Raw genomic sequence first — 144,179 nt, forward strand, 5'->3', positions numbered from 1 at the left:
TATAGTTACAACCACTTCTTTACCAACTACTACCGCTACAGTTATGTACATCGCTGTATTTCGCAGCAACAACGAGACAATCCATATAATATCTCTCTCTCTCACACACTCACACACACACACACACATACACACGCAAACGAGCTAACGCCCGCACCAAATATACGACGGGGAAGATGTTATATTATATGCGCGTACATCGAATGAGTTATTGTTTTATCAGTCGGTTATGAACTACCCTCTCGTATGTAACACATATAAACATCGAGCACGTGCGTACATAATATCGTTATACGTACCCCAATGTACATACGAACTCACGTTTATTAGGTCGTCTCGAATATCGTCGCGTTGTGATTTTTATTGAGCGCCATCCCGTTTATTGTAGATTCGTGTGTATTTATATATAATAATGTAATATATTATTATGTTATTGTTATGGAGCGCGCGAGAATTCGTCTTTTATTTTTATTCGTTTCCATCCGCCCTCCTGCCCACCCCTCTCCGAGCCGTAATCGATTTTTCTGCGTTTCGTCGTTTGCGTTTGATTTTCGTTGACGCACGTCTAATAATATCATAGGCGACCGGGGAACAGTACAACATATTGTACAGGGTGATTCGCCTGCAATAGCACGTTCGCCCCTTTTTTCTTTTATAACACTAATACGCTCAAATTCTGATTTTCGAAATTTTCAGAATTTTAGTTCAGGACCATAATATATTGAAACGTTTGAATTTTTTTATTCCATTTAAGGAGCGTGGTGAAACAACTCCTTTTTTCCTGTCCACTGTTAAACGGAAGATTTTTTTGAAAATATATACAATTTAGTACAAATATTACTAGTCGAATCATTACTGAAAGTAATATCTGAAAATAATATAGCTGAAAATATTTTCAACAAAAAATCTGTATACAGTCGCTAATTAGTTATTAAATGCCGTGACTTCTTATTTTTGAAATTTACCTATACTGCGTATATTATAATATAATATTATTATAGTACCTACTGGCATATGCACACACAATATTATATTCATCTTCCACTTACTAAATATACACTCGAAAAATGTTAATTTATTTTGGAGCCGTTATCTCGGAATTTTTAATTTCGTTCTTTTACGTATTTAAGGACTGAGATCGCTACATTACTGTCTATAGGTACATCGTATTCACTCAAATACTCAACAATACAGAAATAATAACATTATGCTCCTAGTAATGAGTGTTACCACACACTAAACGTACTGTGTACACAAACGCAGCTAAAGATGAAATAATTCAACCGTATGTATAATAATATAAACATACGCTTCAGATAACGTTATAGATAACGTCTATCAGTGCGATAGTGTTTGCAACAGCCAACAACTATAATATTTTAATAACTGATGTAACGTCGTCTGCGCCGTATTCACATAAATATTAAAATATCTTAAAACACTGCAGTTCACGCTCAAACGCGGTTATTAAGTTATTAGAGTTCTAAAATTCTAAAACTACTATCGAAAAATCATATATTATTATGATATAATACAATATGATATTAGGTGTACCTATATTGGTACGTAAATAGTTTATAAGTAGAGTAACGCTAATTCGTTGAATCACTGTCTGCACATTCCATAATTAAATATTGCAATAAAGTTGTATTGTTGGTATTTCATTTCTTACACACCAATTGCTGAACATTTGAATTCACCACTTAATCTGCCCGAGAACGACGCATTTTTTCGTTATTGTGTTTCCCACGATGTATAATATTCTCTCCCCGAAATTATAATAAAATAATATGGAACGCTTTAAATTAATATTGTCAGTGTCAACGTGAACCACTGTCATCATTATTAAAGTCGATCTCGATTAGACTTCATGTCGATTTCCATTCGGTTTTCAGAGTCCTAATCGCATAATTAGATCGACCGTTAAAAATAGAAAACGACTAAATTCCAACGTTGCGTGCACGATGCACTGAAATGGAAAATCACCGCTTCCAATCTCTTTAATGGTAATATTCGCCATTGTTTTTAAAACTAGGATACTAACAAAATGTATTGATTGTCCCGTATAGGTACTATAATAATAATGATGAGAAAAAAAAACATTGTTCGACAAAAATACATACACGCGCACAATGAACTACAAAACGAATTCGTCTGTGGGGAAAGAGTATAGAAATTAGAAACTGCAATTTTTCAGTTGCTAAACAATGCGCAGCCCATTTCCATCGTTCAACGTAAGTAATGGTATCGCTCTGAATGATTATAAACCAGCGGAGTGGAATGGAATGTAATAAATGAATCGCGGTTATCCGAAGTTCGTGCTAGATGATCGAGCCTATATTATCCCCGAAATGGACACAACTTACAGAAAACACAAGTATCGACGGATCCTCACTCGCCCTTATAGTCCGTATATTATGGGCATTCCGTCAATAATGTACGCATAGACTATGCACAATGTCCTGCCGACTTGTAATCGTATCTACAGCCTGCACACATTATAGATATTTTATTATTATATTATACCGTATAGGTACTGTGTTGTTTTAATAACCATGGACACGCGTTTGTCATGACTCGACCCAACAGAAACGATATTATATTGCTATAAACACTTTAACACTTACCATCTAAATAAATATTTACCAATGTTAAATATGCCGAGTATTCGCCCCCTAATATCATACACAATTATCGTGGCATACTGTATGCAATATTCAGTGGTGGATACTATAATAATTCTGTTTAATTGGGTTACATAAAATAAAAATATATCTATATTTTTTTTAACTGTTTATCTAAGTCGCAGCGTTATTAAAATTATTATTTTTTTTTTCGGCGTAAATATTTTACTAACTATAGATAACTATTATACTTTAATAAACGATGTTATGATATATTATATATATTGTTTTTAATTTCAACTAACACAATATTTGCCCACTTCTGTTTTAATTTTTTTTTGTCTCATTTTATAAGACTCCACGTCACACCCCGTCTACGTTCACTTTGTAAAACTTCCCACTCATTGGCGAAAACCAGGGGCAAAACTAATTATTACTGATAAGGAACACCCGGGGTCCGCAGATATTAATTAACCGACCGACAGTTCGCAATTTAATTAATTTTAAAAACACGAGATAACGATATATTATTATGGAACAATGAAAGCCAAAAATGAGCAATATTCCAAAACCGGGTTAATGGGTTGTTTTTGTGGTGGAATGGAAATGGTATGCTATTAAGGCTTTCTATAATGGCGTTTAACGATGAAAAAAATATATTATACGTAATAATCATAATAATAACGGATAGGAGTTTATTTCAGGGATATTTCACAAAAACCTTTTTAGAATCCGGTGTTACACGTGCATTGTTATTTTCTATTTTTGACTAATCGGCATCGCGCATTAATTCTCGGTAATTATTTATTTTTTCCACACGATACTAATTTCTATAAGCGTTATTGCACGTTCCACGAGTAATAATATCGTTCGATGATTTTATATTATATTTTTTTATAATGCTCGCCGTAAAGGTTGTTAGTAAGTCCCGTGTTTTTTTTTTCACTATGGGTATACGATCTTAGACAAAACCCACGGCCTACACCTGAACAAAGTTTATTCCAAACGGATCGCAGGTATAGATACCTTTATTATAGGTATTCGGAACTGTGGTAAGGTCCGTATGGGTCGGAAGCTGGTGGCGCGTGTGACCTTTGAAACGAGCCCGGCCCGGCCAGTATTCATAAAATTACAACATTCACTTCGACTGCCCACCAGAGGTTTGGCAAAAACAACAAATTATTTCGAGTTTCGGTTCTATCCCACGCACGTGTATCTGTGTCCGTGCGTGTGCGCACGCGTGCAAGAGCTTAATAGATCCTGAAATATTTATTTTGCGGTTTCTACACGGTCAACACGGTCACCGCACTATATAATAGTGGACCATATTATTATACCCATTTGTAGTTTGTAATGATAAAAACGAACCCTCGATCTCGTGTGTGTGTGTATGTGTGTGTGTGTGTGTGTGTGTGTGTGTGTGTGGGTGTGTGGGTGTGCGTACTCGTGGAGCTAAAAGAAACTGTAGAAGGGATTACTGCGTACTAGACCCGGGTGTGTAAAGATACACAAGGGAAGATTGGTAAATATTCCGACCGTTTTGTGCGTAGTCCGGCAGCGTTCACAATATCGTTTTGTTCGACATTATATCCGGACCGTCGTACCGAACATTTTCAATACTCTACGAGTATATTCCCTCCTATAGGTACGTCTGAACTAAACTATTAATGTTAATGATATATTATTACTAAACACTTTTGCATAATAATAATATTATACCCATGTTGTGCGTGACAGTTTAATATTGCTATAACAATAATTTAAACATAAAAACAGTTTTTTTTTTTTCATTTTAAATACTATATTATAATAATGTTCAGTAGGTACATAAACACTGTATTACTACACACAATACAATATTATATAATATACATTACAATATTTGCCTACACGTATTCATTTGAAATCATTACATAATAATTATAAACTTCAAGTTTAACGGTTTTAAAAGGGTTTTTGATTTACGTTGTTAATTAATATTCTGGCTTTTATGGAATCTTTATTGGACTTACTATTCAACGAAAAGCATTTAAATTGTATTATTTTGGCTTCGTATTGTTGTTTAAATTACAATACTGTTACCAAGACGGTAACAGTTGAATTTGTTAACACGTTTTAGCTATTATTAATATTATTATATTATACACAATATTACACTTTCCTCGATCGTTATATACACAACCTACGTAGGTAATTCAAAGGTCAAAACCACTATATTATTATAATATATTACCGTGATATAACGTCCAGTAACTTATATTGTATAGTATAATATATATTTTTGTTGTTTAAATATAACTATGGATCTACTCTGAAAGTGTTTAAAAATAAAAATGTATAATTGTATAGTAAACATTCGTTCAAAAAATATATAGTTGGTACCACGATTAAAGATAATTGATAATAGATTTCGCTTAATGTGGACACGTTGGGACCAAACTCGTTTGCCCAGATTAAGTGGTTGGCCATATAATCCGAAAATCGTTAGTTAGTATCCATTGGAATTGGGACCAGACCATTTAGTCCATTAACAGGTGCTCACATTAGGAGGAATCCACTGTATCAAATCTGACATTACTAGTAGGCACGGTTTAAGATGGACGATAGTATGGTTGGCCAACGATCACGATTAAACACATACTGGATACACAACTAGTGGTAAAAAAAATGGACCTACCTGATTAGTCATGAAAAAGCATGTAGAACTTACTAAACTTAGCGCTCCTGGTAGAAAAAAAACTTCAATGTTAGTGAAAGTAGTTAAAATACCTAAAATCTATATTATAATATTATAATATTATAGCTTTATCTATAATCATGATAATATTGAATATGAAATAACCACGGTTGTAAGTAAACAGCTTGATAGTTATCGTAATCTTCTGCTAGAAGCTCTAAACATCAACTGAACTCTACATGCATTTGGGAGCTTAAACGGAGCATAACGGAAGGAGCCACAAATTCATAGTAATCTACATATCAGTTGTGTAACCAGTATAATATCTTTAATTGTGGTCGGTACCTACCTAGTTGCTGTATAATGTTAGATGATTAGCTCATCCATGGTTATTGTGGTCTGAATATATAAATATTTACATGGCTATTGAAACGTATGCATATGACAAAAATAAAAATATTTCATAAATGAGAAAGAATAACGTTCTTGATATTAAAAAATAAAACGTATTGTTCTGCAATTTGGATCGTTTTCTAGTATGGAGTACGCTTTGAAAAACCTAATACGGTACAATAATTCAATCTATTCTTTTCTTGTACCTATGATATTGTTATAAGATTTTAACGAATTCGAGACTGGATAGTAATAACAAAATATAAGAGATTCAATTATAACGTTTTTTTTAAAAAAAATAATAGGAACTGATCGAAAGGCTTTATGGACATAAAAGTCACGTGAATGTTGAATAAGAACCGAAATTCTTTACAATATCGAGTTTTAGCTATTTGATGATTATGGCTGATGTGTTAATCTTAGGAATTCGGGTAGACACTAAATAATATGAGGCGCGTGTTCGCTTTATTACCGAAATCGGTATAGTAGGTTGAAGTTTATTTTCTACGCCCTACGACTATCATACAATCACAGTTTACCACGTCAAAAGTGATACTGTGTATCGCAGTGATTTTATAATACCGAGTGTTGAATTTATTTGAAATACAAATGTATAATCTACTCACGAGCCACCGCCAACGAACTTATGACTTCCCTTTACTTTTACCCATCGTATTCTGCAAGGATTGCTGCAGAACCCCTCTAACCAAGGGCACGCTTTAAATCGTCTACTTAATATAAATAATAGTTCATAGTTATTACCTAATTCGTCATCGAGTGTCGTCACTTTTCTCATATTTTGTTGGCACGTACACACAAGCGCACGCATACAACCATCATTGATTTACCGTCAGCGGTGGCGTTTACTGGGTGAGAATGTGAGATTATAATAATATTGTACCATCAAGTCTGTGGAAACTTTTGAGGTGTTGCGAAATTCTAATTTCAGAGCGTGACAGCGGAAATACGAATAACAGGTACGCACAACGTTACACTATATCTAATTAGATTAAATACCGTCCGTATTGTATAATACTGTTAGGAAGTACTACACCGAAGTAAAGTGTGCTAGTTGGCGTGTCTGTTTAGAGTCGTCGGAGGCAAGAAATGTGTGTGTGTGTGTGTGTGTGTGTGTGTTTACCCTGCCCACGTAAAAACATTACCTCACCACACACTCAAAATAAAATTCTGGATAAGAGTGATCATGATAATAATAATATAGTGTTTGCACTTTTCAGGTGACCAAACGCAGATACTATGTGAATAACAAACATGATCGTCGACGCATAATAGTTGTTTACGCCAAATTGTACTCACCTTATCTATATTATTATTATTACTATTATTATTTTTAATTGATACTATTATTATTATTATTTTAATTATTACGATTGTTATTAATATTGTTAATATCGTATCTTATCGTATATCCATATTTTACCATTATTATTATTCGCAACTTTCGGCGATTACACTATTCCGGTTCAATTCTGTCACAGAACACGGCACCTACCTGTTCAAGTCTGTCACAGAACACGGGACCGGAGCAGTGTTATCGCCGACAACGCACATATAAAAGGCTGTGCGAACGACGAACGAACAACCATTCCCTTACCAGCATTGTAGTGAGACCCACCCGGGCAGACTTACGCTTTGCTGGTAAACGGACTCCCCCAGCTTTGACGGAACCTCGTCGGACGGTTGTGGTGCGGCCAGTGATCGAATAGTTGGAGAAATTCCGGCATTGGATCGGCCGCCCACAGTCATTGGGGCAATAGTTGGAGCTATTCCGGCATTGTTCCGACTGTTTACCAGTCCGACTTGACCCCCCGTGATTCCCCGTCAGTGCGTTCGTCGTCGCGGCCTTTTACTCAGGCGTAGTGCGTTAGTCCGTATTTTATTTTTTATTGTAATTTAAAAATCATGTTTATTATTAAACCTAATATGTTATATCAATGTAATTGTCATTAAGACATATAAAAATAAATTATCAACTTTGTCATTAAGACATATTAATAAATTTTATACTTGTCATTGTGACATCCTAACCTATTCGTGGTACTGAACCACAACCCTGTATATAAAACATTGGTCCTTCGAACCGGATTAAACAAAACAAACCTAGACCTTATCATAAGTCTACCATAAACTCACATCAAGATGGTCATGCCAGAGTCTATAAAATACCTCGACGCCAAAGCTCGAGTGGTTCGAGCACTCGGCCGCATTACGAGGTTCACACAGGCAACCAATGAATATCTCGCAGACCAAACCAGTACAAGCAAACGGGCAAAGGTCGAAACCATGCTCTTAGAAGTAAATGATCTACGTGCCAATGTTGATCAAGATATCCAAGTTATGGAGACAGCAGTAGGATCAAAGACATCGCCTATCGACGTCACTGACAATACATGCAGCACTTCCCTGAGCGATTCATTTGACCAACTATATTACGATCTTATTGCTATGGCTCACTTACATACGATTCCATTAACTAAAGAACATGAAATTTCACAAAACCAGACAACTCAATTTGGAAACTCGTCGATCTATCAACTACCGAAACGGAAATTCCCCACCTTCTCCGGAAGTCTAAAAGAGTACCAAGGCTTTGAAGATCTGTTTAATTCAATTTTGTCGCATACTCCAGAACTCCAGGACGTTGAAAAATTTGAATATTTAAAGACATCTTTAGAAGGAGAAGCACTCTCTCTGGTATCGCATCTATCGTTGACCTCAGCCAATTACCAAAGTGCGTGGAAAATCCTACGAAGTCGGTACGGGAACAAACGTGATTTGGCACGTATCCATTTGGATGCACTTTTAGCACCTCAAAAGGTTACATTTGCCAACGCCGCATCAATTAAACACGTGATTAACATCATTCAAGAACATACAGCTGCGTTGGACAACCTGAATTTTATCACTCGTCAGTGGGGGCCAATTCTGGTGCACATATTCGAACAACACCTCGATTATGAGTTACGTTCTCGCTGGGAGTTACGGGTAGGAGAAAACTATTCGCCCCAGGTCAGCGAATTTGTGGATTTTTTACACACTCACATCCGATCGGCAGAAGTCCACCCGTCTAGCTCGACGTCAACGAATGAGGCACCACCAACTTCATTTAAAAACTCTAATACTAAAGCTCGCCATCGTCCCGTTGCCAAAGTTCTAACTACAACAGCTCCACAGACGCCCATTACTAAATGTGCGCTATGCAAAACGGTCCATTCAATACGTCAATGTTCAGTTTTCCTCAAGGAACCTCCCACTGAACGATTCAAAATAACAAAGACGTTAGATCTTTGCATAAATTGTTTGGGCTCCGGTCATTCATCTGCAGCATGTCCTTCGAAAAGCTCGTGTAAATCCTGCCGTAAACGTCATCATTCATTGCTTCATTTTCCAGAACAAAAGACATCAACAAATGATGTTGTTTCACCAATTTCAATGGTAGCGGTTCATCCACGACCACAATCCATTCTATTATCAACCTTACTCGTCAATATCTCGTCAATCCATAAGGAAACCTACACTTTTCGAGCACTGTTGGATACAGGATCCCAAGTAAGCTTCATTACCAAAAAATGTGCCGATCGACTGTCATTAGTTCAACGCCGCTGTTCTGCCAGAGTGAACACTTTCTCAGGGGCATCAATTAATGCAGTGTCTGGCATATCATCGATCAAGCTGGCACCAGTAGGGAAAACTGAGCCTTGCATCCCACTCGACGTCTTCATTGTCAGTAAAATTACTGATGCAACACCGCAGTCTAGTTATTCATCTACTTCATGGTCACACGTAAACAACTTGGATTTAGCTGACCCAACATTTCACACTCCCGGCCCAGTTGACATCTTACTCGGGGCAGATGTCGCACCAACCATACTGACTGGTACTCGCATTGCAGGACAACCATTACAACCGACCGCTTTCGGAACGATATTTGGATGGATCTTGATGGGTCCAATATCACCAACATCCAGCAACCAAATGACCTCATTGTTAGTAACCACGAATACGACATTAGAAAAAACGCTAACAAAGTTTTGGGAGATGGAGGAACTCCCAAAGGTAAAACATCTAAGTCCTGATGAAATTCAGGCGGAGACCATCTTTACATCTTCAATCAAACGTCTACCCTCGGGACGGTTTAGTGTTGCCTTGCCATTTAAACATTTACGTCCAATACTAGGTGACTCCAAAGGTGGAGCGCTCAGAAGATTTCATGCTCTCGAAAGGCGTATGGCTCAAGATCCAACCTTGGGCAAAAAATACTCAGATTTCATGCAAGACTACTTGGAAAGTAAACACATGGAAGTAGTTCCCGAGAGCAATAAAATCACTCCTTATTGCTATTATATACCACATCATTGTATCCTGCGTCCGGAAAGTCAAACTACAAAGCTTCGGGTAGTTTTTGACGCCTCATCTCGAACTACTTCTGGACAGTCATTAAATTCCAGCGTGTACACTGGACAGAAGTTACAGCAAGAAATTACCAACATTCTGATTCGAGCTCGAGTACACAAGTTTTTATTCACTGCGGATATCAAACAAATGTACCGACAAATCCAAATTCATGCAACCGATCGAGACTATTTACGCATACTTTGGCGTTTTGAACCAGACTCACCAATTCAAGAATATCGCCTATGTACGGTTACATATGGCACCTCTTGTGCTCCACACCAAGCACTACGCACGATGCAATATCTGGCGACAATAGAAGAGTCAAGGTTTCCAATTGCTGCTAAAGTGCTGAAGAATGACATGTTTGTTGACGACATTCTTACAGGAGCTCAGTCAGAAGAGGATACCCTGTTCTGCCAACAACAGGTGATAGCTCTGTGTGCTCAGGGGAAGTTCCAACTAAGGAAGTGGGCTAGTAATCTACCCAGCATCTTACAAGCAGTACCCGCTACTGAATGCTCTATGGATCCCGCTGTACTATTTGATGACGAAGGGCAAGCAATACTCAAGATCCTCGGCATGCATTGGAACCCTACACAGGACTACTTTTCGTACCACTATCATAGTCCAAGCCTCACAACAACAAAACGTTCGGTCTTATCAGATATGGCACGTATCTTCGACCCATTGGGTTTCTTAGCACCCGTCACCTTCCTGGCCAAATATGTAATGCAATTACTATGGACGTCTGGAATTGGTTGGGACGATCTCGTCCCGGAACAAATACTAACGATTTGGAAGCGATATCAACAGGAGCTTAAAAGCATACAAACATTAACTATTCCTCGTCGAATCACGATAGATGGGCATCCAACATATGAGTTACATACATTTTCCGATAGCTCAGAAAAGGGTTATGCTGCAGTCGTGTATCTGCGTTGTATTAGTGGTTCCACGATTCAGTGTCACCTCATCACAGCAAAATCAAAGGTAGCTCCACTTAAACACGTCACCATTCCACGGTTGGAACTTTGCGGAACGCTACTTGCTGCAAAATTGTTGCATTCAGTCCATCACATTTTCGCTTCAATTATATCCATCACTACAATGCACGCGTGGACTGACTCAACCACCGCTCTGTCTTGGATAAAATCATCGCCTCATCGTTGGGCAACATTCGTCGCCAATCGTACAAGTCAACTACAGGAACTTACACCACCATCTATATGGCGTTATGTTCCCACAAATGACAACCCTGCTGACTGTGCCTCAAGGGGGCTCTATCCATCTGAGGTTCTTCATCATCCACTCTGGTGGTCTGGTCCCAGATTTCTCTATCAAGACCATAATACATGGCCACCAACAGTTATCAACAACGATCCTGATACGACAAATTCGGAAGAACGTAAAACTACTCTAGTAGTCACACTACATCAGACTGTCATCGAAGATCTATTAAATAAATATTCATCACTCGCTACAATCATACATGTTGTCGCATACTGTTCAAGAATCTTTACCAAATCTAAACCAATAACCATAAAGTTGTCTCCTCATGAACAAGTAGATGCCTTGCAACGGATCATTCGAACAGTACAAGGGCAATCATTTTCGGATGAGTTTGACAAAACAGGTAATTACTCCTATGCAAACACTAGCAAATTACGAAAACTCAGTCCGTTTCGAGATGATCACGGAATAATACGTGTTGGTGGTCGTCTAAATCATGCACCGATTCCATATGCACAGAAGCATCCAATACTTCTGCCACGTTCCCACCGACTAACGAACCTACTCATTGATGATTTTCATAAAGAACACAAACATCCCGGTGCCACTACTCTGCAAACAATAATTGCACAACAGTATTGGATAATATCTGGTCGCCAAGTCATTAGATCCCGATTAAGACTCTGTATTGCTTGCTACAAGACGCGCCCACGCAATCCACAGCCTTTTATGGGTGACATGCCCAAATATCGTCTGCAACAGATAAAACCATTTATGACAACAGGCGTAGACTATGCCGGCCCAATCATTTTAAAGTCCTCTACAACACGTCGAACGGTGCCCAGTCAAGCATACATCTGTTTATTTGTGTGTATGACAACCAAGGCATTACATTTGGAAGTGGCCTCAGATTTGTCATCCGAAACCTTTCTGATGGCGTTTTGTCGTTTCATCTCCAGACGCGGACCGATTGAACAAATACACAGTGACTGCGGAACAAATTTCAAGGGGGCGGCTAACCTATTACAGCCCGTCGATCAATTCACCCATTCCAAGGAGTATCAGAATCAGTGTCAGGCATATCTAACGGCTCGGAATATCAGTTGGCATTTTAACCCCCCTTCCGCACCACATTTTGGAGGATTATGGGAGGCTGGGGTCAAATCAGTCAAAACACTGTTATACAGAACCCTTGGGTTGCAACGACTAACATACGAAGAATTGAGCACATTGCTGAGTCGCATTGAAGCTACTTTAAACTCACGTCCACTGGGTGCCCTAAGTTCTGATCCATCCGAATTTGAGGCCCTTACTCCAAGTCACTTTCTCACTCTTATGTCCAGTACAGCCACTGTCGAACCTAATTTAGAGAAAATCCCTCTATCTCATTTTCAACGTTGGAGACTAATTAAGGACCTCCAAGTCCACTTCTGGAAACGATGGCAAAACGAGTATTTACAAACTCTCCAAAGACGCAGCAAATGGACAAACCATAGTGACAACTTGAAAACCAATACCTTGGTCCTAATACGAGAACCAACACCTCCACTTCTATGGAAACTTGGTCGGATTCTCCAGGTGCACCCCGGCCAAGATGGGATTGTTCGAGTTGCTACCGTCCAAACCAGCACCGGAATCATCAAGAGACCAATCGTGAAACTCTGTCCACTTCCAACCTGTTAAACGCTGAACGCATTTAAGGTGGGCAGGATGTTTACGCCAAATTGTACTCACCTTATCTATATTATTATTATTACTATTATTATTTTTAATTGATACTATTATTATTATTATTTTAATTATTACGATTGTTATTAATATTGTTAATATCGTATCTTATCGTATATCCATATTTTACCATTATTATTATTCGCAACTTTCGGCGATTACACTATTCCGGTTCAATTCTGTCACAGAACACGGCACCTACCTGTTCAAGTCTGTCACAGAACACGGGACCGGAGCAGTGTTATCGCCGACAACGCACATATAAAAGGCTGTGCGAACGACGAACGAACAACCATTCCCTTACCAGCATTGTAGTGAGACCCACCCGGGCAGACTTACGCTTTGCTGGTAAACGGACTCCCCCAGCTTTGACGGAACCTCGTCGGACGGTTGTGGTGCGGCCAGTGATCGAATAGTTGGAGAAATTCCGGCATTGGATCGGCCGCCCACAGTCATTGGGGCAATAGTTGGAGCTATTCCGGCATTGTTCCGACTGTTTACCAGTCCGACTTGACCCCCCGTGATTCCCCGTCAGTGCGTTCGTCGTCGCGGCCTTTTACTCAGGCATAGTGCGTTAGTCCGTATTTTATTTTTTATTGTAATTTAAAAATCATGTTTATTATTAAACCTAATATGTTATATCAATGTAATTGTCATTAAGACATATAAAAATAAATTATCAACTTTGTCATTAAGACATATTAATAAATTTTATACTTGTCATTGTGACATCCTAACCTATTCGTGGTACTGAACCACAACCCTGTATATAAAACAATAGTATTAGTATAAACTGCGTTTTCCAAGCCCTAAGGTGTTAGTCGACGACCAAGTTATTATTGCGATGAATATAACTTATAAGTATCGAAAAGAATGATCAGCTGACTCACTCAACTTAAATCACTTGGATTTAAAGAAAATACAGTATTATAGTGAACATTATTATAATTGTACATTTCAAAGGATTTGAAACACCAGTGAAAACCTGTGTGTATTAAAGTGATAATAATTATTATTACAGATCGTTTATTATTTTTATGTTTCAACAATTTGATGCTCGTAAATTTGTTTTTATTTATTTATTTTGTATAGTAAGAAAAATGTATAGCTTATTGATCACTTGAAAATTACCTATGTTTTAATAACCACATTTATTTGTTTTCATACACAAATCGATATTTTAGAAATACCTACTGTTGAATATCACAAACTTACGTCTTCACTATTTTACTACGGTATTTATAATTATTGAATTAAGAACGTAGGCTTAAAAACGTACTTAGTATAATACTATAGTCTATATAACATGATCGTGACTTACAAAATACATAAAATAACTTATACCTATAGTTGTATACTATATACAAACTTTTAATAATGTATGATAACATAATAATATTTTATATTATGTTTCAATAAACAAAAAATTAAACATTAATATTTAAAAGGCACTTATTAAGAATTAGGTGATATAAATATACATTATACACAATATGACTCACCATTAGACGACAGTCCACCAATTCATCGTCTCCAAGTGGTAAAATATGTATTCTATAATACGAAGCAAGCGACACCACACAGAAGAGTACCAGAACTAGACAGTATTAAAAAAAAAATTTTAAAAAAACCAATTCCATAAAAATAATAATGGTAATTGTAATTTAACATGTATTTGATAAGAAAGTGGTTATATGATATCCCAGACAACATTTTGTAATGATAATATTATAATAGTATTATAATAACGTTATACTAATATTATTCGTTATGTTATAATAATATTATTAAACAAAAAATTGCTGTCTGGGATATTAAAATATAATGTTAGTCGAAAAATGTGAAAATATTTTTAAAAATTAAAGCTGTGTGCTGGCTATATTATAACATAAGTTTCTGTTATTATAACGAAAACAACAATAATATATTTACTTCATACACTTTGATCATTTGTTTATTTTAACTGTTAAGTTATTTGTCTTTAATAATATTATTATTAATTGTTTTAATTTTTGTATTTCTCAACTGATTTTTTTATGTACTTAGTATTTTTTCATAAAAATTAATTAAGTACATTTGTTTTATATAGTTTATAAAATGTAATACTGTTATGTAAAATTCTGGTTTTATGTATCATAGTTAGCTGTATCAACTATTATGTGGATTAGGCCTGCAGAACATTGGGGACACCACAACGACAAAAAACGCGCCATGTGCAATACCTCATGTGGCATTAAATATGACATAATATAATGGGTACGCAAATATTATATTGTCATTTAATGTGCTAAGGTGGTGAGGAAACTTGCACAAGGTCATATAAATATTTTACTTAAAAAATTAAAACATTTCTGTCATTTTGACCACCAAGTGAGAATACATTATAATTATTTCCTACTTAACTATTTGTTATAAAAAAAGAAAATAATATTATACTTTATATTTTTTGTAATTAAAATATTTTGTAAGCAATTATTTAATATTTTAAATACCTACTGATATTAGTACCTAATAATAATAATTATATTATACATTTTAGTACACTATAAACTGTAGAAGAGCAGCACATAAAATAATATTAATTATTTTACACTAATAAATTTCTATAGATTGTTTCTCACGTTGTTAAGTTTAAAAATTATTATTGATTACTGTTTTATCTACATATAACACGCATTCAAAGTATAAACTATTAGACACAAGGCATTTTTAAAATTTTAAAATTTGTATAATTATTATTATATAGGTATTCAAATAAACTTCAGAGCAGTGAGTACAAATAAATTCATTATGAAATATATTATATATTTATATGATATAATAATATAATGCTTACTGATAGGTAATCATTGCACGGAAGCAAATTTTAAGCATATTATAGAAAACTTAGTTGTATAGCAGGTAAAATTAAAAAGGCTTACACAAAATACTTATTAGTTATTACGTGTACACGTGAAATAATATTACACTATATAACTATGAATACATCAAACAATATTAAACTTCTGATAGCACATTCAAAATATTATAATGATAATATATAGTCATAACTCATTGGCTCTCAACTTAAAAATATCAAAGTGTTGAAACAACACATATTTACTCTCTCTTTGTTCGAACTCGGAACTTTAAATGGATTATTTCACCTTCATTAAGTAATAAGTTTTTATTATATTTTCTTGTCAAGCTCAAAAAATTATCAAAAGCTTATTTTGTATTCTCATATACTTTGTGTTATTTCTTCTGTGACAAGTGACGTTATTGTTTTTTTTATCAAAATATTTTCTTTTGTTTTACTTTTCAATGACATCTTCTTGGTGAAAACTCAAATATATTAATTTTTTTAATTTCTAAGCTCAATAAAACCCAAGAAATCATACTGGTTATGTTTGAAATTCCGAAATATGTATTTGTTAAACCTCTAATCCTTCTACTAGACCTACAATATTTGGAGGCCGGATATTATATGATTATTGGATTAATGTTCTACAGTGCGTAGGTACATAACATAATAATAATACAAACTGCTAAATACAATTATTACCTATAAAACAAACAAGGAATTGGCTTAAATAATTTTGGAGTGAGGTACTGCCAAATGCCTCCTATAAAAATAATACACTAAGGTGATAACACGGTAATACATAATATACAAAGTCCGTTAGAAATAAAAGTACCAACTAGATTCGATTTCCATTCATTTGAACTTTTAGAGTAAGGTAAGAATTCTTAACAAAATGGTGTTCACAGACAAATATAAAATAAAACATCGCCGTAAAACTAATATATAAATATATTCCACGATTTACCCAAAATCTAAATAATGTTTTGTAAAACCATTTTTTTTTTTTTATTATTCATCCGTAGTCTTTTTTTTACCAACCTCGACAATTTGAATACGGTTTCGATGCTTCGTAAGCCCCCTAAGCGTTTGGGTCCGGATGCCAACCACCCTCTGATCACTCGGTAGTTACGCCACTGGTTATACAATCTTTTTTATCAATAAAGAAACATTATACTAGCTGTTATTTGAATCTACGTTTGGGTTCTCCGTGTATATCATTCTTGTTTGCATTGTTGAAATAGCAATGTTTATTACACAATTTCCGGTAAGTTTCGGGGTTTGGAATTCATTAAATTTCCCCGAACCAGAAAATGGAACGAATTTATTATAAATCCTTTTCTATTGTTATCGTAAGTTTTGATAGTGATTCGAATATAATATATATTATACGTTTATTATAATACCATGCATAGGGGAAATAAGTATTAAACTATTATTAGTATCAAATATTGTTATGTAACGAACCTATAGTAATAACACCTGTATAATTTTGATTGTTTCATTCAATATATAAATTTAGTTTTATTAAATAAATATTTTCAGAATAACAAAATCAATAGTTCGTTCTCTTTTATATACATACTAGCTGATCCCGTGCACTTCGTTGCCCATTAAAAATGCCAACTCTATATGAATAATAATTTTATTATAATAGCTTTAAAACCCATGGCAACCATTTATAAACAATAATTTCCATCGGAAATCTTAAAATCCCTGTTTGAGCACCTCCCAGGGTTGGTTCTCTCCCTTTTTAAATTATTCTATCTTCTGCCCAGAGGTCTAATCTATCTCCGTACCAAATTTCATCAGCATCGGTCCAGCGGTTTAGGAATGCATAAAGGATACACGCACAGACAGACAAACATTCATTTTTATATATATTATATAGAAGATTGTCTAAGCGTGATACAATATTATGTATTTGAAATCATTTAAATGTTTTATACTCATCTGATGTTATATAAAATCAAAACATATTGTTTACCTTCTGAAAACTTAAGCCAGATTGCATAGATGATAATATTTGGTAATGAGCTGATAGTCTATTACCATGCTATTTCTTCACATGTCTCAATAATCCATTAATAATAACTTTCGTGAATCATTCAATCAATCAATTTTTTATGCAATTTATGGAATTATATTATACATAATACAATATCGCTTAAAAGAGCGGGAAAAGTGCCGTTCTGCTGTAGGTTACAAGTAGGTCACTGTAATTGATGGTGTTAAATTTGAATTCAATAATATAATATCATTGTAACCTAACCTAACCTACGAAAAACGATTCTGAGCAAAGACGGTGACAGATGACGTCAGCTTATGATATTAATAAGTTTATTTGATGATATTATTGTGAATAAAGTAATTTATTTGTCTATTTACGTGGAACCTCGTTTTGAATTTTCTATACTTAGCTATAAAAGTTAAACATTTTATACATTTTTAACTATAAATTAATTTTTAAATTTGATAAATTTGTCAAAAATCAAACTTTAAATACTTATAAAAAAATATTGTGCCATTGTATTTTTAATATTTTTCAACTGCTGTTGTATCAATATATCAATATAATATATCTGGGCCTTGGGTCAAAAAGGGCCAATGTCACTTTTTTGTGAAAATGAGTTATATGGCCAATCATATAAAATTGTATAAGCTTTTTCTAGTGGTAAAAGGGCTTATCTCAATAATCATTACTATGAGATTTGAGAAGACCAATGTTGTTATAAAAATTACTTATGGCTTATGCAATATCAAAAAGGTCCAATCAGACTTCAGCCGTTATTGATATAACAAAACTTCAAAATCTATAGGGCTAATGTAAACATTGGCCCTTTTATAATTTAAAAAAAAAAATGTTATTTTGTAATTGGCCCTACTGTATTAAACGTGATAAAAATTATAATCATTAATAGGTTATGTTACAATATTATAACACCTAGTTTGCCGCTAAATATTGTTTATTAATTATTATCAATTATCATAAAATAACATTAAACAATTAAACCAATTAAATGTTTTATAGTAGGTAGTCTAGGTAGGTATTGTTAATTTATAGTATAAAATGTAATTATTAAATACAGTACAATGAATAGCAGATCAAAACGGCTTGTAACAATGTGCAAAACTGTTAAAGGTATATTATTATTTTAAAAACTATGAATTTACTTAGTGTATAATATTATAGAAAATTATATTATTTTAGTTACCTACCTATTTATAATGTTTAATGTAGTTTCAAGTCCAGAACCATTAAATGATTCGGCTAGTGATAGTATTTCTATTGAATACGATGATTCAAGTGATGAATATAGGCCTATTAGCACAAAATTTGATAGTGAAAATTCTTCCAATGAAGGAAGTCATGATGATAACCGAATTAATAGCAATGGTAACAAAATGTAGCTGGGTTGAGTAACTTTGTAAACAATTAATTTTGTATTGAAATATTCTTTAGATTTAGCAGAAATAAATCCTCAAGATGTATTGATGAATATATTTGACACCTCAATACAGTATGAAGATAACAATAATAGAATTGAGGAAGTTGAAGTAACTTATGGGTATAATTCTGTTGTACAATCTAATGTTCCAAATTTAAAAGGTGGAGGTAGAAAAAAAGTTGACAAAATATTGGACACGATTCTAGTTCTAGCAGTGAAGGAGACACTGAGTGACATAAAATAAGTTTAGTTAAATTCTTATTAAGAACAGGTTATAAATTACCAATTTATTAAATATTTTATATTTTTTTGTTTTATGAATTGTTAAAAGTATCATTTTAATTTTGTTGTTATAATTTGTTATAATCATCATATTTTATAAATTGTACTGTAGTTGTACAATATTAACATTACTATTTGATCGATGTACCTACCTAGTTAAAAAGTAATTTACTTATTTATTAAGAGCAAGTCAGTGCTCATCAGTCATGAAATTAATTTAGATTATATTGTTTTTTATGAATTTTTAAAAGTATAATTTTAATTTTGTTGTTATAATTTGTTGTAATCATCATATTTTATAAAATACAAGATTTCAATTCTAACAAATAAATTATGTTGTCATATATAAATATATAAAATGCTTATAAATTATAAAAATGATAATTTATTGCACCTCAAGTTAATTATAATGTTTTTCTATAAGGGCCAAAGTCATTTTTTTTTTTTTAATATTATCATTTTAAAGGGCCAATGTACATAGAAATCCTTCAATACTTAACTAAAAAATTCGTATAATATACTAAAATTTAGGGTTAACAATACATACATCCATCACAAAAACAATTACTTGTACAACGAAAAAAAAAAATAATAAAAATTTTTAAAAAAAAAAATATGTTTTATTCTTGATTTCCCAAAAATTATTAAAAGTGACATTGGCCCTTTTTGACCCAAGCCCCAGATATATTTAATAATATTCAATTTTCAAGCTTTTTGACCCAACGAGGCAACGAATACAATTCTATTATATTTATAGAAAAAAAATCAAAATAATTGAAAATAGAAAATGTCCGTAAACAACTCGAAACGAGTCAAAATATTTTGAAAGTTGTATCAAATATAGACATTGATAAAATAAACATTTTGTACATGTTTAAAGTGTCTACGTTTTTGAATAACAATAAAATAAGAAAATCACTACATGAGAAAGCAAGTGAATATCCAATGTTGTATACATTTTAACTTCAAACGCTGCTTAGAAAAATTTAATTTAACTTTCCAGGAGTAATTTATTTTGATAAAGGAAGACATACAAATGAGAGATCTTGTATTACATTGTCAATCTAAGTTTTGAAAAGGAAAATGTTTATGAATTTCTAACTCAAAATAATTTGCACAATTTCATGGTTTTTACGTATTTTGTCAAAATTTGAACTTTAAATGCTTTAAAAAAAAATTGAAACTATGTATTTTTAATATTTTTCCACTGCCATTGTAACAATATAGTATTAGGAGCCTTGTATTAAATTTTCAAGTTTTTTCACCCAACGAATACAATTGTATTGACATTTCTATAAAAAATACCCTAAAAAATTGGAAACTGAAAATATCCGTAAACAGCTCAAAACAAGTCAATATATTATATTAATCATTTTACGATGTATAGAAAATGCTAATATAAAACATTGAGTGAAAATTGCATGCATCTGTTTTAGAATTAGGTACACCAAAAACCAAAATCGAATTTGTCGAAAACCGATCTTGCGTAAAAATTACGGTTTTTTCTTAATTTTTTTTGTTAGTCCCATTGCTTTTTAAAAATACAAAAATTTTGAATTTTGACCTCCTTAATGCACCAACTAGATTCATTTTCCCATCGAACCAGGTACTGATATTGAAAATCGAAGCATTATTTTGACTACTTATCGTGTAAACAGACACAAAAAAATAAAATAAAACAAACATCATTGTAACATCAATATCGCTCCTCTCTGAATCTAAAACTCTTTTTTTACATTAAATTATGGATGCATATAATAGTGAAATTACAGTTAACTTGATGTTTAAATATATTACGAATATTATTATTATTATTTTAAGTAATATTGTGTTTTAATATTTTAGTTAATTATTATTATGAAGTTCGTAATTATTTTAATTTTAACTTCATTTTAATTATTACTTCTTTAGTAATCATAACTAAATAAAATTATCAAATCACATTTAATATGAGTTATTAGATGAATATAAAGATTTTAAATTGTAATTTTATCTCATAATGTTGTCTGAATAAGCACATACAATAATATGTTTCTAATATAAATCCAAATCTATTTGATTCCAGAACGTCTGTTGGCACCATATTTTTTATTAATCGGACCAGCGACCTATACAGAAAATTCTTGCTGGTTCGATAGGTAGCATTTGGACTGGTAGGATTTCAGATGGAGGCTAATACAATTATATAGGTAACACAAATTTACAAATTATTGCTCACATAACACATTATGTATTTCACTATTTCGCCACCAAAACCAACTATAAAATAGGATTATACCTGGAAAAAATGGATAAAAAAAAAGGTTTGCATGATGTTTTTTATGGGCTTGATATTTGTTTTACTGGGTGTTAAAAATTTATAACCACGGTGATCTGAAATAACTCAGTACACCACTGTTTGTTACAACAAAATGAATGTGCATATTTTTATATTATTATAAGAATAAACATTTGTCCATTTTCTATACTTTTCAAGTAAGTACCTGTACATTATTATTTTTATTACTATTATTATTAACATAGGCGGTATATGTACGAGACATTTTACCATAGTAATATTCTTCTCTCTGAACAATTTAATGTTCAGTTTCTACGAGATTTATATTTTTTATACTTATATACCGATGTTCATATTTAATAATGTTTCATCTTGTTAAAATTGATAACATAGTATATTATAGTGGACTCAAAAAATCACTTTAAATAAATTGTATATACAGTTACCCAATTATTTATTAATATTATTTTGCATTCCGGTTTGAATACAATAACAATATAAAATAATGGAAATCGGGGTCGCTAAAAATCATTTCCTCTCAAAGAAAATGTCTTATGCACGAAAAGTAAAATAAAATTCATATTCGTTGCACGATAAGATTTGCTTAGTCGTTGTTTATATTTCCCTTTACGCGCCATTAACATAATGCATGATTAACCAAAAGTCGAACTCAAAGAAAAAAATCTAGACTTTATAGCCTGAACCGTAACGAGAGAAATTATTATTACAAAATCTTTTACCCTGTAATTTTTTTTTTGATTCCACTCTTTTTACATCGCAATATTATCTTAAAACATTGTTCATTATTAGTAATGCTTTTAGATCACAACAATTAGTTACATTTTTTAACCACCCAACATTTTGTCATGCACTGTTAGAGTACATTAACATGATAATTTACTCGATACGTGGAAAAACATATTTCCATAATATTATACTACTTATGTAAATATTTAATTATTAATTATTTATATCGTTTCGTTATGTCATCATAATTCCATTACGGTGGTCGTTAGTTTGGTTTCGTCTAAATTGCCCCAGTTTTTAAGTTTAATCAGTAAAAAATCAATAATTGTACATTTATTTTATATGAATACGTTTCATAGTTCTCCCTAATACCATTTGAAATAAAAGCTGGAGCCTTTGTTTCTGACAGCTTATACTTTACTAACTGTATAACGAATAAAAAGTACTGCACCATACCACTTTTTCATACATTTTATGCATATTTTTGGCGATATATTTAATAGTAGGTGGATAACCTATTCGTGTAATTTGATTTTTATCTGAATTCCAAAAGTTACAAGTGCGTGTGAGTCTAGTGAAATATCGAAATATTACTCAGCACTATCCCAATGAAATAAATATAATAATCAGGACTGAGCTTCACCAATAGGCACCTATATGTAATATGCAAGCATTTTGTCTTCTTCTCAAACTAAACTCCTGGTGATACTAAGTATCGTAATAATATTATTTTATTTATCGTGTCAGCATTACTCAACATTGGTACCTTTTGATTCTAAAATCTGTTTTTAACCAGTATTAATTTCCACGTAAATAATTAAAATATTAATTAACTACTAAAAAAGCTAGATAATATAAAAATAAATAAATATTTGTTTCGATAGAATTGAGCTGAATTAATATTTCACTTATTTTTTCAAAGTATATACGGTAATACATTTGTTGATATTTTATCATCGCTTAAATAATAATGTATTATTTTTTGATTATTGAATTCATACAAAAACTCAAAAGGCAAAATTACATATATAGTGTACTTTTGGCACAAAAAGATCTGCTTGGACCATTTTTATTTTCAGTAAAAATGTTTACATTTTGTAAAATACCAGATGAGCTAGCACGAAAAATAAAATTATCTAATTATTACTGGGTGTACTTTTAATATCCCACTTGGAAATATTTTGAATTTACTACACACATTTTAAGAATCAAAAATTAATGATGTCTCTCTAATAATTTTAAATCCAATTACGAAGGATCGTGCAATTATTATTTACATTAGCACAATATTTTTTATTGCAAAAGTCAATCGCTATAATAATATTATTACAACTTTTACCTACCTATGTATATTAAAAATAAAATAAAACATTTTTAGTAAAACGATATATTAATGTTGGTCATCTCGAGGGTAAGAAGGACAAAAAAGTAATTAACAAAAATTGTAAAACTTCCGAAGTTCGCGGTAGGTCATGCATATTTAACAGGGTACGCATTATTATAATAGCTTGGTGTCTACCCACTGAAATGTCCATACCATTATATTTACACATTATTTCAAAGTCCTGACTTTAATAGTACCTTCTACTCAAACAATATTTAACATTTTCATATGCGTGTTAGATAATTAATATACATTATGTGTTATTACAGTTTGACAATGTATAAAGTATAATATTGTTAATGGTGCAATTTAATGAAATTACATTAATTCATTTATTTATTTTTGAGAAATAATATTTTATTAGATACTTTCATCGATATTGATAATATATTGTTTTGTATCCAAATTAAAATAACATACGTTTTCTGTAAATTTAATATTCTTATAAGTGAACATTTGAATTTAATTAATTTGGTATCTGTGTCACAAGTCATGATATTATACATATTTAAATAAAAAAAAACGATGAAATACAACATTTTTGAAAACAATATTAGTATAAACATTAATTTCTACGTACATTTTATGAATAAAATACATCATAACAAATCTGAAACATACCATATAACTATACCATTGTAATTATGAACTATTAACAAAGATCAATATAGTTATAACGTTATAAGATTTATGGCAATATTTTAAAACTGTAGGTACCTCATAATGTATATATTTTGGACATTATAATGTAATGACTGCATTTTAAAATAAGTCTGACAATTTATAAAATTATAAACATTAAATACACAAAGTGATTCACATTAATAATGCATTTATTAAAACTATTTTTTAGAATTTTTAAGTCCCTATACAAGACATTATTTCAGATACTTAGATTTATTATTTAATGAGTGTCATTGTGTGCTTAATTTAATCTTATTTTTTTTTAAAGGAGAGCCACCCTTTTAAATTTTAATTATTAAGTACGTGATTTTTTAAAAATTTTAATTTATCTGAATCAAAATGCATTTTTTGAATTACTAAACTTTATGTATTAAAGCTGTTGGAGCACACCGTATTTTTTGTAGTTTTAGACCAATAAGCGGAAGATTAGTTTATGTACTTCCCGATTTCCCATTTTTATTTAAAAAATATGTATGAACTCATCATCTCTTCTTCTAGGCATGTAGAAAACAGATTTTTGATTTTTGTATTCAATAAGGCTTAAAAATATGTTAACATTTAAAAAAAACTATGAAAATATTTTTATTTTATACACTTACATTCAGTTTTAAATCATCAATTATTTTTCCTACATAACCTAGTAAAGGGGATGATGAGTTCATACATATTTTTTAAATAATAATCAGACATCGGGAAGTACATAAACTAATCTTCCGCTTATAGGTAGCTATTTTGTACGGATTTACGGGTTTTTTACGATAACACGATAATGGCCCAGATAATGGATTACACACACTAAGGTTCATTTACTACTCACACAATGACAAATATTCGTCAATAATATTTTTGCACAATTTCCTAAATTTTACTACTTAAAATATTCTATGCTCCAACAGCCTTAAGGGCAATAATCCTTAATAATGTGTTTATATTATAAAATATAAAATATAGATGTAATGATCAGTCCTGTACTTGTACTCAGACAATTTTTTCCAATGTTAATATTATGTTAACATTATATTTACTATAGATTTAAAATTATTATAGCCCCCCCCCCCCCCAGATCATCAAACCTATTTGTATGAACAATTATTGTTAGTTTTACCATAAAGTTCAATAATATAGTAAATTAACTTTAAAATGTATATTTATATTTTATATACATACAAATAGTTATAAAAATAAATAACAAACTTTTACAGAAAAAGGTGGTTTTCATTTTAAAAAAAATGTGGTGATTGTGTCACGTAAAAGTCACACGCTATTCGATATTTTCCACTTTGAAGAAAATTTGATGATGTTAATATTGTATGTTTTTACTCTTTCAATAAATAATGGATATTAAACACGTTTAATTTCATTTTTTTTTCAATAAGCAAAATTACAATGATTAATATTTAAACAAAACATTAAATGAAAATACATGATATTATTTTTGAACATGCATTATCTAGTTCCAAGGATTGAAAACCCCTGGACACTTGTGGCAGTAGATAGTTTCAAATTATTAAAACAATAAAATGTGATATGAAAATATTTCCTGTCACCTATTTTAAGTATTTTATTAATTTTATTTAACCCACATCCAGTCTGCTCTTGATCCGATATTTTAGATTTTTCAACAAAACACATTAATACCTGCAGAGTTCACATTTATTAATTATTAGAGTTGAATTGGATTTGATTGAATATTATATTACGGATACGGAAGTTTAAATTTCCGATTCAAACCTTATAATATTAGTCAAATGCTTATAGTTTCTCTCTTGAAAATAAATTTAAAAATACTGGTATACGTCTTTTAAACTCAATTGTTAATTGCATTTTGGTTGTAGAATATAGATTGCAATTTATAGTGACTCAGAGTCAAATCTATACGCATGAATTAACGACTGGAATAATATTCTTGTTTCTATGTTGTAAGTAGTGGGTACCTACTAAAGCGTTGAATAAGGTTAAAAATATAACATAGTCGAACAATAATATTCCACACTGACTTTCAAATTTGTAACAGCTAAACTAAATCTAAGCTTGTCGCATACTGGGACTATACACACGTTAAAACGCAGCATAATTTATTTTTCCATCAAATCAATATAAAACATGATTTTCGTTTTGCTTTGTAAGCCAGTTGCATAAAAAAATTTAAAAAAAAAACATGACGATTTAACATCCAGTTTTTATTCAGTTAAAATGACACCACTCAACTGTACCCGGTGTATTAGTTTTGGCTTGCCATTCAATTATTGGTCGATGGCGTCAGGGACGTGTGTGCGGTTGATTTTGGAGTGGGTTTTCACAGTGGTGAAAACACATTAACTACCAGACCGTTTACACGACTGTAGGATCCGCGTTATTGCTGTTATTATTATTATTACCGTGGTCGTGGTCCTCAAGTGTTGTTATTGCTATCGGCCGGTTCGGTAATAGAGTCTCGGGACTCGGGACCCCGTGCACTGGGATTGAGTGTCGGGAGGAATAGGTCGTATTGCCTGTGTGAGAGAGTAGGATGAAGGTATGCAGGGAGAATACAACTGTGGAACCATTACACATTTTGCCCCTACCAGCCCCTGATCACCCGACCACCCTCCCTGTTGAGCTCCAACAATCTCCCGACCCTTACGTACAGCAGCATGTTCGTTACACAGCAGTAGATATATAAACGAGCCATATTGTTACCAGAATTTATGCTTTCGACCTCGTTTCGCACCAGTCAAGTTATGCATTATTGCTATCACTGAGCCATTTTGTGTATTATCATTTTTCTATTATTATTTTGATGCCATCCAACACTATTCCTTTTATTACTATAATCGTTTTATTTTTGAACTGTTTTACAGTGCCATTTGATATACGCGTTTCGCACTGAACGCCAGAAATATTCATTCGATTAAAATTATTATGGCCGTTTGTCTAGACCGCAGACCTACTAATAATGGATCTAATTTTATACGAGTCAGCATTATGTTGATATATTATATTTGTGAGCCCGCATGCATGTAAATAATAATATAATATCCAGAACGAGTGTGTGTGTTTACAGAGAGAGTAAAATAATAAATACATACATACACCGTGGCACCACACAACTGTGAAAGTATTGTTAGAGCTAATCCCTGTTAAATAATGCGTATAGGATTACCACGCGTGAAATATAATATAACATATATTACATTATTATTATTATCCGAAAATTAGGATAACCGAATAATGGATAAGCGAAATGTGTACAATATTATGTTAAACGATAACCAACAGGCATCAGACAACGAATTTCTAGCACAGGTTTATTTAAATTGAAAAATTATCAGTTATAAAAAGTTATATTATGGGTTGTAACTAGATGTGTAATATCCGAATAATGCAAATTACGTCTAGGTATGCCGATTTTGTACTATAAATCTTAGTAAGTAACGTACAATTGAAAATAAAAACTAATTTGTAGAATCCATTAAATGCAGGTCAAATGGGAACTTTTATTGAAGTTTCTATATTTCTATTCGTGGCTTTGTTCGACGGTATCAAGCAACAGTTTGGTAAATACCAGTTTTGTAACAAAAAAAAAATATAAAATACAGACACTTAAATTGAACTAGAAATCGAGAAAAATACGTTTTTTTTTATACAAGCATAGAAAATATATTTTATTATCAAATTCTAAGTGTCATTTATGTTTTTATGGCAGCAAACGTAGAAACAAAAATTGTGTTATTAAAATGTTTCATAATGTGATTATATGAACAAAAATATTTCTAAGATCATTTTATGACGTAAAAATGTTTCTATTTGAGCTTTTATTATATAAGAAAAATGACGGTCTATGTTTATAAAAAAACAGTAGAAAATTCTATTATTTATATATTTTCATTGTTTGTTTAATTTATTGTAATAGAGGTAGAGGTACATAATTTTATACGTTGAGATAGTTATATAGTTTATTAAAGAGCAATTTAAAACCAAAATAGTTGAATAATTTTGAAATACATTAGTACCTACTGCTTACATTAATGATAAGAACTAATTTATTTTTTATCATGATATGATTTCCATAAGGCATTATTACATTAATCATATTTTCATTATACATACGAAATAATATAATATAATAACGCAAATGGGCACGAAAACTAAACCGTAAATAATAATATTGTAATATAATAATTTTCTTGAAATTAAAAATACATATTAATGATCTAATGTTATTTCCAAAGAAGAAAATATTTAGTTTTTCTATTTACAATCACTGACAAGTCATAAACCAAATCTAATTAAATAAAATACAATTTTTATTTTACTTTAAACATTATAAGCTGGTGCCAAGTATATCTTGGAAATCGTAATATTCACAAGGTTGGTTTATATAATAACATGGAAGTATTAAATATGTGTTTATAAGCATTTTTACTTTGTTGGCATATTAAGGTAATAATAATATGTTAGGAATTTTCGTCATTTTCGTTGACGGATTAATTTAGTTCCATCCATTATTTCAGATCCTGAGCAGTGCCACGTCTATCGTCACATTTTGGGACAGTAAAAATGTTTCGATTTTTACCTTCAGTATTTTGTTTGATGGAAAGGGGAATCTGGTTGTTGCATTGGGAGGTCAAAATTTAAAATTCCCAGTGGTTTTCAAAAGCACCGGGAAAAACAAAAAAAAAAAATCAAAGAAAAACGGGAATTCTCGACAATATCCATTTTGGTTTTTGGTTTAACTCTAAATCAAATGACCATTAGACACATACGTGTGTTCTGACATGTATATATAATTCACTTTCCCATCAAACAAGATACTGTTGAAGAAAATCGAAGCGTTTTACTGCCCAAACGGTGGTGACAGACATAAAAATAAAAAAACACACATCGTTGTAAAATCAATACATTCATCGCTCCGCTCGGAATCTAAAATATTATGAAATATAATCACTGAAAACGATTTGGGATTTTGTGTATGAGTTCGACTAGATAGTAGAAAAACATATTTTAACAGTCAATAAATAATAATTTCGATTGAAATACAGTGCACGTGCACGGCACAAATATAGTGCAATATCTATGTATAGGTACCTAAGAAGAAAACAATTAATAGCAAAATACCATATTTTGTTCGAGTACCTATCATATTATTTTACAATTAAATGTTAGATATTAGCTTCCAATAAAACCTTATATCAGTTAATGTTGATTTATAACGTGAAATATGTGATTAATACATAGTGTACTTAGCTTAATGTATATTATAATTGTATATAATATTATATAATTACATATTAAGCTTATATTATAAAGAATATATTAGTATGTCTCTAGTCTCTTATTAAAAATAGATTTACAAATATACCTATGTCATTAATCATAATGATACGTGTACATTTATTTAAAATGTTTTGTTAAATTAATAAGCGAATATTTTGTAAGTAAAAAAAAGACTTTGAGTCTTGAGACATAATTTTAATGTAATTTAATGGAGATTTTAAATAATTAGGTTCTAAGCACTACAATATAATAATTATGCTTTGGATTCTCCAACTCCAGCAATAAGTATGTACATATTTTAAATCCTTTTCTTTATATATTATAAAATTTAAAAATAAAGCGAAAATATAAATTTAAATGTACGAAATGTATGAATATTTTGAAAATCTATATAGTACTAGGAACGGAGTTGTTTCGCAAGTAATTTTGTATCGCTATATATCACGATTTAGCGTACCAACAGTTTGGTATGGTAATTAACATTCAGGATGGGTTAATAACATGAGTTAGAAAGCTCTTGGTAACCGTAAATCTAAGGAATTCGGATAAGCCCCAGCTACCCGGGCCAGGGCATGATTTATTGCCGGGAAGAGCAATGCATTACTAAATCCGTGTGCGTGAAATTTATATGTATATTTTATATAGGTACTATATATTATGCGTGTAAATATAATATATTATAAATAACAGGGTAGATACGTACCCTCCTACGCAAAATATAAAATTAGGTAATAAAATGTATTTATACAAATTAATACAATTAACCATGATAATTTGTCTGAGGTATTCATATCGGACATTCGAAAAGATTAAAATTGGCCTGGAAACTGTTGAATAAAAACAAATCAACATCATAGAAATATTAAAAAGTTTAATTTTAATTTAAATGGTCCCTTTTCCATTAAATATCTAAAATACCAAACATATTAATACTATTCCAAATTATAATAGATTTATTAGTGTTACATCGCTAGTTTTAAATGTAAAACACGATTTATTTTTAAATCGTTTCATGTAGGTAAGTATAATATATTGATATTTCATATTGAAAATAATTCAACGTTAAACCATTGAATAATAATAGATTTAGGGGGACGGGGTGACCGAGTGGACCACGGCGTCGGTTCGAACCTTTACCACGGGCGGCTCTTCTCTCCGGGCAGGCAACTGTCTAGAGATTAACCGGACCGGGTATGGCAGAAACGTATTGTTGCCCAACTTGAAATTCTGAGAAACCTACAAACACACGTGTTTAAACCAACCGTTCCAACCCCGCTCCCCCCACTACAAAAAAACAAACAGCTAATGTCCATAGTTGCCGGGTCTAAGCTCAATAAAAAAAAAATAATAGATTTAGATAAGTAAATCAATATATCTAGAGAAAAATACCTTAGAGAATTAAATATAAGGTGGTTTAATGGGGTTTTTAAAAATAAGATAAGTACAGGAAAAGAGATAATTAGGTATACTGCAGGTATACTATAATATTCTGATTTTTTTTCTCAACTAAACGAATATATGGTGTTCATATTTTATCAAAAAATTACTTTATAAAAATTACTGTCTGCAATTCATTTACACTCTATATTATAGAGTCTAAGTTTAAAAATGAAAACTTTTTTTAGTTTATGTGTATTTTAACAAAATCTAGTGAACAATATAAGTAGAATTTTTTTTTTTAGAACATGAATAATTTATATTACCATATAACATTTTAAAAATGTATTTTGATTGCTAAAAACAAAATACTACCTATTATTATTACTTTTATTTTTAATGATTTTTATAAGTTGAATGCTTTATAAATAAATCAACTTGGAGTAAAATTACTTACGGTAACATACACTATGCACTTAATACTGTTGTGTATACATTTCGATTTTCGAATTACTTATTTGTTCAGTTATTTTTTTCAGGATACACCAATATCCTTAAAACGATTTAATATCCTGGAATAAATGTGTTTATATGTACAACTGAAAAAGTGCTTGAAAGAAAGTAGGTAGGTTGGTACACCATTGCGTTTTTGTTTGTTATTTTTTACCATCAAAGTATATATTTTCTCATTGAATTCAAAATAAAATGCATCGATTTACTTCATATAAAAAGAAAACACATTAACTGAAACTCTGTTGTACCCAAGGAGATTGTAAATTGTATGAATAATTTGACTTTACATAACTTCATACAAATCGATTTCCCTATCACAAATTACGTTACCAAAGCAATTTATCAAATGAATACCTACGTTGTTTTCAACATCTTGCTTCAAAGGAGTAAGCTCTGTTATCAGCTTTCGCCTACAAACAAAATGTTTCTTTCGTTGGGAAAAGAAAACAAATGTAGATTGATTCTAATGCTATGGCAGTTTGTGTTTAATGTTTATATTAAAACCACAAAACATGCGTTTAACTATAACTGTCAATTTTGAGTCTTCCAAAACTGCTTTTTTCAGGTAATTAATATTATAGACATTACAGTATTATTTAAAACTTGTAAGTCGGTATTATTTTGCAACAAATAAGTTATATTTACAATGAAAAACCTGCACCAAATAGCAGACGTTTGAGACGCTTGAAGATTTATAATAATTTTCTAGGTAGATAAATTGAGATAATATTATAGTTCAACAGCCCCATATTTTATATTAATTATTTTTAACCATTGTATCGTCGAATAACATATTAATATAAGTGAAAATATATTATGTGTAATGTCAGTTAAATAAATTGCAGTATTATATAAATAAGTACTATCTATGTCTTATCATAGTAACACATCAGGTAATCTGATAATATAATATCAGATCCTAATTTGTTTATTGAATATATAAAATCAAATAATTTTGTTCATTTAAATATTTTTATTGCTAAAAATAATGATGATAATTGATAAATAAAGTAAGTAAATAATTTATAGTAAATGATAAGATAAGGTACTAATATTAATACATAAAAAAAACTACTATTTACCTATTGTGTATGGACAATTACATTTTTAGTAATTCATTATCCCATACAAATTAAAAGCAATCAACAGCGGTTGATTATTTTAAATGTATATCTATACTATCTTTTACAAAATTACAGACAGTCTAATTGTTATTAACTTTATATAATGTTATTATTACCATTGTTTGTACATCCAGCACTAATTTTAAAATAAATATAAAATCATTGTTGAAACTAATTATTTTATAATATATTTTGTATTTAGGTTGTTTAAAGTTCATATTTTAAACGATATCTCTTATCAGATTATGTTGAATTTAAATGAACCAATTGTGTTCTAGAATATAACAGCTTTTTCAAGCTTATGCTAATTATTATTATTATACTGTATTGTGTTTTGGTAATTATAATACAATGTTTATATTTTTTCTAATATTTTTTTAAATGTTTAAACAAATAATTACATATTGTTCACCATAAAAAAAACCATAATATACATCATAAAATGAGGTTATATATTTAAAATGAATAACTCTTCATATCACTTGACAGTACTATAGTATATTATTATATTATACCTATGGTTGATTTTCTTTCCACAAATCCACTGCTGTTTGTTGTTGTCCTGTGTTATGATGGTATGGTTTATTTTTACTGTTTTTTTTTTTGTGTACACCAAAAGACATAGTAACATAACCGCGTTGAAGACGAATTATACGGTCATTTGTTGTACCGGAAAATCTAATTTGGTACCCACGGAGAAAAAAAAAGAAAACTACTGTTTGCGCACAGGCAATATTTCCTCTTCGTTTTGGACAGACGAAATGGCGGCAAGTGCTCTTACTCGGTAAACTTTCTTCTCTCCTCGGCTTTTTTTCTTTTTTAAATTCCCATCGGTCTAATTCTCGCCTCAGACAGTAATTACTTGAGGAACGTTTAGTTTACGGGTTTTCTCTCTGCAGACAGTTTTTCTCAATTCTCTTTTGTCCACCACCCAGCCCGTCAAACCGGGAGCGCGGCGTGGAAAGAAAATGTCTCTCACCCCCAACCCACGATACTTCTACGGGCGAATTTAAAAATAATTAATTGCTTGCGTTGCTTACGTGCCTTGCCTGAATTACGTTTAGTTTGGTCTCGTAGTAATGAAAAATTTAAAAAATATATATTAAAAAGACGCTCATTGTTACTGTCGGTCTCATAATATTGATGGTTCTGTGTATATATTGGCTAGCTATATAAATTAAATAAATAGAGAAATTGTATCTATTGAACTATTTACAAAATGTTTTTGACCTAGTTAAATTCTGATCCATGCGATGAAATTATCCTTGTTGTAACATAATTATATAGGTTATAAATAGTTATATTTTAATTATTTACGGTTATAACTTTTTATAAAATTACCACTTAAAGTCACGTAAGATCAAAACGATTGGAGTATAATGTAGGTTCCAAATTAAAAAAAAATAACTTAACGATATGCTAATTAGGATATTGGTATAAATTATTATTAAGTGCTCAGTGCTCTATAATAATTAATAGTAATTATGAGTTGCTTTGCTCACAAATTTATATATTAATCAACTACTTGTAAAAAAATAACGATAGGTAATAATTATATATCTTATCCAGTAATGTATAGTTATGGATATAAATCGAGAAGGATTGTCTTAAAAATATCTTTAAACGGAATTCGCGTTGGATAGAATATCCAAAGTTTATTTAAAATATGATGATAGTTACTTAACTCTTGTTTACTATACCGTTTAGTAGCTATATAAACACGTCCTGTAATTATATGTCCAATGATTAGAAGATAATACTGATGTATTATGTTAATTAAATTTAATAAAACACATTTAAAAGCTTAATTTATACAACAAACAGCATTAATTTAAACAATATCAAAATAAAAAAAAAACAAAATAAAAATAATATATGCATAATACTATATAATAGAACAGTAAAGTTATAAAAAAAAGTAATATGAGCTGATGAAACATAAACGTTAAATACTGAATTTTAGATTAAATCGGAGTGTCATTTTTAATGAACTGTCTGTTTTAATCAAACATGTAAACGTATGAAAAACTATATTTTTGTATACAAAACATTGGGCATAATTTATTTAAGTAATTTACATATTTTATTTGAAAAAACAATACAAAATTCATTAAAATCTATATTATTTGTGTTATTATTATTTTAATTATGCAAATATAAATAGGTGATGTCAAAAACATTAAAATAAGTGACATGTCTGTTGATCGCAATAAAATAACATTTTTTTATTATAAATATTTAAAATTCAACACTGACTAAAAAATAAAAATTCACTGAAATAGCTTAAATATAGATAAAAAAATATTCAGTTTGTGCCTATAAATAATTGTTCGATCATTGTTTTCTTTACTTATTATTTTAATTACCTAAAAGTTTTTGTGGGTTCATTCTTAATAAATATACGATTATTAATAATAATCAATGGTTTAATATTATTTACGTTATTATTTATTTTCAACATTATACACTTATTAAATAACAAATTATTTTAACATTAGTAATACTAAAATAATTACCTAGGTAGTGTAAATTATTTATATAAATTAATAATTTTGATTATTATTATTTTTCGCATAAAATGTATACAATTTCCTTTGAAGAAAATACATTTTTTATGGTGATTGATTTTTTATAACCCATCGTTCAATATCAATATTTTAATAATGTCCAACACCTCATCATTTCATGTCGCTTTGATTAATATGCCACGTAACCGTTAAATCTACACAGTTTTATATTTTTCACAAAGTTAACGATCAACATTTTTTTCTTTCATCAAATATTCCAATTTTTTATAAAAAAACAAAATAAAATAAAATACATGTATAATAATATATTATATACAATATACATAAGCACTATTTTTTCTCATCCAATTCAAGGGTTTTTCTTTATATTGCTACTGTCCCTAGAAAATGATGGTATACTAGCAGATTGGGTTACGGATGAATTGATCACTGAAAAGAGTTTTCTTTTTATATATCATCTTGGATATATATATATATATATATATATATTTAAAAAAAAAAAACGATAATAGCAACATGTCATGGTCGGCGTAACCGACAAAATAAACAGACCTGTAGAAATGAACCTTTAGAACGGACAAGTGCGCTTTTCTACCCTTTGTTTGTTTACATTTTCACACTTTCTTACTAGTTTGAAAAAAAGATACAAATATCTAATGTGGTATAAGAAAGTCCAAGAGGAGAGAAACACACTCAGTAAGAGAGTAAAAAATACAAACAATTGTCACTATTTTAAATTGACCAAAAAATATATGTTCTACAAGCAATATTATGTGAATAGTAAATGTAAATACAATTTTGTAGAAATATTAGGTACATACGTGTTGTTAAAACAACACGTATTCGTAATACTAAGTTACAGGTACCTATATAATTTCAAATTTATGACTATTGATTCCTATTATGACGCTATTTGACAAAACTATTGAATTATCTTTATAAAATAATTATTATAAGAACAATTCAACTGAAACATTAATTGGATTACATTTTGGATAAAAGAAAAAAACGAAATTGCAATCACTTTAAGTATCAATTAATAGGTACTTAAAAATATTTTATCTTTAATTGGAAACATTTTATATTTCATTAAATACGAACAATTAAAAAAAAAAAATGATCAAATGAAATGTGTACTAAGTGCATTTGGTGTTATGCATAGTAATTTTTAACGTTGTTCCATTTTTTAAGGTCATTGATAAAATAAGTAATAATTATAATACTAATGATTGTTATTATTCAGTATAAGTACCTATGTACCCAGTAGGTAGTCCTATATATTTTTTGTTTTGAATTTTATTATTTGAATGGACATTTATTAAATATGAAATAAGAGTATCCAGTGATAAAATAACTTCACAATTGTAGATACATGTTTGTTTTAGTTTATATTTTCTGAACACATAATATTTCCTTTCAAAGTCACAGTTCATAAATCAATGCATATGATTTTTAATACAATGGTAATTATGATTTCAATTTATGATTAATATGCATTCGAAAATTTTGAAATGTCACTGGAGTTTTCGTGTGTGTGTTATTATGAAATTGTTTCCATAAGATGGTCTGTTGAATAAAGTTTGCAATCAAGGGTTACACTTGGAAAGTTTTGAAGCGGCAAAAACCTTTATGGAAATATTGATAAAACAATAAAGATATTTACAAAAGGTTTAACAAAGAAGGTTTAACATTTCTAAACAAAATAAATTAAACTTCAACAATATAATAAATTCTTAAGATAACAATAAATTAATAGAGTTAACCGGCATAATGCTATTAAATTTGACGCTGTAGAAATTATTTACCTCCATCATAATAACTTCAATACAATATTTTGTTAGGCTTGTTTTGGTTAGCTAAATTATTATTAATTAAAATGTCAAAAAACACATTAACAATACAATAATTTTCCAACATTGAATTGGACGATACCTAATATATACCAACGATTATATTTACTATTATTATTGAACACGACTTGAAATACAATTGAAGTCATAAATTGTCAGTCTAGATTATACTCAACTTTGAATCAACGTAGCGAAATATTTCTTATGATATTAACTTGTACCAGGTATATGATTCAAGGCGATTGCCAATTAAAATCTTATTCGTTTGGGGCCCACCGTACTGCGTGGCCTTAAACGCTTGACGACATCTTTATAGAAATACACAATTAATCAATAGAATCTCGTTTAAGTACCAGTACGGCAAAAATGGGACAGGTCGTGTAAATAGTAAATACACAGTAAATAAATTACACGTTTGTGAGTAAATATTGAAAAGCAATTCTGTAGCATATGGTATACACTAATAATGTTATGAGCGACTCGACTCAGGGGTACGTTTGACTATAGGTATACCTATACAAACAATTTATTGCAATCTACCGTGCTGATAGGTGTGTATAAAATGTAAATACGAAGATATACAAAGTTCAATAAAAAGTCAAAATATTATCGCGTGCCAAGAACCTCCGATATTGATTCTCCAAGACGTGCCATGATTTAAATCAACGTACCTACCAAAAAAAACCAGGTTAAAAGGGGGTCTGTTAATAATATTATAACGATCGAATCATATTTCAAACACCTTATAAGCAACGACCTTCGGCTGTTCGGGTGTACGCTGTGTCCGTCGCAGTGGGCTATTGGTCGGTGGCAGAATATAAACTGCAGATTCTCGCTACCCAATACCACATTCGTCAAAGTCATCGTCGATGATCCTTTAAGTCTTAGACGTAAAAATTAAATTAAACTGTGACGCCAATGACGATGCTACGGTCGTGATGGGAATAATATAATATAAATAGTAGGTATCAGTGTGGTTCCACCAGACTTCAAGTTTTTATAACTCGACATTCTCACAATTTCATGCAAACAATATATTACCATAACAATATACATAGGTACCTAGTTTAACTTTGAAAACTAAGGCTATGATTTTTGTATTACATAGTACATTGTATTACGATATTGTCTTTTAAAATACAATAACGACCAGTTAGGTTTGAACAACTGATGGTTGGTCTATACTATAATGATATGCATTAGTTGAATGATAATTAAAATAATTGTTATCAGATAATATAAAATCTTGAAAAGAAACATCAAAAATAATTGTCCACCAAAACTAACAACACGTGTGTATGCCAAATCGCAAATAAATATTATGATTAATATATTATATTATATAATATGTTATTAACCATATTGCTAGTTTCTGATTAGAAAAAATATACGAATTTCTAACGCGTCGAGATATCGCAGCAGCAGGAATGAAAATATCATTGTACTTTGATGTCTTAACAACAACACAGTAATACAGTAGTACCTATTATGGACCTAACCAATCTATTTCCCACACTGACGTACCATCTTAAATATTATACATTATTATTGTGTGCAAAGCCGGGGGAGCTATTTCCCCGAGAAACCACGAATACATCCAACACGTATATATATAGGTACGTCGTGATGTAGTCATATAATTCTCTCCGTTTAACGGTAGTGCGCACACACGCCGTAGGTGGGTACGCTCCTATTTTTATTTCTCTGTTTTTTTTTTTTTGTTTTCAATTGCCCCGGTAATGTCAGCATCCGCTGCGGAGGAGCTATAGACTTCCAATTGAATGTCGCACCCATGTCTGCAGTGAATTTACTGTCGTCGTCTTTATTATTATTATTATTATTATTTAATACGGTTATAGAACACCGCCGCCGCCGACGCACCCAAAAATACCGATTACCTCACGGTGTCGGCCGTGAAACGCTAATACGGAACGACAATAACGATGATGATGATGATGATAATAATAATAATAAAATCCCTACTTTACGGCGGCTGAAAATCGGGTCTTATATAAGGACGAACGTTCGGGCCGCTGTAGTCCACCGCAATCCGTTTCGGCGCGTCGTCAACCGCATAATATTACCTGGCCTAAAGGATATACCTAAAAATTTTGTCGTTGATTATATTACTTGTCGACAACCACGACGATGATGAGCTCCTCGATGACCGGTCCGAGCGGCGGCGGCGGCGGCGGCATGCAGAAATCGACGGCCGGAGGTCCTCTGTCACCGTCGCCGCAGTCCGCGGTCGATAAGTCGGCGGCGGTGTCGTCTGGTTACGGTACATACAACAGGCGTGGTACCGCAACCACGGTAGATCGCCGTCGGCGGACCGACTATCGCGGCGGCAGGGACGGAGACCACCACGACGATGACGACGACGGCGACGACGACGACGACCGACTGTCCGAGCTGTCCGACTCTGGACACTTTCTGGCCAAGGGCGCGTTCCTCATCACGCCCAGCAACGAACTGAACCTGGAGAAGGCGACGGCCATATGCGAGAAGATGAACTACAGAGGACCGTACTCGGTGACCAGGACAGCCACGGGCATACTGTTCAAATTCGCCGAACAAGACGACTATCACGTGACGTTCCGCAAGGGGTTTCACAAGGTGACCAACTCGAGGTTCTACAAGAAGGTAAGCGATAACCACAATTTATTGTAATTGGAATATTATGAACAATAATTATGAACATTTTCGGGCTAGGCATCTTTTGCCTATCGAGAACCCTCTGGGCGTTAGTTATTTTTCACGAGCACTACATTTTAAAATACTGTCTCAGGGAAAAATAATATGCCATCGATATTTTGGAAATTAAGTTATAATTCATAGTTTATTGTGTTTTATTCAATTCAATTTACTCAATTATATTTTTATAACGTAAATGTATTTGTACATTTTGTAAGTGATAATAACACCTAAAAATACACTGGCATACTAATTATTGATCTTAAGTATAATTAATGTATACAATATATTTATACAATTTAATCAATGTAGTTTATTATAATTAAAATTGTTTGGTACTTACTTTATTTTCCAAGATCCATATAATTCAATTTATAACAGTAGTTATTCGATTATTGTGAATAGTGAAAATTAGTTTTATAATTTGGTATTTTAAAATGAAACTAAATTCAACTATGCGTTGGATAAATTATGTTTTTCTAAGAATTTATATTTTATGTAATTTCATTATACAAATAATAATAATTGCACCAACAAAATATTATTAGATAATTATCAGACATATTATTATATTATCCTTCATTTGTGTTTCTATTAATTCGGAAGTTGAAATATTTAAATTAGTTTTATAATTATTTCATACCAGTGAGCGTCTATACTAGTTATTTATTTTACTGTTTGTGAATAAAATCAGTAAATCTAATTTAAACATACATCTCATTTATTTTTGTAAAAGTATGTAATAATAAAATTATATTGTATTTGGTTATTGTTATGGAATTGTTTAAAAACCATTTTTAAATTGGAATGATCCCATTGTCACATCGTATTAAAAGTTGACTGCCTAAAATCTTAATTGGTGGTTAAAATATAGAATTAATCAGAGAAACTTCAGAATCAACTGTTGTATTAAAATTGTTTTTTATCATACGTATTATTATAAAACTAAAAAATACGATTTAAATAGCAATGTTAGCATTGTTACATATTTTAATATCATTTATAGGTAATACGAACGCATCTATTAAACTATATATTTAAAAGATTTTCTTTTTTATTTATATATAATATAATAATATATTGTGGTGATCTGTTACAAAATTTAAATTGCGTGTATACAATAGATTATGGCTATGTTTTAAAAACATCAGACAAACTTGGAATTTCTATTTTTCACCACAGAATGTTAGGTAGGTACCGTAATATTTATACTAGAACGGTTATTATTATTTGTATATCTAACAAATTACATAGCAAATAATGTTGGTAACTGAAAAGAAAGAATTTTTAGAATCGATTTTATTTTTTAGCTAAATACAATTAAATTTCACTGTTCAGATACTTGAGTCAATTGTGGAGTTTAACCATACGTTTCCAATGACTAGGGCAAGATGATACGAGTATACATATACGACTAACACACTAGTCCAATAATTCATAAATTATTGTAATATTTATAATTGTTACATAATATATTATATTTAACACATATTATTTAAAACCAACACGAATAAATGTTTAATCAAGTAGTTTCCAAAGTAAAATCATTACTACAATTTTATAAAATATAAAAAGTTCACAATATATTAGTGGTAAATTTTTAGCCAATCACCCAGAAGCCGAGACTCACCAATAATAATAATACCAACCATCACAGATAGAATTAATATTAATGTCGAGTTTTTAATTAAAAAACAAAAACTGTATTTGCCCAATAAATTGATTTAGGGTTCATTTCTACAAAGGTCCTATAATCTATAATTATACCTTTGATTCTGCTTTATATATTTTTATTCAGAATTAAAAAAAAAGAAATATTGCTTTATACTCTGTTATGGGTAGTTACCTAGCCTAATGTAGAGTACAGTTTTAAATTCAAAAATAACTATACAACTTATAAAAATAATTTTGAATTTCATTTAATAATGTTATTATCTTTAATTTATTTAAAAACACATAAACAAAAATAATAACAGTACTCATCATTTTAGTTTTGCAACCGTAGAAAAGAAAGAAGAAGGTTAAAACTTAAAAATATTTTTTTCTAAAGTTTATGGAACCGACATTTTATGATGTTTCACTCAGTCTATTATTTCATTAAACTTAAGGCTTTTATAGTTTACTTGCATGTAGAAGTACAGAACGTGACTAGAAATCCCAAACAAAAATCAGTCGAGCCACAATAAATTACATTACACGGTTTATAAATTATGTTATACGAATTAGTTTTCGCAGTTATAAAGATAATATTATAATCACATTAGCTTCAAACAAAATATTATACCCATATACAAGTATGATAATGTTTAATGTAATTTTTTCTAAATAACAAATACGATTATCGTATAATTTATAATGCCTTAAACATTATATTTTAATTTGATTTTTAATTTATTCAGCGTTCTAAAAAAAAGAGTTATGACTGACTAATATAAAGTAATTTTTAAAAGATTCTATTAAGTCCTCTACAAAGTTTTAGTAGTCATAATTTAAGGTAATGCACACTGTACATAATATCATAACAAGAAGTAATTTGCAAGGTTTGGTTTTTAAATAGCCTTTAGTACATAAAATAAATAAGAAAATATGGAACAAAAATTAAAAACATCTACTTTGAAAAACTTTTTTGTTTATTTCTTAATTTGAAAGAAACCACCGCTATTATATTTTACTGTGATTGTGATATTAATGCGTTTAACATTAATCTAAAATAAATATTTAGCACATGTTGTAAATTATCACAAATTAACTTTTGGAATTTAAAATGTACATCAACAAAAATAACCAAAATAGTATATTTATTTAGGTATACATTTTAAACTTAAAGTTTTGTTGATACGACTTTCGGTATACGAAGTACTAACAAACATGCGTTTTATTTTTTTGGTTGGGTCTATAAAAAATGCGAAAAATATATTTTTTGTCTGGTGGTTAGTATGTATGTACTACTGTCATTGTATGCCACTATTAAAATTATAAACATAATTAATTTGTAAACAAAACAGATGATGGTAATGTCTAATGATTAAAAAAATAACAAATCATCTGAACAATATTAAACGTACATTTTTTAGGATCATTGGAAGATTGAAAATTTAACGAAATGGAATTTTTACTCAATGGAATGGTTGATTAACAGTATTTATAGCTAATACTTCTTTAGCCATAATTTTCTATATTTTCAATATTTGTCGATAAATTTGTCTTGACGAGCACAAGGTTATTCCAGTAAACACCAATGTCGTGGGCGTGTGAAAGAAAATTACCCGTCAACTATTATAGTAAGAAAAATGACATAAAATATATTGTTGTGTTGTATTTGTTTGTTTGCCTGACATTGAATAGAAATCGCCACAATCTAACAATATTCTCTATCTTTCATTCCCTTGTTTATTTTTTTCAAAGACTTTTTTTTTTTAAACAGAAGTACACTTTTTCCCATAAATGTATGGTCAGGTTTTATTAAAATATTATATCTCTTAAGAAAAATAAAATTGAATTGAAAACGAAAAAATTTAAATTGCAATATATTTAATATCTCCTTTTATTATATAAATATTCTTTGAAGGATTAAATATGGATCGCGAACATAATATTTGGAATTTCAATTATTTTTTTGAATATCAATAGGATTTGTAGGTATTTAACTAAGTATTATATTAAATGGAAATAAAAAAAATTAAAAAATAAATATTATTTCATATTTCTCACGCCAATAATGTAATAAATAATAGATATAATGTGTTATAGATACTGTTGAGGTTAAGAACTCTTCTCGCTTCATCCAACGTTGCTTAAGACGTATAGGATAATGTTGCGTTATTCTTCCAGCAGTATTTTTAGAAACAGATTTTCTAGAAAGTTGTATAATACCACAAAAAAACTGTTTAAAATTAAATTGCTTCAATACAATTGTTGTTAGCTTAAAGTCTTTCATATAATTATTAAAGTGATTCACCAGTAACAATATGTTTTTCTATTATTCTTGTTATTTTTTTTTTGTTATTGCTGAACAAATTGGCCATTGGCAAATGTCCAAGTGATATCTTAGTGTACATCCCTTTACACACAATCACCACTTTAGAGTCTATAAAATTACTACCTATTATAGTATTAAACTCTAAGAACACTTTTGGTATTATTGGAGTAAAACGGCGTTATCACGATTCAACGTATATTTGGTTTGATGGCACACCGACGCACCGTATATTACGCATTATAGAAATGTATCGATATGTTAGACGATGAGACAAAACACTTAAACACATATTTATTACGTGTTCTGGTCTTCGCAAAGGCGTGGATTCGAAATTACATGCCATTGCGTAATTATAGTGATTCTGCGGGAAATGAGGGGCTATTTTAAATTATATGGTGCTTTAGTTTGTCATCGCCCATCGGTAAACACTGACTGGAATATAATAACTCCACGCGTATCAATCCATATTTCATATCCATAAGTTGAATATTCAACATGAATTTCTTTTTTTGTCACCAGTCATTAGCTTAACAATTATAATCACTTAAATAATTATATTGTTTTTATGAAATTTACCGGTGTAAATGTTCGTAATATCGATGGTTTATTTTTTCAATTATAAGTTATAACAGAAATAATTATTTAGTGTATTATAAAATCTAATTATTAGATAATTTGGTATAATAGGTTCTATCGCATAATCAATGTGAAAAAAAACTTATTGCCCTGTTTAATATAATGCTAAGTATTTTAAAAAAAAGATTTTATTTGTAAATAGCTAAATGCCATGAGAGTATTATCTTATACTATACACAAATTTATATACAACCAAATTTTAATAAGCCAATCTAAAATCCCATTAACTCGTACACTTTAATAATGTTTACGTTATATCCACTTAATTTAAAAATGGCTTAACTATTACTTTTTGTTCAGTACCTATACATGGTTTAGTAATAGTATTACCATTTATGTTAATGGTTATTAAATAGTAAATACCAAATGATAATTTAGAACAATCATTTTATGTCTTAGTATATAATAATATAATAGTTATATACTTGTATAGAAATACATTTCATATTTGTTTAAAGATTAAAACTTAAACAACATTAAAAATATATATAAATCAAGTTATCATAAGATTTATAGCAGCATAATATGTGTTTCTGTAAACATATTATTGTTTAAATGTATGTTATTAATGTTATTAATTGTTTCCATGTTGGACATTCATAGAAATTTTCCATGTATGTTAGCTTATAAAGTAATATATATATATATGCAATCGATGTGAATAATTTTGTTTTTTCTAAAAATTTAATTTAATTTAAAAAAATATAATAATTTAAACATTATTGTTGGGACCAATTATGTTTCTTTCGTAATTAACTTTTACTTACTATAAAAATATATGGATATTTATAATATATTTTATATTATAGATATTTTTCAATGGACATTTCATAATTATAACAATATGGTGATAACTTTTGAATTATTAGATCACTGTCAAATGATGAAAAATTATGAGCTGAAAGTCATATTACGAAAGTTTTAAATGTTACTCAACTATTACACTAAATCAAATAATATTATCGATGGTGCGTAAAATAATTAGTTAAAAACTCAATTGTTTGTTTGTTTGTTTTTAATAATACTGTTATGTATTCGAATAATTTTGTTCCTAATTACTTCACATTAATTGTGTGGGCCATATAATTGTCGAATACTATTATATGTCTGCATCAAGAATAAAAGACCTTATATAGTTCTTAAAGTTATCCACCAATTTCTTTTACAATACCTATTATTATAAACTATATTATAGGTAATTTGTTATGGTGCGTCTAATATTTGTAGTTGTAATTCGCATTAAGTACCTTATTATTTTAATTTAAATATTAATTAGTATAAAATTTAAAATTGTATTCATATTAATTTCCATTACCTCCTCAATTTTAATAATATGTGTCTATGTCCTATACAGCGTTGTGAAGCATACATTAATACCATAAAATTAATCTCAGTGTAAGAATTCAATACAATTAATTTTATAAATCAATATAGATTTTATGTGATGACGGACAGGTAGGATATTTTTTATTGTTGTACATTCGAGTTCACGATAATGGTGTGAGGCCGTATGCGATACGTGCGTTATTTACAATGCATACTAACCACGCGAAGCATATAATAGTCGATGGAAAAATGGATAAGTTATATAGGATTTCCGGAGTAAAGTTCGGTTTGCGTATAGGCACGAGCGCTAATAAAATAAAACGGTCTGGCAAGTTAGAACGTTAAAAACTTTCCGCTCGGGTTTAATATCGCCCTGCATTATACGTAATATTATTATTATTATTATTATTATTATTATTATTATTATATACACATGCATGCACGCCGGAGGACCCCGAGAGGCTTTTAGGTCGTTCCCGGGCCACCGATTAATTTGATGCATATTTTAGAATGGCGGCTTATATCCCGAGAGCACTCGCGATAAAAAATGTAAGGGAAGCACGTCGTCGTCCTAGTGAAAAAAATGGAAAAAATACAGTAAAAGACGAAACCCCGAAAATGGGGGATTAAAAGCGGTGCAAAGCATAAAATGCGATCAAACATAATAACATTTTATTATATTATATACTATTGTACAGCAGACGCCAGTAGTGGAAGTAAAAAGAGTATAGTGCGTGCACTAATCTATGGTTTCGCATGGTTTTATCCTTTAATAATAGTGAACATAGATTTTTACGACGAGATGTGATAACGAGAAAAAAAAACCCAAATATAAAATTAACGGCCTCGTGAAGTATAGTATTATTTTTTCTTGCAAACAATGTCTGTCACGGTATTGTTGTTAGATAACCGCTAGCATCCTATGGTCATTTCTACTGTCCTAACAATATTTCTTTATTATATTACGAATACAATTTTCTCGTTGGGTGCGGCAGCTTTTTCAGCGGCGTATTATATTATATTATTACGAACAAAGTTGGTCAATATTCGTAGGCAGTTTAAGGAAAACGAATGACCATCGTAACTCACTCGTCATATTATTACATGTGAGCGGTGGGCTCTCTTTACCTTGTACCTAATTTTTTTAAAGTCGTTTGTGCCAGTCGAGATCGTCATGCAAAATACAAATTGTTACTCAATTTACTTTTTTAATAATATAAACTTGATTTTGTTATGATATAAGAATAACACACACACGCACACAGACAGTATACGTACATGTTTTTTTATAATTATATGAAAATGGCATACGTACTCCTAATAGTCGGATTTGTCGTAGGTGCAGTATAATAATATGTTATGAAAAGATCCAAACAATTTAAATAATAAATTACTCGAATGTGTTTGTTTCAGTTGGAAAACAATGCTCAATACATATTTGTTATTTAGATATACGACGTATATTATATAGATGGCCAAATAAGTCGGAATAATAAACGTATAATAATATTAGGTGTTATAACTACGAGTACCCCTAAAGTATAATATAATTATCAATCATATTGTTTTACATAATAAATCAGAACGGGCAATTATTATTAGGCCAGGGAGGCGCTTATAAGATCACACGGCGTAGAGGAAAGAAAAAAAACGTTAAGCCAATATTATAATCTTTTACAATATTATTATACATTTATATACCTACATAGTATAAGGTTAGGTTAGGTTAAGCCTACTGTACGGTTGAATGCTAAACAAGTTGCCGTTAACCGATCGGAAACTCAACAAATGGGCAAAATGTAGCGTTTCACAATCACACGGTCGGGTGGTCTAACAAGCTTTGGCAATTTGTATATTATCAAGGACGTATAGCCTTTGAATTAACAAACGCATCGCCAGCCGTTTCTTACCCCGTGCCGGGTATGACGCACACACATGAACGAAATCGATGTGAAGACTTTGGACGATCTGTTTCGTTTATATTTTCCAGTTTCCACACAGCGTAGTTCAACTACAGCCATATGCTGACGATGATGATAACAATATGAGTCATATTAATATATTGTACACACATTTTGTGCTGTTATCGTAAATTATTGCACGGAACGATATAAACCGATTGTAATCGCTATAATAATAATAACAATAATACAATAGACCAAGTTCGTTAATGGTCAATAATAAAGGCGTGCGATTTGTTAAAACGACAACGGCGATAATGTTAATCGCCGGACTTCTCGGCCAGAGTATTGTTGATTCAAAACCAAAAAATAAATAAATAACTTCCACAGTTCGTATTTATAAAGATTATACTGTCAATATTGCTGTAAGTTAACGAACAATTACTGTAAATTATGTGTGATATTAGAATATTATTAGTAACAACCTAATCTTGTAAATAGGACGCTCAAAGTTCCGCGATAAAGTTTGAATACCAGTGATTCGCTATAGATCGGTATCGTAGATCTCCAATTGCGTGTCCCCTACAAATGCGTAGTTAGATGTGGTTCTCTAATAATGTTTTATGATTTTTTTCCGATGGTTTATCGAGCAGTAGGTATATATTTTTACGACAATCGGCTTATACCTAACCTATATTATACACATTTGTATTCATCATAATTCGACTCGTCTAAATATAGATTAACTAGATTTTAGCATAAATATTTTTTTGGGCCGAGCACAGATATTTTTATTTTCTAACTGCGATTTTGCGTAACGCTTTGCTTATCATGGTAGAAACGAATAAAATGTAAGCCTATAATTCCCACTAGGTATATATTATACAATAATTAATTGTAACTTATTTATACATAATATATTTTATGATTCATAAATTTTCTTTGAAGTGGAAAATATTGAGTAGCGTGCTACGTTTATGCCACGCGATCACCACGCCTGAATTTGACACTTTTTTAATAAGGCTTTTAGACTTGAAATATTTAACTGTTAAATTAAATTATAGTATAATGTACAATATTATAATATACGATTGTTAAAAATCGATAACTAAAAAATACCGGTTTTGGGATTTTAATTTGTAACAGCCTAGCTTAGGAAAAATGTATGACACATGAATACAATATGATCATAACAATATTACAGACTCGGGCTACATGTCCATAATATGTGATAACGACAGAATTCTAATAAACAGTTTATTATATTCTTATATTCATCGAAATTGTATAGCTTACAATGTTATATCTCATGGTGAATACAAATAATATTAAAAGTGTATATTATGTTATGTGTATGTGTACCTATATATTATTATGTATATATAATTCTTTATTCTATTGACATCGCTGGCATTATCCTACTTTTGATTCAAGTTAAACACAAGTTATAACCTGTTACATAATTAAATGAAAGGATGATTTGTACAGTGTTTTAATATTGTTGGCTTAAGTTTATAAAAAAAAATATATATATATATATATAAAGATTGCTTCGTTACGCTTCTTCGTGGAATGCTAGTCGTATTTACAATCGGAGATAAACTGTTGAATCTGTTAAGTTCTTCAGTGTATTTAGGCGTTGTAAAGGCTTTCATTATATAAGTTACTATATCAGATCCCCCAACCTAAGCACAGTATTCTAGTGCCGGTTCTTTGCTGATAAGTAGGTGTGAATTAGATAACTATTCTTAATCATGAGGTTATTACTTCCTTTTTGAATTTAATCTAACGGGATATTTTCATGTTATTAATGTCTTGTTTTTGTTTTTAATTCTTAGTTTGTTTGAGAAAAATTAGTTATTCCCATTCGTTTTCTTTTAAACAAGTTAACTGAAGTGTATCTGACGTTGTATTTAAGTTTGTTTTTGTAAAATACTGAGATCAGGTGACTTCGTTGGCTACTAAGTCTGCTGTTCTATTTCCAGGTATCCCATCATGACAGGAATCCCACTTGAATATTATTATTTATTAATTATTGATTTAATGCAACCTATAACTTGTAGTGATCAAAGAATTGACTGATGATGATGATAAAGCAGTTTAAGTTGAGATATGAAATCATTGCTTTTTACATGATAGATCATTATATTATATATCACATATAAATATATTATTATACTAGTTCTTGAGAGTAATAAGTACTAATAAATAATAATTGTCCATAATATAATGTTATGTGCCAATATGATATTCAGCTGATCTGCGCAAAGACTTGGAACAACATTTTGGTTTTAGTTCAAACTAAAATATATTTATGCATTATAAATACTATCTTGGGTACTTCATTTTTCAATACCGACAAGTATATTGAAATTGTCATTGATACATCGAACCCTGTCATTGTAACCCACACGTTTTACAGTGTATATTTTAGTGTTCAAATGGAATGTGAAATCGAATTTACTTATAATATAATACAATTTTCACGAAACGAAAGTACCAAATTTTTATTGGTTACAGTAAGTTTATGTTTGTATTGTTATAATTTTAAATTATATAAGCTTTGAGTGTAAAATTTGATAAACTAAAACATAAAATATATTATATGGACAACTTGAGTACCCATACAATACAATCTACATATACAACTTACTGATCTCTGATGTTATGTGCCATAGATATTTTATTATTTTTGGACTTAAATCATTTAAAATAAAATAAAATTCTCCATCAGAAGTGGCAGTTTTATTTCATAATTTGCAGTAAGATAGGTACAAATCCTTTATGAAGTCTAATACTAATGTCTGCGCAAAGTAGAAACTGATTCCCAACTTGGTTCACGTTAACTAATAATGGCCACTTAAACAAGCATGTTTGAACGATTGATGGTATTTTACATTTAATGGCGATTTATGTTTTAGTTAATTGCGTTTAAACGTGTAATGCTAAACACACATACTGAGTTACTCATTCATCAAAAGAGTGATCGGGCTTATGATGCATAATATAATATTACATAATATATAAATCCAATAATTTGGATAATTCATCGTTTTGATCTCGAAAAGTAACCTTAAATTTGTTAAATTTGTTTTGGAATGCATTCTACATTATACAATTATGAAACAGTTAAAGTTTTTCATTATTAAATCCTTCTATTAAATCAATTCAGAATTTATACACTATAGCCGGACTACTGTATTTTACTATATTTCAATGTGGCAATGTTAACTACATGAATAATAATTAAACAGAGATACACGGTAGCCCACCACTATAATATTATATATTTATGGTGTATATTATGTATATTTTCATTTAAAACTTTAATGCTCTCCCTTTCCCGATAGCTAAAATATGGGGTGCACTTCAGTGACACACTGATATATTTATGATTTTTTGAAGGGTTGATTAAAATTGTATTTTATTATAATTAGTGTGATATACACAATTAATAAAATATATAATATCTTGTAATATATTGTACAAATACACCTCAAGACTCAATAGACACTATCAAATTTACTATAAATATTCACCACTAGGAAAATTACCTCAGCAAATGTGACCCGGCACAATATATTAGGATCTAAATCATGCTGAATTAATTATCTACAAATGTTGTTCTATATTTGAATAAAAATTGTAATAATTTTATACTCCACATAAAACTGTATTTTATGAACCGTTTACTTAAGTTTCAACTTTGCGATCCTGGTAAATCTGACAAGTTGAAGCAAAAAGGCGTAGTGTGGTAGACAGGTAATAGGTATGAGGACTCAAAGCTAAAGATGCTATATATTTTTTAATCAAAATCCAGACCATCTTAAAATTACTTTTACAAGTATTCAATAAAAACTACTAGATATTTTCCACTTGCGGAAAATTTATAAATCATAAATATGTACCAATAAGTTGCCATTAATTGTATATATTTTATATACCTAGTGGGAATTAGTTAATTTTTACACTTTATTTGTTTCTAAGGTGATAAAAAAGCGTTATGCAAGATCGGTTAGAAAATAAAAATATTATCTGTACCCAGCTCCAAAACATATTTATCTTAAAATGTATAAACATACATAATATATATGTATATATATAGAAGAAAAAATCAATATTTTTAACGTAATAGGTATACGTATAGAAATATAGTAGCTTGGCTATAATAACATGACGTAAAGTTTAAAGTCGTTATAGTTACATTTTTTCAGTGAATTTCACCAATTGTGGCAAATCACCGTTTAATTAAATATAGTTTTTCAATCGCGTTTTCTGCCAATATTGTTGACATGTCTGGGTTTTTATTTTTATAAAAATACATAATATAATATAACACCGGAAGATGAAAATGGGTACCACACTTTATTAAACTCGTTAGTTACCGCGTCACGTCACCTCGTCAGGCATAACACATTTATATCGTACGAATATACGATGGCTATACAATTATAATACTATACAATATATATTTTTTGATACTCATAACACGTGGACGATTTGTTACGAATCATAATCGTGTTAATAATTTCTATTTGACGGGGGTGGGTGGAAAAAATTAATTTTCTGCTCGGGTAATGTATATCACTTTTAATATAACCATCTCGCCCGGCGCTGCATGATAATAATAATAATAATAATAATATGACGGTGACACGCCGCGTGACAAATTAATATCATCTACACATAATATTATAACTATTATTATTATTATTATTATTATTAAATATGACGTCTGTGCAAAATATTATTTATAGTAATACAGTGTACGCTGTATTTTTATACACGCTTCCAGACGTAGAAACGGACGCGTTTCCCCAAATCTTATATTATTATTTTCCTCTCCGAACCACGTTACGATTCACCGTTAAAACGTATTTCAAAGTGTATAATATTATTATAATAGTATACAATATATAGGATTAATGCGCAAGGTTTATTTTCCGCACGGATATCGTCTTACGATCGGTTTAATTTGGGAAATAAAACATTTTACGTACACCCGTACGGGTCTTGGTGTTTTATTTCAGCGTCCCATCGTAAAATCCCGTTATCGTTGCGCCGTATATATTATATGATATTATTATTATTATTATTATTATTACTGTTCCACAGTGTAGTATAACATTATAATATACGAGTTGTTCGCGACCACATATTATTCAGTGTAAGTGCGTATCGCGATGTTGTACATACGTTAGGTAGCTAGATATCATATTATATTATATTATGACGATTACGCACGGAATACTGTACAGTCACCGGTGGCAAAAATTTCACGAGGGACCACATGATAATATTATAGCCACCGGACACGGAGTTAAAATCAATAAAACATTTCACAACAGTAATATTATATGATTATTATTTATAGTGTTGGGTACTTGGGATGGATATGACCGTTGGTTGAATTAGTATGTGAACATTTATTCGTCAATTTAAGTCATTGTGATGTTTTTCATATCGATATAATAGCGACTGTTTCGGTATTTGCATTTTTTATTTTTTTTCCATATAAATTCAAAAAAAAAAATTAACAACCAGGTGCACCACAGCTATTTAAAGAAACAAAAACAAAACAATTTAAATAAATTAACAGTTTTGTCGAGTGACCAACATCACTTCCCCGATGTATACGATCAGTAATTAGATTTATTTCCATTCGATATACATTATGTATAAGTTATAAAAACATAAAATAAATGGATAGTTTACAGTCCAATAATTCTAGATGATACTGTGTGTGATTTTTTTTTGTTTTTAATTAACCATATCAATACATAAAACATTAAACTAACGAAATTGTACGAACCCTAATTAATATTAATACCAATTGTAAACCTACAAACGATAAGTATAATGATAAGTTAAAAGCATTGAAAGTTTTAAAAAGGAATCGATTTGAAAAAAAAATGTATTTGTAGGGAAAACAATAACATGTCGAAACGCATATAGTAAATATTAATTTTTTAACGTGTTCCTTATAAGTTATAACAATTAAACTTAACAATTATTTAACTTATCATTTGAACAGATACGTTTGGCTGTTGATACTGTTCATAGTGTAAATAAGAAAATAATTAATATGATTAATTTATTAGTACACTAAATACGTTTGCTTTTATAACTAATGAAAAATATCGTTAACATTTCAACCAATAGTATTGTTAGGTAGATATATATTATGTAACAATATATTGTGAGTAAATAAACATGATCTATATAGCTAAACAATTGTCTAGATGCCTAATAACAGATTATTCAACCTTTCGTATAATATACAGTTATTAATTTATTTTTATTGGTTACATTTTTTTAGTTTATTTCTTATTAAAAATTATAATAATATATTTGATGCCTTAATAGTAATATTTTTACAACACATTCCATTAAATATTCATAAATAAAAATAATAATTAACATTTGCTCCGTTGAATGTAATTATGAGTGTATTTGTATTTAAACTAACTCACAAAAATGTTTTATAATATACCTAGATTCAAAAAAATGTATACATGTATATTGCTGGCATCTATTTGATATTATTTTATTATATCATTACCTATATAGATTAAGTTGGATTAATTTAAATTAGGCTAGGTATCAGTAATATAATATTAAATACGTATTACGAAAATATAGGTTCTAATCCTAATATAGATAAAGTGATTAATTTATTGAACTGGTACTAAAATTGATGTTGGATTATTGTTCTGACGAAGAATTATTTTACCTACCGTGTTCGGTAATCGTTCATATTTGTGTCCAAATACCCAATTGAAAAGAAACAAAATGATTTCCTGCGACGAATGCTTAATTATATCACCAAACCATTTATTTATGAGACAGTAAATTTTTTCAATTATTTCAAATTCAAAAAGTTTTTAATATAATATTATTATGCATCTTTATTTTACGATTCTCGTATTAGGTAGCTATTTGTCGTCGTTACAACCGTGTGGATTGGAGGTGACATGGGAGTATAAGTTTTATTTTTTTCATCAAGTTTTGAAAACCCGAAAACTTATCTCGCATAGAATTATAAATTCCAGTTATTGTAACGCGTTTGGTACTGAATGCCTGCTATGAAAATTTAAACTGTATACTTTCCGCGAATATGAACCATTATGTCAAAGCTAAAAGAGTAAAAGGGTTTTGTAGACAGGAAATTACAGTATGGCATATTCTGTCGATCAATATGCAAATAATTTTCAGAAAACATAAGTTTCAACCTCAAGGTGGAGTATTTTCAATACAGCCTTTAGTTTTGCAATACTAATGAATAAAATATAATATATCTGCCATCTAATCCATATAAAAATAATGATAGTTAAAATTATGAATTGTAATATACGTATAAAATATAAAATTTTACAACAAATAATTTCTTAAATGGCGATTACTTACTTGTATATATTATAATAAAAATGCAAGATATGCATTCTAAAAATAAGTTTCAAAAAACATAATATTGTCATAAAAAATATTATTTTTGTGTTGACGGTAGAATCATTAATGGTTGGCGAGTGTTAGAGGAAAAGGAATTACGCGTTTTCTATTGTCTCGAGGTCTCGACTATGATTTCAATACGGTTACCACTGAGAAGAATTAGGTAACAGTAGTATGATCAATGATCATAACTATCTTATGGACTCAGTACTCAGAACAAGAACGCTAAAGACAATTAAGCCATTTAGAAAATCGCTTTTAAGCTTGATAACGTGTTTTTAAATTGTCGAAGCTTCAAATTTATCAAAGATTCTGTGCGGGCACCACACATCGAATCTTGAGCCCCTGTACTAAATGTTTTTACGGGTCCTATACTTATAAACTACCTATAACTACCTATAAACTTCCAAAAAAATACAACCCATTAAAATGTGTATGGGTGTCCTATACACAATTTCTAGGTAATAAATGGTTAACCCGCAGCTTAAAAAACAAAATTAGTATAGAATAAGTATTTCTATCAAATTTTCCAAAATTACAAATACATTTCAACGGGGCCCCTGCACTCCAGGTCAAACAACCTCCCCTTAATTTTGCGTATAATGCTATCGATTATTATTTACTATAATATAATATTAACATGGAATCCATTTATAATGATAGTATTGAAAATGTACGCTCAAAAAATTATAATGAACATAAAATAATATTTTCTGGGATAATTTTCCAACCTGAATATAGGTGACTGAAAATATATTTTATATTTATGTACAAGGGGGATGTCAACCTCAAAAAGGTGGATAAGTGGATGTCGCTCTGCTGTACAGTAGGTTACAAGTGGGTAACTATAATGTATGGTGTTAAATTTGAATTCAATGATATAATATCATTGTATAAGAAAAACGATTCTGAGCGAAAACGGTCAGCAGCCTAATTTATATATATAATTTTCATATGGGTATTATTATATATTATTGTTGAATTAAGTAAAAAATTGAATGAATAATTACCATTTAAAAAAAGGTGGGTAAGTGGATGTCGCTCTGCTATACAGCAGGTTTCAAGTGGGTCACTGTAATGGATGGTGTTAAATTTGAATTCAATGATATAATATCATTGTATAAGACGATTCTGAGTGAAAACGGTCAGTCAGCCTATGATATTACCAAGTATATTTGGTGATATTATTGTGAATAAAGTAATTTATATATAACCTATTTACGTGGAGCCTTGTTTTAAATTTTCAATCCTTAGCCATAAAAGTTTAACATTTTATACATTTTTAACTACAAAATATTTAATAAATTATAAATTTGATAAATGTTGTCAAAATTTGAACTTTAAATGCTTATAAAAAAAAAATTGTGCCTATATATTTTTAATATTTTTCAACTGCTATTAGAACGATATATCAGGAGCCTTATATTAAATTTTTACGCTTTTTTACCCAACAAAAAAATTTTTATTCATATTTATAGAAAAAAAAACTAAAAAAATTTAAAACTGACAATGTCCGTAAACCGCTCAAAAAGAGTCAAAATATTTTTAAAATTTTATGGTGTATAGAAAATGCTAATATAAACATTCAGTGAAATTTTCAGTTATCTACAGTCATTTGTTTTTCAATTACAATAAAATAAGAAAATTGTTACATGAGAAATCAAGTGAATATCAAATGTTGTAAAAATATAAATTTCAGACGCTCATAAAAATTTAATTTAAGTTTCTTGTAGACGTTTTTTTTTTGATAAAGGTAGACAAGCTTATGAGTAATTTTATATTACATTTTCAAATCTTAGATTTAAACAGAAAAATTTTTATGAATTCTCAACTCAAAATAATTTGCTAATTTTCGTGATTTTTCCGTATTTTGTCAAAATTTGAACTTTAAATGCTTATAAATAAAAACTGTGACTAAAGATTTTTAATTTTTTTTATCTACCTATGAAACAATAACCTAAGAGCCTTCTATTAAATTTTCAAGCTTTTTTTCTCAACAGATAAAATTTTATTGATATTTATAGAAAAAAAAACTAAAAAAATTGAAGACTGACAATGTCCGTAACCAGCTCAAAAAGAGTCAAAATATTTTCAAAATTTTATGGTGTATAGAAAATGCTAATATAAACATTCAGTCAAAATTTCATGTCCCTACGGTCATTTGTTTTAGAGTTACACCAAAAACCAAAATCTATTTTCTCAAAAACAGATTTTGCGTAAAAATTCCCGTTTTTCCTTAATTTTTCTTTTGTTTTTCAGCTTTTGAAAACTACTGGGAAACTTTTACTTTTGACCCTCCCAAGTACCAACTAGATTCACTTTCCTATCAGAACAGTTACTATTGAAGAAAATCCAAGCATTTTTACTGTCCTAAAAGGTGATGACAGACACAAAAATAAAAAAAAAATTAAAAAAAAAAAACACACATCATTGTAAAATCAATACATTCATCGCTTCGCTCAGAATCTAAAATAAAAAAACCTGAGTGACAAAAATTCTAAAGGCTGTTGGAGCTAACTATTTATTAAGGTGTGAAAATGCAGGTTAGTTTTCTATAGTTTCGTGTAGCGTCATACAGTCACCTTATGACTTACAGAAAAATACAAATTTACCCTTTAAATGATCGAAAACGACTTTAAAGGAATAAACGATCACGCCTCGTAAAATGGTCAGATTTTTTTTTGTGGAAAAGGAAGATTTTACTTTTAATTAACTTTAAATAATGACAGAAAAATAAATTTTATACCATCTACTCAAACATTTGTAATATGTGAAGTTTATTAAAACTTCTTAAAATAGAGTGTTTAAAATCACACTTTCTAATATAAACAAAATTATTAAAATATGTCTATTTCAAGCGGCATGAAAATGTTTTCTATGAAGTAAGTTTTAGTGTTTAAAACGCGTCTGCTCCGACGCCCTGAATCGAAAAATATTATAACTAATAATTAATAGCTGTAAATTAGTCATTACAGATATTTGATTATAGTGTTTTTATCGGATGGTTGACGAATTGCTTTCAGATTTGGGTTCTCAGAGGTTTATTTTATTTTATATTTAGTACGCACTAGGCACCAATACTTTTTAGTTTAGAACTAAAAAGTTTTATTTACATAACGAGAAACTGCAGTTTTATGGTTCATGTAAATTTAGTACATTAGGTATTTTTAAGTTTATTAATAATTTAAAAGGGTGAACCGGAAATGATTTAACGAGAACAAATTATAATTATATTAAACTAAAAACAGGGAACGGTAATAAAAACAAGTTAGGACCTTTAGGATTCGAGCCTTATAATATATTTACTTTAATATGCATAGGCTGCATAGCACATACCTATGCCATATCAATAAATAAGTAATGAATAATAGTAATTTATACATAATAGTATATTATTCTTCAATTACAACCTATCGTTTACTGACCCAGCATAACTAAATATATAATAATCATCATTATATCGATATGATATTACATAAATCGACAATCGTGGATCGAATGCTAATATAATGTTATACGGTTGCACGTATTAATTGAACGCATCAGTGATGTCGTATTTCTAAATACGTCGAATTTCGATGATTTGTTAATGTTAATAATTATATATTTATATAATATTATATCCTTTATCATATTATAATATTATATTATGCAAAACGATACACCGAGCTAGGGCCGTCGGAAAAACATTGATTTTATCGGTTGAGAAATTGCTACCGCCCACACACCTTTGCCGCTGCCCTCCCCCTCCTCAACCATGGTCATCCCCTTCCTGCGCCGGTGTGCAGTGCCACCGCCGCCACCGCTGCCGTCTGACGAGTACGCGCCATTCTGGGTCATATCGTATTGATATTTCGCCACGTTTCCCTCCGTCGTCGTGGTCGACGATACCGCCTCCACCGCTGCCACTGTCGCCACTGCCACCACTGCCACCACTGCCACTGCCACTGCCACTGGTGCCGTCGACTGTGGTCATGGTCGCCGTATTGTACGACCACGATTGCCACCGCCGCCGCCGGTCTCACTAATTAACATTAACCCACGCCACTGACGCCCCGCCGATACGGACGGAATGGATGTGCGTGGGCGAGGAGAAGGCGGCCTCATTTCCGCCCCTATGTTCTTATCTCTCTCGTATTATCTCGTGTGCGTTTGTTTTCCTTTTTTCCCTCCCTCACTAAACGACTCTACACGCGCACGCACACTTATAGGTATACGGTATACGATTATTATACCCATTAGACACCATTCGCACGCGATTTTTTTCTCCTTTTTTTCCTCTCTACCTTACGCCAAAATCACTCTAAAAGATTATCCTTTAGTTTGTTGTTTTTTTTTCGTCGGCTAAAATTTTTGCTTTTCATTGTGGACGAGTAAAATGTCGTTTTTTTTCTTCGTTTTTTTTCTGTGTATTTTTATTTTTGTTTGACGGTTCGAAATGATAATGGAACGCGTGCATCTCCGATCAATTCTAAAAGTTTAAAACTCTAGACTTATTTTTTGTTTTCATGATCCCTCCTCCCTCGTTTCCACTCACATGATCATACGGAATTTTACGGTTTTAAAAATGTATCTTAAGAGGACATCGCCTACATGTGTTATCTCTGGCTAACTGATGCATTATTTAGCCAATTTTACTCTGTTATTTTAAATTTGATAGTAAATTAATTAATCGAACTTTTATCAAATTTAAAATTTACAAATACTGTCTAGAACCTCACGTATAATTGTTGTTGTATTTTAATTATTCATGGGAATTGAGCATAATAAAATCTACAAACAAATTACAGTTTTAAAACGCCCATAACTTGCTTTAAAATTATTGAAATATCATAAAGGTAAAACCCTAAAATGGTAATAAATTTTTTTTATCCTTGATAATAGGTCAATTTATTGACTATAATATTAAAAGCAACTATGTAAAATGTATTCTTTTGAACTTAAAATTTACTATACTATTCTTTAATAATACTGAGACAACACATACGGGTATGACGTCGTTTTCATAAAAAAATCTTCAAAACTTTTAAGAATATATCAATGGGACACAATATATTATGTATTATAATTTATTTTTATTTATTTTTTTCTGATTTTCTGGGATTAGGGTCGTTTTATATTATACACAGGCTTTTGTAACTTTCTCTTTTCTTACATTTTCAATAAACTTTGAGCGTATGGTTATTGATTTTCCTAAAGTAAATATTTCACTTTATACTTTATGGATGTAGAAAATATGTTTGCAATACTTTTTTTTTCATTTTCCATTGTAGTCATTTTACGCCACGTAACCGCGTAATATAATAGACATTATATTTGTATTTACTGTACGTATATAGGATAGGAGTTAAGTAACAAGACACGATATTATTTATTTTATATTTTTTGAAATTATATAATAAAATACTTAATATAAGTAGTGAACGCGTGTCTTGAGTAATATATAAGTTTCGTAAACTATTATAATTCTGTTGAAAAATGTTATATTTTTATTTAAATGGGTACTTTTAAACAGAACTTGTAGACTTAAAACCCACATTTAAATATAAAATAATATTATACATAATGTGGTGCATGGATGATGTAATATATATTTTTAAATAACAAGATTAAATACGTATCGTTAAAACTTATAACTTCCTGCGACTCGTTTTAAACCAAAATTACGAAAAATAATATGTCATACCTATATTTAATGGAAAATAAATACTATAAAAACTAGATTACAATCTCAATGGATGGTTTTCTGGTTCATCCTATTATGTAGATAACAAAGTAATCATTTCGATATTATAATAGAATTAGACATTATTTATTATTTCAATACCAATATTTCAATACTGTTAGTATCGTTTTCTTTTTAACGATTATTCGTCAAATTAAATTGGTTAATCGCATATATCTGTATTCGCTTCGTACTTAGCGTACTGTAAAGTTTCTATGTAGTAACAATTTCTGTCGAAATGTCTCTGCTATCGTTTCGGAGGTATATTATTTGAATGTCGTGACTGTGTTTGATATTATTACTTATTATCATAATGTTTTTGGTGTTCTATATTTTGTAAAAAAAAAACCCCATGTCTAGAACACTTTATAGAACTCACGATGCGGTGTACTTTTCATATAAGTATTATACTATTTTAATGGGCACATATTATTATAATATTTGAATTGATATTATTATTAAATGATGTCCCAACGCGTCTACAGTCGGTGTGGTTTCATTAACGTCACAGGGATCCGATAAATTATTAAATAAAGCCGGTTGGTGCTCTGCAGAAATAAGTGTGTGGAGGTATGGGTGAGGGATTTTTTTTTGTGAGGGCGAGTAGAGGGGGCACGTGACGCAAAAACGGAACGTTTGAAAATGACAAATTGCTATAACTAAATACGCAGCCGCCGCCGCTGGCACGATACGGCGGTCATGGATATATATATAGAAATAAATATGTCGTGGGATTATTCGGGCAAAATGATTAATAGTCGGGTGGCATGTGATATCCTCCTCGACTCTCGAGCCACGACCGCTCCTCCGTTTTGTCACTCTTTGCCTGTAAACGTTTTGTGTTTATTTTCTTGGTTTTTTTTTTTACACCCAAACACACCTAAACCGCCATGCAACAACGACGCCCAGAGAGGCTTTTCTCGTTTTAAAACCACCGTCGTTCGTTACACTGGAGCACAGCACCCCATCAACTACAACATCGGTTACGTTACGGACTCGGCGGCGGCATATATGCTTATTTTTTCCTTTTTCATAATATATACCTAATATAATATATTATTATGTATTTTTTATTTTTTTTTTAACGTAGCGAGTTTATTATAATGTATTACGACACTTATTACTACGCTAAACCACGAAATTGGATATCCATTAGGAAGCTGCAACCTGTAGGGCCGCGGCCATAACTCACACACGTAGGTATACTCATATCCAGAAGATGGTTATTATTTATAAATTTCTACTTTCTCTTGAATTTCGATAAAAATCTTTTACAATACCTAGTGAGTATTCCGTTAAAATGTAAGACCAACAAAACAGCACAAAAACAATCTTATAACAAAGTATTTGTCTTGCTGACAACGACTGGAATGTTTATAATTTATAATTAGATGTAGATGATTTTTTTTTCCATTTTTAACATGAATAGTTGAATATAAACAAAAAATATACGAAACTATTTATGTAGATGAAGTTCAAAAGTAAAATATATCTTGTGATAGGGGAGAGGAAATTATAAAAATTAATTAGGTACAGATTTGAAATGTGTAGTTTCTTTATACAAATTGAATAAATAATAATAATATATAATAACTAACTACTAATTACATATTATATATTTATATAAATCAATGCATTTAAAATATGATTTGAAATTTAAACCAAATATTATGTTTACCAACCCACTACTGTCGTTTTTCATTGTTAGCACTAATAGTTAAAGTACTATAAAAAAAAAATTACCTTCACACGCAAATAAAATAACCTCACCGTTATTTAAAATCTGCTATACGAGGTAAAATAAATACTCTCGATACTTAATTAATATTAAAATAATAAGTTTAATCCATTAGCAGCAAATTATGAGAAACGATAAAAATGAATTCGTTATAAAACTTTTCAATGGTTGCGATCATAATCATAATAAAATATTATTAGGTGTTTGTTTGCATGCCTAACTTTATTTTTTGAATTTTAATTAAGGAATTATTGTTTTCAATACCTCCGAACGCGTAAAATTATAAACTGTTATTTGACGTATTATGATATTACCATTACCGTTTATCACTACACGTAAATTAAATGTCTGTACCGTTGTGTTTTAGATTCCTATACCATGCAGACCACAGAAGACATTTTCAGTTTTGGTTTATGAGATACCCGAAGACATTCCCGATGAAGACATTCGCCATTCGCTGTACAAATTTCAAACTGTCGTCGAGGTCGTTAGACTTTATCATGCCGGTAATTTTAAATATAAACCACATAATACGGAACCGTTTTAACTCTCAATAAAAACAACATTAATTGAGGAAATAATTCAATTTAATTAATATTGTATTATTATTTGAATTCATAAGGCAATATATTTGTATATAATACGTAATATTCATAAGAAATTAGCAAGACAGTGCAGCTACTGATTTGGTAGGTGGAAGATGTATTTTAAATGACAAACGTAGCACGTTACTAGATATTTTTCACTACGGAGAAAATTTATAAATCATAAAAATATTGTACCGATAAGACTTCACCATTGATTGTATATATATCTAGTGGGAATTAGGTAATTTTTACTTTTTATTCGTTACTATAGCGATAAGCAAAGCGCTACGCAAAATCGGTTAGAATATAAAACTATCTGTACCCAGTCCAAATACTTGTTTATGTTGAACTATTCTAACTACCCATGGGAGGTATTCGTTTTGGGAGCGGCTCGTGTCTTCGAATTTCATGTTTTCGAATGACGAGTGTTAGAAAAGTTATTTTTTAGAATCGTTATGTAATCAAAAAATTATTTGTTCGAATAGATATGTCATCAAAAAGTTTTAAGTACAAAAATTATTTATTTAAATTAAAAAGCTAACTAATATTTTAAAAATTAATAAAAAAACAATATTTGTAAAAATATGTATTATCATTAGGTAATTAAAAACTTAAATTATATACAATCGCTTTTAAAAACTCCAATTTACAATAATTAGGATTGTCGTTTATTCGTCGTTGAATAAATTGCAATCTTTGATTGCGTTCAAAACCATATTTCTTCTTCTTTATTTGATGACCAGATATTAACGATTCAATCTGTGATTCTGTTTCAACTTGAATTTTTTGCACGATTGTAATAAATTTGTGAAGCCCTTAATAAAATATATGAAATTATAAATATTAAAATATTAATGACATTTGTAATATGATTTTTACCTGGATGAGGAGATGTAAGTCGATTTAACTCTCTATGCCACGATCCAGCTGTATTAGTTTTTCTTGGAAGTTCTAACCGAACATGATTGGAAACTGACCAAATATATCTGGTGAAAATAATGGAGGATTTCGAAAAGGCACATTTTTAGGTCTACCCCTTGTCTCATGCCAATTTTTACAAGTACGTACGTTTCTTTAAAGTATGTTGTTAGATTTTTTTCTTCATTATTATTATTGAAGAAAAGTTTTAAAAGAGCCCATGCTTCTCGAGTCTTACGTCAAAATAACTATAAAAATATCATAATTAAAATATAAATTTTAATTACCTAATGACTAATATCGTACCATGTCAATCGACGAAAATTCCAATTCGGAGATGTGCGTGTCTAAAAGATTAAAATGTGCAACATTTAAACACTTAGTTGATAAATCAACATTTTGTATTGTTCTATAAATATTTTGGCAGAAATGAAATGTCGAATGCATAGCAAACGGTTAAACTTATTTTCACTGTATATTAATTGACTTTTTCCGACTAGAAGACAATACACTAACGGAACATATATTTCTTCACTACCGCGTTTAATAGATGCATGTATACAATAAAGATGTTGAAAAATATTTGGGCGAGATTTAAATGTGTTTAAAAATATATTATTTCGTTCATACGACTTTCCTAACACATATCTATTTGAACAAATAATTTTTGATTACATTACTATTCAAATAAATAACTTTTCTATGATATTCGAAGACATGTACCTTCCCATTTGTTTTTACTTGCGAGGTTTTTAATGTTCGATATATATTTTAAAATTGGCGAACATACTAAAAATTGATAAGGAGTATACTTTACCAACTATTATCATAAAATTAAAACTCACGATTATTATTATCAGCAGACGTAATATTATACAATTTAATAAACTATGTCATAGTGTATACTTATTACTTGTACATTATAATATTGGGTTATAGTGCGTTAACCAATGCCCAACAATATAATATTATCTTAAAATAAATCATTTTATTTACTAAATAATTAACATTATATTAATTATATTACATAATATTATATTCTACGGTACAAAATAAAATACATGATATTCAGTTATATATTTTAAAGGTGATGAAATTAATTAATTAAATAATTAGTTCGTGTTTACATAATGCTCGTACACGGGTAATCGGTTTTGTAGTAATTTGAAAGTTTCCGAGGGAGTATTACTCAAAACGATAATAATAATAACTTACCAAGTTGGAACATCATTAAACATTACTAATGTAAACTACCAAAACAAATTCGATGTAATGCTTAAACGTCAAGTCATTTAACTCGTAAAACAACAGTATTAATTAATCAAATCTCTGAACACCATAATATTGCTTACCGCATGCAATACAAAGTTTGACAAATTAAAATTGAATAAATTGAAACAAATCTTTGCACTTTAGGGAAATTGTTTATTTTTACAAATTGCTTATGCTATGAAATAAAAATTTCAAATAGTAATATTAAAAGTCGGTGGACTTGTATTGATAAGTTCTTTGTTAAGTACCTAATATGCAACTATACTGAATAATAATGTTCTAAACCAATAATAAGTGGATAGGTCACATAGTATTAAGGTTATGGTTCTAAACCAATTCTGGTGAATATTATACTGCTAACTGGTACATATCCATAAATATACTAATTTTTGTACCCATTCTGGTGCATATACTAAATATGTAAAATTTGAAAATTAATACAATTCAAATAGGCGTATCATAATTGTATTTGCTAATGGACTTTACTTATTGGTGAGAGTCAGGCCTTGCACGAATCTTTACTGTTTCTATCTCATACACATAATGTACTGAACAGCGAATACTGCGCATTGAAAAACAAATTAATGTAGATCATAAATTATAATAAGTGATTTTTAGGGTTGTTACGCGTTTTGTAAGAACTATAAAAATTTAAGAAAATTAAATTATTCTGGGCGTCTCTTGTACCATTTTTTTTCTATTGTATTCTGCATTATAAAAACAATATTTATACATTTTTTTATTATTTTATATTTACAAATTAAAAACTTTCATAACCTTTTTAAAAAACCACAATACAAATAAACCTTGTAAATGTTGTATGAAAAAAGATGTTTGAATAAAGTTTTAGCATTATATTAATTTTGTAGACCATAACAGCAACGTAACTGTTTAAATTAAAATTGTATTGTCTACACTCTAAATGACGTTTCTTATTGACGGTATCAACACAGAACGCCACAGTAGGTCATATTGATAACATTTACAATCTAGACTCTAAAGTCTAGACTGATCTTAATGAATGGGTTACGAAACGTATGATAAAACAAAAAAATAATGAAAAAATAATATAGACAGATGAATTATTATTATTTAAAAACAATGTACCGAGGAGAGATGAAAAACAATTTTACCACGTCCAGTTGCAGTTTGGACACTCTTTGAAAAACTTATGCCATAATATATGTATTGGCTTGCACGTGAAAATGCACATCGGTTTCCAGTTTTCTCGGACGTTATCCCCTCAAACTATAGCTGCTCATATTACTCTTGTAAATACGTCATATCTACAATATATTACATGCGTACGGGTAATATTGGTTTTCTTATTTGAATATATTTCCGTTATCTTTTCCCCTATATAGATAGTATATACATACAGTGAAACATCAACATGTACGCGTCATGTTTTGCACGTACAATTTTCAATAGGAAAACTCGAAAGAGAGTATAAAACGAAATACTTTTGAAAACTATACGCAGAAAATCCCACTCACATATTATAATGTATGTATATAATATACGCATGTCCGGCGTCGATGCCTCTGCGGGGGTGTCGGATTAGGCTCGTAGAGACTTTTTTTCTTTTCTTTTCTTTTCTTTCTTACCACTACCACTCTCACTCAGTCACTCACATGCTAACCGCCTACCCGATACGCTGAGAGACAATATCCCGGTAGGCCGAAATAATGTTTACTGATTCTTATTATTTCATTCGATGGTAAACGAGCGGGGGGCCGGGGAGCGGGGGTTAACACTCCAAAATCATGACAAGCTAGTCTACATGCATCCAATAAAAAAAAAAGGTTTAAGACCCGACTGCTGAGGAGGAAAGCTAAATATAATATGTAACCAACATTATAATATTATGCTTTATTTTAAAAGCTCAATATCATCGGCTAAAGTAACTTTTTGTAACTTTTTGTAATTTTCACTGAACAATTTGTAAAGATGTTTAAAACGAATAATAGAATTTAGGTAAAACCTAAATTATTTGATTACAAAAATTCAGCAAAAGAAAAATGTAAAAATAAAAATATTTTTATTGTATAAAAATAAATAATTTGAATAATTTGTTGGAAGTACTTATTATAACTTATTACAAACAATCTTCTTTTTTTATACGATTTTTTTTTAATATTAAGTAGCGTGGCTCCTATTTATTTCAGTACATCCAGATTCTATTTTTTACGAAATTCAACTTGTTATTTTTATCCCGGGAAATTGTATTATAATACAATTTAAAAAATAGCTTATAGAAAAATCTTAAGTTTTGTATACTATAAATATTTATTTTTGTGAGACACAATTAATTTCACATCAACCTATATTGTTGTATGATTCCCTTATATTTTCCACCATTCACTTTAAATTGTTGCGTAGATCATTCCTGCCAAATACAGTGTGATTACAGTGGAAATAAATTACAATTAAACCAGAGTATAATATAAACTGGAAATAATTTTTAAGATAATTGTAAGTCAATAACCAACATTTTTCAAAAAATCTTATACCTATTTTGTGCTATTTTTATTGTTGTAATTATTTTTTTACACTTTTGAAACATAAACTACCTACACATTTTTAATTGGAAATAGCAGTGAAAATAATATGGTTTTATAATAACTTTAAAATGTATGTAACAAATAAATAAATATTTATTTCAAACTTTAATACTTTTATAGAAAATTAGTACTCACCTTAAAATGAATATTACCTTACCTTTATAGGTGTGTGTAGATGTCCAGTGCAAAACAAAATACAATTAACATTATATAGTCGTCTGGGGCATTGTAACCCAATACCTCTTCCCACACTCGGGTTTAGTTGTAGTTAAAATATTATTGTAATAATACAATTTCATACTATGTATAAGTTGTATCACTGCAGGCTAGGATCCACTGCAACAACAACTAAATGGTAATTCTTGGCCCTTCGACGCTCAAAATATGTTGATAACCCTTCGGACGTATAATAATATTATGCCGTATTAATCATTACATTTATATATTATGTATACAAAACAAGACTTTCTGATTAGTTTGAGTCAACTCAATGAAAATTAGAATACTGGGTCAAGACCTAATCTGTAAATTTAAATCAGTTGGTTCTCGAAAAATCAATCGAAAGAATTTGTTATAATATAATATATAAGCAACTGTGAGTTGTTTATTGTTAAAGCTTTCATGCGAAAAAAAAACGTTGAGAAATTATTTTATTCACCGATTAATTTGTGTTTAGGTGTAACTGCTTGTTTTGTTTTATACAGTTACTTCATAATACCTATTAAAATATGATCGAATAAACTTGACGTATATAATTAAAGGACTTGTTCATTCAATATTAGAAAATTGTTTTTACATACCTAATTTTTTGATTTTAATAATAATATAAAAAAATTAATTGATCACATTATAAGCAAGATATCAGGGCACAAAGTTCATATTATGATATATTGATATGTTGATTTGTTTCTATTTTAGTTACAACCTGTAAGACTACGATTGTTCTCCTGGTTTCATATTATTTCTGTTGAAGTGGTGGACGTCGGTGGTTGGAAATTCCTTACCCAACCACCAAATATGGATTTAGATTTTGAGCGAGGGCGCTATCAAATATTTTACAAGCACGAGGTATTTTGGAAAATATTTTTTGTGGTGATAAAAAAAAGCTGAAATAGATTCTTTCAAAGTTTCAACACAGCTTTTGAATTTTATATACTTAGAGTGTCGTCTTGGAACCCTATTTCGTGATTATAGCGCTGATAATATCATATACAGTGTCCCAAGAGATTGGAATAAAACCATCCATGTATTAGCAGTTAGTGTGTAATATTCACGGGTTCTGGTATTTATTTTAAAAAAAAATCAAATTGAAAAAAAAAATTAAAACAAAAATTTAAGTTTGATGCTGTTTAAGTGTTTAATTTATAAAATTCTTAATCATACGAAACATACGGTAGAATATTGGAAGACAAATTCTATCTGTTTAAAACGTTTGCCATCAGTGTAGGAAACCGTGAAACGGAGCCCCGAGAGACGATATTATATAATAACAACTACGTGCAATTATAGCTGTCCGGTACATATACTAATATTGTATACAGTAGAATGGGTGCCTTGGGCATTGGAATTCGATGCGTCTTTTCTGTATTTGATTATATATATATCATGGTTGCTGTAATATTTCGTATATATATATATATATATATATATAATATATATTTGTATTGTACCACCGCGGGCTATAATATGTAACAATATTGTAATCGCGAATACTTTAGCTGTCGGCACGCAATTGTTTATAAGTTTATAACCCCACAAAACTAATATCGGATATTACGCAGTTCGTCGTCATATTTACTATAGATGCGATGTTGAGTTTTATGTACAATTTTAGCTGTACAACACGATACACATATTGCACATGATTTTGAATTAATTTGCTGAGTAATACATAATAGTATATTATACAAATTGATTAATAATTATTTTAAACAATTATAAAATATTATGCATTTTTGATGGGGTGGAGGGGGGTACAGATATCCCCCCCCCCCCAATCAAGTACGATCTAGTTGCCAGTTTCAATGTTGTATTTTTTAGAAAAAAATTGTGGGATAATATCAAAAAACAATAATTCTCTATAGATTGAAATCAGACCCGGATTAATATTGTACATTGTTGTATGCATTACACGGAATGTTTATCGAATTTCTCGATAGTTTTCATGAAAATGGTGGAAAAAGATAATGTAAATGCGTAAAACTATCGATATACCACCAATAATAATATGTAACCCGATCGCGGAAAGTCGAACTATGCGTGGGGCTATAATAACTGTCTGGCGCAAAGTAATAAGATAATCATTTTATACGCACACACCACGGTCGTGGTATGGTATTTTCAATTTCCCTTGTTCGCCATATCGGTAAACTATTTGGAAATATATACAATAGCTATGTCAAGCGTTGGAATTCGTATATTATGCCTGTGAATTTCCCCGGTGTTTATTGTATTATATTTACGTCCATACTCCATTCTAATATATTATTATGTATATTATTATTATTATTATTATTACTACCTTTCGTATTTACAGTGAACAACAGTGCACTGCAACCCATTTAATAAATAGTATAATCAACTTAAATAAATCAAATTCAAATTGAGTACACATTTAACTTACAAGCAAACCAATCTAACTTTTTGATTTAATTTAAATTAATATTATGACAATAACCGAAGACAAACCATCGTTATATAGGTGAAGTATATACATTCTCTTATCATTTCATAATACAATTAGTTACACTTTATTTTGTTAGTAGTTTAAAAAAGTACCTTCTTCAATTATACTTACATGATGAATAGTTTAAAATTTTGAAACTTCCTATTGATTAGTTAAATAAATTACTCTTAAATCGCTACAAATTACAAATCTATATTTACGCATAATAATAATGAAATCTACATTAAAATCATATTATGTCTGAAGTTTGATTCTATACATTATTATCTTACGCCACAAACATGCTACTGAATTAAATGTTAAGCATCTTAAAAAAAATGATACTAATTTATTATAGTTGTTATTAAATGCTTGTTAATTATACAGGAATTAATCTTTAATCCTTTCAAAATTATATTAATAAATCGCTGACATTTAAAAAAAAAAAATCAAAGACACATTATAATAATATTACCTACTTGTATACAAAATATATACGTACTAATTTATATAGACATAATTAAAATCTCTGAGTGCAAAAGTTTGGGAAATCTTAAAATCCCATGCACTTCATTAGAGCAAGAGCTCGCTGAGCAACAGAGATTATTGGTCTAGTTTAAAACTTATACGTAGAACATAATTTACTATAGACATTTAGGCATACTGAAATATTATATTATTATTGAATAAAGTAAGTTTTGTGCGAGTCTTGTTTGAGGGAGATCCTATTACGAGGGATAAATTTCTCGCAACACTTTATAATAATATAATATACTCGCACGCCATGTTTGGTAGGCGATAATACAATTATCTACACTGGGGATTTCATTTTTGGTATAAGACGCGGGATTATTACAGCTGAATTTCGTTTTAAGTCACACTAATATCAGATCACAGTGGATGGTCAGTAGATTTTTTGTTAAAAAAAAAAAAAAATTAAATTAAATATTTCTTTATTTAAGTATCTACGCGTTTTGTATTTTTCACAAATTCGTTTTAAACTGCAACCCAAAGTTTTGATTTTTTTTTCATTCCAGAGTAGAAAACTTTTCTGAACATGTGAACATATTGATTCGGTTTTATTATAATATTTATTAAATTCATGTTTTAAATATCCAATATTATGTACGATACATCAATATTTCGGTAGAAAAGTGGAATAGATTTGAAAATAGAATCATTAAATGCTACGAAATTCTAATATGCCGAATAGAATTAATATACTTACTATTGCGTAATGAATTACTCTGTGGAATTGTAATACATAATATACCTAAGTATATTTTTTTTAATATAATATGTTTTAGTTATTTCATTGTAGCTATTAAAATTCTCATAATCACGCCGACTGACTTGCTAATAGCACCGATTACCATTGATTATTTTGAATAATGATTATTTTTTAAACAATCATGCAGGATGCGGTCTTCTATATATTATTATGCTGGTGTACTGTTATAATAATATGATACAGCGATACACTCACTGTGTGTGCGTAAAAGGAATTTGAACATTACACAGCCGGACGTAACAGCGGGTAGCTGATAATATGGTGTATATGGTAGTGATGAATGATGGGAGGGTAGTGGAGTGTTATATCCGTTTCTACGGTTTCGACAGCAGAGCTGGCTATTGTCGTCACGATTTTCCAAATCCATTATCCCCGGGAAAATTACTCTCGCAGTTACTCTTCTGTATTACACACACACACACACACACACACACACACACACACACAAGCATGCACATATATTCAACAATGTATTATATGGCTTCATTTTATTCTCGTATATTTATCGTTGCGAAAAATAAGTTTGCATGACGTATACAAACAACCGAGTGAAAATACGCACAGAAATTACCAAACTGCGCTGGGAGTCCCGTATTACGGGCTCCAGTTTTTGGTTCGGTTGCGGTTTTTCTAGTTCAAAACGTTACTATAAAATGTATGATATAAGCCTATTGATTCGATAGGATGAATTCGGTGTGTGGCCTGTGTCAACATCACGCACGTAGAAAATAAGACTCGTATTATGTTTGAAGGGTGATCGTACACAAAATATAAATACGTTCATAATTTAATATATATATATATATACGAGAGTAATCCGCTAAATGGGGGTTCCTTAATTTGCTCATCTAAATTTCTTATATTTCTAATTTATTAACTAGCCTTTTAAAATTAAATTCAAAGATCTGAGCGAAGCGTTATCTATACAGTATACATGTATTGGTTACACAATGATGTGAGTTTATTTTTTAGATCTTTTATTGTGTCTGTCATCGCCTTTTGAAGCGGTAGGTCTACTTCAGTTTTCAACTTTAGTGGTGGTTTCTGTTAGAAAATTGGATCTAGTTGGTACTTGGGGGCTCAAAAGTAAAAAGTTCCAAGTACTTTTAAGGCCATCTCCACGATCGCAAAATAGATACGTATCACGATCAGTGTGATACGAACACCCTCTCAAATATTTTAACTTCACCTACATAGTATTTTTCCACTTTGTGTTGGATATAATTACATATATTATAAAACAAAATAAATAACTAAATAACCAATTAACATTTTATTGATAGTAAATTTGTTGCTTATTTTTTCTTATTTTGTTTCAATTATTACAAAACTTTTTAGTTCAGCCTATCGTCATATTACTAATAGAAAAGTAAATTACTAATACCAATGTTAATATATAATACAATAGATACCCCTAGGCATATTGAAATCGTATTCATATCGTTGAATTTAAGCTGAACACATCAATTACATTGACCTAAATAATGCAAGGTATCCTTTGGCACTTACTATGCAGCAGAGCGGCTTCCCAAGTTTTTTATATTTGGTAAAATACTTATCCCAAATTACTATTATTAGGAAAAACTTTTATATTACTATTCTCTATGTTATGAAGCTCAGTGTCATGTTTACCTGAATTTCAGTTTTTAATATTTACAGTACGAATATCTTGTACCTACGTATTATCCCAAGTAAATATTGGTATAATATTATAATCGACTGTACCGTGTTGGACACACGCAAATTATTATACAATAGTTATACGCCCTCGTTACCCAGTTATTTCATTCAGACAAATAAAATACCTTTTGACTCGTTAAGCATAACCCAACTCGTTATGTGGTTCAGGGGCGTACCCAGGAATTTTTCAAGGGGTAAGGGGTCCAATGTTGTATGTTATCTGCTTAAACAATTATTATTATAGATGAACTACAGAAATAATTGACATAGGGACAACATTTATTTTATTTAACTCGACATTAATTCACGAAACAATATATTATTTCAATGGTGATTTTATTTTGAAGTATAATAAATCACCGCGGTGGACGGACGAAGGAAATGGGGCACCCACGATATCTACCTGGTGACATTTTTCTGGTTCGACGAAAATAAATACCTCATCACAGATGTTATTACACGAATTTGGTGTATAACATTGTCCATAATAATAATATATTATCATCACTGTAAGTTGTAACAATACCCGATTCACCTGCCACTGTACTACCACAACACATATCAATTATTAATAATAACAACCAAGCTGGTTGTCATAACGATACAGTTATCCGTTTTAATCCTACTTAAATTGTACGTTGTGTAACAAAAGCGAGGCGATGAAAAATACAACAACGCAACGGGGAAACTATTTCTTTTTTGTCTCATCGATATTGTTTCTGTATTTGATTTAAGAATTTAACTCCATATTATAAAAAAAAATCAAAACACAATTTCGATAATATTTTCTTTTGTTATACAACGGAGTAGTCGATGTATTATGACACGTGTATTATGAGCAGTTGTTACAACTATTATTGATTATATATTTTCTTTCTCATTTACTTACAATTTAATTCAGTCGTTAGTAACCAAACATACTTTTAAATTTTAGTTTTTATTTTAATTTCCAGTATGTGCACTTTTTATTGCACGTCACTAGTAATAAATTAGAATATTTTATAAAAGCGTTCTGAACAAATACCGATGGCTGAAACACATGACAACCATGTACCTAAAATGCCTATTCATAACGCCGTGCCGTCATTATTTTATAAATTGAAAAACACCAACATAATATTATTGTATAAATAATTACAATATAAGTAAATATTTACCTTCCTTTATCCATATGAAACGCTAAGTAAGTTCCCCAATTAGGGCCATTAATTCATACCAGGCTGATCGGTATGACTTAAAATATAGTATAATATTATTATGATTTAATCTACTGACATAATATTGCACCTACCTATGGTCCAACCGGGTTAAAATGAGTTTTTTATAGTTGCCCACTAAGCTCATTATTTTTAAATTATATTTTGACAGGGGCATAACTTGGTGATGTATTCGTATACGTACATTTTAATGAACATTGAATTACTTTAAATAATATTATTATTTAGCATATATTACAAAAAAAACCTTGGGAAATTGTATTTTAGTTTATTTGTATCATTGTATATATAATGATATATACGTATATATACACTATTCTATATAAAATCAAACAAAATTAGTAAGTACAAAGTATTAGCTTTAAATTGTATAGCAAATAAAAAACAAAAAAAAAAATGTTGTAAAAATGTCTTTAATTTAACAAGTGAAGAAAAATATTGAATAAAATATAAATAAAAATGTTAGAAATATATTATATGAAACTTAAAAAGTAATATTATAGTCAGTAATAATATAAAAATCAACATGTTTTCAGCGTTGTATTTTATGTGTACTTTCTATGCATGTGAATATTTGTGTCAATAAAATTAACGGTTGAAAAAATAGGTTATTGTATAATTGTGACGGTAAACGGTTAAAATATTTTATAAGACATTAGAAACATTGAAAATTAAGATTAAACAAACAAACGTTGAACAAAGTATAAGGTAAAATGTGTTAACTAATTAAAGTAAAACTAATTATTCAAAGTTAATATTATTACAACATGTTCACCTATTTACTAATATAATATCATAATTAATATTATATTATATTAAATCCGTGTTTTATATAATTAATACAATATGGATACCATAGTAGTTTTTATTCAAATAAACACAACCCTTCATTAAGTTCTGAAATGTATTTAATGTATACACAATAATTTAATAATACAGCAGAAATAATAAAATAAACAACATTTTCTCACAATTATTTAGGTACGTAAAATAATAATAAAAAAATGAACAGTTAATTATTATTTACAAATGTAATTTAAATTAAAAAACATCCACCTGTACATAATTTATTTAAGACACTATGATAAATTAAAGCTGATTAAAGTGTGATTGAAGAGCGTGCAAAAAATACGAATTCACAATAATAATTATAATAAGAATTACTGTTACCTGAAATAATATTGTTAATGGATAAAATACTTTTTAACCAAACCATTTTTCACAGTAAATAAATTAAAACTTATTGTTTATAATATTGTATATGAAATATGTTGTACTTCGTATATAGTATATACTGCAATAAAAAGCCAAACTCAAGCAAGATACCACCAAAAAATCGACCATAATACAGATTGTATAGTAAAATAAGTAATGATAAATGAACAGTTGTAGCATAATGTAAGGACTATGACCATCGTCATTCGCCATAGAATAATTATTCGATTAATGTCTGTACGAAAACGTAATATCGACTTATATCGTAATATCGTATTATTATGATTCTTAAACACATCTTACGATCTGTTCGACCGTTATTTCCATAATTTAAGTAAAAATATCAATAAAATCCAGATTTTAAATATAAATCGCTACCTAACTAAGTTTTTCTAACGACCACAATTGGGCAATAAGTCTGACACTGAAGTCTAAAACTGTATTTTTATGATATGGTTTACACTGCTTATAGTAAAAATATAATGTTCATAATTTGGACATTTTCGTGAGTTTTAATATCAAAATATTTATTTAATATTAAATATAATATAATACGATAAAATTCCGAGATCCAGGCATTGTCCAACAACAATGTTGATAAAATCCAAAATGAATCTTACATACCTAATACATATTGTTATATATAACGCTGATTTTACCTGTAATTCGCATGTGCTGTTACCAAGACATAACAATACTGTTTAAAATATATTAATTGTTGGTATAAATAATTAAAAGTACAAGCCGCATGTAGTACCAAGGTTCTATAACCAGCTTTTACAGCGTTTAGAAAATAAATCACCACGAGTAATAGTAAGGTACTCATCGACTATTTCAGTTGTTTTCCACTCATGAAAAACATTAGACCAATCCGTTATAATACATTATCTATATTATTTCTCTTCTAATCTAACCTGGAGTTAATTGTTAAATAGCTGTATACTAAACCAAATAATATTCGCGTTTTAATTTGCCCTCAAAAATTTAATAATTTAAAAAACCATTATACATAAATATAGAATAAATTCAAAACATAATAAATTTCAGACGTACGATATGTAGATATACTATGTGTTTTAGTTTTAAAATCTGCAATCTAAATTTTTCAATCAATGCATTTGAAGATAAGACGTATTTTACATAAAAATAAATCACATCGTATCAAATAATTCTGTGCCACATAATACACTGGTTATTGAAACGTGTGATCAACAACACAAGTAATAGTTATGTTATAAGACGTATAATATTGTTTGTCGTCAAAGTATGTTGTGTAAGTGGAGTAATGGTAAGTGGACCAGGTAAAGTGGGGTGAAGAGGTAGAAAATTATATAACCAGCTATATAAATTATATGTAGGTACGGTTATTATATCATAAATTAAATTTTGGAAATAACTATAGTCAGTTGAAACCTTACAGATTATAATTCATCATTATTATGTTCCTGATATAAATAAACACAATATCGGAAACTTCTAAAATGTTCATCGAAAACAGCCTTCGCCATAATAGCAATATTATAAAAACAACATCAATCATAATAATTGTCATCAATTTACGGAACGCATATGACATCGGTCTGTATTGTTGTCACTGGTGGGGAGGTGTGTTGTGTGGGCGTGTGGCCTTGTGGTGGAAGGAGGGGTTGGGGTTAGTAATTACACCTCTCGTACCACATGAAGTATTCATTTATTCCTGATGTTCGGTCGATCATCAATAAGCGTCTACACGGTTTTCGTAGTATTCAAATTCTACCATACGTCTTTTCATGAGTTATTCATTCTGAATATTGTTTCTAATTTTTTATAACTACTACATATTGAACCTTTAGAACCTTTTAAATTTGGAAACTCATAACACGTACTATGTAGTTGTATTTAGAACTGGTAAAAGTATTTTAAACATTTGAATTTTATAATTATACGGTCATACTGTTTGATTGCAAATGCTTTTTTATTTTGATGAATAATATGACGTATTATAACTTATAAATAAATGCTATTAAAATACACAATATTTTATATCATATTCTTAAGTAGGCATCACACTCAGAGCAGCCATAATATTGAAGATTTTTGTTCACTGTTTACAAAATCTACAAATACAATTTAACAAAATTAAAATTAAAAACCAAACGGTATTTTTTCGATTATAAGTGAACGGAAACATACGATAGGTGATTTCTACATACAGTACTATCTATACCAAATCGCAATGGTATAGACAATAAAAAATTACTACTCTTTAGTCTTTATGCATCGAGCGATAGGGTGGAGAGCATTATAGCAGGACGGATGGTCGTTTGCCAACTACGCTTTCGCAATAATTCCGATGACGGGGTTAACGCGGTGACGTAGGGATATTATAATATGGGCGCGTGCGTTCCCGTTCATACTATAATATAATATTATTATCACCGTGGTAATCGCCATCGTTATTATTATTGTTATTATTATAATGTTTGGTCTACAAAAAGGAACACTTAACGTGAATTAAAAATAAATATTAATAGTTCCAGCGCCCCCGCCGAGTCCATTTGTACTGATTAAACCAACATTTTATTTATTTGCTTTTTATTTATTCTGTCCTTTGCGGCCGACAACTACCGGAGTCGGTATCGCTTCGCACTGCAGTATATATTAGTATGCCGACTATAATATCCGCCTAACATTATAATAATATGCTCTGACCGAAAATCTTTTGCATTATGTATATTATTGCACACACATTACGAACGATAAAAATATACGACGGTGGTTTAGACGTACCGTATATATAATATGCACACAAATTTCTTAGTGGGTAAGCGGATTGGTTATTTTCTCGGCCCCCGTGGCTCTCAGCTCGTACGCATATTATATACACGTTTCCTCGAACGTATACAGCAGTGTTGGTACATATTATTATGTACCTGCGTCCGTCTATATATTGTGTATTACACGCGTTTATCGGACGTGGTCGGACCGGTATGCGTAAGAAACCGCTCGGGAGTTTTCGGCGAGGACTCTGCCGCAAGGGGGTTGATTTATTTTATGTACGCGGGCTACACACACACACACACACACACTTATGTATATATGTATATGTATACACTCTCCACTCTCCATTGGTGGCGTATACACGCGCGTTGTGTCGGCTACATCGTTTATCACGTCAGTTGTCCGCGCGCGAGTTCTCCGGTGTGGTGCGGCGGCAACGGTGCGGGCGGCGGGAAGTAGGGTTGTACGAGTAGAGTCGGTTATTAATACCTTCGACCGACTACCACTACTCTCTCTCTATCTCCTTCTCACACTCACTCACTCTTTCTCTCTCTCTCTCTCTCTCTCTGTCTATCTCTCACTTACTCACTCTCACTCTTTTTCTCTCTCTCTCTCTCTCTCTCTCTCTCTCTCTCTCTCTCTCTGTATACATCTATATATATGAGTATACCACATTATACAGCTGTATATACCACGCTCCCTCTCTAATACTATTCACATAAACACACACAAGAGTGGATATGGTGTACGTGGGCAGTGGCGGCGGCGGCGACAGCGCGCGGAAGAGTGTTTGCGCGTGTACTTTTCCGCCGCCGTCAACGAATCATTTGTTTAAACCCGTCCGCTGGACAGACGGAGGTGGAGAGCGCGAGACTAACGACCGGCCGCCGGTCTAATAAAGAATTCCCGTAACGTTCGTGACCTTTTCGGCGCTCGTATTTTCGACGACGCAACGGGGGTGGGGAGTTCTGGTCCGCCACTCGACCCTTTCACACGACCGACACGACCCTGCAAGTCAGCCCTACGGCTCACCTGCACCCCTACACCGCACCCGCCGAACGGTTCTGTCGGCGGAACGGGTGTTCCACCGCTGCCACAGTTCTTACACCAAAACTCACGATTCCCCCACCCCCCTTACATCCCATGCCGAACGAGACCCACCAGCAGCTAAGCAGCCCTCCGCGTTATTGTTTTGAACATTTTACCCGAGTATTGTCATGATACCTAGATGCATTATAATATTAAACAGATGTAATAATTTACCATAATAACGCCGAGTTCCATGGAAAATGTATATTAGTTTAATGGTTCACTAAAATGACGTAATGGACCCAATCATATTTAAGAGACCAATTTATAGCTCGCACTATTGAATCCATGGCTCGAATATACAAGATTATTGCATATAGTCTATATATTGTTATCAAACAAAAATAAAATGGCAGCGTAAGGATATATATCTATTAGCTTATATTATAGTATGGTCAGTATAGATTGTCCCCTTACGCTGTCATTTTAATTCCTCAACGTGATAAAATATATAAAACTATGGCAATAATCTTGTATATTTAAGCCACGATAGAATCAGTAAATGTTCGTGAAACCTGGAATTAATATATATTAATATCATCCATACATAGAAACTACTGACTAACCATGATATAATTAACTAGGTATGATGGCAACGAACCAATTTTTGTATTATGTAGCGCAAACATGGCGACGGTCTTTTGCCACTTTTCATTCGCTTAGATAATATTATCGTAATGAGAAATTTAAAAACGGCGAAAGACCAGCGCCATTTTTTGTCAGAGTGATGGTCGGTGGGTGAGGAGGATGCGTATCAAGATGTGTGCCTCATACCTAGTTTATTATATCATGTAACTAACAATAACAACAAAATGAAAAACCGACCAATGTCAATAAATATATTCAATAGATAATTAGTTCTTACGAAGGAATGTTATTTTCAATAGTATAAGGTGCATTCCAAAATAATAATTTGCTTCAGTCAACAAAATATCATGTCCGTGATCATAACAGTACTTATAATATTATATTAGGCATATTTAAAATAACTTAAATACTGATTAATCGACATATTTTGTGAATAGTAGTTATCAAATATATTATCATTGTTTTGCGAAAATGTATGTTTATAAAACAATTTAATGTTTAACAATTTACGCATTATGTACACTATATAGTTATTAGTTCAGTCGATTTCTATGTAATGAACAATAGTTGCCCACATTTTTATAAAATGTATTGATAATTTATTTTTATTTACAAACTTATAAACTAATATACTTATTAAATACAAAATAATTAACAGATATTTGATTTAAAAATAAATTGGTCCAAGAGTTGTTTCGTTATCACTCTTACTCGGACTTACTCCGGTGAAACACCAACAGGAATATGGTGTTCTAATGCAAACAGCTGAACTTAATTATACATATTTGTTAAGTATACGTATTTACTAGTATAAGGTACACACTTGTCGAATCCGCACTGCACCGTTTCAACTTTAAACCGCACACTTTATGATGAGGCCTCAGGGTTTACAAAAAATACGGGCTGTGGTAAAGATTACAATATGATACATTTTGCACTACAAAAAAAAAAAACGGTAATAATATTACTTATAGTTTGGTTTAATTAAATTCATTGCATAGATAAGACACGGGGACGGGAGTAAATATATATGCAAGTTCCATTCTAATATTTCATACTTGCACATAAATAACTAATGATAAAGGAGTTAATCATGATGAGTAGCCAGTAGGTACCTATAAAAGAAAGTTGAAAATCTGAATTAGTTTTGAAGATTTTTTTAAATTTATTTTTGTATACTTTGCAAAGTTTGCACGCAAACAATAATCACATTAAATATTATAGATATATAGGTACCTGCAATTTGATATTTGTTTGTATTTTCTATAATTTTTAGTCAACATTTTGTATAGTGACCTCCGTACTGATTATTCGGGCACAGAAAATATAATTGTTACAGACGGTTGGCATTCGAGAGTTTTTGGCTATTTGATAATAATATTGTATAAATACCACCTGGCTGCAAAGTTTTTCGCTAATCACCGAAATTTCTGAAAAAAAAGATTGCTTGACGAGTCAAGTCTCCATCTGCAAATAGAACGGAAATGTCGTCGTCATCGTAAAATATATTATGCAATTGACACGAGTCTTTATTCATTGGTACCTATACCTACTTTATCGATTCGAGTGGAAATGTACGCAAACACGTGGAGTTATAAGACAACTGCCACCCCATCCCCACCCACTCAATGTGGGTAAACGCGTTTACGCCCACAAAACCATATTATGCGTACGTGTGCTATTTTTATCTTCAGAGAAACAATCGCCTATAGTCATAAAACATATACAAGTGTATTATTTTTATTTCATATATTATACGTTTATGCTGTGGAGTGTAGAGCAATAAAATATATCGTAAAAATATATAAATTTTTTAATTATTGTGCTTTATCATTATTTTTATATTTGCAATTTTTTTCGCATTATATTTATCCCGTCTGATGACAATAAATTCCAAACTTTTATATTTATTTTAGATAAATATGGACAGACGACTTTATTTTCATTTCCATTTGTACCAGTCCAATACTGTAAAAATAATGCAAACAAAAACATTTTAATTATAATAAGCATTTTAATATGATATGATTAAACCGTCGGGGCATAAAATATGACTGCCTCATACTTTCAAAAGAATCAATAGCTATTTATGATATAAAATAAACCTTTAGCTGCAAACATTCAAGTGTTAGAATATAGTTGTTTATAAAATATAAAATTGATTTACTTGTACACAATGGAGAATTTCAAGCATACCTGGAAAAATTATTGTTGCATCCTGAGTGGATACAAAAATATTTGTAATGCTATTGGAACGCATAGAGTTGTATACTTGTATAGTTCTACATGAAAAAATGTCAAAGAATTATAAATATTGTTATTTTACTTTTTATTTGGTATTTTTTTTTTGTTTTGTATAATACATAAATATATTACTTTAAATTGTGTTACGTTTAAAAGCTATACAATTATTTTATTTTTATTATTATTAACATTATCATTATTTTGAATTTATTACAATTAATACCGTATTGGTTGGAGATATTCTGGTTTGTAATTTAAATATTTATAAGCCATTTAATTGATTATAAAATAATGTATTATTCAGTTATTTTGCTTTATAAAAGATGATCAGTGTTTGTGGTGGCTGTTGTAAAGTAAAATTAAATTAAATTTCACGAGATGAGTGTTGTAAATGGTCATGAAAAAAATGACTGAAAATTAATAATTATAATTTATAAAAAGTTTTTTTTTTTTATAGAGGACTATAAAAAAGTAATTCAATGGTTGTCAGAAGACTGGATCGAATCATGAAATAATTAGGATTGAAAAAGTCTAGTCGATCTTTTTATGATATTGAAAATTTTCCATTCTATGTAGGTAATAGTGTAATACATTTTAATCATTTTTTTTTAATACATTTTCTAAGAATTCTATCTTGTTACCGTTTTTTATTTTCCAGCTTCAATTACATTGCACATACAATATGATGCAAATTCACAAATACTGATAGATAAAATATTATAGAATACTAATCATTTGATTATATTATGTACTATCTATGAACTAGATATTCTTACCCCAAATAAAAAAACTTATAGGCATTACTATAATATTGATGCATCTCTATAATACTTGCATACCATAACCATTTAAATAAATAATTAGAAATATAAAAAATAAAAAATGTAAATATTACTATTCATTATGCACCTCATAAATAATATGTAATAATAATATATACATAATATACATAATATACATAATATGTATATAATATGATTTAATAACAAACTATGACAACAATCAATCATTTTTGCACCAAATACAATATTCCACATGAGCACCCCTATTACTTTACCTACCTACCGTTATATATTAATCAGTTATAACTATAATAAATCATCATAGTTTCCAATGTTTACACCCTAGGCTTCCCCATATGCATTAAAATTATAATACCAGAATTCCGGTATTTTTTTATTTGTGTAAAAAATCAACCCCTCCCCTCAAAAAACAACCATTGATTTTCAAACATTTTACAACTGATATGACGCAATATTGACAATAATTGTCAGATTTTTAGGTGTTGAATGTAGGCTTGATTAATTTATTAATAAATTATATAAAAATATTTTTTGAAGAAAAGAAAATTAAAGTTCATTACTTAAGAAGATTCCTATTTTCTTGACAATTTGCCTAATGACAAAAATCATAAAATTGTGTACCGTATATACATTAAAATTATTTCTGGTAGCACTAATATAGAAAGGAAATATTGAATAATTGCCGACCAAAAAATATAAAATAAAAGTATTCGGTTTTACTCATTTGTTTTGTTTCGAAATAATTTTTCTCGTATTGTTTTGACCTCTTGAAATATTATTTTTTACACAAAATGTTACTTAAACATTATATTTCTGTATTTTTGTAATATTTAAGATATTTCGTTTTTGTTTTTTTTTACCCTACGTAATAAATAATAATTAGGTATTTATATGTATAATTATATAATAATTTTTTATATGATTATATTTTACCATAGTGTGCACGTGTAATATTGGTGAGCTCGATTTTCAGTGCAATCGTTGTATCAAATTTCTGATGAAGTAGTGTTTCAATTAGGTAGAAAAAAAACTAACCTACCGTCTTATTAAAATGATTTATACACGTGCTGCTCCATTACGACGTTATATCATATACACGCCATATTATATTATAATATGCACAGCATGCAGTTTATTATCGAGAGCGTCACTATAATATACTATCATCAAATAAATCGATTTATGTTTCGGGTAGAATAATAATACATAGAAGAATAACGAACGGGTCGAACAACAACGATGACATTATCCGTTTCGCTTGTCGCTTACCTCCGTCTTGCAATTCGAAAGCACAATATAATACGTCCATTCATGTACAAACGACTATACCACTCCAATAATTTGGTTAATATTCGTATACAATATACACGTGAACCATATTATACGCAAATGTGGAATGCCTTTAGCCTTTAGGAGGTAATTCCCCCAAAACATTTTTTACAATTTTTTTTAACCTTATTCAATATTATTAAAGCAGTGATTCTATGTCACCCCCCCCCCCCTTAAAAAAAAAAAAAAATTAAACGCTATTTTCACCTATGATTTGAACACAATTATACACCTTATTGGCGCTACTACGGGGGTGCTAAGGAGTATTTAGCGCCCCTGTGATCAAATTTAGAACCATTTGTTTTTTAGGTCAAACTATTATTATATTTGTAAAATATAATCAATTTTATGTTATTTATAATTTAAATTAATTTAAATTTTTAATTATATCCTTCCGCATTTTAGGGATCTAGTTGCGCCTTTTATACACGTGCAGATGCCTAGAATGGTAAATTGTCTAGTAGGTACTCTAAGTGATCTAGTCACTTTAATTTCAAAAGTTTTACAAGAAGTATTTTACAGTTATATTAAATTAGGAAACTGTATTGAACGATATTGTATTAGATTTTTTTATTTTCCAACCGTTGTCAACACGCGAATAAAAATCGACATGGTTGTCGGAAATTGGAATTGTAGAACTGCTCACGTGGACTTTTTCTCACTGTTCTTTGATATTTACATTATCCAATAATATAAAATAAATACCGAATATTACGATAATGATAATTCAACGATCGCGACCGCTGATAAATAAATAAATCACTCGGAAACCAAACGTGGATCTGAAATACCATCGTAAAGGAATACTGTAGTTTTCCGAGTGTTTGTGAAAAACGACGATGGATATTTTTAATATTATATTATACATATTGTATAGGAAAATCTCATGGGTAGTGACGAACTGAATTAAAATTTAAAATTACGCATTTTTATAATTAAGTACTTACCACCGTCACCCTGCATTTTTTACTTGTAACAAAGTCATGATGTAAATAAAAATATGTAGCCGAAAGAGTCAAGAGGTCGAGCCTTAGCATGTAATTCTGCGCCACAGTCACGGGGCGGCACCACCCCCTTTGAAAAGTTAACGCAGCTGTGTGAAAATTGAGCCCTTCAGCCCGTCTCTAATACACATGGAAAATTATGACTTTATCGGAGGGAATATACGTTACCAACCGAATAGGTTAAGTGTGTCGTGCGGTTACCATTGTGGTATGACACGATGTGTTAATATTATAATAATATTATTATTAGAATTTTTGATGATATTATATACCACACGCGAGCCGTGCAAAGCTCGTCTAATATTTTCGAGCGCCATCACAGCGTTAGGGGCGAATTTATTTTACGAACATCCGTAGCTATCACTTTGGACGACCAACTCGGCATCACTGTCTGCCGGTGGTTCTGTGTAGGTGTGGCGGGGGGGGGGAGGGGGGGTGAACTGCTCATCACGTAGTGCGCCGATCGCGTTGCGGGAGGTCGTAATAATAATTATATAGAACATAGAAACGCAGTACAACACTCATGTTTGTGTGTGTGTGAAGTATATATTTTATACATGTATTTAGAGCCTAGATAATTGAATTCTAAAAATCCGGTGGGCGTCGCAGAGGCGGCGACGGCCGAAACGGACGGCGGGTGGCAATGATAGAGTTTTCCGTTCCGCCACCCACCCCATCCCTTGACCGCCCAACCCGCCCGGCGACGGTTTTCCACTTGCGACGCGTCGCGTCTCCCGCTGGCTGGCTCACCACGCTTATACATATAGTAACCTTTCACCACTGCCGCCGCCGTCATCGTCGCAGAGAGCCCTCGCCGCGTCGCGTCGTTCTAATTACACGACCGACTAGACGACGGCATACGGTTTTCGCGACTGTCGCCAGGCGCCAAAAACACCGCCGGCCGATGCCCCCACACGTCATCTCAGTATGATACACATCATAAAATACTGTTCAAAATAATACATACATTATAATATTATGTACGATATCGTTAAGCTATTTGACGTGTGAATTGTAACGATATAAAATGATAATATTCAATTATTGAACCCGTCGCCGACGGACCACTAAAATTCTAGCTTTTCTCTCTCTCTCAGAATTCTTAGCTCTTCTAACTCGACGGTTTGAGTCTACGAGAATACGTTTACAATTTTTTTATTTTACTCATTCACAACTATACTTTAGCAGGCAGTACGATTCAAGTTTTTTTTTTTTATTATTATTTTATTTTTTTTCGCGATTTACATATTAATACGTGCTAAAATACGAGTACCTACATCAATAACTACAACTATTGAAAAATAAACTGTTTATTTTTTTTTTATTCTTTAAGTTACCTAGTGTTCAAACTTTATGATAATTCGTTTATCAGTAAGATAAAAGATGCGAAATTTTTTAACATTTTTTTCCCCGTTGAAATAATTGTATCTGCATTTTTAAAAATGTTCTTAAAATAATCGCATTGAAAAATATGCATTTCAATGTCTCTCATCATTATTCGCTTCTTGAAAATTAACCTTTTGCAAACGTTTCAAATACCATTATAAAAAATTGAAAAAACGATAAAATAATGTAACGTTTTTATAAATTAAGGTAGTTATTGGAACTTTTTCATCGTGAATCTTCGTCATGTCATCTTTTTTTATATTATGTGACATTACAACTCTATAATATTGTAATATCTAAGATAGTAAGATCTAACCATCCTGAAAAATTAATAGCTACTTACATACTGCGTTATGATTATAATTATTATAGTCGTCTGTTGGAAATAATATTGAACAAAAATATCAATTATTATTCTTTTGCTATTAATTGTACTGAAAATAAAACCATTTTTTTAATTTAAAGTACAAAGATCACTATTATCATTATGTCTAATTAGTAATTACACTTGTCGTGTACACTTAAAACTTCATTAATAATGCATTATGATTTATCTACTAATTTTTAAAACACGTACATTTCATATTGATTATGATGTGTATCTACATATAATAATAAGTATATACCTACTACATAACTATATTTTTGTATTATATTACTATTATATTTTAAAACTATGTCATTTCTATCACGTTCCAAATTACCTCTAAGTTGTATTGTTATATTTTTGTAATATTTGTTTGACATTCTACTAGATAATATTAATTTAGTTTTTGGTTACATAAGTTGTTCCTTGTTAAAAAAAAAAGCTGTGCCTAAATGTTTTGTATAGTTTTCGTTAAATCGAAATTTGTAATCGATTCGATAAAACTTGAATGTTTTTTTTATTCTTTTTATTTCTCCCGTCGGCAAATGGTATTTTTGTGTATACTCAAAGAATTCATTTTTTTTTTAGTGACAAAATACACGGTAGTCCACTTAAGATACGTTATAATGGAATTTTTCAGAATAAAAAAGTACATTTCACACAAGTACAAAATAATACATGTTGCCGTAAAACATGTTTCTCCAAAACTAAAACGAACGAATCTCGCAGGGTAAAAATCTTTTATTTAACAATTATATAAAATTAATACTCGAAAATAATTACGACTTTTGTAAAATGTTTTACGTTTTATGATCAACGAATACAACTTAAATAAAACTTATCAATAAAACTTATCGCAAAAAACCAAAAAAATAAACCCAATCATAAATGTAACAGTTTTTTTTTTAATAACTACACTTCTATAATTACATATTATCGTATTATATGCAATAGGAATGAGCCCCGGTCAAACGTTGGGTGGATATTGTTTAACAGTGGACTCTCACAAAAACTAGGTAGGCATATAGAGGTATCATAACCATGTGACGTGGAAATTAAATTCATGGAAAAATCCTTAAAATTTTATATTGTCCTCTTCTTTTCACCCCTATCACGATAGTATCACGTACTATGTCGCCCCTTTCCTACCACCACTTGCACACACCTGCAGCAGACCATCACCCCCGTGACCATCGTGGGTGCGATCGTTCTAACCACATACGTTGTAATTTTTTTCTTTCTAGGGTACCGCCACGCGGCCTTGACCTTGGCGGACGGCAAGAACGCGGCTACGTCGCAGACAGCTGTTGAACAGCAACAGCAACAGCTCCTGCAGGCCGGACCGGCGTCGTCGCTGGCGGCGGCGGCGGGCGGGTCCGCGTCTGCGAACACGCAACAACACCACCCGGCGCCGCCCGTGGTGCGCGTCACGCTGGCGTCCGTCGAGGAGTGCAACGTGCTGCTGCACAACGGTTTGGACTTTTACGGGGCCACTTTCTTCCCGGTGGAGGCCGCCTCCCCCGTCGCACCGAAAAAGAAAGCGTTGCCGCCAAATAGGTATGGCCAATAGTATTACTCCATGTGCGACGGGACCATAACACCTTACCGTTGTCAGAAATAATTCATAAAAATACATTATCGTACCGATACGACGGTAATAATAAATAAGTAATGAGAACACAGGCACTTCCCTAGCTGTGCCACTAATTAACTAGGTACTCGTCAGACATTAAATGTGTACGTATCTCCGAGATCACATCCTGCTTCGGTATAAAATTAAAGGTTAATGTTTTCGTTCAAAACAGTAAAACATTAAGCGATAACAATAGAAAAATTTAAAAAAATATATTTTTGGCTAGCATTAAAATATTTTTGTATATATAATTGTTCTTATACAAATTGTGATAATTATATTAACTTAAGGATAATATCATCTACAGCTTAGATACAAATATTAATATATTATGGTTGAATAGTCTTCACGATTCAAAACGCTTTCAACCACATAATGTGGGTACCTACATATTATTAAATTACGTCAACGAATCGAAAGCATTCTGTTTTTTTCTTTTTATCGAAAGTCACAATTTAAAGACGTTACTAGTTACGACATATTGTTATGACGCATATTTCGCAGATTCGATGACGTCAAAAATTTTTTCATCTCCCTCGTAAATGTAAATTTTTTCTATGCATTACGTATTTATATAGGTACGGTGTGTCTGATGTAAAGAGAACATTACTATATTCACAATGACACAATTCGAATAAATTGTCACCGAATTACTACGTTGCTCAAATAAAACAGTACCCCTCCAATAACCAACGTATCTACAATAGAATAAGTAAATAGACCAAGTCAAACAATAATTGGCGTGCATGTAATGGTTTTCAATTTTTGACACATAATGCGAATAACAATATAATATCGCTTTCGAGTTGACTGGTGGCACAGGCGGTTTATTGGATTTTATTCCAGGGCCGCGGGCAGCATTGCGAGCATCGTACGTAATATGGGTCATACACGACCGTCAGCTTTCGCATGGTCTATTGAGACCCACACGTCAACGATGATCACGATATTTTCAATTTATTGTTGTTGCGCGTCCATATTGGATCCCAAAGTTTCCGAGCCTTTTTAAAAGAGGCTAAAAGGTTGAACGGATAAAAAATATATATACTATTATTGTAGCACTGTCACTTTTGGTATACAATTGGTTTCGCGATAATATAATACAGTTCGACATTTTAATAATCTATGCACATTTGGTATCATTATAATTTTACCTAATCTAACCTCGCCTCAGATTAGTTATCACAAATATATCAAATATTCAAATCGTTTTTACTAAAACTTGTTTACTGAAACTCTAAGTAAGTCATCAATCGGTGGATAGAAAAATAAATTTTCCAAAACTGGGTCTATACAAAGTAATGACACAAAATTCATGTGCACAATTTTCATAATTATTACTTTATTTATAAATACATTTCAAATCGTTATAGGTATCTCGTGCTGCAGTTATTAACTGAATTGAAAATAAATATATAATACATAATAATATATAATAATTAATAACATACATTTAAATCAGTAAAATCTCAGAATAAATGCCTTTTTTAGAACTCAAATTAATTGGTGGAATTTTATATAATATTATAATAATATATTATCATAATATACAATTATAGTACTTAACGATAAACTTTATATAATTGCACAAGTTTTAAGAAAAAAATTGTTATTGAATATTGTAAATTTAATTTACCTTTTGTGAATTATAATTATAGTGTTCTAACAGGAAACTATGTGTTTGTGTAAGCATTACGTCGAGTGCGCTATTTGTTGTCTCTGTTGTTGTCGTTTTTAAAAAAATTTTATTTTTACCGTCAGTTTTGAGTTTTCAAACGAAAATAATATCTAAACAACCGTACCATATTACACAGCGTTTTCCCGTAGCCCGTAGGTAGGTACGTAATGTTATTATATTACAGCCGTGCGTGTTTGTTAAAATGCGACATACACACACTCACACACACACACACACACACACACACACACACACACACACACACACACACACACACACACACACACACACACACACACACACACACACACACACACACACACACGCACACACGCTCACACACATATTGGTCTCGTCACCGCATGCACGACTTTGGTAATCTACTTTTGTAAGCTACTTTAGCTGCGAGGTTCGCGGGGAGAGCAGACATCGTCGTATAACCATAAGATAATCATAATAATATAGATATTACATATACAGGATGATTCTCTAAGCATTCTCACCCCTCTTTTTCTTCAATAACATAATTGTTCAAAATCGGATTTTTCGAAATTTTTAAGCGTAATATACGTACTTAGAGACCATATTATTTTCAAATTGTTGAGATTTGTTTGTACTATTTAAGGAGTGCCCTGTGGACTGTGGATATAAAAATCAATATTTATAATTCGTATAAATGTACAATAAATGCTATATTCAATATAACATATATTTTATATTTTTGTGAAATTATTTTCAAGGAATATAATATTATTATCATCCTATATAAACATTTGAAAAACTTATTACTCCTTCAAATTTGTATTAAGTACGTACGAAAAAAAATGTTCTTTCAATAATCCACAAACAGAAGTTTGTATCGCCACATGTTAGGTCCTAAAGTACAAAAAATTTCAATAATTTTAAAATATGATCCTTATAAGTATGATTTAAATAATTTTTGAATACAGGAAACAGTTGGAGTGAACATGCTTTATTGACCAGCCTGTATAATGCAATAGTGTATACACCACGCGTTTAGTGTTTGGAATACACCAGACGGTGACGGAGATAGAGGGTCGAGTTAAAAATCCACAGGGATCTTGTAGGTATATGCATCATATTAATATTATTATATGTGCGTGCATATACCTACTTATTATTACTATATGATTATAACAGTCGCGAAGTCGACCTCTCTAATTGTAATGCATTGTAACGTCAGTACAAATAACTACCATCGTCGCGTCGCAAGGAAAATAATATTATTATCATCCTATAAACATTTGAAAAACTTATTACTCTTTCAAATTTGTAACTAAGTACGTACGAAAAAAAAATGTTCTTTCAATAATCCACAAACAGAAGTTTGTAACGCCACATGTTAGGTCCTAAAGTACAAAAAATTTCAATAATTTTAAAATATGATCCTTATAAGTATGATTTAAATAATTTTTGAATAAAGGAAACAGTTGGAGTGAACATGCTTTATTGACCAGCCTGTATAATGCAATAGCTAGTGTATACACCACGCGTTTAGTGTTTGGAATACACCAGACGGTGACGGAGATAGAGGATCGAGTTAAAAATCCACAGGGATGTTGTAGGTATATGCATCATATTAATATTATTATATGTGCGTGCATATACCTACTTATTATTACTATATGATTATAACAGTCGCGAAGTCGACCTCTCTAATTGTAATGCATTGTAACGCCAGTAAAAATAACTACCATCGTCGCGTCGCACTGTATCGTGTACAAATAATATATATGTATACCGGCTGTATGCATATCATAGTAATATAATAACAACAGTTGCTGTTGTTTTTGTAGTAATATATATTATAATAGGTATAATAATAATTTATACGCGATACGAATAGGTACGTGTTTTGTTTAAATTACTATTTGAGAGATGTCACACAACATTATTTATGCGAACAGTGCGAGTTTTCTTGTAAATAATATAATATAACAGTTTGCCGTTGCTGCGGAATCCCATCACTTGTTGTCCATCAAAGTAAATCCGCGAGATTAAACCCAAACAAATTGGTTGCCGTTCACAGTTTTGGCGCGTACTTACATAGTTCTCGTTGTTCGCATTGTTAACATTTTAAGATTCAGATCAAGAGAGGCTTATTTTTTTTTTTAATTAACGCTTTTTTGGGTAGTAAACTCCGGTCTTCACGCATTCTTGCATCTGTTTGGAAATGTAACTTATATAGCATATTATATGACCATATTCAAATACGTATGAACCACTCACTGCAAAAAGTTACTCAATGTTTTTTTTTTTTTTTTATTAGGTTTAAGGCATTGATGACTGAGGTCATTAGCCTGTAAGGTTGGTAGGTTTTGTACAGTAGGGTTGGGACGGTTGGTACAGTCGGTTAGGAACACGTGAATGTGTAGCAAGGTTACTACGAACCCGGGTGGTCACCCATCCAAGAACTAGTGGCAGCGGACATTGCTTACTCTCAATCATGTAACATGATTGATTTTAGCCACTGGCCGCCGAGCCACTTAATGTTTATTATTAACACTATTTAGGCCTAAATACTATTTTAAGTATTTTAATTGATTTTATCATTTAAAACAAGTTACTAAATAATCTGCACAATAATAATATGACGATCAGTAAATTTGATAAATTAATAGATAATACATGGCATGTACAACATGACGACCAAATCACCCATTAGTAACACACTTATTAAAATTAAAAAGTCTCTACACCATTTATGTTTGGGTCTGTGTGGTTAGTTTTTTAGAAGCGTGATGGCAATGACAAATGAAATAAGTGGATATTGTTGTGTGTGTTGAAATTTTGTTGAAAACGTTTTTACAATATCCGATGTGGCTAGTTTGATAGTTTTATTTACCTTATAGGTAGTATTTAGTTGAATAAAATCGTTAGTAAAATATGAACCGTATGTTAACTATAAATAAGTGAACCATCTACAGTCCACGCGTCATTGATATATGTAAATATTAAATACGTAGAACAAATAATTTTTAATTTTCCCCGCGGGCACAATATCACACCAAAAAGCGTAATATATTCACACATATTTTTATTCTTCCGAAACCCTTAAAAAGTCTGATTTTAAAGGTATTTTTTTTTATATAATTGGATATGTAATCACAACTCATCCGGGAGGCTTCATACGCCATTTATTCATGTAGGTACCGATATATAGTTACAGGGGTAACGACAGTAATTATTTCATTATAATATTTTCGGAGTGCTGATGATGTTATATTATGATGCTTTACTCGATACAATTCGACGAGTGTATACAAAACAAAGCCACGAAACATTATTTTATAATATATAATTTTTTACTATTTTATCACTTGAGTCCCGTATATTGTTTTTCAGCCGTCTGATGGATCTGGTGACTACCAGTGGTCACCGTATACGTGACCTGTTACCCGTGTTCGACTCTGCCGGATTCACGAAGATTCCGCCACCGGCCAGCAAAGTAGTCAAGCCACACTAGTCGACGACGATCTTCTTCTTCTTCTTCGTCCGGTCGACTATACGATTTAAGCACACGCGCGCAGCGAATATTCATGTGTACGAATATTGATATATTTATGTATAATATAATTTTTATTCTTATTTCAATTTTAACAAACAAACAAAAAAAAAAAATACCAACGTCGCATCAATTTACTGCAAAACCATTACAATATTAAATCGCATTTTCTAATAACACGCAACAATTAGTATATCATAATATATTATAATATTATTATCGTAGTATAACGGTTAGATGTTTATATAAACATTTTTTTTTTCGTGTATTATTATTACTATTATCATTATTATTATTATTATTATCATCATTATTATTATTACTACTATCATATTTTAATCCAATAAAAAGTTCATTCGAAACGACGTTGCGTTTTATTTTATACAAATAATATAGGAGGTATACCTATATTATCATAATAAATTTATGTACGTCACAGTCGCTCCGCGGTCCCGCGCCAAAGACGTCGGAAAAGTTTTCTACGAATTTATAAAGTTTTCGTGCGGAACAGCCGCCGCCACGGGTGTATGTGCGGGTCGTCTCGCGTTAATCGTCAATTCAAGACGTAATACTTTATTTATAAAATATATTATTACGAGTACGTATGCACGTCTCGAGACGAGTCTGCCGTCGGAGGTGGTGCAGATGTAGTTATGTGCCAATTGTTCATTTTGCATTTAGTTTTACGCAGCTTCCTCTCTCGGAACTCTCTGCCCGCTCTAACGCTACTCACCACCACCGACTGGCTCTCACCGTTCGTTCCCCTCTCCGAAATAATCTCTACCGTTCAACCAGAAAATCATACTTAAGTAGTAGTTAAGCGCGTGCGCTCCTCCGCACTGCAATAAAATATAATACGTGAATCAGCACTGCGTACAATATTATACACTGTCGACATGATAATATATTTTAACGGTACAAACAAAATATTATGTACAATGCTATAACGCCAAGTGGCTAGTTGTCATGAAGGCGGGGATGACGAGTTTCCACTTGTGTGTCAGTACGAGGTGATTTTTGTTACAACGATAAAAATTGTAGTTTTATGAAATTCGTTGTTTTTTGTACAGTATAAATTATGTACAACAATGTGTAGACCATTACATATTACCATTTAGAAAAAAAATCTTTAATAGATACTCCATAATGGGATTTATTAGCTTTTTAACCTTTTATTTCAAACAGGCATCCATGATAGTTCTATGTTCAGAAATTTTCAATGGGATGTTTTCATTACAAATATTTGATCAATAATACGTATCATTTATCAATGTTTGAACGATTGGAATTTATACATTTGTTCTTAAAATTCAAGATAGGTATATCCTCTGCCACAAATATTATATAGTATAGTACCTCCTATAGCTCAGAAGATATATTATTATAACGGTCACTATTTTAGTTGAGTCAAATTTAACTAGAATCCCACCGGTATCGCATACCACTATGCCTTGGAGGAGATTAAATTCAAATATTACAATGTAAGTCGATAAATTGTGTGGTGAATTTGACCAGTGTAGAAACTAGTGAGTCTGCAATATTATTACATCCAGACGTTTACGACACTAATTAGGTATTATTATTATGAAGCATGCGCAATAAACAACGTAAAATAATTTATAATTATAGTAAATTTGTTTTATTTATCAAAAGATTATTTTTTGTATAACAACTTACTATCTATTAGAAACTTCAATGAAGTAGGTAACATTACAACTGTTTTTAATAATTTAATGCTTTATCAAGTATAAGGTTATAACTTTATTAACTCTTACTATCAATAATTATTTTATAAAAATTCAATGACTGAAATCATTAAAATATGTTTAAAAAATGTTAAAGAAGTTAATTTACTTCTAGCAAATTAAAACTGTTTATATAATGATTTATACTTATCATTAATTAGTTTTATTTAATTTGAACGTATTAGGTGAATAATTGTAACGCTTAACGAATACATATAATTTATTTTATAAATAAACGAGCAAATAATATATTATATTGTTGTGATACAGAACATAAGTACAGCCGCACAATAACATAATATTATATCGTAGCCGTTCAAAAATGACGTTTGTGAATATGTTAAATCTTTTGATACGTACACAGGTATGGTAGTAATCATATTGTCGTAATAACTTTTATGCCTTGATCGAATACAATTTTGTTATAAAATAATCAAACATTATGTCCATAATAAGTAGAGCAAAATTATTAAAATGCAATTTTTGTGTTCTACTGTAAAAAAATTTGGTGAAAACCGACTCCGTATAGCACATTTGGTTCCGATCGCCAACTGCATACTTATATGTTTATTATAGGTATAAGTTATTAAAAATGACACGACAGCAGAAGAGCGATACAACGCCGAAACCTCTTAGGTACCTACCTATATATACAATGATATTATACACTATGGCAATCATTATTATGACCTATTATAATATTATATCCGACGGAACCATTTTACACGGATTTTACGATAGGTAGGTACCATATAGATTCGTCTTTCGGATATACCTATAACACCAAACGAACGCCTAGTTCGATAATATTAATTATTTTATGATGCGTGTTCGCATTCATCGTCGTGCCACACCGTTTTTTAGTTAACACAATATAATTTTATAAACAAGTTGATTGTTACCAACTTCACCATTCTTGCCTCGAATGCTTTGAGTATCATAATATTATATTGTATGTACTCTGCAGCAGATCATAGTCATACGAACCCGGGCTTAGTATCATAATAATGCCTATATTATATTATGACTATAACTATTATATAGGTACACACAGTTTCCGCAAGCTACATAAATACATTTTAGACAAACGTGTCGACACATTTATTGATAATATTATCAAATAAAAACCAAATATATAACATTTTATATCAAAAACCGTTTATTGATGTAATTTGCAGCATCATTTATAATTTATTATTTATAGGTACAATAATACAGTTTATAAAAAATTTACATAAGCATTGCCATTAGTTAGAGGTTACAAATATTTACAACTAGACCAAACTAACTTTAGCTAATATTGTTGAAGGGGGAAAATGAGCTAGCGGAAACAGCTATAAGACTTACGACCGCGAAACGGCACACAACAGGTGCCGAAGATCCGACGATGGTACAGACATGCAGTGCATAAAATACGTGAGATAAACATATACTTACTGGGTACAAACGACAATGGAAGACACGATAAACGGTTTCAGAATCTTGGCCGGACACAATAGTACCAGGGAACATGGAAGTGAAATAACGGTGGGAGGGGAGGGGACGTTTAAGAACCTTTTAAACTCTATAATATACGACGTTACTGGTCTATCATGTCAATAGAACCACAGCAACAAAATAACCGCCTGACAAATTTCTTCGTCTGCCGCCAAAATGAACGACATGGACGTCTGTGTCTCGGACTTTCCGGTTTCCGTACATCGCTGGTGACCTGCGAAAACCTTAGGTTTGGCGTTGATCGCCACCCAATCTCGGCAGCAGTCTCGCCAGCTAAATACGGACGTGCGGGAATATTTGGCGTTGAAACGCAGAGCCTGCCGTCCAACAAACTCTTGGAATCACAATTTTTTGACGATTCCGGTCCGGGTAAGTCGCTGGTGAGGTTGAACTTCAGATTTGGCATTGATCGCCACCCAATCTCTGACGCTTTGACAGAGGAATTTTCACTCTTCGTGGCAATGTTAGGCATAGTTACACATCTATATGACATATTTATCGGATAATATTATATAGACAGAATAATTAACGGAGAAGATTATACGGATATACGACAAATAATTCGTAATGAACACACGAAATTAATATTGACAAGTGGTAACTATGTGACACGTAGATACGAATTGAAGATTTTTCAAACGTTCATGTACATGGCAACGAGATTTTGGTTGTTGTGTAAATCTGAAAGTATCTAGATTTTTTAACATACACCTAATTATTATATGAGTACGATAACTATTTATTACAATTTTGTTTTTAGTTATACTGATCAAGAATACAAAACTAAAAGTTTTTTTATTGTTTAAATAAAATCTATGATTTGTAAATTCGGGAAATAATAATAAATACGTATGACCAAAGGAAATTAGAATATACAAATATAAATATTTTACTGTTTTAAAGGGTTATGCGGAGTTGCGGTGCATAGTGGAAAATTTTCATAAAAACCCAGACAAAATATTAAAATATAAAGATAAACCAAAATTTGAATTTTTCTTTTTTTTTGTGAAATAGAAACGATAAAATTAAAACACACACACATGGGCTACGCATATGTATGAAAACTTATTATAAACTGTACAATATTTATAATGGTGCATAGTTAAATAAATCCTTTAATAATATGTTTAATGTTATACGGCGAATGATGTAACAACTGATGCGCAATATTAGTCATAATTTATAATAATATATTTAATCATAATTCATAATCCATTTCTGAAAATTTCTAGAATTTAGAAGCGGAGTTTGAATCTTCGTTCTAGACTTTTTTAAACCGTAAATCATTATTGCAGTAAATGTTTGTATCTACTCATGTTATTTTTTATTTGTTTATCGGTTATTATACACATGTTAGTTAATATTATAATTTATTAGTTCAAAACTTTGTAATGTTTTCTGTTTAAATCTAGTTGTTTTTTAATTCTGTAATTTACTAAATCTTTATTACGACATCACTCTTCAATTGCTATTTGACACTGATAATCAATTTTAAATTGGCAATTAATTATAACCGGCAATTACCGATTGGCGATTATGTGTTCAAATAGCTATTATCATATTATTACGGATTAATTTTCATTTTCATCGTTAAGATTTATTAAAAAATACGAACGTTAGATATAATCATATTATAATTGATAAATGTGAATTATAGGTACCCCTTAACAACGATAGTACATAACTGCGAAAATTCATGGTACCTAGTTATAGTAGGTATAGTAACCAATAGGAGGTACTCATATAATAATATGAGTTTAAGGGAAGACTTAAGCCGTTAGACTCGCTGAGAGTGGGTTTCAATTATGGAGCAGAGTCGTTTGAATTATAAAATTAGCGATAGTTGTAAGACCATACAATATAGATGCGAAACTCGATCAGCTGATTGGGGTCTTGGTTACCTATGATATGAAATCTGAACCTACGAAAAACATGAAAACGGTTCAACATTAGGTGTGATCAATTATTTAAAATTCCATTGTATATTTATTTGAAATATACGGACGCAGGCCCAAACATATGAGAAAATTGACAGTATTTTTAAGTAAGTATGCAGCATAGGTAATAAAATAAAAATAGGGCAAAACGAATTGGTGCTGCAGAGGTTGATTAGATGATTGGCCATATATATCATACGCAAAGTAAATTATTTTTATTAAAATATAGTCTAGCTATCAGTAATCAAATCACATAGGTATCCAAAGGTCCCAAATTGTTAGCTCTGAGTCTATACCGATTGTGGAGGTTGCATGGATTGTGTGGCTGTGATACGGAGGTTTTGTGATTAGGATCTGTCATAAGGCTAAACAGAGTATTTTACTGCAGCCGAAAACATTTCGGGTAAAGTATAGCTGCCGCTATTCATTTTGTGTCTAGCAGGTCAGTAACCTCGAATGACGTTCTCCGTAGTCATCCAGGTAGGCAATCCGACTTCGTCGGATAGCGGACATTGTGCGACGGTCGGACCACATAACCTGGTAGTTGATAATGTTTTTTTTTTAAAGTGGCCGAAAAAAAAAATTCAAAAATTTCGTACGTAATGATATTTTAGTATATTTTATTGAAAACAGTCAATGCATTATAAATCTAATTAAATGATTTATTCAGGACCATAGTCTGCAATCGGCGTCACTGAGGCTTGATCATCGGGCGTCACCTTGACGTGATTATCAGGCGTCACCAAGGCTTGGTACAGTCTATAAACAACTTACATTTACATAAATGGTCTACATGTTTTATTGAATTACAAAACTTCCCTGTACACAACGTTCTTGGTGACGAATTACCAGCTTACCGTACATGCCGACCCTCACGGATTGAGCGGTTCTTACACTAGAAAACGCTACGTACAGTTGCCCGTGCGTGAACACGGGTGCCGTCAGTAGCAAACCTACCCGATCGAACGTCTGACCCTGCGACTTGTTGATGGTCATGGCGAACGACAACCTCCCCGGGAATTGAAGGCGGCACAGTAAGATTGGCCAGGTCGTCCTCACCGCTGGACGTTAGCCGTATCTTGGGCACGACGATGTCCTCGTCCTGTGCATCACCTCCCAAAATTGTCGCCTTAAAATTGTGACGCCGCAGTTCGGTGACCACCAACCTCGTACCGTTGCACAGTCGTCTCCTCGGATCGAGATTTCTTAGCAACATCACGATGCACCCCAACCTCTACACCAGCCGGTACGGTGGCAGGCAGTCCGGTTCCAAACTGTCAACCAACTATGTTGGAAAATTGGCCACTTCGTCGGGATCGTCCGTCATCATGGTGTCGACGGCGGTGTAGCTCATTTGAGCACCGTCCACGCGCTCCAACACGTCCATGTTGACCTCCCTACAGTCTTCGTTGGTGGGACACAGAACGATTCTCCGAGCAATTTCATCGACATTGGCCATCAAAATTTGCCGACGATACACGAAATCGATTAAATAACTTCGCATACCATTTCTCGCGGGATTTGCACGGTGTCCATAACGCCGTCAACCGCGGGCAGTCGGTCGTTGCCGAGCTGTAGCAACCAAGTCGCGAAGTCCGCGTCGTTGTCCGCGTGCATGTTCTGGATAAGATTTAAGCGCTCCATGCCGCGCCAAAGACCGTTTTCCTTTATCGATGACATGACAATCTCTGCCCTCGTACCTCCCCGGATCACGGGCAATATCTGCCTGAAGTCACCCGTGAACAGCATGGTTTTACCACCGAACGGTAATTTCGATCTCACTACGTCCCTGAGCAGGCGGTCCACCAGGGTCAGTTGCAGTCCCGGCGACATGGGGGCTTCGTCCCAGACGATGAGTGCCGTGTTGCGTATCTTCTGCGCTCGCTCGGACTGCATGGTGACGGTGGACGTCGAGTCTTCTGTCAGAGTACCGAACGGCAGTCCGAACGTCGAGTTCACGATCATGTCACCGTCCATCAGCGATGTGTCCTTTTTTTTCATTTAAGTTTATTCAACGCTATTTTAATACATGAAAAACGAATCGGTTGCATATTTCCGTGATCAACATTTGCGAGTATTGTCGAAAAACCTCAACTATATACAGTTATTAAACTATTAAAGTAATACACATTTAGTTCTAATCCTCATCTGACATCTTCAACAATTTATACATTTTTATCCATTCAGAAATATACGAATTGTTTTGACTAGTAGAATTTATTTTCGTTTATTTGTAAGCAAAGTGTAAATATTTATGATTGAAAGACGTCCTAATATGAACTATATTATATCCTGTTTTCTTATCAATAGTGAAATTGGTTTAAATCAATATATTATAATATAGTATCATTATAAGAGTTTAAATAATTTTTATTGTGTGATATAGGTACCTAATAAATAACGATCAGATTTTCCAAGACAGAGTATGTATAATATGGTAATTTTTCTAAACGCATTTTGTACATACTATACCTATTGTAATAATTTACATGATGTCAATGGCCTAAAATGTGTACCTAATTATAGGTATTGAAAAGTGTATTATATTTTGTTTGGTTAAGCCTCTAATAAGGCTGAGTTACTTATATTATAATAACTTTCTATAGCTAGGTACATCACAAAAAAGGTATAATTACGTATAATTCAGAAATAAAACTTAAAATCGAATCTCACCAAAACGGTACCGGTGATTCTATTTATTAATCGATGATCACCTGGAACTCACCTGTAACCGTTTACACAACATACTTAGATATTAAACGGCTCTGACAAAAACGCATTCAGCGCACGTACCAATTTCTGGTAACGATGGAGAACGTTAAGATAAATGTACCCAAAGATAGTACTCTTTTATATTTTCATAATATTATGCTAAATTGCAACCTACACTAATTATTTACTAATAACTAAACAGTATTTTTTATATTACATTCGAATATAACACACACACGCCGATTGTTTTATGATAATGTTGCGGCTGATAATGGATAAGTTTCTGTACTTTATGTAGTGGTGTTATATTATAAGAACTGACTTAAATGTTTATTAAAATGCGCATAATGCTTTTAACACAGTCAATTGAAAGCATATAAGTGTATGATAATTTATTGTTATATTATATATACACATATATTTCGATCATTATAAAAAACATTTAAAAAACATTAACCATGGTATTATTTTTTATTTTTACATATTATATATTTACGCTCTATATACGTATGTACAGCTGATTATCTTCTACCATAAAAGAAGAGAGAAAAATATACTATCACTGTTAAAAAAAAAATTGGAAAATAAAATGGTGTGACTTTACAACGTGTTTATTAAAAATACGAGTATAATTAGTTTCTTGAAAATTCGTGGTAATAAAAATAGGCATATAGAATAAAATACTTCTACAGCGGGTTGTTAATAATATCACTATATTGGTAAGTCTATTTTATTTCTTTTTGAACGCAGCGTGAAGTTATTAAAGTTTGACCGTCGTTTGGTAGACATTGTAATTAGAAGAAAAAAAAGAAAATCGGTAAAATAGCGGTAGATGGTGGTGGCAATTTATTATATTTAATGTCGTGAAAGAATATTACAGTTCATATTTTTGTGTCCCGATATATACCCAAGAAAACAGTGAACTCAATTTAAACAAAATATAAAAATGTGTTTACACGAACAATTCGAGTAAATGAGCAAATTATACTTTTAAATTTGTTTTCTGCAATGTGAGTGGGGACCCAGTATACGACAAAAACACATAACTTTTTTAATACATAATAATATAATATTTTAATATGTATTATGTATATTATATAATAATATGTATATTACACTTATTACTTATGGTGTGCTTAAAAAGGGCGTGACCGTTGTTTCTGTAGGTACGTATTCGATATGCTCTTAAATTGTTTTATTTTTATTAAGTGCCTATATTATTGTTTACCATGTTATGGTTGCACACGTAGGTATTGTTGATCAGTAAATTTTACATGCACTTATGTACTTATAAAATTGATTTTGTTTTCCACAATCAATGCAATAAGTAACACTTTTAAACAAGCATAACTTTTTGGATGTCGAGTAAATACAACTTTAGTCTGAAAAAGAAACAAAGAACTACGAGTATAATATCAATACCGTAATAATATATTATACTCAACTGTCATAAATTTAAACGAATCGATAGAAATGTACCATATAATAGTATGAAATCGTTCATACTACAACGATATCGTACATTACGACATAGTAGAAATGGGACCAAAATTTAACTTGCCAGAGGGATTCATTAAATAAAATATATTCAGTTATTTAATGGCATTATACCTATTATAAATTATAATGTTTATAGCAGTGATTCTCATCCTGGTACTGGTGCCTGGTGGGCGTTAGCTAAAGTTCCGAGCTCCAGTTCAATTTATGTTATTGATATATTATACATTATACATATTATTATTGTATAATTATTAGCATAGCGATGAATGTATTGATTTTATAATGATGTTTGTTTTTTTAGAATACTTTTTTTCAAATATTTAAAACAAGGTTTCACCTAAGTATTTAATACTGTAACTAAAATGTCTAAATAAATATTCAATACATGTTTTAACGGAGGATATCGATTTTAATTACAAATATTATTCATGGGTACTTGAAACTTGTAAAGTACCTATATCAAATGAAATGTTTTCGAAAAACAATATTTCAACCTACTATATTACTAATAGTAAAACGAATTTCTTTAAAAGTAATAATATCATAAAATATATTTAGTAATACAGGCTGACAGACCGTTTTCAAAATTGTTTTTCGTATACAAGTATTTATATCATTGAATTAAAATTTAACAAATCCATTACAATCACCCACACAACACCCAAAGTACAGCAGCAGTAACCACTTGCCCACCTTTTTTATCAATAAATTCATGGTTCAAGTACTCAAAAATAAATTATTACTGATTACAACCCTAACTGCCGGAAACTAAATTTAGATGATGGATTTCAACAGAAAAAAACACCGTTTCAATCAAAACACTTATTATTAATATATTTATGTTAATTCAAAAATATAAAATAATGATTTTTATGAAACGTATTGGATTACTAGGTATACAGTTATTATACTTATATTATACGTATTTATTAGGTACATAATATATCCTATGTTATAGGATATTTTATATTAAATTAAAAATGACTACTTTATTCGATTATAATTTTGTAACAATATACTAGCTGGATAACCTGGCTTCATCCTGGTACAATTTTTTTTTTTTGGAAAATCCTATATTATAGTATATACACTATATAGATTATAGATGTATCTCAGTTAAAGCGTACCTCAGTTCCCAGACAACTCGACGTCAGTGAACCTAGCTTTGTGAAATAATTTGACCTAGACGGGTAACCGCAAGTTAGGAGTTCACACAGTATATTTTTTAACGTAGTTTAACCCATATTTACCGTCTAAACTTTTCTGGTATCTCTAAAAACAATCTCTGAGATTTTCATCCAAAATCAATTTAGCAGTTTTTGAGTATATATTATAATATATATGTTATATACCATGGTTTTAAGATACAATTTAATTAATTGAGGCCATGTAAACGCGACGATTTGATACATGCTTGTACCCGATCTGCCCGAGTAACCAATGGCAGCATTTAATATATGCGAAAAAACATAGAACAATACTAATTTCTACTATTACTATTATAATCTGCAACCAATGGCAATCATTTATGAACAAAAAAAGTTTCAATTTTCACCTTAAATCTTAAAGTCGTTTTTAAAATGCAAATATTGGACAATCCTTTCCTAGTGGGTCTTTACAGTATACACCATAAAACGAAGCTCCTGACCAAATTTAATACTCATAGCGACATAGTTTCGACGGTTCCGACTAGGCAATGATGAATTAGTCAGTCAGGACAAATTTTCTTATATATATAGATTTACAAGAGGATGCGTAAACAAAGTGGTGGGTAATCATTGCATTAAAGTAAACTTTATGTAAGTATAAAATATAATGTATTATACAGGTACTCATAAACCTCCAATTTTGGTACAATCTGTTTATTCAAACTATGTGATTTTTCGCTCACATAAAATTAAATTATCTTATAACAAGTAAAAATATATCGTGTTTTTCTTGACAGCTTGGCCCAATCATTGCCGTAATACATTCAGACAACAACAGGAGCAGAACTCTGTATGATGAAATCACATTAGCGTCCTATTAAAAATCAATTTCCAGTCCTTTTCACTTCAAATGTTCCCTGTCTACTTTCTATTATCCGCTATTTTTTTTTTATTTTCATTTCCTGGGAATACCAACGACAATTTAAAGAGAAATCAAATCATTGAAATTAAAATAAATAATTGCATTGAAAACACTAATTTACATTCACATTTTTATTTTTATATTTTATTAAAACAATTTCATCAGAATATTTATTTAAGATGTTAACTGGGTCACTTCTTTCATGATAATAATCTTAAACTTCAAAAATATTATAATATGCACGGAAATCTGTATTATATAAAGTATAATGCCTCATTTTAAATTAGTTTAATTTTATTTAATTAAGTCCCTCATATTATTATTTATTAAGGAAAACGGCGGCGATCAAATTTCATGTCTACAAAAAAACCTTAAAATGCGAAATAATTTTCTGAAGGCATTTATTAAGAGATTAAAAAAATGTTTGCTAGAAAGAGCTGATTTTGTACAGTGGAAAAAGCTAAAATTTTGAAATATGTATTCTATATAATATTATGCTGGTTGCTTTATATTACATTTTACTTATGAAATGACAAATTTAATTAAATTGCACTAATTTATTAGATACAAATAATTTTAATTAGCCTTTTAGCCACTCTACAGAATATACATAATATTATTTTAAAAGATATTAAAGAATTTTAATATTCGTTAAAAGACGACTCGATATAATGAGGTTTAAGGTAATATAAAGATAGGTTTAAATATAAAATTTGATCGCTGCCTTAAAATAATTGTATTACTCTTGATAAGAGATGTGAGATCCTTGAGTTTTACTGTTAATGGAAAACTGACACACATTTGGTCAAAATGTCCTATACAACTTTATGATATAGGTAGAAGCATAAGTTCTGTATATTTCTGCTACAGATACAACATAGAAGACGTTCTGTATAAAATGCCTAATTAGTTTAATTAATGTTTTGGAAACTTCCGATTCTTATTAGGCAACTCGTAAATATTGTATTATTTTTGTATGCAACACGGAAGCATTAAATTGCAATAGGTCTATGGTTTTTTTTTTTATTCGAGTGTGGGATAGTATTAAAGTACGTACTAGCCAAAAATCAAACAAATTATTAATTTTTTTCCTTCCGCTGTTTTTGTTTCGTTATTTTATCGTTTTGTCATGGTACCGTCACATACAACAGTCACGTATGTGCGCGCGACCATATTCATATGGAAATTACGAACGAGAATCGTGATTTGATTAAAAGCCACCTCTCACCACCACTCTTTCGCCGATGCTGCTGCTGATGCGCCACGACTCACACACCCTTCGCGGTTACATCCCTACGCAGAGCACGTTCAGCGCTGTAGTTGGATATTTTCGCCGTTCGTGGCCGCACTAAATAATAATGCATTATAACATCAACCTGGAAACGATTTTTTTTTTTTTACATTTTCACAATCGTTGTCCGTCGACAGTGTTTTAAATGGAAAAAGCTTCGACGGCGACCTGTTCTTACTCATCACGCTAGTCGTGTATGAAATCACGAATGAATCCTCCGTGATAATGAAACAGCTGGCAGTACATTATAGTTACTGCCTATGTTACTGCGCTTCTATTGTACCTTTCGAGGATATTCGAAAACATTATGAAAATTAATAACTAATAAGTAATTAATAGTAGATCCACTTTCCAGTGAAAAAGGTATTGCATAGTATTGTTGAACCTTTATTAATGGTGGCTCTGATAGTATTTTTTTTAGGTGACACAATTTTTTTTCGTCACCATGTCGCCGAACATAAACCCTAAGTACAAAATAGTTATCAACCTTATACTTAGTGAGAAATACCTTATTTTTTCGACAAGTGAAACCAACAAAATAAGGATTGGTTAACCTTTTAATTTATCAATTTACTTTAATTACAATTCATTCAACTTCATTTATAATAACTGGATAATGTATCCATTTGAAAACCGTGATTTGATTACTTACTAATACAACAAATAATTAATTAATTTTTAATCTGTGGATTGTATTTGTTATAAATAATATTGTTTTAATTTATCACTTTATTCAGCGTTAGTTGAGCGTTATTGTCGTTGCGGCAAAAATATACATATAATATTCATATTAAATTCCTTTAAATTCGTTTATCGAAAACCGTGCAGGATACCTCATGGTGTACCGAAATTGCCTATTCGCTGCGCCAGCCTATGGATACAATATTATGTATTATGATAATATTAGAAAAATGAGTAGAATAACAACTACAGACTGTTGTTATATCAACTTGAAACCATAACGGGTTACCACTTACAATATAATATAATATTTGTACTCAGAACTTGATCAGTAGGCTGCAACCTATTCTATCATAGTGCTATTCGATATAAGATAATATAATAATATATCAATACTATAATTTTAATATTCAATAACTAAATTATATTAATATCTACTACTACAAAATTTTAATGCTCTTATGGTTACGATAGAAAATAAAATATTTAGTAAAAAATCAAGCATAAATATAAATATACTTCTTAGGTCATTATATATTTTTAAAAACATATACTTGCTTTTTATGATGTTATATAATGCACTTAAAAACATTTCATTTTTATTTATTCTTCTACAGCACAATAATTATTTAAAACTTCTGTGATGTTATTTTTCTGACGGTAATATATTATTATTTTATAAGACAACGTTATTTACTTAGTTTTGTACATAACACCTACATCGCATATATATCATAATATTATGTATTTATATTTTATCTTTTATCTCCGTAGTTTTTTTTATATCATTAACTATTATGTTTTTAAAAAGATATATTACATTTTTTTTTTTTTAGAATTTCTCCATGGTTAACCAATCACACATCTGATATTTATTGTTCACTTATCCTCAGAAAAAAATACTTAATACCACAGTTTTATTTTTATTTAATATTTTACAACTGAACTCTACATTATGGCAAACTTATACCTACGAGTCACGGTATCCGGAGAGAAGTGCCGCCATTCCCCCACCCGGTCATGGCAGATACCTACGGGTGTCTACTAAAAAATCGGCCAAACTGTGTAAACGTGTTTAAAACCTACAGTACCCTCCCACACAGTAAAAAACAGTTGCCGTGGATTAATTAATAAAAAAAATAATAATAATAAGTATGTATCTTACAAGTTATGTGAAATATAAATGTGAATTCGTGAACACAATATTATAGCAGTAGGATATCTTGTCAATAATTTTTAAAAGTCAATATTAAATTAATTTCTATTTGAATATTAAGAAAACCAACTAATAGAACTGTGATTAATCATATAATATGTAAAAACTAAAAAGGTATATATTATTATAATGAGAATGAGAAAAAATATATATATTGTACTAAAATGTGATGATAAAGATTTACTAAAAGAGTATCCTAAATAAATTGAACGTACCAATAATAGTACTTATACAATTTTATAAGTCAACGTATATTTTGAAGTAAAATTCCTAAAAGTTTTGAATTTTCATCGTGAACAGAACTAACATTCTAGTATGTGAACTTAAACATTACATTACTTCATAATATAAAACGAAGGCAATTTTACTTCCATTGTGAGTTTCAATGAAATCAAATGAATTGAACAATCAAAAAGTATATGAATAAGTCAGTTAACCTTATATTTAAATCATAAAGACTAAAAAAAAAAATCTCCATATTTTATTGTTCATGGAATAAATATCCTAATTGCCCTTCATCCACAGATCTACGTTTCCGGACATATTTTTTGTTCATTGCTCGCTGTAAATTAAGAAAAAAAAACGTTTATCATATTTACGGCGCGCGTAAAATGTGAATTGCTGACTTCCCGAAGCTATTATTATTACATTTTTCGGTCGACTACGAGTGCCACAGTACCTACTACAGCACTACTACTACTACTACACATTATAAGTATAATATCCGTGCGATGGGGGATACGTCATGGTTGATACACCAAACCTCAACCACATCGTATCCTCTTATATGTTAATTGGACTCTGTAAACGTAAACGACATTATATTATTATTATACTACAAAGTCACGGGACTAAACAACCGCTTTTCGCAAAAACCGCGTAATAATAATTATACGTTACGAAATTTCTTATTGAAACAAAATATGCGAACTGCGTGTATACCGTTATTATCGCCACACAGCCATTATTATACGTCTCTTACGCGGTGCCCGTTACTACACAGTGTACAATAAGTTGGGTACACAATGCACAGTATCGTCTATATAATACAGACATTATTGTATAATTATTATTATAATACATGTGCGCTGCACTCCAGATATATATTTCCCTCTTATTCTGGAGCTGTAATAATGCATTCTCGTTTTGAATTACAAAGCGCTTTAAATTTAATTTTCCGTGGGTTAAATTAACTTTTAATCTCGCCCCGGAGTTCATTTAGCACAGTTTGGTAACTTTCGCGTCGACGTTCTACACACTCACACACACACAAACGATCGTTTATATATTTTGCACATGTGGCGTGTGTGTGTGTGTGCGTACATTGTATTCTCGTGACGCATCCATTTACGTATATATACATGTATAGTAATCCCATATAATATTATATTTCGGATAAGCCGGGCGCCCCGAGTCTAATAGCGTACACGAGTTTGTAATCGTCGTGATCGCGATTTAATGACGGGACCCGCCATCGTGAATAAATCGAGTTGTGTGTTTTAATACGCACACAATCGAAACGATTATTGCGTGCGCGTACGATGCCACCGCGGTGTCTTCTCCAACACACACGAAACCACCCGTCCGAGACAGATTCCGGTGCCCGTCCAGCTTATTACCATGCGAAATGGGCTGAACAATAATTTTAATAATAGGCTAATATTAATAATATGCTTTAAACGTTCAGTAGTTATACTATAGCGAGTTACGAGACATATTATTGTGACGACCCGACAAGCGACCTCCGCGGTATGTACTGCCAATACCAATGCTTCGGGGAAAACAACGAGCTTTGAAAAAATAGTTAATATTTTCAAAAATGTCCATTCTCGCCGACACGTAAATATAATTCTTTTAATGACTGCAGTAGTATTTTTTTTAATACAAAAGGTTATACGTCAACCCTGGTAATATATTCCTACACTCTGTCATAGATATAAATGAGTAACCTCAAGTGGTGTGACAGATTTTCGTCCGGTTTGATCAGACCAGGTCCATCGATTAAGTAATATTATGGGGCTCAGCAAAAAGCAAGCTAGGTGGGTGTTATAATAATAACAAGACGCCACCGAGATTTCGGTACTTAGCTACAAACATTTCCGCCGCCTAAAGTTATACACTTATTTGAGACAGACATAAATACAACTTTCAAATTGGATAATAATAAAATTAAAATAGTACGTCAAATTTTCAAAACGATGATATATTATTTAACACAAAAATTATGACATTTAGTTTAAAAGATTTTATTTACATTGATCATTTACTATTGATATAGAAAATAATATTTAAAAATTAATTATCTGGAGCTATATGTTTTTTTTTTTAAATTCATCAAAATATCAAAGAAAAAAGGATTTCCATATTTAGTAAGTGTCAGTAATCGTATCTTATGCTCGTAGAAACTATAAACTATACTCTTCCCCTGCCTAACTTATACATTTTTTAGTAATTGCAAAATGTAGATGTTTTAACCTTTTTTAACCAGAACATATAACCATATAAGAACGTGGAAAAATAATTTTGAATTCGCACAATCCATTAATTTCAACTTTATGTACAGATTTTACATTTCAGCATTCCGTTATAGACCTCCAAATAATTTATAATATCTTTGAACTTAGTTCAAAGACCATATAAATTATAAATTTAAAAATATTTTACCTAACTTTGTTTGCGGCGGGAGATGGAAGGACGTAAATGATCTATGTTCTAAGTTACGCACGTAGAATACGTATTATTAAATTCATAAAATTGTATCAGTTGTAGATTTCATCATTCCAGACATTTTCGGTAAACCGTTTCTTTAATAATAAATCATCCTTTATTTGAGCGTGTATAGTATTATAAAATTGTAATAATTTATTTTCAACGTTCTGTAGTGCAGGCGCAATTAATTTGTCAAAACAGATTTAATTATTAATCTTTCATCTGTTTTATATTTAAAACACACAATTTGTACTTCTCATTTTCACTAAATGGATTTACTATTTTACTATTTTTACTTCATGAGTATTTGAAACTATAGTTTGTGAGTTTATGAAATAAATATCAACATCTACTTACATATTATTATATAAACGAACTCATACTGACTGACTGACTGACTATAATTACTGACTAACCGACTGATTCATCATCACCTTGGTCAGTATTTTCGTTTTATGATGTTAAGATCCACTAAGAAATGTTGTATAGACATTGGTTACAAATATCAATTAAAATTTTTCGAATTCGGAAACTTCAGTGCACTTATTAGGTTGATAATATTATGGAACCGGAATTAACATATGGAAGGTCACAAAACCGTTCTAAATGTCTTTTATTTTTTTTTTATCTTTACCTGCATTGTAATTTATTTTTACGTAAAAGAAATAATTATTAGGTAATATATAAGAACATTTTTGGTTTAATATGATTTGAAGATCTTTGTGAAAATAAATGAAATAAATCTAAATGTTGTCGCCCATAAACAAATTATTTTACTATATATTTTTGTTTACCTAATATCTACTGAATTTACATTATGTAAAATGATGATGTTCTAAACATATCGAAGATTCAACGGAGTGATATTGTATAATATAATTTATCATTGTGTAAATAACTTATAGATATGAAGAGTTGTCAACGGGTGAACAGCCTTTATTGAACTTCTAGTGGCTACAAATTTCGTATGAACTTTAAGACATTAAATACTTACAAATTATTAAACATTCGTTGTACGTTCGACATGCCCACACAGACACACACACTCACAAATTATACAAATGTAATAAATACTTTGACTCATCCGAACGCGCATATTATTATTATTGTCGTAGAACACCTACGTTATTACCGTTTAATCTCTGGCGACATTCCAGAGTTTTTCAATATTATATTCTACCCCGTTTTGAGTGTGTATTTATATATATATATATATACTATACATTATGCGTGTACCCGTGTGTATACATAATATAACGTACCTCCACAGAATATTATATAATATAAATTGTGACGTGCGGCTCCCCTGGCCGGTTTGACAACGACAATCCCTCATCGTTTCGCACACGACACCGTCGCCTACATCATAATGATAATAATATCATTCGTGTATACGTCACGTCCTATACCGTACGACCTGTAGATTTATTCTGCGCATAGGCACGCGTCTATGTGTGTTGTTCTCGAATATTATTCCATATCGTTTGTTTCCGCGTAGACGTCCCTCGGCGGCGTAATATCCGTATTTCTGCATTACGGTTGTTTGTTCTTTCAAACGGGGCACGAAATATTGCAACATATTTACGCGTGCACGGGGCGCACGTTCGCGGCGGGGGCAAAAATAAGAAATAGAAAACGTTTTGAAATAATATAATATGTTAGGTTTCTCGTCGGGTAAGTTTAAAAAAGCATAGACGAAGTGGATGCTCGTGACCCGCGAAAAATTCGCAAAATGTTAGCGAGACATCTTATTACACGTGATTATGTAACAACATGTAACTACTTGTAGTAGCTACCAGTACCTATAATATTAAAACCATGACAATATTATAATAATTCACTACCCACGGTTTCGGTTAAGTTATTGTTATAATATTATGCGTTACCCTAACCCACCATGTAAACTAAATCCATTTGTAATTTTCATAGGTATATTATTAAATATTATTGCCCGCAGAGTTTTTTGTAGCAGTTATGTGTTTTCCGGTATTTCGATATATTATTATATTACTCTGTAGTAATGATTACAAGTATAATTTTTCTGTCAGTCGATGCGTGGGATACTATAAAAAACCGTTCAACTGTTGCCAAAAACGTGAGAGATAAACTGATTTTGAATTAATTTATTCTATTGGCGAACCTATATATCGCTATACTACCTACACGGGTACACCTATAATCGGAGATGATGCTACTCGTCGCGAACAATATACGCATCCTATTCGTGTGTATAAAATGTTTTAGAACATACCTACGTATTATCAATAGAAAGTGAATCCGAATCCCCGAGGATAGTTTTTTTGTTGTAGTTGTTATTGTTGTTGTTCGCATTCGAATTTAAAAGCTTCCTATTCGACAAAACGCACAACACTCCCTTTACAGTCTACACATATATATATATATATATATATATATACATATTTATATATGTAACAACTAACAATAAATGTCTATATATACATGTGGGTATATATATATATGGGTACTGCGTGCTTACGGATTGATTTTAAAACGCTCTCCCGCATGCATTTTAGCTTTTTTTTTTGCTCAAAATGTTAAATAATCGTATCCATATTGTGCATAGTGCTTTTCAATCATCCCGCGGCGGGAATCCCGCCCGTAAGTTATTATTGTATCACGATCAGGCGTACCAGAGGGTTTGTTTTGTCTAAATATTCGTTTGTATATATAAAAAAAATCCAATCGCAAATTAAAAATGAAATATTTTAATCATTATTTATCCCAAACACTTTAGTTCGTATTTTAGCAGAACACAATATTATATATATATATGTGAACTGATACATATACTGTAAACTATTAAGCACAAGTAGTAATGATAAGGAAGAAGTCTTATAATCATAGCATAGTCATCCGGGTACACATATACACGCAATTATAAGACACGCACCATGTCAAGTACGTTCATTCCGGGACAAGTACAGCAGCCCGCTACTAAGGAACTTCGGGTGACCATACAGACTGTTCGTAAGTTTTTCATTATACTATTAAGATAGAAGATTGCTTAAGATTTTTTAAGATTGTTGTTATTCATTGTGTTGCAATAAAACATATCAACTGGAACTTAATATTTAATCTATATTTCCTGAAGCTCCCGAGTAACGGATAAAATATAATTCAAAGGGCTCTGAAAACACTCACTGAATTATGTAAATATAACCACAACTCCGTTACAGTATTTATACTACAATATGTACGATGTACCTATTTATAATGTATTGTAATAATATGTAAATGAAAAAGTTTGGACGTTTATCAGACAGGTATTGCCGTTGTTTAATATAAATACTATTTTTATTAGAAATATTAAAACCAAGGTTTAAATTGAATTTATCGTGTAATTTATACAGATTTAAATCATTTTATTCCACTGATTTCTATTTTCAGGCAACTGCTATATGCCTATATATTTAACAATTCACAGCCAAGCGTCCATTTGCCACAGACTTATAAGCCATAGATCTGTATTTAATGGTGCACATCATTTAAAACGATGGATATATTGAATTTATAACTTTAGTTATTATATTTATCAATCGTATGTGTCAACAATCGTAGCGTTTTACTGGTGACTAACAGATGGACGGACGGATATACAAATGTTCTAAACGTATGTTTAGTCTATGACTATCTGTGTTTTAACAACATAATAATTATCACCTGTAGCACATTTTAAAAGAGGTAAAACGGCAAAAAAAAGGCAAATGTTCTACATACATTTTTTGCAGTTTTTTCGATTTATATGACCACGTGGCATTATAGGTGTCAATTCGAGATCGATTTTTATTTTCGTATTACTCACGGCAGACGCACCATAGCCCGTAATAGGAGATTCGGTTGATTTGGTCGCGGGTCTCCTGTTCGGTAGTTTTTTGTTTCAATGGACGCTATGTCAGCCGACGATTCGGGGTGGAGGACGCGTTTCAGTTGCGAATTTAAAGGGCGTCGAAAACCAATTAAACGATTTATTTCCTGCCCCCACCCGCCCGAGCAGTATTCGTTCTGTTGTTTTTTAATCAACGGGAAACCCGTCAAAAAGTTCTCTCTCGGCATCACCACTGCAGCTTCCATACACTTTCCACGTATCCCACCTCCATTGCTCCTCATCCCCATTCATCTCCGCCACCTCATCATCGCTTCATTCTCTTCCTCATCTATGGGCGAAAGTGTCATTTGGCTTCTTTCATTGCACCACCACTGCACGCTACTCTATTTGCCCGATCATTCTCTTCTTTACTGTGCAGCTACACTCTGCAAATGGCGACCGATTTCACAGAAATACTTCTTTGTTTATAAGTTTATAACAATTGCATTCAACCGAAGGGGGCACCGACAAGGAGAGGAAGAGTGGGGAAGAGGGAGAAAGAGAGAAAGTGAGAAAAAGGGAGAGACTTACCGTGGAAAAAAATCCATTTTACTCCAAAGTTTTATTAATTATCCTGCCACAGTTTTTGTTGGTGTCGGTGATGTTGTTGTAAGGAAAAGGGGTTTTTGGGTGCGTTTCACCGTCGCTTGGTAAAGATTCGTAATTAACGAAAGAAAGCTGGTCGAATTAAAAACAAAAATAACGCGTTACATCCGCCGCCACTGACGTTATTATTACACTTGTATCGTTGTAATTTTCGACTAAACGGTTTTTTAGCATTACACCACTACATTTTATTACTCATTTCTGAAAAATATCTTACCCTTTTGATTAAAATATAGTAACGAGTTTTATTATTAAAACTTGAAAAATGTGAGTACCTAGTTCATTCGAAAACGATTCTGAGTGGCAAAATAGAATACATATACAAAATATATATGTAAATTAAATCATCTAACTCAATTATATTTCCTTTTACTTATGTGTGACTTGTAATAAAAATAATACGAATATTATCGTATTCATAATAGTCGGTCTCTGCATTAAAGAACATTGACTACAACTGCACAAGTCAAAATATCGAAATATCATGTATATTACGATTCGGGTTAAGTACACGTTTCAATGTTGACATTGACCAAATTCATACTCAGTTATCAGTAAACAAATAGACGATGAATTTAGACATAATTCTGCTAAGCCACTAAGAATAATATTTTTATCCAGTGCGTATTGGATAATGATAAAATTAAAATATATATCAATTTACATTAAATTCTTATAATAATTTGGGCGCATGTAAAGTTCGCCACAAGTACCGTTTTGTAGTGTAAACTCCGCCAGGAAAAAAGACCAGGTAAAATTGAGTTCATGTAAACTTCGCCAGTAAATAATATCAAATATTAATAAAAAAAATTTAAATGTTTATACTAATAATTATTATTGTCCTTATTAAATAATAGTTTGATATGCGTATTTATGTGCCAAAAATATATATAACTTAAAAATAATTATAATAACTGTCCGAACAAGTAATACCAATTGTAATGTCACATAACTTATGTTTATTACGTCCAAAAATCTTAATAAATAATAAATTGTAATAATTATAAAATATGCGTAGGACGTAGGTATGTTATGTTACTTTATATTTCGTTATGTTACAACTTATAATATTTTGAACAGTGAACTAAAATTATGTGATACAATTTGTAGATATTATTCTAACTATTAAGTCTATTAAAATCCATAATTATAACTACTTATAGCCTTCTCCAACACCATTATTTTTAATTTTTGAGTTTATTTGGTTGAAATATATTATTTAGTTTTAAAAAACCAAGGCCTCGACACTAGCGGAGTTTTCATACAGGTACTCATTACAGGTAAGAAAATAAAACTAGCGAAGTATACATCGGACCTTTTCATTACCATTTTATGTAACTGGTATTCTTGTAGAGTTTACAATCGCCCAATAATTTATTTTGCCTCATACACTATTACATTTTAAAATTGATATAAGACATTGATACAATTTGTTTTAATTTACTCATTGATACATTGTTTATATTTTATTATAATTAGACATCATTTTATTATATAATGTAGCCTGCTATAGCGTATAATCTATGTAATAATTGTTTTTGTTTTTTTTTTTATTAGGTATATATTGCAACATGGCAAATTATATTGACAGAAACTATGAAGTACATCGAGTGCCATCAAATATAATAATTTAATAATATATTACCGTAGTACCTAATACCTATATGTAAATAATTTAATTATTAAAGAGTTAGGTAGTTGAATTAGTTTGTACTCGTATACGATATTGAATAGGAATAATACCATTAATACCCATTATTTTCAGGCAATGATAAATTTAGCAATATTTCTTCGGCAATAACGATAATTCCGGCCTTTTTCAGCCATAATTGATTAAAATGTTAATTTAATTTGCTTATGAAATTAGAAATGGGTCTGTATTGTAAGATTGATTTATCTAATCAGCACTAACAATAACATTTTTTCGGGCTCTGTAAGTATTATTGGAACATTTATTAACAAAATATAAGATTTTTACAATATTGACAATATTGGTTAAAATATCGGTTAATGACAAGGCATTGATGATATCGTATACTAGTGTTAGGAATTAATTATATTGGCTAGTCATTTACGTTATTAACTAAATTACTTCATTTTCGGTAACATAATATATTATATATTTACACATTTTAGTACCACATTCCGTTCTGCAAAAGGATTTTTTGAACATCTGACTTCTATTACACGATTGCATGTTAGTTACAAGTACTTTAAAATACTGATAATATCATTATTATTTTAAATTAAAATTACTGTAAAAATATTGTTTGACCCCTTTTACCTATTTCTACTTTAGGAATCGACTCTCTGACCATGTTACCTACATTAGCAGGTTGAAATTGAATTTCGGTTTATTAAATTAATCTTAATTGTATTTTCTGGACAGAGCAGAGCTTCTTTTTATAACTCTCTTTGAGTTGAAATGTTAGTTAGTTTATTTGATGCTTGATGCATATTAACCATTTCTGTGACTAGTTACTAAATTGATTATCTTTGCCACATAGGCTACATAATTTAATTTTGTTCAAACTTGTATTTGTGGCGATGACACTAAACATATAAAACTATTATTGATACTTATAATAAATAATATAATTAGTATTGAATGGCTTTTATTTACATCATCACATATTGATTTAAATTAATGATAATATTTTAATAATAAATTATTTATAGGTCGGTAGTAATTTTAATAAAATTGAATATAAACTATTGTAAGTAGTATACTATATATTATAGTATACCTGATAGTATCCTTCCTAATTCTATATTCAAGACGTATAATTATTATTGTGTTCAATTCCTTTCAAAATCCAGTTAATTAAATAAATAATTTAATTTACAAAAATTATAATAGTTTCTGGTTTACTAAATGTCTTTGGTATCATAATTAATTTTTCATTATAATACACTACTGATAGAAAAACATTTCGTCGAAAGCCTTAAGATATATCTACGACGATCAGTGCAATACACGCGTTGGTACAGTAGTTTTATTTATATAAATAAACTGCATGCTATACATTTTATCAAATTTAACCTCCCCCATGAGCAATAATTTTAGTTTATCCGGATAAATTCCAAAACATTAGAACTTTCAATGATATCAGTTACATTATCCCGAAAATATTGGTGAAGTCGACCTTAGCCGTGTAATGTCAACTTTATCCATACATAGTACTTTTGCAGCGGTATGTAAAATATAGGTAGTATGAGATACACCTATTCTAAATAAAGTATTTAGAATTTTTTAAGCAAACTGATCCAATAAAATTTGATAATTTTATAGGTTACAATTCAATTATTATATTTAATTATCAGAATATTCATTAAATATGTATCATTGTATAACTGGGGTGTCCGTGAACCACCCCTCCCACGTATTTGTACAATATTCACCACTAATGTGATAATTTATGAAGTGTAATCCTAAGTTTTAAGATATGAATTATACCATATAATATATTATACTTCATAAAAACATGAATTAAATTATACTTGGTTTACGGAGTATAGCTCTAAGTTTATTTATTTTGTTTTGAAATATGAACATTTTCTTCTTTGAAACTCTCACGCCATAATATTACGTAGCCAGAGAATAACTTAAACTATATATATATTTAAGTATATTATGCAGAATCATATTAAATCAACTAGACACGAATACAAATTTCAATTTTAACGACATCGGTACTGCAATTTAGTACAACCTATGTTTTTCATACCGGTATTATTATAATATAATATAATAATGCTATAAAGCAATAATGATTAATTCATAACCACTTTATTTCATATAATAGGTATTGAATTTCATAAAAATATTCAACGTGAATAATTATTGTACCGCATAATATAATATTGTGTATTGTAACGTTGAAGTATGCACAATTTTATTCTTTGAGTACAGCGGCTTATCATGAATTCATTTCACGTTTTCAACCAAACATTTTTTATTTACGTCAAATACACTTGGCCATAAAAAATATTATTTTTATTCTCGTTGTTCTAATCTTAGATATTATTATTAATTTTTTTTTTTTTAGGTGAATTATATTGCAATACGAATCACTAGTTATTTTAATGTTAATATATTACCTCTTGTATTTAATTTTTTTGTTATTAAAACCCTTGGCTTTGTGGCCATTGGGAATTTCTACATCTGTTATAATATATTTTTAGGTTTTTATTTTTAATTTTTTTGGTGTAGATGAAATTTTTAAAGTAAATTCACAGATATATCTATAAATAAATAAATTAAATGATAATGATAAATGAACAATATTTTATTTTAAATTAATTTGTACATTTCTAGTTCCTGGAGGAATGACAGACGGAAGTTGTTGACCAAAGTATTCGAATATGTCATCAAGACTGCATCTAAATTGCATGTTATCTGTTAAGAATGCGTTATCCAAATTTCATGCCGTGTACAATTTTATTTTATTTTTAAATTTATATTGGTAAAATCAATTAACCTTGAAAATTTAACTCACAGTTCACCATCAGTTATTCTTGCACTAGTTAAAAAATATCAGAAATCCATTTACCACTTTTTTTTTATAGGGGTTTAAATTTTAAATTTTGAAGAAATTTGTCAAAATGTTCAAAATGTTATTATTTATTTTATATAAAAATTTTGTAAAATTCAATACACAGTTCCTAATAGTTATTAAAAGTATATTTAAAACAGTTTAGCCACATTAAATGTGTTTGAATATTTTGAAATCAAATTTGGATGTAATTGGATATTTATCGGAGTGGCCGAGCGGACTGAGGCGTCGGCTGCGACGCAGCTGACCCGAGTTCGATACCTCGGCCGAGGGTGGCATTTTTCTTCGGGCAAGTAATGGTGTCCGGAAAACAAGTGCCACCATCCCCACACCCGGGGCACGGCAGAAACCTACGGGTGCCCCATTAGAAATTCTGCCGAAACACAACACACACGTGTACCAACCTACCCAATTTAAAAACCTACAGTGCCCTCCCTACACCCAATGGCCTATGTTGCCACGGGTTACCCAATAAAAAAAAAATATATTTTATTTTTATTTATTTATTGTTTTGAGGTATATATTATTACATTTGGTGAGTGTTTATCTCATTTTTTTGTTCATGTTTTTTACGTATTTGGTTGAAAAGTATTTTGGGTTATCAAATTTATTGAAGACGTTTACTTTCCATATTTTTGCTCTTTAAAGTTAATATTTTGTTCTAATTAATGACTTTAAATGATACAACTTTTTAAATAATTCATATATTCCCACACGAATTATTCTAGAAATAGAATCTATTCATGTTGAAAAGGTGTTCCACTTTCTGCGGAGCTCTGTCTTCTCAATAGAAATAATACTATATTTTATGATTATACTACTAATCAAGTTGTAATATACATTATATCATACAAATTGATGGGACCTAGGGGTCGAAACCGGACTGACGACATCCAAATAAGTAGCCAGCACGTGCGATGGTCCTGAAAGTTATCCCAACTATAAGTAATAATACGAATATTCACCGAACTAAGACTAAATAAAAAATTAATTAAATTATACCAAATCAGCACATTTATTTTGATTAAAATGTCTGGAATCACCATATGACGAAGATCCGATGACAGTCATTATTTCGTTTTACTAGAAACGTTCGCAAAATATGTTACCACTGTGGTACCCAAATTTAAATTGAACGTTCTATGAATTATAATTAAATTATCATACATAATGTATTTCATCGTTATTTTAAATCACGGTCAGTAGTGGTGCGTTATTACAGCAGTGTGAATCAAGGGTGTCATAATCCCCTTCTATATTAGGTTAGGTATAGAAGGTATTTAAAAACCTTTGTTTTTATTTATATGATGTAGTTTTGTTAAACATTTTTTTGATAAATGTATACATTGTGATGTGTAAGCGTGAAAAAGTTAGGTTCCAAGAACTAAACTCTAATTATACGTCCCAAACGATATGGTATATAAGTGTGTGTTATACGAATAAATCATGAATAAGACAGACCGTGTTTGTGGGGTTGGGGAAGTTCTTCTCCGTAAATTACCATTAGACTTATAACCCGTAACAAAATGAAACATTCTAAAACGGTAAATCACTCCTTACTTCGGCAGCATCTCAAAACGAATGAAAAGGTCCCACGTGTAATATAATATCATACTGCAAACCTTCCAAACTCAAACCTATAATTTCATTGTATAGGATTAGTCGTAATCAATTTGTAAAAGAAAGTTTAAATTTGAAAAAAATTAAAAATTGTAATTTGTTTTTGTTATTTGGAGCATATGACACGAATTATCATTATACAATGTTATAAAATATATTATAATATAACAATGACCGTCACTCAAATAATACAATGTGTATAGAATAATGACGACTACCATCACGGCAGTAACACTACATAACTAAAGGCAAACCCGGAGGACGTCCACTGTCACGCATATAATATTATGTTGGATTAGGAGACCCTTTTCGTCCGGTCAGTATAATAGTGTTATCTTTTCCGGCCAGCATGTGGCATATTCGCGTATTATTTCTGTCGTCATGAAATAACCCATACACCGTAAAAACAATAATAATATTGTACTGCAGCGTCGTTTTAATTCCGAACGATGTAAACGTCAATGGATAATTTTTATTTTATTTTCTTTAATCGTCATGTTCATGCTTCGCCATGTTTATAACTCCGAATTCATTAACAAAAAAATAAACGAAATATACAAAACTATATGTTTCTATAATACAATTTTAACTATTATTACAAGAATTAGTATACAAATGACCAAGAATTGCAGTGATGATAGGTAACTACTGTGATAGTATTGTAAAGCATATACTATGTTTTTGAAAATATTGATATTGTGAACTTATTATTAGACCATTATAATTTATAACAGTCTGTTTTATATTAATTTATTATAGGCCTTGTTGAAAAATATGATTGAGAGGAGATCTCAATCATATTTTTCAACAAGGCTTATAAATTAATATAAAATATAGGTATGTATCGGTTTGGCAGTTGATAAGTTCCTAATTATACATAAAACATTTGAATTTAATGTTCAATTTTAAATTCAAATGTTTTATGTATAATTATAGTAGGTATCTAGTAACTGCCAAATCGATACAGATTAAATCAATAAAATAAACTTAATATTAGTTAATTTTTTTTCCATGACAAGAAATTACCTTTAAAATGAATCATAACGACGTGGATGAAATCATTAAACCATTTCATACATTTTAATACATATTAGCATAGGTCACAGTTTTTCCGTTCAAATGTTGTAATTTGTAAAACGATGCGACATTTTAACGATTTTCTCACTTAGCACCAGAATCTGTGGGCGTAATTATATAATATTATTAGTATAATACGATACACACTAAAAGCCGTCACGTGGAAGACTCGTTTAGCGAGGCGCTGGCGAAAACTTGACCGGAAAGTTTTCAGGTAATCCGAGAAAGTATAATATAATACACTCTCCTATATAGCCGGAATTTTCATATTACACAATATACGCGTCGAAATTTCTCCATCGGGTTGGACAAAAAGTTATCCCACACGGACCAGGTGCAGCTGTCTCAGTAGTGTATACGGATATAATAACAATATAATATATTTATATGCAAATTTGTGTTTCGCGGAGTGCTGCAGTGCCGATCTCGGATGTGGCCCGACGGTTGGCGAGGGAGGAGTAACACTACGGTGGACGCGGAATCGGTGGTGCAGACCAAAAGTCGTAAAGTTATAACGATTTAGCAAGTCTGGCGATACTTAAAATACAAACATTTTAATATGTTTGTATATTTTATTATGGGATCGACAGTCGGCGACGATGGAATTAAATAGTAATTTAAGTGAAAGTTTTCTGAATTTTTAGTGCCTTGCTTTATCAAAAATAGCGAATAATATATTATATTATTTAATACGATATAGCTGTAAGTATAGGCAAATAACTTGTAGATATTATATCAGTTATTATATATTGATATCATATTATTATTAAAATGAACCATTTATCTGTGAAAAAGTATACCTTAAATGATTATTTCAATCCATAAGTTACGTTCATTTCGTACATATTTGAGTTTAATTTTAATCGGATTTAATTATATTATTATTTGCACGATTTACTTATATAACGCATCATATTATGCTCGTTATTCAAAATTTGAACATGTTTCATCAAGCTAAGATATTATTTTTATATTGTTTAATTAACGTAAGTTATAAATATAAAAATGATTTAACTCAATACGACTATTTTAATTACAGATTTTTTAACACCGACTTTTTCTAGAATATTAATTATTTTTCAAAAACATTTTATTTTTTTGGGCATAAAATAATCTTTACACTTAAAAAGGTTAACAGTTATGTTTAAAAATGTACCATTGTATAGATCAATAAAAACTATACTTGGTTATATTATATTTCAAAACCATGACGAAATTCAACTCAGCTATTACTTTTTTAGTTATTACTTAGGGTAATTATATAAAGTGCAATGCTTATCATTATGTTAAGAACAAAAAAATGTGAAACGATATTCTGTGCTGAAATTAAATTATCTATATATGCTATACATTGTATCTGAAGTGATTTATTTGGATCTGAACGCGTATTCATTAAATAAGTGAACTTTTATTTTCTACCAACCCCCTTTTTAAAAAAAAAAAAAACATTATTCTGAACAGTTAAAAAATCAAAATGGTCGAAAACGTATAAAAGTCTGTTGCACCGTAGAGGTATATTATTTTGATTTTTCAGTTGTAAAAAAAATAACGAATTGGAAAAATGGTGACATTTGTTTTGTTCCAAAATTGTTTTATTTTTTTTATATTTTAATTTTAATTTCACTCAAAATCGAGTATACAAAAAGACTAATGTAAGTATATTATTATCCTTCGGCACGATAAAATAATTATTAACGATTTAGGGTAGTTTTCGGGGAAAGGTAATAATATTCTATTGACCAAACGAACTACGCATAATATACGGCAAACGTGTCTGTCAGTTTTGTCAGACGTCAGTAGATACTATGCGGCACACAAGTTATTAATATGCCCAAATATTAAATAATAATATTGTGTTCGACCAACATGGGCAGCATTATACAAGGTGTGAACAGGTCCCCCATGCAAACCTTAAGAACTATCCCGCGTTAGTGAGTGTAATCGGAAAACTCATTTTTCGTTTATAAAATGTGTTACTTAAAGGGCACTTCCGCACTTACAATAAATGTTTGAGGTTTTCTGAACACGGGCCTAAAACGCGCTGGCATGCCTAAGACCCTCGACAATTGTTATGGTGTGTTTGTAATATTATAATAGACAGTTGAATGAAATATTGAAAAATCTATCACAAGTATAGGTACTCTCAAAAAATCCCAAAACACGAATAAAAAAGGTTTTCAATTCCACACGCAAACAAGAAATCATTTTCGAAGGTCGTACAAGAAACTTCGAAACACACTGTAGCCTGTTCATATAATACGCTATTCATTGCAGTGTTTTGATATTGTCCGGGAACTATGGGAACCGACCTTTCACGCCAACATCGAGAAATAAAATAATAATATTATAAATAAAAATCTGAAAACCGCTGAGTGGGCGCGAGACACATCGCCTCGTTATGTTCTCAACGTTCCCGTTAAAATAACAAATGTATAATATTATGTTTCTGGCAAGAGATTATATTGCAGTAAAAAATAAAAGTCCGTGGACTTACAGTACGACGGGGTGGTTGAAGTATTCACGATGGACTTGACCGCATCCGAAATGAAAATAATATTATTCCGCCGCAATAGACTAATAATATAATTATTTATAGGACACGCGTAACTTTAGGGAATCGTCTATCCATATACATTATTAAATAATAATATATTGTATTGTTTTTTTTTATTTAGTTATTATGGTACATATGATAATAGTTGTGTGTGTCGGTACTTTGGCTCGTACGACATGCTGACTAATATTATCATACAAACTTTCAATAACATCAGATAACAAGTTTTGAGTCGAAAATGTATATTTAAAGCTGGTACGTAAATACGTACTTTACATATGCGTTAGGTACGTTATATATATTATATACATATAAGTTACTGTTATTGTGTGTGTATGTGTGATATAGACGTGCGGAGTATTTTAAATTCGTATGCTATTTAAGATAATCGAATTTTGTTATCATTTTTGTACAGACGTTCAGTTTTATCTCCTTTTTTTGTATTACTATTTTCTAAACACAGTGTGCTTTACAAGTTTTTTAAAATTGAATACGTTTACGTATTATATTTAAATACTTTTTTTTTTCAGTTGTGAATCTATATCATCCCCGAGCCTTTTTAAATCCATTTTTAGGAGGCTAATATGTAACCACGTATCGTGGTTAATTGGTACTTAACTCTGTAGTGTTCATTCAAATTATTATGTCTATGATGTTATAGGAATGCAATCGCTTTGTAACATTGCTTTTAACCATCCTTTGTCAACGACATCGAGGTTCATTGTTGAAAATATAATGGCTAAATAAACACACCATTGTAGGAAGGCTGATATTATTACCATTTACATTATAATAACAGTATAACTAATTGTTGAAAATAATATTAAAAAAAAATAAAAAAGTAAAAACAAACAAAAAAAAAATAAACAAGTCTCATAGTCACGTCATGCTCAGTACCTAGTTCAGTATATCAATTATAATAAAGGTGAATAACATTTTTAATTATTAAAAATATTACTCTTTTCTTGTTACCTACCTTTAAAATAATATTTTACTTCTTTAGTTGAGATTCTTGTAACAGCAAAATAATTTACATAATTGTATATTTCGATTTTAGATTGAATACGTGTACAATTAATTATTAATAGGTACCTACGTAAATATTATATAATAGGTAATAGGTATGCGTCGAAAAGAGTTTTATAAAAACTTAACTATAATGTTATAAATAAATTCATAATATATTTATATATTCAAAATATTATGATAAATTAATTATAACTGTGAGTTTAAAAACAATTATTAAAGTCTAATACTCTAATAGTCAACTTAAAAATTACCATCGATACTATATTATTTTATTATTATATATTGTATTCTCCGTATATCAGGTGCCTTTTAAGTACTTAATATTTTACTATGTCTCGGTAGTAATTATTTAAATAATGCCCAAACCTGGCGAAACACACCGATGAACCACTGTTGCATACAAAATACGCCGTGTAAGCCAAATAGTCAATTATAACACTATGACTATACGTCTTTACCTGTGACGAATACTGCAGTGTAGTGTATGTTTTTAAATACAAAATTTAAAATCTTTTTTATAAAGCTTTTTAATAGCTCTTAGAGACACGTAATTTAAATAATTTTGAATTGAGTGTTTTGGTCTTGGAAATTATCAGCTAATATTCTAAAATATAGGTACCTCTATACTGTTACTATTTTAATTTATAAAATAGCCATGTTATATATCACAAAATATTTATTCTCAATTTAGTATATTCTAACAATAAATGTATACTATTATGTCGTCAATCAGCTGTTATAAAATGTTTTTCCTATAATAGGTAATGTTTCTAAAGCATAAAATAAAAAATTACTTTTAGTTAATATCCCATAAAATATAATACACAGTCGGTAGGCCTATTGTTAAATTATAAACTCGTATTTTCAATATATATATTTTTTCAATTTCCGGTAAGATATTTTAAGTCCTAGTATATAACATTATTTTGTAACAAATATGTCAACTAATATTTATGAGCTATGATAATACAACTAATATGCAAACTATATGTGAATTTCAACTAAAAATGTCAAAATACTCTAATTGTCATTTTTTATTGACAATATAATATTATTACACAGTATGGTTAACAGTTATAACATTCGTAACATATCAATTTCATACAATATTATTGTTAACCGATTAATGTTACTACTATACTTTAATTGCTTTAATTGCTCATTTTATTCAAGTCGATATTTAGAATAAAAAATTACTGTCACTATATCTGTACCTACGTAAAAAATTGGCCATCAACGATATATTTTGTTTGTGTAAGTAATAGTTGCCAGGTCATTGTTACAGTGTCTCAAATTGCTGTAGGCACATATCTTACTTTTGTTTTACGAACTTTTCACTCACACCCATTAAGCGTAACTCACGTGTTCAACATGGTGGCTTAGAGGGGTATCTATATCTATTGGTCTCAAAACGTAAGACTTTTAAAAATTCCACATGATTACCCGTTTTGGATTTATATATATAATATAGTGGCTGACGTTCTTATATAATATATATACATTAATACAGCTCGTAAACAATGGTACACCATACGTAGAGACTAGAGATTTACTGCAGTAGAAAATATTATATTATTATATAGGTATAGGTATGTTAAAGATAAAATAACATATTATAATGTGTAATATTCTTTGGCGAGTATTAGTGAACATTTCCACAAATATGTACTATAATTATATTATTCAAACAATTCCAATCACGAAAATTCCAGGTGCTGTATTTTCTAAAATATAGGTACTCCGATTTTAATTAAAACGAGTTTGATTATATTTTACGTAACTCGATTACACCTAGAGTTTGAAAACCAATTTGATTCCTGTGTGTGTGAGTGTATAAAAGAGATGAGTCAAAATGTATACATTTTTTTTTCGTATAATTATATTTGCGGTACAGATTTTATTTTTAATTAAAAAAGCGTAATTTTCTTTGGTCTTATTTTTTTAATACATTTTTACTACATAGCTGATCTGGTTTTCTAAGTTTAAAATTATCCAATATATTTATGTTTGCATTTAATCTATCATGTATTTGATTCCCTTCTTAGTAGTATATAATATATTTTATATTAGGTAGATATATACTAAATTAATATTGAACTTGTAATAACATGCCATAATATACAATATAGGCACTGTAAACTATAATATATAGATTCACCAAGCATGCTCACTCCCTATATTTTCCTTTACTAATAAATTTATTCAAATTCTGAATTTTGGAATTTGAATGTGCACTTAAAATGTCCGTGAAGTTGGCACCCCCCACTTTGAGATATCGACTTCAAACCAGCGCCAATATTTTGCAACTGACTTGCAACAATTTGCAACATCAATTTTGAAATTTGGTACTGATACCTGGTACCTAGGTACTGATTTATAAAATATTATAATATAATTCATAAAAGTTATAAAAAAAAATCAATTTGCCATTAAATAGTACCATCAATTACCACAGGCATTTTTTTTAAAATTATTATTATTCATTAATGTTATAAATTATTTTTGAGTTGTTAATGGTTAGTGAATGTAACTAATAAAAATGATGACCAGTCAAATTCATTTTTTTATAACTTCTTTAATTTATATTTCTTAAAAATCATGAGTAAATTATTTCTTACAAAAATTAATAAAAATTATGTATTTTATAAAAATTATTCATAATAGTGATTAATAAATACGATTAATAAACATAATAAAAACAATTAATACAAATGTTAGATAAGTTATAAATAAAATCAATTAATTAAAAAAACAAATAAAACTTTAATAAAACATGTTTGAGAAAAATTATTTTATAAAAAAATGTAAAAAACTAATAAAAATGTTTTAAAAATTCCATTATATTTAAAAAAAAAAGGTGGGCAAGTGGGTGTCGCTCTGCTGTACAGTAGGTTACAAGTGGGTCACTGTAATGGATGGTGTTGAATTTGAATTCAATGATATTTATATTTATATAGTATCATTGTATAAGAAAACCGATTCTGAGCGAAGACAGTCAGTCAGCCTATTGATATAACGAAGTATATTTGATGATATTATTGTGAATAAAATAATTTATATATAACCTATTTACGTGGAACCTTGTTTTAAATTACCAATCCTTAGCTATAAAAGCTGAACATTTTATACATTTTTAACTAGAAAATAGTTGTCAAAATATGAACTAATATGAACTTTAAATACTTATAAAAACAAATTGTGCCTATATATTTTTAAACTTCTATTGTAACAATATACCAAGAGCCTTATTTTTGATTATAATATATAAACTTCTATTAAATATGCTGTCAATCGTTATGAAGACTTACTTGCTGTTAGATCACAAATATTAATGAGTAGGAAGTTGAGATCTAAAGTTCCATATAAATTAGAAGATCTAAAACCAAAACTTATATGTGAAGATGCACATAAATTAATAATAAAAGGAAAAATTAAGCTAACAGAGCAGTACTATAAGACAAGTGTAAAAAAAAATTCAGAATTAAAGACAGGAGATAGAGTATGGGTACAAGACATAAAAATAAGATATGGAGCGAAGGTGGAATAGTAAAGGTATTACCATTTAGATCGTATCTGGTAAGAATGGACAAAAACAATAGGGTAATGAGCAAAAATCACATATTTTTAAAGAAAATAAAAGCATACCAAAGGTTAGAGAAAGAATATGAAATTAAAGAAAAAGAACAAGAACAAGATAAGGAACTAGTAGTGAGAAAATCACAAAGGCAAAAAAGGGCTCCTGATAGATATGGTGCACATATGTAAAAAAAAAACTTATACAGTTCAGTACAGTATTATTATTATTATTATGTATACCAGTAAATTAGAAATTTTTTTTTTGTTTATATTAAGGATATTTTAATAAATAATAATAATAAAAAAAATTTATTAATTAAGAGTTAAATATTGAAAAAAAAGGGGGCATGTGTGGGTAATGATAATATGATAAATTGATAAGATGATTATAAATATTATATTAATTACAAAATTGTTACAACAATAATGTGAGGTTAACCACTACAACATAAAATAATGTGACAGCTAGAAAACTTATTATACATTTTAACAAATTGTCTTTTTAAATATGTAATAATATATAGACAATTAAACAGACTGTAAGAACTAAAAAGTCTAGAACGAAGATTCAAACTCCGCTTCTAAATTCTGGACATTTTGAGAATCGGATTATGAATTATGATTAAATATATGATTATAAATTATGTCTAATATTGCGCATCAGTTGTTACATCATCCGATGTATAGCATATTATTAAAGGATTTGTTAACTATGCACCATTATGAATATTGTACAGTTTATAATAAGCATTCATACATGTGTGTGTGTTTTAATTTTATCGTTTCTATTTCACAGAGAAAAAAGAAAAATTCAAATTTTGGTTAATCTTTATATTAATATATTTTGGCCAATTGTTATGGAAATATCCCACTGTGCACCGCAACTCCACATAATCCTTCAAAACATCAAAATATTTAGATTTGTATATTCTAATTTTCTTTGGTCATAAATATCTAGTGTTATTTTCCAAATTTCCAAATCATAGATTTTATTTAAACAATAAAAAAAACTTTTAGTTTTGTATTCTTGATCAGTATAACTAAAAAAACAAAATTTTAACAAATAATTATTATCCCCTTTTAATAATATGATAAAAGATCTAGAAACGTTCAGATTTACTCAAACAACAAAAATCTCGTTGCCAACATGAATGTTTGAAAAATCTACAATTCGTATCTGTGTCACATAGTTACCACTTGTCAATATTCATTTCTTGTCTTCATTACGAATTATTTTTCATTCTAGCGGTCAACAATTAGTTCAAACGTTTTTTCCGTATTATTTATTAATTACTCTGCGTCTCTGCCTATATATTATCAGATAAATATGTCCGATATCAACATCACATCCAAGAGTGAAACAATGCAGCTGATTTTCGATGATTTACGAAAAAACATACCAAAACCTTTAGCTGAAAGCTGCAGGGATGTGAAAAGTTTGCGGTTTGCATAAGAGATATGCATCTTTGCCTAACATGGCCGTAATGGGTAAAATTTCCTCAGCCAAGTCGACAGAGATTGGGTGGCGATCAATGCCAAATCTAAAGTTTCTACAGGTCACCAGCGATATGCAGAGGCCGGAATCGTCGGGAAATCGTGATTCCAAGTGTTTACTGGACGGCAGGCTTTGTGTATCTACACCAAACATTTCCGTGTGTCTAAATTCAGCTGGCGAGAAACCTGCAGATATGGGGTGGCGATCAACGCCAAATCTAAAGTTTCGGCAGGTTACCAGCGATATGCAGAGACCGGAATCGTCGGGAAATCGTGATTCCAAGTGTTTGCTGGATGGCAGGCTGTGCATATCTACGACAAATATTCCCGCGTGTCCAAATTTAGCTGGTGATTCTCCAGAATTTCAGATTTTGAATACGACGCAAAACACGGATGGAGGGTCTGTAACCGTGGTCAAACACAGACGTTCACGTCGTTCGTTTTGGCGTTGGACGAAGAAATTCGTCAGGCGGTTGTTTTGCTGTTGTGGTTCTATTGACATTATAGACCAGTAAATGTATATTATAGAGTAGTTTAAAATGTTTTTAAAAGCCCCCTCCCCTCCAACTGTTATTTCACTCCCATGTTCGCTGGTACTATTGTGTCCAGCCAGGATTCTGAAACCGTTTATCGAGTCCTCCAGTAATACTGTATTAATGTAATAACAATGTAATAATGTAATAACGTAATAATGTATTAATGTAATAATGTAATAAAAATGTAATAATGTAATACGCCGTTCGTGTCGTAGATCCACATTCTGTAGATATACATTCGGTTTTTTTTTCAACCAGTGAAAAAATCTCACGAGGAACATTTGTATTGAATTCTCAAGTTTTTGACCAAAGAACAAAAATTGTTATCAACAGGGTACATAGAAAAAAACCAAAACCTCTGCTATATCACGCCAAGAGTTATGATAAAAAACATTTTAAGACCCCTTATAATAATATCATAATAGGTAATAATATGTACCTATTATTAATAAAAATAAAATATTTTTATAATTGGTTTCATTGAACGTGTATAGGCCAAAATATCTTATATGAAAATTGGATATCAATTATTAATTTTAACGTAAGACAGTTATGTAGGGTTGCATAAACAATTTGTGAAATTAAATGGTTTACTTTCAATATAAATGATTTGCTAGCTTTCCTTGGTTAGCGTATATTATTCTGATATACCTAGACAATGAAGCGTTTTGTATATTTTGTGTAGCATTTCAACAAATTATGCTGGAATGAATACCTAACCAATCATCAATAAATAAGAGCTACTTAATAACACCTGAAGAAAGAATTAATGAACTGCAAAAAAAATATGTTTAATTACCTTTTTTAAGCGAGACATCTTATGGCGCGGTACGGTAGGGAGACCGACTAATGGCGTGGCGACGCACCGCTCGTTGCTAGTCAATCTGCTCAATCCACCTCAGCTCAGCCATCTCCTCTTACCCACCCACTGCTCCACATGTGTCTATTTTTATACAGTGTTGTTTTGAGCAAAGCGTTGACATTTTACATGTAAACTGCTAGTTTTTTTCTATTCTATTAAAATATGAGTGACAATTAGAACCCATATTGTTTGGCAAGGGTGGGAGCCGAGTAGTGAGCTATTTCGCGGGCGGCGTGTGATCTTTTGTCACGCCTCTGCGTTCATCGATCACGGCAAAGGTAATCCAGGGGTCTATGTGACAACCAGACTATTCTACGAAAACAATTTCATGAAAGAAACGATTTGGTTTTATGTATTTTAAGCGTCATGTATAGAGGTTATAATATGAATATATATTAAGAAAGATGTAACCAAAAGTTTATATTTTGTAAAGACCGTGGTATAGATTTCAATATAAATAATTACTACTATATTAAAACAAGAATAAAAATATATAATCACTATAATCAATATAGTGATTACTATTGGTCACGGCAAAGGTAATGCACTAGCAGGCGAGATCTATGCAACAACCAGATTATTCTACGAAAGAAAAATGTTTATTGTTTACGCGTCACGCAAGGAGTTTATAATATGAATATAAGATGTAATCAAAAGGTTTTTGTAAGGACCGTGGTATAGATTTCAGTCTCTGGTCGTGTAGGGGGGGGGGATACGCGTGATATGCGGGCCCAGAACTTTTGGGGATTTCCATTTTACCGCCGGTATATGTCTTTGTACATATATTTTTTTTTCAAGTTGAATTTATGAGGAGGCTTGTATTCAATTTTCAAATCTTGGATTTAAAAAGAAAAATTTTTATGAACTTCTAAAACAAAATAACTTGCACATTTTTGTAATTTTAACGTAATTTGTCAAAATTCGAACTTGAATGTTTGTAAAAAAAAATTATGACAGTATTTTTAATATTTTTCATCTGATATTGTAACAATATATCAGGAGCCTTGTAAAAATGTTCAAGCTTTTTAAAGAAAATTTTATTAACATTATAGTAAAAAAAAACTAAAAAATTGGAAACTGAAAATGTCTATTAACAATTAAAAACAAATCAAAATATTTTGAAAATTTTATCGTGTAAACAAAATGCTAATATAAACAACCAGTGAAAAATTCATTTTTCTATGGTCATTTGTTTTAAAATTACACCAAAAACCAAAATCAATTTTGTCGAAAAATAATAAAACACACATCATTGTAAAATCAATACATTCATAGTTCCGCTAAATCTAAAACAAATAAAAAATGTTAAATAAAAATTATTTTATAAAAATATGTAAATTTAATAAAAATGTAACTAAAAATTCTGTTAGATAAAAATCAATAAAAATCGATAAATCATAAAGAATATACCATAATAAGGTATTTAATAAAAAAAATAAAATTTATAATCTAAATTTGTTAAAATAAACTATATTTGGTAAAAAAAAATGCATATATTATAAAATAATATAAATTATGTACCTAATACCCAATCAATATTTGATGAAAATCAATATTAAATAAAAAGATTCTAAATGGAATAAAAATGTATAATATTAAGAAAATCTATATTTAATAAAAACTTTAATAAAACATGTTTGAGAAAAAATATTTTATAAAAAAATGTAAATTGAATAAAAATTTCACTAAAAATTCTGTTTGATCAAAGCGGGGGTTCTACGTGAATTTGCATATTAATTATATTTATGAGTCATAATTGTTCATAATGTTTTAATTAATTGATCTTAATTAAAATTTATCGAACAATTGTATTAATTGTTTTTATTATTTTTATTATTGGTATTTATTGATCATTAATATGAATAATTTTTATAATATACGTAATTTTTATTAATTTTTGTAAGAAAAAATTTATTTATAATATTGATTAATTTATATTATTAAAAAAAAAAATAAAATAATAAAAATGATAACCAGAATGTTAATTTATTTTCTATAAAATCAATATTATAAATTAGGTTAGTTATTTTTCCTAAAAATTATAAATAATTGATTTTTTACAAAAAATATTGAACATTTTTTATAATAATGACTAATAATTAAAAAAAGTTATAAAAAAAATTCATTTGACTGGTCATCATTTTTATTAGTTGCATTCACTAATCATTAACAACTCAAAAATAATTTATAACATTAATGAATAAAAATAATTTTAAAAAAATGCCCGTAGTAATAAATTGATGGTACTATTTGATGGCAAATTGATTTTTTTTATAACTTTTATGAATTATATTATATTTTATAAATCAGTACCTAGGTATTAAACATTATTTTCGAGTTAGGTATTATTGATTAATAATTTATAACATTGATAAATAAAAATAACTTTTAAAAAACGCCTGTGGTAATTGATGGTACTACCATTGGAAAATCGGATTTTTCGGTGAATGGGGGAAGTTGCAAATTTCAAAATTGTTGTTGCAAATTGTTGCAAGTCAGTTGCAAAATATTGGCGCTGGTTTAAAGTCGATATCTTAAAGTGGTGGTGCCAACTTCACGGACGTGCACTTAAAGACCATATTTTCAGTTAGGTATTTAGATTTCATATCTTCTAAGAAGAGGTGTCCTCTGGTGATACAAACATATTATTTTCATATGTGAACCAACCTTCTTTACTACAAATTGTAGATGATTTTTTAAAAAAAATTGTATGCATCTAAAAAATTTAAATTGGAATATGAATAAATATGTTTTTAGTTTTGTAATTTTTGGCTATAGAACTATAGTTCAACACGATTGCGCCAGTAATACCTTTTTACATGCAAAAAAAACAATTTCTTTCCATGAAAATATATGCATAGGCTTGACCTTTTAAACATTTTCCTTCCCAATTTTACAGGCATAATAGGATTGACGACAAAACTAAATTGTTAGCTTGGTTAAAAATTGCTTCATATTATTATTTAGACATAGTACATACAATACACTATTTAAAACTATTAATACCTGATATAAAATACTACAAATTACATTTTTTTAATAATAATATTTGACCAAATAAAATATTTATAAAGCCATGTTAATACAGTCAAACTTGGTTAACTCAAACTTTATTAATACGAAATCGTTGATACCTTGAACTTTTAAATTCGACTTTGAGTTAACCAAGTCCAATCGTATTTTTAAATAGTGTATTGTTATATTATTCAAAGGACAACACCTATATTTCATTGAGTGCAATCGCGTTGCATTTTTTGCAGGTAAAAAGGTAAAATGGGCACAATCGTGTCACACTAACGGCATATTTAGGTCCATGATAATGATGGTTTGGAAGATATTACGACGGCAATAATGATTTGATTATTTTGGTTATCAAAATTTTATTATTTGTAAATATTATTCAAGTATAATTTAAAACATTTTTTATGTAAAATTGGGCGTTTCCAATCCTAATACCAAAAATTTGGTATTTAACGTTCCCATTATTAATTTGGTCACTGTTTCATTATATTTGAAATCGATTGCGAACCAAATATAATTATTGGCGATGTCCATCTTCTCTTCAAAATGATTATTAAACTTTTGGACAGTTCAGTGGACTGCAGTGATTACGCGTCAAATAGTTATTGGCTGATGTAGGCAGAAACCTACCTGTTGTGTAAATATCAAAACCAATTTAGCGTTTTTGATTAAAACCCAAATACCTATCAACCGGAAAAAAATCTGAATATTCGGACTGTCAACGATGTGCCGAAGACCACGAGAGGAAGACCCTATACTCTCCGGCGTGTATTAAAAGATTCTACTTTGGTAAATATGATTTTGGTTTACCGAACCTCACTATGATAATATATAGATAGCAATAATAATATATGACATTATCCTGTAAATGGATAACGTGTAGGTTTATATACTGCTGCTACGATTATAATGTATCCACCCGGTACCTATCCACTACAAAAAAATTATATTCGAACCCAAATGATTTGTGAGAGTCTGGTGCTCTGGGTGAAAAAAACTATTTTATTCTTTTTTTCGAAGCTTTTAAGTTGCGTGTGACGTCAATATAAATATGGTATATCGGCTTTAGTCATGATTAAGGATACCATATAAGTATATAAATATAATATATTATAATATTATAGTGACCTTACGGGTAAATAGCGATAATATTATCATCTTCCATGGCCGAAACACATATAATAATATTATATAATACAACGCACTCGTGTGCACAAATAGGGAACTACTTTTGTAACAGGAAATAATATTATGTAAGCAAATTAAATAAAAAAAGGTGGATAAGTGGATGTCGATCTGATGTACAGTAGGTTACAAGTGGGTCACTGTAATGGATGGTGTTAAATTTGAATTCAATGATATAATATCATTGTATAAGAAAAACGATTCTGAGCGAAAACGGTCAGTCAGCCTATGATAGGAGCCTATGAAATAAGTATATTTGATGATATTATTGTGAATAAAGTTAATTATATATAACCTATTTACGTGAAGCCTTGTTTTAAATTTTCAATCCTTAGCCTAAAACATTTTATACATTTTTAACTACAAAATAATTAATAAATTATAAATTTAACAAATGTTGTCAAAATGTAAACCTTAAATGATTATAAAAAAAAATTTTGCCTATGTATTTTTAATATTTTTCAACTGCTATTAGAACGATATATCAGGAGCCTTATATTAAATGTTCATGCTTTTTTACCCAACAAATAAAATTTTATTGATATTTATAGAAAAAAAAACTAAAAAACTTGAAAACTTACAATGTCCGTATAAAGCTCAAAAAGGGTAAAAATGTTTTCCAAATTTTATGGTGTATAGAAAATGCTAATATAAACATTCAGTGAAATTTTCAAGTATCTACAGTCATTTGTTTTTTAATTACAATAAAATAAGAAAATTGTTACTTGAGAAATCGAGTGAATATCAAATGTTGTAAAAATATAAATTTCAGACGCTCATAGAAATTTAATTTAAGTTTCTTGTAGACATTTTTTTTTTGATAAAGGTAGACAAACTTATGAGTAATCTTATATTACATTTTCAAATCTTAGATTTAAAAAGAAAAATTTTTATGAATTCTCAACTCAAAATAATTTACTAATTTTCGTGATTTTTCCGTATTTTGTCAAAATTTGAACTTTAAATGCTTATAAATAAAAACTGTGACTAAAGATTTTTAATTTTTTTCATCTGCCTTTTAAACAATAGCCTAGGAGCCTTCTATTAAATTTTCAAGCTTTTTTACTCAACAGATAAAATTTTATTGATATTTATAGAAAAAAAAAACTAAAAAAATTGTAAACTGACAATGTCCGTAAACAGTTCAAAAAGAGTCAAAATATTTTCAAAATTTTATGGTGTATAGAAAATGCTAATATAAACATTCAGTCAAAATTTAATGTCCCTACGGTCATTTGTTTTAGAGCTACACCAAAAACCAAAATCGATTTTCTCGAAAACAGATTTTGCGTAAAAATTCCCGTTTTTCCTTAATTTTTCTTTTGTTTTTCACGTCACTTTTGAAAACTACTGGGAAACTTTTACTTTTGACCCCCCCCCCCCCCAAGTACCAACTAGATTCACTTTCCTATCAGAAAAGTTACTGTTGAAGAAAATCCAAGCACTTTTACTGTCCTAAAAGGTGATGACAGACACAAAAATAAAAATAAATTTAAAAAATAAAAATAAAAAAAAAAACACACATCATTGTAAAATCAATACATTCATCGCTTCGCTAAGAATCTAAAATGCAAAAATTTTATATTATTATTGTAATGTTGTACGTTTGTAGTTTGTAATGTTTTCTAAGGGTTATCAATTATAAATCATTCAATTGAACAAATTGGACAGTTGCTTCGAAACAAAAATATACATTTATTAGTGAAACATTTATATGTGTTCGTAATATTTTATGGAACCTATATAAAATTAATTTTTGTGAAAATATTGTATTATGCGGGTAATATATAAAGGTGCTCAATAACGAATTCACAAAATAAATATTAAAACATTGTAAATGACATTTGTTTTGGAATATAATGTTATACCCAACTACTTCGTTATATCTGAAATCTAGGAAAAAATACCTACAAATACATTTCAAAACAGTACTATTTTTTTTTATTCATTGTTACAGCACAAAGTACAATTACAATTTTGAGTTATAATGTTTTAATAACGATCACTTTATTTTATATGAATAATTTTACACTTTTAGATTTTTATTCTAATCACAAATATTTGAAAGTGACAATAAAAAACCAACAAATTAATGATCACTGAATTTCCAATATTATTTTAAATTACGCCTATGACTTGATATTATCATAGTATTAAAAAATATTCGATATAATAAAATATATTATGACACCCTACTTACAGAATATCGTTTGAACATGGCCTCGAAGTCAATATTACAATAATAATATAATCCTGGTTGAACTCATGTGTCAGAAATACTTTTTAATACATTAAAAAATCATTGGGTACGTAAATGCAGAGATGGGTCACACCTGCTAGAGAACGACAATGCGTGCAAATTGTACGGATGACGTATGTAATTGCCGGATGGAAAGGCAGCAGCGACGAGAGTGTAATATATTATGTATTATCAGTAATAGAATTTTCTGCCAAATTGACACGATTCTTCTGTCGTCGATAGGGCTGACACACGGGATATATAGCAGCCGTCGTGTTCGATCAACCGAAATCATAATACGGTCGAAACCAATTTCAGAAAATCGATTTGGCGCGTTCATTGTATTATAGTAAGAAAATATGCAAATTACGCCGAACGTAGGAATTACGACGACGCGTGTCGCTGGCAAAATTTAACACGTTAAAAATCGTTTATCGTCGACGAATGCTTTCGATGGATTTTTCGCTGGAAAACGAAGTCACAAACCGTCCAAGATTACTCTAACTGCTCGTCGGTGAATATACACATTACCCTATTAGAATATTACGAACAGCTACGGATTATACAATGTATTATTACCTACCTATATACAAATAATTTTATCAAATATTGTATATATTTTATATTATGTTTAGTAATTACTATCACGACTGTGGTAACCAAAATTAAATTATTTTAAATTTTCGAATATTAAATATTAGTATAAGTTATTTTACCACTATTAGCTAGGTACTAAAAACTAGTCGTTCTTCGGTGTAGGTTTATACTTGGGTTGTCTTAGTGGAAACTTACTTGCCACTAAGACGACCCGGACTCACATGATATTCCGGGTGAACGACAGTGGGTACACACGATGCATAAACCTATATAATATTATTATGTTTACCTATACAACAATAATGTAGCTCGTCAAATCCTATTATTATATTATAGTATTCGGATTAAGAACGAGGTCGGCACTGTGGAGGATGGCTGTAATGAGAACTCAGAAGCTGATATGATTTTACGAATCATAATAATAATAATAATAATATACTCGCGCATAATATTGTATACAACTCGAGAAAATCTCTGCTCGGTGAAACGCTATAATAATATAATACATATAATATTATTATTATTATTGTCGTAAGCGACTACCTACGTTTCATTGCTCGAGAGAATTTAATTACGATCGCACCCTCACCAGCTTCCTCCCTGTTAACACTATATACCAACAACAATATAATACAATATGACGATATTATACACAATAATATACGATAGGTGTTTATAGGCATAGTCACAGCAGAGCGCAAAGTCTGTGGCTATTGAATTCAACAGTAATTTACATAAACTATATGATATTATTGTTCTTATCACAACAAATATTCGCAAACTCAAGTTGTATTTGTAATATTTGTATAGTCTGAAACCCAAATTAAATGAGATGCCTATAGTTATCGAAGATATATTAAAACAATATTGTAAATAAAACTCATTATGTGAAAAATCAATTTTTAATAATTTAATATTATTAGTGTATGATGAATGGATTTTCTCCGTTTGAAAGAAGTTCTTATTGATCAAAAAATTGTTTTATATTTTTTAAATGGAATTATATCTCATTTATTTACGTGTTGCTTATGAATGGCCTGAGCTTTAAATAATTATTGTTTTCACAACCTTGTGCAAAACCAATATCGATCGATGAACAAAAAATCGTGTATTAATCAGTGTTTATATTTCCTTGACATATCACTATCACTAATTTCTGAACACTATAAATCGGTCGCACCGCATTGTTGCCAGTCACAGATAACGTTATTGAGTTATATACTAAGCCCAGATAGCTCCTAAAATGGTTAATAAATTAACGACCTCAATGATTAAAAATGTATAAACCTAAAAGAGCGAGTCAAGTCGTTAAAGATTTTTACGAGATTTTTTAATCACTGCAGTGGTGTAACTGGGTAAAAAACTTGGGGGTGGAAAGAAATAATTTATTCACCAAAATCTAATCCATAACCTAAATGTTTGTTTTTACACAAGTCTTAAAACTCATCTTATGGCTTAGGAACAAATCGTAGTTACCCATATCGTTAAATAAGATTAAGTACGCACGAGAGTTCATTAAAAAGGTGATATAATAATTTGTTTGAAAAAAAATCTTATATAAATAATAGAAACGTAAAATACATGTACTAAGTACTTATATAGTTATATGCAATAATTTAAGGAAAAACATTATTATCTTATGAATGTTAAATGTATTGTAATCTTTCTTTATTTTAGGAAAGTTAAAGATTTTTTCTATTAACACATTAGTTGGGGGAATGATACCCCCCTTCTCCAACAATAATATTACGCCACTGGATCACTGCATTAACTTAAACACTTAAAATATTGTATTTATGGGAAAAAAAATTTTTCTATAATAAATAATAATAATACTACATACTTAATCATTGAATACATGAATAATTGAAAAGTTTAAAAAAAAAATGTATGTTCCTTACAATAAAAATGTAATAACAAAGTAAAGTGTCTGCTATATCCCTCATTAGTTAGCAATACTGTAATGGAGACACCGTTTCATACTCTTATTCAATGAAAATATCATGTTGAAATACTTAGAATCTTAAACAAAAAAATATATAATACGCATACCTCTACTCTAGATAGCTGACATTTCTGCACGAAATAATAAGTAGGTAGGTACACGTACATTACTACATGGAAAAAAAAGAGACACACAAATACTACCCGACGGGTTGTTATAGGCAATAATTATAAATTATAATATTATATTATAGGAACAGAATTTGTATGTATAGTATTGAATAATTCATTTATTATCTACGAATCACAATGGTACCTACGATTTAAGCGGGTGTATTATTATAGTACACCGTGTGCATGTTGGTGGCATGTGGCCTGTGCATTTTCTAAAATGTCGAGGAATCGAGCCCAACTCCATTCTTTCGTAAACTTTTGGAGAAAAGTTGCGAATATATACTTTAAAACTATATAATATATACCAGACCGGGCTAAGCCCGCACGGTAGTCATCACTTCACATACGGCTTATAATCCTTCTTTGCCCGCTGGCTCGATTTAACTTTCGCAAGAACTAACCAAATAGATAAAAAAGAATAAAAGGCAACATATCAGATTTAATTTATATATGTATATATATATATATATATATTATAATGTGTGTGCGTGTAAGCGCGCGAGCGTATATAACACTATAATACCCACAATTTTGGTCCGGGCCACTTATTTTTCGACTGCGTATGAGATAGGGGACTAATGTTTTACGCAGTACAGCAGCAACCCAACTTAATAGCGGCTTATTTACAGATTTTTAACGAAAATATATAGGTATCTTTAGTGAAGTCGAAAGATCAATATGGCCACTCCAATATTATAGCAATTACCGATCAATATATTAAGCTCCTGCATTGACCGACCGACCGACTATAATTTAAGTTCGTCGTATTATACGTATTGTCTATCATTCAGGCACAGTGATAATCCATTTGTCGGTGATTATCTGTAAAGATTATAGCAAAATATTCCATTTTTTCCCCACTTAAAGAAGGTACTCAATGGTTTTATTCAAGACATTCTACTTTTTGACCATTTTCATTTTGTTTTCACCATTTTTAATCACAGGGTTTTTCTACGAAATTTAATACAGGCAATTTCCAGACAAAATACAAGAAATTTTTAGGAAAAATGTCTCTCAACATAATATATATCTGATTATGGACAAATATTTAATCATAAATGTATAAACATTAAAATATTTTATAGGATTGATACATTTTAAATGTTATACAATAAGTATAGTTGTAGGTATGCACTATGCAATATCCATAGATGCTTTGGCACTGATAATGTATGCTACCTATAGAAAAAGAAACCATTTAAGTATCTGTAAGGTCATT

The 144,179-nt window shown here is 30.3% G+C and overlaps 2 protein-coding genes across 2 annotated transcripts; both read left to right on the forward strand.

The window, feature by feature from the left end:
- The first annotated feature begins 7,854 nt into the window (after positions 1-7,854).
- Positions 7,855-13,023, forward strand: LOC132949191 (uncharacterized). Its single transcript, XM_061019958.1, has one exon. It carries the CDS (start codon positions 7,855-7,857, stop codon positions 13,021-13,023), a length of 5,169 nt encoding a protein of 1,722 aa, XP_060875941.1.
- A 26,349-nt stretch (positions 13,024-39,372) lies between these two features.
- LOC132949484 (uncharacterized) lies at positions 39,373-95,011 on the forward strand. Its single transcript, XM_061020399.1, has 4 exons — positions 39,373-40,025; positions 63,198-63,336; positions 89,054-89,366; positions 94,487-95,011. The coding sequence occupies exons 1-4, from the start codon at positions 39,531-39,533 to the stop codon at positions 94,605-94,607; spliced, it is 1,068 nt and encodes a 355-aa protein (XP_060876382.1). The 5' UTR covers positions 39,373-39,530; the 3' UTR covers positions 94,608-95,011.
- Positions 95,012-144,179: the final 49,168 nt, after the last annotated feature.

The sequence above is a fragment of the Metopolophium dirhodum genome, chromosome 7, assembly GCF_019925205.1.
Source record: "Metopolophium dirhodum isolate CAU chromosome 7, ASM1992520v1, whole genome shotgun sequence".
Taxonomy (NCBI): Eukaryota; Metazoa; Arthropoda; class Insecta; order Hemiptera; family Aphididae; genus Metopolophium; species Metopolophium dirhodum.

Coding starts and splice junctions, on each gene's coding strand:
- LOC132949191 (XM_061019958.1), top strand. CDS start 7,855: ATGGTCATGCCAGAGTCTATAAAATACCTCGACGCCAAAGCTCGAGTG.
- LOC132949484 (XM_061020399.1), top strand. CDS start 39,531: ATGATGAGCTCCTCGATGACCGGTCCGAGCGGCGGCGGCGGCGGCGGC. Junction 40,026..63,197: donor ACTCGAGGTTCTACAAGAAG/GTAAGCGATAAC, acceptor GTTGTGTTTTAG/ATTCCTATACCATGCAGACC. Junction 63,337..89,053: donor CGTTAGACTTTATCATGCCG/GTAATTTTAAAT, acceptor TTTTCTTTCTAG/GGTACCGCCACGCGGCCTTG.